Source organism: Lithobates pipiens, unplaced genomic scaffold (genome assembly GCF_037356315.1).
Source record: "Lithobates pipiens isolate NorthernLeopardFrog02 unplaced genomic scaffold, aLitPip1_a1.2 Scaffold_8, whole genome shotgun sequence".
NCBI classification, from domain to species: Eukaryota; Metazoa; Chordata; class Amphibia; order Anura; family Ranidae; genus Lithobates; species Lithobates pipiens.
The window spans coordinates 148,014,465-148,158,643 of NW_027507903.1; the positions used below are offsets into that span (position 1 = coordinate 148,014,465).

General features: G+C 41.5%; 2 protein-coding genes across 2 annotated transcripts; both read right to left on the reverse strand.

Moving 5' to 3' along the window:
- Nucleotides 1-26,629: 26,629 nt before the first annotated feature.
- Nucleotides 26,630-53,793, reverse strand: LOC143961995 (carboxypeptidase A1-like). The gene is made up of 11 exons (XM_077471337.1): nucleotides 53,729-53,793; nucleotides 53,280-53,361; nucleotides 51,509-51,643; nucleotides 44,326-44,424; nucleotides 40,865-40,966; nucleotides 37,226-37,324; nucleotides 36,988-37,098; nucleotides 36,255-36,345; nucleotides 32,366-32,565; nucleotides 30,463-30,547; nucleotides 26,630-26,880 (listed from the first exon to the last, which is right to left on the reverse strand). The coding sequence occupies exons 1-11, from the start codon at nucleotides 53,791-53,793 to the stop codon at nucleotides 26,693-26,695; spliced, it is 1,257 nt and encodes a 418-aa protein (XP_077327463.1). The 3' UTR covers nucleotides 26,630-26,692.
- Nucleotides 53,794-75,543: 21,750 nt separating this feature from the next.
- Nucleotides 75,544-97,409, reverse strand: LOC143962974 (carboxypeptidase A2-like). Its single transcript, XM_077472499.1, has 11 exons — nucleotides 97,273-97,409; nucleotides 89,163-89,244; nucleotides 87,966-88,100; nucleotides 87,764-87,862; nucleotides 86,806-86,907; nucleotides 86,170-86,268; nucleotides 84,906-85,016; nucleotides 83,903-83,993; nucleotides 83,165-83,364; nucleotides 79,814-79,898; nucleotides 75,544-75,794 (listed from the first exon to the last, which is right to left on the reverse strand). The coding sequence occupies exons 1-11, from the start codon at nucleotides 97,335-97,337 to the stop codon at nucleotides 75,607-75,609; spliced, it is 1,257 nt and encodes a 418-aa protein (XP_077328625.1). The 5' UTR covers nucleotides 97,338-97,409; the 3' UTR covers nucleotides 75,544-75,606.
- Nucleotides 97,410-144,179: the final 46,770 nt, after the last annotated feature.

Here is a 144,179-nt window from a genome sequence, read left to right on the forward strand (position 1 = left end):
AAATGAAGCCACTGTTCCCATCAATTACAGCCACTGTGCCCATCAAACACCGCCACTGTGCTCATCAATTGCAGCCACTGTGCCCATCAATTGCAGCCACTGTGCCCATCAAATGCAGCCACTGTGCCCATCAATTACAGCCACTGTGCCCATCAAACACCGCCACTGTGCTCATCAATTGCAGCCACTGTGCCCATCAATTGCAGCCACTGTGCCCATCAAATGCAGCCACTGTGCCCATCAAACGCAGCCACTGTGCCCATCAAATGCCGTCATTGTGCTCATCAATGCTGCGACTGTGCCATCGAATGCTGCCCATGTGACCCCCCGCATGTTCACCGTCTGCCCGGCACTTACCCTGTCTCAGTGGGGCAGCGGGTGATGGCGACAAGCATTATCCTCCATGCATCTCCTCCCATCCTCTCCTCCCGTCTTCTCCTCCTCATAGGCGTCTAATCGTTTCAGCCAATCAGGTGACGGATAACAGATCCAAGCACCTGATTGGCTGAGAGGCAGTTCAGTGTTAGGAAAGTGAATATTCATTCGCTGTTCTAACACACCTGGGTGAACTGCTAGCGCCATTGGTCATAGAGGGGGTGGCTGGAGAGAGGGGGCAGACCAGATGGTAGGCAGACCATCTGCCGCCTCTGCCCCACATTAGGCTGCAATTGGAGGGAGGAGAGTGGAGAATTCTTCATCCAGAAGCAATAGCGGTTCCTGCTCTGCCTGACAGAAGTAATCCAAGGAAAAAAACAAGCTTAACTTACCGACCAGCCCACAGACAACCAAGTAAACCTGTCTAACAGTATGCATTAAGAGCAGGGGTTTCGTCTGCACACATTTGCAAATGCATGTGTAAGCCACAGAGCCTCGTCGAGGCACCCTGGTATCTGTGGTACCTAACACTAAGTTATAAGTGTCCCCACAGTGGAGGCACATGCATTTCGGTGAATAACTGAGAGCAGGTGGACTGATGGGGAGTCACCCGTCCTTAAAGGTACAGGGGCACACTGAACACCCAGCATATAGCACAACGGCTGTAAAGGTGTCAGTGCGTTGCCTGATCATAAAACACAACAGTGATACAAAAAGGAGACGCCACTTGCCCTCATCTATAGCTGGCTATAGCAGTAAGAAGCATTGGAAGGCTAACAACAGGTATAAACAAGGCCAAGGATAAATCCAAGGAAAAAGACAAGATTAACTTACTGACCAGCCCACAGACAACCAAGTAAACCTGTCTAATGGTATGCGTTACGAGCAAGGGTTTAGTCTGCACACATTTGCAAATGCATGCATAAGCCACAGAGCCTCGTCAAGGCACCCTGGTATCTGTGGTACCCAACACTAACTTATAAGTGTCCACACAGTGAAGGCACATGCATTCTGATGGATAGGTGAGAGCAGGTGAAATAATTGCATAAAGTGTAGCGCTAAAAATTTGTGGCCTAACTAAATCAGTGCCAAAAAACACATATGTGTAAGAAAATATACAAGTGAATATATAATAATTACCGTATATACTCGAGTATAGGCCGACCCGAATATAAGCCGAGGCCCCCAATTTACCCCCAAAAAAACTGGCAAACTTATTGACTCGTGTATAAGCCGAGGGTGAGACATGCCTGTCCATCCCTGTGTGTGTGTCCGTCCATCCCTGTGTGTCCGTCCATCCCTGTGTGTCCGTCCATCCCTGTGTGTCCGTCCATCCATCCCTGTGTGTGTGTGTGTCCATCCATCCATCCATCCCTGTGTGTGTGTGTCTCCATCCATCCATCCATCCATCCCTGTGTGTGTGTGTCTCCATCCATCCATCCCTGTGTGTGTGTGTGTATCCATCCATCCATCCATCCCTGTGTGTGTGTGTGTGTGTGTGTGTGTGTGTGTGTGTGTGTGTGTGTCCAGCCTACCTGTGTCCCGAGCCTTTGTCCCGAGCCTCCGTCCCGTGCCTTGCCTCCTTGCCTCCGTCCCGTGCCGTGCCTTGCCTCCGTCCCGTGTCGTGCCTTGCCTCCGTCCCGTCCCGTGCCGTGCGTTGCCTTGCCTCCGTCCCGTGCCCTCTTCGTCGGCGCCTCGGCGGCCATTGTAAAATTCAAAAGCCGCGCCTCCGCCTTCGCCTGTGATAGGCGGAACACTGAATTTCCCAGCAGCCTGTGTTCCGCCTATCACGGACATCGTATCATCCTCGTCCGTAGTACGAGGATGATACGATGTCCGTGATAGGCGGAACACAGGCTGCTGGGAAATTCAGTGTTCCGCCTATCACAGGCGAAGGCGGAGCCGGAGGCGCGGCTTTTGAACTATAGAATGGCCGCTGTCTGTCTGCTCGACACGCTGATCGAGCGGGCAGACAGCGATGACTCGAGTATAAGCCGAGGGGGGCACTTTCAGCCTCAAAAAAGAGGCTGAAAATCTCGGCTTATACTCGAGTATATACGGTAATATAATATCAAAGATATATTGTGCTTAATTAGTGATAGTGTGGCCAATATAATAAAATATTAAACCCATATACATTGCATTTGTATGTGCCCAAACAAATTGACATCACACAAAAAAAACAAAAACAAAATAAAATAAAAATAAAAAAATAAAAATAAAATAATAATAAAAATTAAACTGTGTGAAAAGTCCTTTCAGTGCAAAGAAAAAAAGTTCCAAGTGTTGAATCAGATGCTGGTTGATGAATAGACCACCAAATCTAAGGATGCAACGTGCAACCACCCATGTGACGATACCACCACCTCTACAGATGTGGGCTTATCAGATGATTCAGACCCAAAGGAACCGTTCTATGGGTCACACACGCTTTATAATATCAGCAGACAAGTGAAGTTTCTGGCATTGCGTCCCCAAACTTATGGAAGGTCTCTCTCCAGATAAATGTAGATAATGCCAAGCTCTCCAGATAAATGTAAATAATGCCAAGCTCCAACCGATAGATAAATAGGATAAAGAGATAGGACCATATAGCGTAATTCCGTATAACCAGTACAATTTATTAAAAAGTAGTATCAAACTTACATTTTAAAAGTAGTTTCAAGAGCTTTGTAAATCTAAAACGGCAGCAGTGGAGTCCTTCTGACATGTTTCGTCTCAGTAGACTTCGTCTGGGGTGGACTGAAGGGGAGCCATCCCTTCTTAAAGGTACAGGGGCACACTGGACACCCAGCTTATAGCACAATGGCTGCAAAGGTGTCAGTGTGTTGCCTGACCATAATGCCTCGTACAGGTGATCGGAAACTTCCGACAACCAAACTGTGGATTTATTTCCGACGGAAGTTGGCTGAAACTTGTCTTGCATACACACGGTTGCACAAATGTTTTCGGAAATTCCAATCGGCAAAAACACACTGACATATAACACGTATGACAGGACTAGAAAAAGGAAGTTCAATAGCCAGTGTGCCACCCTTTGGGCTCCTTCTGCTAATCTCGTGTTAGTAGAAGTTTGGTGAGAGACAATTCGTGCTTTTCAGCCTCATGCTTTTCAGATCATTACTGCTCTTCAGTTTGTGTTTGTGGGTTCGTATCTGGTTTTCAGTGCATGTAGTCCGTTCGTATCTGTTTTTCAGTGCATGAAGTCAGTTCTTTTCTGTTTTTCAGTGCGTTCTTTTATAGTTTGTATCTGTTTTTCAGTTCGTTCTTGTCCACTCATTTCTGATTTTCAGGTCACTCTTCTCAGGCCTTTCTGATTTTCAGTGCGTTGATGATTTCAGGAATTATCTCTGGATGACGTACCCCGTTTTTCACCATTTGTTGGCTTTGCTCTCCCCTTATATTGCGAAGCAGGACATCAAGCCATCACTCCGGAACAAAGGCTAATCGCCCCTTTGCAGTACTTGGAGATGGGGAGAAGTCTGCAGGACATCAAGTTCTCGACAGGCATCTCCTGCCACAACTCCAACACCAGAGCCACAGCCTGGAAGCAAGCGTGGAGGCAAGCGTGGAAGGAATACAAGAGAGTGATGACCTGGGTTCAGTCTGGTCTGGCAAAAAATGCAGGCTGTTGTAAGACCACAGCCTCGGGACATATATGTCATCTGCTGCTGCTCTTGATCTGTCAGAGTCCTGGACCGGATTGTTCTCCCTATTAAATGGACTCCCCAGGCTACCAATTTTGCCTGTCAAATAGTTGATGTGTGCCCTGGAGTACAAAGGCTTCGCCAATTTCACCAGTTTATCCAGCGTTACCTTCCTCTTTATTTTGTTATGACCCCCCAATAAATGTACATTTTTTTATCACAAATACTTGGCTATGTGTTTTAGTTCAAAAAGGACAGTTTTTTGTGAGTAGTCAGGTACATTTAAAAAATACAATGTCAAATTAACAAGGGACACCCTCTCCTTGAGGTTAAAAAATACAAGCTAAAAAGGCTGTTGTGGTAACTTAACACACAAAACAACAATAAATATTATGGAGATCACTAGAAAAAAAAAATCAGGAGATCTTGACCAAAAAAAAGTAGATCACTATAAAAAATATATAAACATTATTCTGGAGATCTTTTGACAAAAAAAATTTATGAGATCACAAGAAATAATAAATTATCAGCAGCAAAACAACTTCATTATTCTAGCATTATAAAGAAAAAGAGAATGCGCTGCATTAAATGATGAAAAACTTTGCAGCGTGACGCATGTGCTATCTCCATTATGAATGCTAGTTTTACCAGACCGAGTGCTTCCGTCTCGTAATTGATTCAGAGCATGCGTGGAATTTTGTGCATTGGAATTGTCTACACACATTCGGAATTTAGGACAACGGACTTTGTTGTTGGAAAATTTGAGATCAAGCCCTCAAATTTTTGTTGTCGGAAATTCCGACAGAAAATGTCCGATGGAGCCTACACACGGTCAGAATTTCCGACAACAAGCTCACATCGAACATGTGTAGTCGAAAATTCCGATCGTGTGTACGTGGTGTAAAACACAACAGTGATACAAAAAAGAAATGCCACTTTCCCCCATCTATAGCTGGCTATAGCAGTAAGAAGCATTGGACAACGCACTGACACCTTTGCAGCCATTGTGCTATATGCTGGGTGTTCAGTGTGCCCCTGTACCTTATTATTATTATTTAAATAAACCCCATAATATATCCTTCAGTTCTGCAAAATTTAACACTTATCTGTAGGAGGCTTGTTTTCTTGAGCTCCTGCATAACAAGTCCTTGAAAGAACAGGTCAAGAGTAAAAATATAATCTACTAATCTGGAGTTGAAAACTCGCAATGTGCTGTTTTCTCACACTTAAGAGCATTGGATTTTTTTTTTTTTACATGTTATTAGATTTGTTATTTAACAGATTTAATTCTACTTACATCAGTATTCATTTATGTGTTGTTTAAAAAAGTAATGAAAAGAAAATAGTAAGTCATTTGTAAAACATTAGCGTGTAAACAGATTTTGTTATTTTGTTTGCACTGCTGTGTAAAGCCTGATTCACACCTATGCATTTTTTGTGCATTTTGCAGATTTGCACTACCGTCCATTTAACATGGATTCCTATGGAACATGTTCTGTGATGCAAATCTGCAAAATGCAAAAAGCACTAAAAATGCATAGATGTGAATCAGGCCTAAGAGAACACTATTGAGACATCTTTAAAGAGATCTTATCACCAACCTAAAAAATGTCAGAAAAAGCAAAATCAAGTATTTTAAATGCTTATGTTTTTTTCCCTTCTATAAATAATCTTTTTATTACTTGCAGTATCTTTGAACATGCTAAAAAATCTGACCACCTTTGGAAAGTCAATTAGCCTGCACAGTTCCCTTTCTCCTTGCACATGATAGCCCGCTTCTCTTCTGAAGTGTCTACTCTCTTTGGTATCTCAGCATCTTCACCATTCCCCTCTAGTCCCTTTCCCTGTGTCAGGATTCAAACAAAAATCATGATTAGTACCCTCAATGGTTGTAATATATGTATAATATCAGTTTCTATTTGTTGCCTTTGACTTGGCAAAGTTAACATCCCCTAACATTTGATTTTAAGAGAAAATTGCCCATAAGAATATTCAACTAGAAGAGTTGAAGAACATTTGACCAGTGGAGAAAATAGCCCAACACTATAAGCTAAGAATATTCAACCAGAAGACGAAATAATACAAAGGAAACCTCTGTCTGCCCTGTATACAAAGTGTATCGAGATTTCTGTGTTCTCTATGGATGATCTGTAGATTTGTCCATTGTTCAGTGGTTTGGTAAATTGAATAACTAATGGGTGTTCGGCCAATGGAACCTACAGCTGTAGTGGGAAGTGAAACACCGAGCAGCACTGGGAACCCACAGACAACAGGAAAGAAATTTCATACCGGACCTTTATTGATGCCTGGCTAGCCAGGAAGGGGGTAAATGAGCATACAACCCCTCGCCTGAACCATACTAGACCACATGCCCCAAACATGGGGCTATTATCCTGCCAGGGGGCACCCCCCTGGCAAAGCAACTTTTCTGAATGTTGATGAGGACAATGGGCTTGCAACCAGATACTGGGCCCCTCATGTAAATAAGTAAGGGGTACTCCTACTCTTTTACAAAAAAAATGTTAATCCACCATCAATCCTGTCATCCTATGGGGCACATCCATGCCAATCACAATGCCTGCCAACCCACAAACAATACCCGCCAACCCACCAAAAGAAAAAACCTACCAACCATTGACGCAATGTGCTTTTTTTGGCTGCTCCTGGTCCCTGCCATGCATTGGAAACAAAAGGTTTGATCTCTCAGGTGACATCATTGACCAAGTGTGGACATGTGATGTCATTGAGCAAAAATTATCATGTTCATATTTGGTCAATGACGTCATTCAGAAGCTCTGCCTCTTTGTTTCCTTTTGTAGAGCGGACTGGAGATTTCAGTTGGTGCAAGTGAAGTTATAGGATCAGATATGGTGGTTGGTGGGTGTATGGTATGCACAGGGGCGAACTGACAACTCATGGGGCCCCCGGGCAATAGGAGATTATGGGGCCCCCAGGTAATAAGAGATTATGGGGCCACACAGTAGATACAAACACACACACACACAGTATACAATCACACAGTATACACAGACATGTTTCTATTGGCTGAGAAGGTACTGGAGAGGTGGGGCAGCCATAATCTCAGGATTTTTAGACCAAAAGGATGTCGGTAAGGGACATTTCAGAGACAGATGTAAAAAAACAAAACAACACAACTTTTTACATACTGTCCCTAGTTTTACTGAGGGCGGCAACCCTGATAGCAGTGCCCGAGTGGCCCAATGGTCAGTCCACCCCTGGGTATGCATATTAAGGTGTGGAATAGAATTTAAGGGGAACCCCATACAAAAAACAAGAAACAAAAGCATGAGGTTCCCATGAAATATTTACTATATGATTTTGGTCTCTCTCTCTCTCTCTCTCTCTCTCGCTCTCTCTCTCTCTCTCTCCCCCTGTCCTTTCCTCCTGTTTAGTGCTAATTAGTTTAGTACCTCCTAGACCACCTGTTTCATCCATGTTTCCTCAGTCAGTGTTAGTTATTCACACAGATGGGGCTTAGGAAAGTCATTCTCATTCTTACATTTCAAAAGACATGAAAAAACATTCTCTGTACTGCAATTAGCTGAAATAAAATTATGTTGGATTCAACTTCTGTGTCTTATTGAAGAGTTAAGCAGCCTGTGCATGGTGCCGAGTCAGCAGGTTACAATACTGTCCAGACTGATTGGGTCTAAGTATGTATGCCACTGCAAAAAGTGGCATTTGAAACAGAAAAGAAATAAGCCAATTTCTAAAGTCTTTATACTCTTTTCTGCATCTGTTGTGAAGTTTTTCCTGTGCCTCATGGTCTTGTCTGCACTCTGTGTAAGCACATGCTGCATTACAGACTCTGAGATCTGCTTAGAAGCAGCTGAGGATGACATTACAGTCTGCCAGTGTTAATTTTGGCAGCAAATTTTGATTAATTTTAGTCTTAGGACTAAAATGGCATTTTAGTTTTAGTCCCATTTTAGTCTTCTGTAATTTTTTTAATTTTAGTTGTATTTAGTCGACTAAATCTCCAGTACATTTTAGTCTACTAAAATGTCCTACGTTTTAGTCGACTAAAATATCCAGTACATTTTCGTCAAATAAAAATAATTTTAGTCATCTAAAATCGAATGGGCTTAATAAATTGTGATGCATTAGTTAACATTTCTCTACAATTTCCAAACTCATTATATAATTTGCTATTATTTATGGTATTGAGGTATGAACATGCACTACAGACCAGTTTTTTAATTTTGACGTCAATTTTAAATTTAGTTTTAGTCTTTTGACTAAAATGGCATTTTATTTTTAGTCGTATTTTAGTTGTCTCAATTGTTTTGGTCGTATTTTAGTAGACTAAAATAGTATTCATTTAGTTGGCTAAAAGGTTTTAGTCGTTTTAGTTGACAAAGTTAACCCTGCAGCCTGCTTCAGCATTTCCACATGTTTGCTCTCACTAATTAGAAGCAAACCTTTCTACAGTTTAGAACACTGTGCATCAGTGGCGGTGTGTCCATTCAGGGCGCCGCCCCCTCTCTCCAGACACCCCCTGTATGTACAATGGATAGATTCATGCATTGCATGAATCTATACATGGCCACTGTAGCCACTCCCTATTCAGGTGTCTGGCCCCTTTTCGAATGCCGAGCGCCAGAATTACAGCTGCGGGGTTGTTTTTTTGAAGCACCTGATTAGAGCCATAGGATGATGCACACAGTTGGCTGCATATGATTGGCACAGTTGGCTGCATTTTATGGGCACATAGTTTGCATATGATGGGCACAGTTGGCTGCATATGAAGGGCACAGTGGCTGCATATGATGGGCACAGGCTGCATATGATGGGCACAGTTTACTGCATATTATGGGCACAGTTGGCTGCATATGATGGGCACAGTTGGCTTCTTTTGCTGGGCACAGTTGGCTTCTTTTGCTGGGCACAGTTGGCTGCATTTGCTCGGCACAGTTGGCTGCATATGATGGGCACAGTGGCTTCATTTAATGGCACAGTGGCTCCAATTGATGTGTTTGTTTCAGTATTTTTCAGAATTTTTCTATATTTTTCTGTATATTGGTGTAGCGCCAGCTCCTGAAGAGCACATGCTATGTTTTTGAAATTTAAGGTTGCACCTGAACTGCAGTTTGGTTTGGGTACAATTGTTCTAAATTTGGACCTCAGCATCAGTCTGACTGGACTATAGGATGTTCAGCCTGGCCATAGGGGGCACTGTCTCTGCTGGCAGGCATGGAACTACAGTCTGGTCGGGTGCTTTAAGGTTACTTTCTCTCGGAGCCCGCCCAGTGGGAGTGTCACTGTTGCTGTGCTGGGAGAGGGTACTTAAGATGCGGATGCCACATGGTTAGGGGTTCCGGTCCAGAAGTATGTTCTGACTTCATGGTCCTGGTCCTCCTGACCAGCCCCCAGTAAGGCTATGGCCTGGGGTGCGGATCCACCCGACTTATTGTCTCGGGGCTGGCTAGCCTGAGGCAAGGAAACTAAAGAAGTATTCCGAGGTGGTCCGGTGCCATCTCCGGTAGTTGGAGAGGCCCAGTAACTTCGTAGCTATTCAGGGGAGGACTCTTCAGAAAAAGGCCAGGTATGGGTTGGCTTCTTAGCAAGAGCCTGAAGGGGCTGAAGTACCTAAGTGAATCCAGTCTCGTGGGTATCGCCAAGCTGGATGAAAGAACCAGGTATCACACAAGTTCTACAAGCTTAGTTTCCTGAATGTTCTACAACAATGTCTGTGGCAGAGACTTGTTCCTGAGTAAAGCACCTTGTTGGCTGCTAGGCCTTGTGAGAGAAGGACTGTCCAAGTCCTTCATTATTGACTTTGACACTAAGAGTATCTGAACTTTCCTCCTAACCCTCTGATCCTATTTTAAGAGACTGTTTGTTGATTACGTTTTTACAAATAAAAATCCCTTTATGCGGCTCTGTTGTCAGTCTCTGAGTTTACTGGGCTATCTACTACAGGAACCCCTAAACGCAACTGAGGGGAAGAAGTTAATGGTAAGCCCAATCAAACCAGCAGCTCCTTCTGGGGTCAGTGCTACATTGGGTTTACTTAAGGAATTACAAGCATTATTTTTTTTTTTCAAATTATAATCTACTGCAGGAATTGTTGTACTGTGATAGACTGTGATTGATTTCTACTTTGCAAAAACACCTGTTTTCTGTATAAACTGTGACTGCACACAGATATAGCTACACTGACCTTGAGCCTGTGAAAGCTATACAACACTGTTTTAAGTTAAATAGCTTTACTGCCCTTAAAGCGGTTGTATGCCCTGGAAGAAAAAAAAAACAACCTGTAAGGCAAAGGCCTAATGAGCATTTCTTGTTCTTGGCTCTGGCACTGTGAGTGGCCAGTGCCACAATGATGTCACTCCCGCACATGCGTGGAGTCCCCATTCCGGCAAGGAGCTCTGAGTTTCTGACAGCATCTGCCGAACCTTCAGAGCACATGCACAACTGATATCAGAGGCTGCATGCAGTGTGAATATCTCCTAAACCTGTAAGGCAGTGGTAATTTCGTTTTCAAAAAAGATTTCATCAGCGGCAATTTTACAGTGATAAAAACAAAATGAAAAGTACAGCACATTTTCGCCCACTATTGAAAACTATGCCGAAAATCCGATTTGTTTTAGTTATTGAACGACAATGTGACAAAAATGGCAAGGAGGGACATTTACCAACTTCCATTTTTTTGTGGAGCTCCGCCTACTTCTGCAATCCTTGCCCAGCAAGCACCGTGCCACCGTGATAACTCCGAGAGTGCCAGTGCCAGAGTGTATGAGAGCGGCACTGTGTGCATTACAGGCCTCACAGCTCCCGAGTCCGACTCCTCCTGGCGCCACGCCAAGCGCCCAGAGGCAGAGCAGACTGTGTGAGTGCAGTGCACAGTGTATTGTGGTACAGCATGCCTGAGCCCCCCCCCCCCCCCCTCAGAGCACCCCTGTCCAGAGCACACTGTGCAACAGTGCAACTGTGCAGGCCTCCTCTGAGGCTCTGACCTCCCAACATTTTGAGATGGGAATGAAGGACACCTACTAGCAAATGTATGTAGGCATAGGACACGCCCCCTTAAAGGAGCATTAACCAGAAAAAGGTTAATTAAATCCACAAGGGAGTTATTTTACCACTACCATTCCTTTATATTGGCTTTTAAAATTTACAAATGCAGCAATTTATAATTTGGATGAAAGTTTTAGCACTGGAAAACACATTTTGAAAGATAAAAAGTTCATTTTATATACAACTATATAGATCAGACCAACATAAGGGACAAATCAGGGGGAAAGAGGGACAGAGGGACATTGCTCCAAATCAGGGACAGTCCCTCGAATTCAGGGACAGTTGGGAGCTATATCTGACCACTGGCAGTGGCATCCAGGCCCCAGGGCACTGTCGATTACAGGCCATCCCTCAGACCACCATCCAGCACTGTGTGTGCTGAATTTATTTATAAAGTTTACAGGCCTACTCTACTCAGACCACCGTTGTCCATAGAGCGCTGTGCAGCATACAGGCTCCTCCCCACTGTCCATCCAACGTCCATCCACGACTCCAAACTATAACAGAAATGTTGGCTTCTGTGGCTGTCACTGACAGAAAGAGAAGAGAAGATCTATAGATGTATTTTACATTTGATGTTAAGGACAACAAGACTCTGCAAACCATGTGAAGTGGCACTAGCTGGTACAAAAACAACAAACTTGAAGTGTCATTTGCGGACAACTCATCCTGAAATTCATACAAAGGTAAGCACAGCAACACTTAATTCCACTTTTGTTGGGAACCGTCTTATGTACATTGGTATTGCAGGGATTTATTTTACGAACTTTCTTGCAGATTTCGTACCTTTTGCTATTCTGAAGTAATAGCTGTTTGTTTGTCTGTCTATATTGTGCACTTTAGTCACTGAATTTAATGGGAGTGAGTGATTTGATGTCATAATATCTATCAGCTGCTGCTTTCCCCGAATTTAAGTATCTCACCAAAATATATGTAAAAGGATGTGATCAATGATCACTGAGAAGGGCTGGGGCACTGTCAGTTTTGGTACAGCATAGCACAGGCACCTAAAAGCCTAAGGCCGACCCTGGGAAGGGCTATTCATGTAGTATATTATAGACAACTTTGAGCTGACTGCGTGGGGTGAGAGAGAATGTAAAATCAGAATAACTTTAATTTTCCCCTCTAATTCAACCCCACAGATACAGAAAACCTCAAATGATGGCCCAAGTCAAGCCAGTGGCCGTGCACAACCACAGCAACTATTTGCTCTGCTCTTTTAGGTGCTTCAAAGTACAAAATTTACTCTAAGGCCCCTTTCATACTAAAGTGCTGAAAATAGCGCCTGCAAAGCGCCCTGAAAGAGCGGCTCAATGCAGAGGGCTTTCACACTGGAGCGGTGTGCTTGCAGGACAGTCAAAAAGTCCTGCAAGCCGCATCTTTGGATCGCTGTAGGAGCGGTGTATTTACCGCTCTTAAAGCGCCCTTCCCATTGAAAACAATGGGGCAGCGATGCAAACCACCCCGTTAGTGGCCGAACAGTGCCCCTAAAACGTTGGTAAAGCGCTGCTAAATATAGTGCCGCTTTACCGCCAGAGCCTGCAATGCCCCAGTGTGAAAGTAGCCTTAGGAACAACATGCCAGGGAGGAGGCCTAGTCAGAACGACTGAAGATGAGGATGATGGAAACAGTAGATAGGAAGCTGACTGTTCCAAAGAAAACTAAAATAAGCAATCTGATTGACAAACAGTATGAAGATGAAAAACAAAAATTCAAAAAGAGACTGGTTGCTGCTCGGAGAGTATCTATTTGCACTGATTTGTGGACCAAAAAAGGACTCTCAGCTTCATTCCTTGCCATTCCTTGTGTTGAACAACTGAGGCACTTTGCAGGCACTAAAGTGCTGAAAATAGCACCTGCAAAGCACCCTGAAAGAGCCGCTCAATGCACTCCAATGTGAAAGCCCGATGGCTTTCACACTGGAGCGGTGTGCTTGCAGGACGGTCAAAAAATCCTGCAAGCCGCATCTTTGGATCGCTGTAGGAGCGGTGTATTTACCGCTCCTAAAGCGCCCTTTTCATTGAAAACAGCAGGCAGCGATGCAAACCCGTCACTTTGCGGGCATTTTTAACCCTTTTTCGGCCACTAGCGGGGGTTAAAACCACCCCGCTAGTGGCCGAATAGTCCTGCTAAAACGTTGGTAAAGCGCTGCTAAATATAGCGCCGCTTTTCCGCCAGAGCCTGCAACGCTCCAGTGTGAAAGTACAAAAAGCAAACAATGGTCAATATTGTCTTAAGATGAAAAAAGGTTGAATTGTCCTCTAGCCTCTTATCACAGTATCCAAAAGAAAAATGTGGGTTCCCATAGACAGGTAACCCCTTAGAGAAAGCGAGGGTCACTGAGGGACACCAACCACCAATATATGACTAATATAAAAATCCTTTTATTTAATACCAGAATGTTTGGCTATCATACATTGCTAAATAAAGATTGAATAAATATATCACAAAAGACATACGAAAATATTACATGAAGGGGCAACCCTGAAAAGAAATCATGTACATCCAGGATATGGAGACTTGCTCCAATCCTGGCAAGCTCAAACCTAGGGGGGGGGACACATATACACAAACACCTTGTGTTAACATAAAACATACAACAGACAACGTCCGGACGCCGGTAAGATCCGACTATGGCCCCTCAAATCGCTAATAACCTGTATAATCAACAAAATTAATCCCCAGCAAAAGGGGCTGAAAATCCAGCATCATAACTAACTATCTAGCAATGTGGGGCCAGAATCGGATCCCTCCCAGTAGCTCGAACTGACACAGAAAGTAAAGAAATAGTATACAGTGAAGACCTGGCCAGGGGAAAGGACTATGGCATAGCCTCAAATTCCTATGTATATTGCTGATAATATCCACTAGATGTATGGATCACTCAATAACCGTTGGAGCTTGTATGCATGTAAAAGTTTTATAGCAATACTGCTGTATACAAAGCTTTCCCGTAAAGAAAACTCATGCTTGTAAATCAGAGGGGTACCATCCCTTGGTGTATTACCAGTCAGATACTGCATATCTGTCCATAGCTTCTGCTTGTCCCAGCGATAACATAAGTAGATCAGCAGTAAACATGTAACTTGGCATGTAACAGCACCCACTCCGTTTCATCTTTAACCACTTGCTTACTGGGCACTTAAACACGCTTCCTGCCCAGACCAATTTTCAGCTTTCGGTGCTCTCACACTTTGAATGACAATTACTCAGTCATGCAACACTGTACCCAAATGAATTTTTTGTCCTTTTTTTCCCACAAATAGAGCTTTCTTTTGATGGTATTTGATCACCTCTGGGGTTTTTATTTTTTGCGCTATAAATGAAAAAAGACCGAAAATTTTGAAAAAAAACGCATATTTCTTTGTTTCTGTGACAGAATTATGCTAATTATTAATTTTTCTTCATAAATTTTGGCCACAATTTATACTGCTACATATCTTTGGTAAAAATAACCCAAATTAGTGGATATTATTTGGTCTTTGTGAAAGTTAGAGAGTCTACAAGCTGTGGTGCGAATCGCACAAAATTGATCACATCTGATGTACTGGTGGACTATCTCGCTTCTTGTGACCCGAACAAGTCAGGAAAGTACAAATACCCCCCAAATGACCCCTTTTTGTAAAGTAGACATTCCAAGGTATTTAGTAAGAGGCATAGTGAGCTTTTTGATGTTGTCATTTTTTTTCCCACAATTCTTTGCAAAATTAAGATTTTTCATTTATTTTTCTCCACAAAATTGTCATTGTAATAGGTTATTTCTCTCACATGGCATGTGTATACCACAAATGACACCCCCCAAAAAATTCTGCTACTCCTCCTGAGTATTACAATACCACATGTGTGGGACTTTTTCACAGCCTGGCCACATAGAGAGGCCCAACATGCAGGTAGCGCCATCATGTGTTCTAGGAACATAAATTACAAATCTAACTTGTTGACTATTTATTACACTTTTGAAGCACCAGGACAATGACACGTGACACATGACACTGATGACAGATGGCACTGATACGTGGCAATGATGACACTTATACGTGGCACTGATGACACGTGGCACTGATGACAGATGGCACTAATATGTGGCACTGATGACAGATGGCACTAATATGTGGCACTGATGACACGTGGCACTTATACGTGGCACTGATGACACGTGGCACTGAAGACACGTGGCACTAATACGTGGCACTGATGACAGATGGCACTAATACGTGCCACCCATGACAGACGGCACTAATACATGGCACCGATGACGCGTGACACTGATGACAGATGGCACTGATACGTGGCATTGATGACACGTGACACTGACAACAGATGGCACGTGACACTGACAGGTGGCACTGATGACAAATGGCACTGATACGTGGCACTGATGACAGATGGCACTAGTACGTGGCACTGATGACAGATGGCACTATGTGGCACTGATGACACGTGGCACTGATGATAGATGGCACTTATACATGGCACTGATGACAGATGGCACTGGGGACAAATGGCACTGACAACAGGTGGCACTGGGGGCAGGTGGCACTGGGGGCAGGTAGCACTGGGGGCAGGTAGCACTGGGGTGGATGGCACTGAGGCGGATGGCACTGGGGCAGGATGGCACTGCTGGTGGAGGATGGATGGCACTGCTGGGGGAGGATGGTACTTTTTTTTTTTTTATCAAAAGAAAGCAAAGCAGAACGGCTGCCGCTGCAGCCATTCATCTCTCCCCTCTCACACTCTGTCTATGTGAGGAGGGAGAGCGGCGCTGAGAGATGATCTCATATGTTTACATATGAGATCATCTCCCATTGGACACGCCGATCGCGCTGTAAACGGCCGCTGTGATTGGCCGTTTACAGCGATCTGTGTTTGCCTGTCCCCGGGGGACACGGCAAACACAGAACTTCCGCGATGCGCGCCCGCGGCGGCGCGCATTGCGGAAGTAAACATTAGGACGTCCAGGGACGGCCTCCCGGACGAACGCGCCTGCTCTACGGCCATCATTCGGCTATAGGGCGGGCACGAGGTGGTTAATGGAGCCTCCAGATCACTGGTTATCACTAGATTGCCTTACTTGGCGCAGCGATCCTGCGTGTACTTATGCCTCAGTGCCAGTGCCGATATCGAAAAGCCCCAGGACCGGTCCATGTCTCCCATAATCCATTGTCATCAGCTCACCGCTTCACGGGAGATCTCCTCAGCTGCGATTGCAGCGTGACGTCCGGGCGGACGTGACGTCAACGCGTTTCACAATATTAGTGTATTGCTTCAACTGGACGTCCATTAAAGTTTGCCCAATTTTTTTTCCATAATGTGAAAGATGAAGATATGTCAAGTAAATAGATACCTAACATGTCACACTTCAAAATTGCACACGCTCGTGGAATGGCACCAAAGTTCGATACTTAAAAATCCCCATAGGCGACGCTTAATTTTTTTTACTGGTTGCATGTTACAGAGAAGGTCTAGTGCTAGAATTATTGCTCTTGCTCTAACATTCTCGGCGATACCTCACATGTGTGGTTTGAACACCGTTTTCATGTGTGGGTAGGACTTACGTATGCCTTCGCTTCTGTGTCCGAGCACACGGGGACAGGGGCGCTTTTACTATGTGATGGATTTTATTCCCTCACTCCATCAGAATGGAGCTCTGCCTTGTTTACATAGGCAGAGCTCCGCCCTATGTGTCTTCCCGAAGATAGGTGGGTGCTGACAGACATCTATGGGCACCCGCTGTGACCAATTACAACAGAAGAGTTGCGCCTCCTACATGGAAGTGCAGAATCACTTATCTATACATGATTCTGCACAGAATGGCTACCCTGTAGCAGTAAATCTGCTATAGGGCAGTCATTAAGTGGTTATGCAGGGAAATAGCTTTAGCACAGGATGTAGCATAATTACAAGACTACCTGAATAAAATAGGGGGTTGGGCATCTACCTTTAGGGGGAGACTGTGAGCTTGTCACATGAACGTGTACTGAACGACGGCAGTATACACAGCTTGTTTGGCGGGCAGTTTGTACGAACGGCCCTCCGAAATATCAGTGACAGTAAGAACGGATGGAAGGACTGGTATGCAAGGAGTGGTAAGCATTAATGAGATGCTGTAATGCAAAAATATTGCTTATATAAAGACTAGAGATTCTGCTTGATGCATTATGCCTTGCTCTGTTCTATCTTGATCTGATTCCTACCTGCATAATGGCTAAAGCTAAAGAAGAGACTGTTTCAAAAGTGCTTTGGAGCTAACATAGAAATATACTTGCTGCTCTGCCTGTGCTTTTGCTGTGTATAAGCCTGGTTTGTTTGCTTCTCTCCACTCTGTTGAGTGCAAGTGAGGATATATACATCCATCCATCCAGTTTTACCTGCTCTGCATCCAGGCTCACTAGTTTGGTTAACCTAATCTGCCTACAAACCGTTAATTTCAACAAAGCCAATCTGGAATGGCCATGGAAGGGAACTTGCAATGATGATGAATAAGCTTGCTATATTAAAGAGGAAGTGAACCCTGATGAGTTTACTTCCTCTTTCATTCCCTGCAAAGGTAAAGGAGAATGGACTACTATGCATCGCATAGTAGTCCATTATGTGTCACTTACCTGACACAGGAGCCAGCGAAGTCACCGCTGTCCAATGTAGTCCGGCGCATCCATCTTCTCAGTGGGTCTCGCCGCTCCGCAGCTGTCATTCGGCGAAGCCGCGATGACATCACTCCCGCGCATGCGCACAGGAGCCGCCACTCGTGGCATATAGCCGTTGACCGCGGCGTGCTCAGTGCGCCTGCGCGCCACTGTCTACGGCACATGCGCCGTAGACAGCGGTGACTGTCTTTTGGCAAATATCTTCTAAACCGTGTAGGTTTAGGAGATATTTCTTGGACCTACAGGTAAGCCTTAATCTAGGCTTACCTGTAGGTCAAAGTTTGTTGTAAGGGTTTACAACCACTTTAATTAATACGTTCCATGGTGTCCATTTTTGAGCTTCGGTTAACTATACTTATATATCACCAAAAACTTTTTACAGCTGAATGTCCCTTTGTATAATAGCCTTTGTTAGGCTCTTTTTTTCAGAGGTGTACATGTGTATTTAGCATGGTATGGGGAATGCAAGTAAGTGTGCAGCTGCACATCCTCCCCCTTTTTAATCAGACAATGTTGTCTTATTTTAATTGGCTGTGGTCTACGATTTTGTTCTCTGTTTGCTGTGTAATATTTTTATAGTGGTTTTTAAAATATAATAAAATTTACTTATTTGAATTAAGCAACGGTTCTCTCACTGCTCTTCTTGGGTGAAATTGTTCCCCCTTTCTTTGTATGTTATTTTTAAGGATCAGGGGAGATACCTTTACTGGCCCTGTTAGGTCCACAATTAAGTTGCTGATCAATTAAACAATGATGGATGTTTAATAAATGTAAAAAAATTTTGGTTGATCCGGGCACAAATCTATTTGTTTTGAGCATCTACGTGGCAGATGGGGTTCAATATTGAGAAATGTAAAGTTTTGGGTTCCAAAAATACATGCAAATTAGACATCAGGAGGAGCTCTCCTGGGAGAATCATTTATGGAAAATGATCTGGGGGTGCTTGAAGATCACAGACTTATTAGTAGCCTGAAATGATATACTGAATATAACAAAGCTGGCAAAATACTAGCATGCATTAACCCTTTCGCTGTCAGAGCCGTTTTCGCATTTTTGCACATATGTTTATAAAATCCTTTTAGGCTTGAAGATTACATAAAGTCTCCAAAACATTATATATTTCTTGACCCTGGAGAAAAAAATTGTGGTAATTCCAATTGTGTATGTCACACAATATAGCACATTTGCAGTAAAAAATACACTAAAGTTAATTTTAGGGCACACAAATACAATAAATTACCCTATTTTTGGTAAAATATAAAAGGTAAAGTTGCAATGAGTAAATGAATACCCAACATGTCGAGTTCTGGTGCTAGAAATATTACTCTCACTCTGGAGTGTGCAGTGATATGTAGCATGCATATTGCAATCAACTTCTGCACTGAGGGCACCTACGCATGCGTTTATGTTTTTATGTGCGTGTATGTGGGGGATGGGGAGCCTCAAAATAAATTTTGGGGGGTAGAGATTCTTTATGTGCTTGGGTGTAACTTTCAGTTTTGGAATAACATTTTTTTTTCTACTTAGCTTTTTTTTCTAATCATATAGGGGACAAAAGGTGTCCTATGTGATGGATATTTGGTGACAGGTTCTCTTTATTGAGACATCTTTGGTCTAATTGAACAAGCTGAAGTTAGAAGCTGATTGGTTGCCATGCAAAGCTCCACCAGATTTTGCACTTTCCAGTTTTCATAAATCAACCCTGTTATCTTAAAAGAAAAAAATTCTTTACTTGTAAGGTTTATTTAGGGGCTTGTTTACACATGTTCTGTATGTGTTATGTTCCATATAAGGTGGGTACACTGATATGCATTGTAAAGGGTTTTGTTATGAGTTGTTGCAATGCATCTCACGGTTTACTTTTCTATTTATTTTATTGTCATAAGATTACATTTCATTCAACTCTATATTGCAAGCTGTGCTGCGGTGGCATTTATATGCAGCATTATGGTGTGAATAGGACACATAGAAGTTTGATTATGTATTGCTACTTGAATGCTACATGAGTGTGACTTGCATATTCTATGGGGCTAAAATCATACTGGAATAGCACCAAAGTAGTGCAGGAACCTTTTTTTTTAAATTGAGTTGTATTGACGTGAATGGACACCATTATGATTTCCACTGCCATGTGATTCTTTGCGACCCAAGTCACATCTGAAATCGCACTAGTGTGAACTAGGCTATCTGGTCACATTCTGAGCTACATACTGTTTGAATAAAATAGTAAATACAATGTAAAAATGCACTATTACAAAATGACACTTGCAGGTTACACTTGCAAACTCTATACAGATAGTGGCCTGACCGGGATTTGATCTGTGGACCCCAGTGCTGCAAGTTTAAAGTGCTGATATATGCTAAGTTTTGTACCTAAAAACTCAATAATATCCCGCGACATACCCATATAGGCATTATCATAATTTGTAGGTTATTGTTAATATAGATATTGGGGGTTATTTACTAAAGGAAACTCCACTTTGCACTGCAAGTGCACTTGAAAGTAAAGTCGCTGTAAATCTGAGGGGGACATGCAAGGAAAATAAAAAAAAAACAGCATTTTAGCTTGCACATGATTGGATGATAAAATCAGCAGAGCTTCCACTCATTTCAGATCAGATCTACCCCTTAGATTTAGAGCGACTGCACTTCCAGATGCACTTTCAAGTGCACTTGCAGGGCAAAGTGGATTTGCCTTTCATAAATAACCCCCATTGTGTGCTTAAAACTTCTTCCAGCAATTAGCATAGCACAATAGTTAAATTATAGTTTTCTTAAAATATGGAATATAGTGAATACAAATACAAATACGATTTATTTGTTGATTAAAGCAAACCATAAATGCTGTGAGGTTACCAGCAAATGTTAAGATATGTGGTTGGCTGGTTCCCTCTACTGTTCTGCCCTTGTATTGCATAGTGTACAAATCTAAAAGACCAAATTCATGTAATTACCTGGTATTTATTACAAGTACTTACAGTATATAACTAAAGATATGTTGGTATTGCGCTGTCCCTATATCACCTCCGAGGGTGATAAGTATAATGCCTAATTACATAAATCAATAGTGTAATATAAAAATATATATCTATAAATGTCTACTGAATAGTATCACAAAGTGCAAAGTGCTACATTAAATAAAATAAAATAAACACACCACAAAGGTGATAGAATCCAAATAAATGAAAATCAAGTGAACAAAGGTAAGTAACTAAAAACAGTCTCTTAGAAAATTACTATTTTGATAAAGTGCAGAAAAAATGCAAAAAAAAAAAAAATTATTAAAAATTTACATACACAGGGTACTCACACATTAATAGATAGAAAAAAGCCTTTTTCTAGCAATCAGCAGCAAGTGCATCCACAGTCAGCTTCCTTCCCGTCCCTACGCGTGACATCACATCACGTGACTTCATCCCCTGATGAAGTCACGTGATGTGATGTCACGCGTAGGGACGGGAAGGAAGCTGACTGTGGATGCACTTGCTGCTGATTGCTAGAAAAAGGCTTTTTTCTATCTATTAATGTGTGAGTACCCTGTGTATGTAAATTTTTAATAAATGCTATTTGTGAGATACTACACTATGGTATTCCCTCTCTATTAATCTATTGGGTCCTATGGAGCAATAAGAAAAAAATTCAAAGGAGAAGGTGACCGAATTTACCAGGAGAGAAGACATATAAAGAAATCTATATACCTCTATGCGAATCCCTCCTTGCTATAGGTAAGGGGCCACTGCCCACTAAAGTGTGATCACAGCGGGATTAAGCACTGGGAGATCCGCACCTCAGTTGAATTTGCACAAGTTTGCACAAAGCACTTGCACTTAAAGGAGACTGTTGTTTATTTATGGACTTGAATATTTATATCTTTTTATTTTTGATGGATTTCAATATGTATATTTAATCTATAGAGGCCGGATTCATTCTGATATAACATATGTTGCAGCCGGCTCTGTAGTGCGTTTACTATTATATATATATATATATATATATATATATATATTTTTTTTTTTTGTTTATTCTAAAGTTTATTCCCATGTGATCAGGAGAGGGTACCCTCTTTTTGGTCTAGGTATACTCTTTCTTATTTTCTTGTATATTATTTGTTTATTATTAGGGTGGTTCACTTATATCACCTCTGGAGAGTGTTTACTTATTTGCACATTTATAAGACGCACTTGGCACTTTATGATCAATTCACTGTTTTTTGGCTTTGCACTCAATTGAAGCAGTTGTGTTTCTGTGGAGGTTTTCAATTGACTCTGTAGTGCGTTTACTTTTTTTTTTTTTCTGCACTTTATCAAAATAGTAATTTTCTAAGAGACTGTTTTTAGTTACTTACCTTTGTTCACTTGATTTTCATTTATTTGGATTCTATCACCTTTGTGGTGTGTTTATTTTATTTTATTTAATGTAGCACTTTGCACTTTTTGATACTATTCAGTAGACATTTATAGATATATATTTTTATATTACACTATTGATTTATGTAATTAGGCATTATACTTATCACCCTCGGAGGGTTATTTAATATAGGGACAGCGCAATACCAACATATCTTTAGTTTCATATTAAGTGGATACGGTGTGATCCATTCCGGTAGTAGCAGCAGCCCCTGACATTTGATGGATCACCAGTGGTAGCGCAGGAATAAAACACTATCATTTATACTTACAGTATATAACTCCAACAATTATGCAGCTCTTTACATACTGTACATTCACATCAGTCCCTGCCCTCAGTCCCTTAGTTTACAATCTAAGGTCACTATCTCACATATACATACAACAGCCATTTTATACAGGTGTCAACCTTCCAGCAAATCTAGAGTTGGAAAGAAACCCAGAAGCATATAGTTTCCTTGTATTTGCTTCTTGACTGATCCATTCAGCTGATTGGACCAGACTTGTTACATTAAATTAGTTACATACTCTGAATGAAGGAAGGGGCATTGAAGGAAAATTGAGTATACGCTGGGGAGAGGCATGGGGGATTGACACAAACCTCATCCTTTCATCTGCATCAGCAAAGGTTTTCTGTAAATTGTGTCATTCAGGTACTGCTGCTTTTATCACAGTTTTTAAAATTCAACCTCATCCTTTTTTTAGGATTATCTCTATGCGTTCATTTATAATTTAGAAGCAGTGTAAAGATAGACACTTCATTAAAGAATTGATGAGACCTCTTGGCACCGCAGGAAGAACTAAAATACAGATGGCAAGATCTTACAGCTTGAATCTGTGAGATATGTAAGAAGCTGGTGGGCAGGTCACCAGTTGTTCACCCCTAAAAATGTATTCACTTGGAGTGTAATTACCTTTTAAACTGCATGTGATTAAAAAAAAAAAACAGTAGTACTGGCTCAGTAACGAAACTACCAAGGTCACACTTGCAACCAGGCCCTGGCATTCCACCACTGTCTGGGGTCCCCAGTGGGGTTGCAAGCCACAGGGCTCTGAGCTAAGAACGTTTCTCTCATACAGCCCACAGCCTGCACTGACAGTTCCCCCCTCCCTCCCATGGATGGGAGAAGAGATAGATGATCTGCTCCTTCTCCTCCTGCCACTCTCCTCCTGTGTGTGCACCGCGGGAAGTGTAAAGCTAAGCAGCTGAATTTGATCATTCCACTGCTGGGCTTCACACTTCCCACGGTGCACACAAGAGGAGAGGGGTGGGAGAAGATGGAGCAGATCAGCTCTCTCCTCTCCCATCTGTGCAAATGGAGAAGTGAGGGGGAACTGTCCGTGCAGGCCATGGGTTGTATGAGAGAGACTCTCTCAGCTGAAAGTCCTGCTAAGGAGGCACTGATGAGGAAGCACTGGTGGGTGGCACTGATAGGCGACACTGATGGGCACTGCGGCACTAATGGGCACAGGCAGGCCGCACTGATGGGCATTTGAGAGCACTAATAGGCAGTATTAATAGGCGACACTGATAGGCAGCACCAATAGGCTTTACAGAAAAGCAGCATTGATGAGCACTTATAAGTAGAACCGATAGGCGGCACTGATGGGCATTGATAGGTGGCATTGATGAGTACTGATAGGTGGCACTGATAGGCAGAACTGATAGGTGGCACTGATTATCAGTATAAACAATGTACTGACAAAGGACTGCCGATAACCAGCAAGTCTGATTACACATGATCAGCTGATTGTAAATTAATTAATTAATTATTGTAAAGGGCTGCTGTGATTGGCCCTTCACCGTGATTTGTAATTAGTTGTTACTGAAGGACACAGCAGTCACAGAGCATGCTGGATGTGAGCCCCAGAGGTAACGTGGGAGGCAGAGTTCTGGGAGGGCTTCCATAGAAGCGCTCAAGTGGAAGGGGGGAGGGATCAGGGTGGCCCTTCATGGTTTCTTGCACTGGGGCCCTGAAGGTTCTAGTTATGTCTATGCACTGGATGTTTGCCTCTTTAAGCCGCACAGCAGAACATCTCTCCCTGGTTGCACAGTGGTACTGCTCTCTGTCAGTTGCAGAGTGCAGGGGGAAAGGAGGACACTGGAGGACTTCAGTTGGCTGCAATGGGGCAGGGAGGACTCCAATTGGCTGCCATCATGACCAAAGGATAACTCTGCCTGAAGCCCTGAACAGAGGACACAAAGAGCCTGGGGATAGAGTCAGGGAATAGTATTTTACCAGAACTTAGGGGCTGCTTTGTGCCCAGAGAACATAGCAAGCCTGGGCAGGGTGTTGCGTGCTCCTGAAGCAAGTGGTAGGTCAAGGACAGGTACCTGCTCATTAGGGAAAGAGAGCAGTGCAGTGAAAGGTTCCTAGCCAGTAGACACAGCATAGGGAGAACTCCTGCAGTACTACCTGATGCCTGGAACAGGAGCGTGAAGTCACTTCATACAGTACACTCTAGTACATCTTATACCACCACCCCTCTAACGGAAGCTGTCGCCCGGTAACACAAGTTAAAGACAGATATTGCAATTTCTGGATAGCCTTATACCGGTGCCCACAAAAGTGTTTATGCTGATACTAGCAACCTGTACAGATGAATACAAGAAAATTCAGTGCACCAAAAGACTGTGTATGTGTTAACTTCCTGTTTGGGCCCATCTACAAGGGGGCTCATGGGACATGAGCGTCCATGAGCCTGTGTACAGGGGTAAGGGCCTGCTGCTATTTGCTGGGACACCACCCAGGAGAAATAACTTTGTGCTGCAAGAGTATGGAGAGCCCAAGGACATGTGGCTGGTGTATTATTCAGTGTGTAAGGAACTGAGTTTCCAGACCTAAGGCTGTGGATGCTGCAAAAGTTAAGGGAAATTCTGCTACAGGGATGCAGATGTAAATAAAAAAATTGACAGGGGTTCCTTTTCTCACCAAAAAGTACATTTTTATTTCTGAGCGTGTTGCTGTTGGAGAGATCTCCTCGTTTCCTGTTTGTCAGCAGTACAGGATGTTAGGACAAATCTCCTAAACATAACCCCTCCCCATTTTATCTAAGTAAAAAAGTTTTATCTGAAGACCCCACGTATAAACAGTAAAAAAGAAAGTAGCATTTTGCAGTATATCATTGTGTGCTGATAACCTTACAAGCACCTGTTAGAAAAAAAAAAATACTGTATTTATTGGCGTATAACATGCACTTTTTCACCCTGAAAATTGGGTGCAAATAGCATATGCGTGTTATACGCCAATACTGCAATTTTAGCTGCCTCGGAGGGGACAGGGAGGGGGTGGAATGAGCGCTGTCAGATTACATACAGTAAGAATCTCCTGTTTACTTGGCAGCCAGGTCCTAATAGCATCATGGGGCCCTGCGCAAAGTAATGCTCTGGGGACCCTACAATGGAGACAGTGCAGGTAAACAGACATCAAGTAGGTAGGAGGCAGACAAGCGGAGCTTCCCCCTTTGGGAGGAGCTCCACATTAACTACATTAACAATCATTCTGTATAGCAAAGAATCAGTGGGAAAATACTACATACCTAAAGTAACAAAGTTGTAATGTGCATATAATATACTGCTAGATTGATGCCTCCCCAGCACTCTGACCCCTCCACATTCCAGATATCCCCCCAGCACTCTGACCCCTTTACACCCTAGATATTCCCCCCAGCACTGTAACCATATACCATAAGATACCCCTTGTATTGTGACCCCACTACATCCCCTATACCCCCTACACTGTGGCCTCTCTACATCTCTGATACCTCTAGCACCATAGCCACCCAAGCTACCCAAAGCATTGCTACCCCTTATACACCCCAGATCCCCCCTTGGCATTGTTTTTCCCCATACACCCTTAATATCCCCCAGCACCATTATTCCATCCATGTAGTAGCCCCTTTTCCAGTGAAGATACAGTGCATGTAAACTTTTGGCTCTGTGCCCACCTCCAACACTGCACTCACCTATACCAATCAAGCAGGCAGAAGGAGGGGTGGAGGAGGGAGCATCCCTCCGGGCATTCCAAGCCTTTCGGCGCAAACAGTGCTGGACAGCTGGGCTCACCATGACACCATCCACAATGCTACATCTGCAGGTGGTCTCTCAGTGCTGCCAACTCAGCAGCTCCCACTCTAGCTCCTACCCCGCAGCCGTCGAGTCCCAAGCATTCAAGCGGCATGGTGTTGGGGTCAGAACATCATTGGCGCTCCGGCCCGGCCCCCTGCTGGCTGTGAAATAATAGGTATAGTTCTGCACAGCACAGAACACCACTGCCCGCCTGCCTCCCCTGTGTATCCATCGCTCTCAGTGCCTGCAGATGGGCATTGGTCAGGCTGCATTGATGGCAATGGTGAGGCTGCAGATGGGCACTGACCCTTATTTTGCTTTAAAGTTTCCTATTTAAAGTTTAATTTTTTTTCCTGAAACTTCCCTCTTAAAATTTATGTGCATGTTATTTGCCGATAAAATAGTCACTCACACTACAGTGATAATAGCAGTTAATGTGTTTATTTAAAGATGCTTAAAACATAGACTAAGGATATTACTTTATGTAGAAATGCCATGATTGGAGTGTCAGTAGGGATGATCCCTGACATGCTCCATGATTGTCATTAGTGCCAGCCATGTCTCCCCAGCGGTAGGTAGGATTTGCTCAGCAGGAAGGAGGAAGCCATATTTTCCAGTATCTCTTAACTCAAAGGTGTAGGAATATTTAATGCCATTATCGTATGCCCAGTCAGTTGTTGTGCCATCCGCCTGATCTATATAGGACACAGAAATTAGGAAGGTTACAAGCCTGCTTTCATCACTGTCAAAAACGTATGTGTTTTAAACATTTATACCCAGTTGTTTATGTGATGCAAACACACAAGGCGGGATTATAAAGCTAGGCACCATAGGTATGCATTGCCTATTGCATCAGGGTGTGCACCCCAAAGTATGAATTTATTCACTAAATAGAAAGCTATGAACACAAATCAGGGATCTGCTTTAGGCTAAGGTGACCAGATTTTTTAAATGAATGTGGGACATATTTTTTTTTTACTAGTAATGGCGACAATCAGGGACTTATAGCGGGACTACGATATTACGGCGTACAAATCAGACACTAAGTGACACTTTTGACACTTTGTGGAAACCAGTGATACTAATAGAGTGAACTTCTTAAAATGTGCATCAGAAGCTGCAGCAAGTCAGACAAAGCCCGCCTCATTTCCTGGCTGGAGGACATTCAGTACCATCTACATGGGCTGCACAGTGGTGTAGTGGGTAGCACTCTCACCTAGCAGTAAAAAGGGACACTGGTTCAAATCCCAACCACGACACTACTTGCCTGGAGTTTGCATGTTCTCCCTGTGTGAGCGTGGGTTTCCTCCAGGCACTCTGGTTTCCTCCCACGCTCCAAAGACATGCAGGTAGGTTAATTGGCTGCTGTCCAAAATTGACCCTAGTATATGAAGGGGGACCTTAGATTGTGGGCTCCTTGAGGGTAGGGACCAATTTAAGTGTGCAATTTACAGGGATAGGGGTAAACACTCACTCAGGATGGACTGGTGTCTTTATTCAACCTTACTAACTATGAAACTATCTAGCCTAATTCTCCTCAGTCTTATTGTCTGTGCCTCCCCAGACCTTTTATTCAGTGGATTTCTGTTCTTTGAAACATAGAGGCTCAACATTACATTTGGGAGTTACCTAGGGTGGTCTGCACGCAAATGCAGCCTGCAAAGGAATGCTCACTCCTCCGGACTTGTAAGGGTAGGTAAAATGAGCACTCGATATCCAATTAGAAGCAAAATAAGGGTGAATATGTAGTCATTTTATTGAAAGTAGCAAACTATGATAAAGCCAATGCATTTTCGGGGGAACAAAGACTCCCCCTTCTTCAGGGCTATCAGAGAAGAAAAAAAAGCACTCAGAAACATATATGTATATAGCATGATGTACATATATGAAAATAAAGGTTAAACAATAAAAAATGTTTATGTGACTTATGTATTAGACCATCATATAAAGGGGTGAAGCTGTGTTTAAAAAGCATAAGCACTCGCCATTAGCATATAGCAGCAGGTCAGTTACTGACATTTTTTTCTGCTAAAGTAATTGTGGATGAATTTTAGACCATATCACTTTTTAAGAAGCTCCTCTTATCCATTTCAATATTTTGCTTCTCCTTCCCTTTGGCTCTTTTTATTAGTCTTTAAATACAATGCACAAAAAAATGATATATATATATATATATATATATATATATATATATATATATATATATATATATATATGAATTACATATTATTATTATATATATGTATGTTCTTTTTATAGCTCTGAAGAAGGTGGAGTCTTTGTTCCCCCGAAACGTGTTGGATTTATCATGTTTTGCTTATTTCAATAAAACGATTACATATTCACCTTCAATTTACTTCTAATTGGATATCAGGTGCTCCTTTTACCTACCCTTACAAATATATGCGGAGATTACCTTCAGGCTGTACCCAGAGTTAACAGCCCAAGCCCCCCATAAGGGCTCACTGCCACCCTTTTGTTAGGTTGGGCCGGATTCATTGGGCGCAAACTCTTCCAACCCGCCCCACCATTACACACTCACAGACCCTCAACTGAGTGAGCCAGTCCACTGCCATCTCCAACCTTTAACCACTACAATACAGGGCACTTTCGCCCCCTTCCTTCCCAGCCCAATTTTCAGCTTTCATCGCTCTAGCGCTTTCAGTGACAATTGCGCGGTCATGCTACACTGTACCCAAATGAAATTGTTATCATTTTGTTCGCACAAATAGAGCTTTATTTTGGTGCTATTTATTCACGACTCCGTTTTTTATTTTTTGCGATATAAGCGCAAAAAAAGCGGAAATTTGGAAAAAAAACAATATTTTCTTTTTTCTATTTTAAAAGAAATCCAATAAAATCAAATTTTGTCATAAATTTAAGCCAAAATGTATTCTGCTACATGTTTTTGGTAAAAAAAATTCCGTTAAGTGTATAATAATTGGTTTGTGTGATCACGGACATATGTACGCAAATGATCATGTACATATGTGTGCAGGTGATCACGTACATATGTGTGCACATAATCATTGGGACAAGTGATTTTAGTGGGACATATGTGGGGGACATGTTTTTATTATTAGGGACATGTGTTTTTATTTTTTGGGGACATGTGTGGTGTGTTGTGTGTTTACACTAGACTGAAGATCAGTGAGTAAAAAGCTGTAAAAAACAGCTCATACTCACTGATCATCAGCCGGCTGCAGCAATCTGCTCTCCTCTCCTCAGCGATGACTTCTGTGTGAGGAGAGGAGGAGCCGATTGCCTAGCAACCGGCTGTTTGTTTACATCACATGACGGCCGTGATTGGACACGGCCGTCATGTGATCAGGAGGGCCAATCACAGAGCCCTCCTGCCGATCTGAGATGCGCCGTGTCCCGATGACACGGGCGGATCGGGATCGCGCCGCGGGATCCCGCTCCTCCTGATGGACGTTCCTGAACGTCCTATCAGGAGTAGACGGCTCCCACCCGGCCGTATATGTGCATTGGCCGGGTGGGAAGTGGTTAAACACTCATCTAGACTGACATCCATCCATCAAGGCATTTTGATATTTACATAATTCATCCTGAAAGCCATTCCACTATTTGCATCAGGGCCGAGAACTCTCGGGAGAAGTACTGAGGCAGAATGCTGTGATCTTTTCAGGCAGCTATGTACAGCCCCTCCCACCAGCCATAATTAGCCATTATTACATAGAAAAGCACAGAGACCAAGTAATTGTATCAATGTGTATAAAATAATATATGTAATGAAACAGAAAAGTGTTACTTAAAAATGTCATTAGCATGTTGATATTAGGTAGGTAGGTACAAGGGAAGGCAGAATGTAAGCAGATTAAACTTCAGTTTTAAATAGAAGTAAAGCTACTTCTAGAGAGAGTGAATTTACAGCAGAAGTTGCAAGAAAATAGTACATTTGTTTCAGCTTTTGTAACAAATCCGCTTAATTATAGTGTAGGGTATGGAGTACAGCTAGCCACATCAACAAATTAGATTTCACGTTAACGAATCCAGACAGTACAACTTGGGTTTTCATAGGTTCCTAGAGGTTTTACGCCTACACTTTGCTCTTTGCATTGCTGAATAACACTGAAAAACGGACTAGTTCCAAATAGCCTACCACATTGTAAGTACTGGAATATATTAGCTAACTGTCACCCTTTCCATCCACAATTACCACAATTACGTGACACAATTTATCTTTATGTTAAAAACAGTCATTTATAAGTTCTTAATTGAATCAAACATGCACAATTTCCAGTGTGACTACTTACAAATGGTAGCAATGGTGGTGCCAAATCTATACTGAGTTCCATGTAAAGATGATAAAGCAGCAGCTGCTTTTTTGGCCAGTTCATTCTGAAAACATATTTTGAATTGTTTATAGAATATCACTCTAAGTAACAGGTACCCTACAGTGTGTCTGTAATGGTCATAATAGTAGGTAATGACAAAAATTCTGTTCAACATTACAAACAAGTCCAGTTGAAAATGACTAATGCCTTTTATCGTTATAATGTACCTTTTTTTTATTCTGTAGATAAGAATGATGTGAATCATTGTAATTATTTCTCTGCTTTCTACTGCTTAGACAGGTGGAGTTTTTCCTAGTTCACGATAAGGGTTCCGTCTACTTTTTGTGGAGGGCTTCTGGGAGTCTCTTTATAAGGTGGGTGGAGCTTTGACTCTTGCTGACCAGGAAATCTTAGAACAAGGAAGGCCTGCTGGAGGTTCACTTGTTCTCTTATCTTCTGCTTTGGGAGAGGGGCTGAGGAGTGGACCCCACACTGAACAGCTATTGAGGAGAAGGTGATTATACCTGGAAATGGAGTAGATCTCTAAAATGCATATTGGGCCAAGCAAGAGCTGATGTTTTGCATGGTTTTTCCCTTCAGGGTCAGGTGAATGGTAAAGATAATGATCTGGCTGTGAAGAGTAGGAAGAATCACCTTAAACTCTTACCAGGGTTACAAGAACCTCCAGATTGAAGTGATCCTTCATTCACCTCATCCAGTATTGCAAATACAAATACAATACAAATACAATACAAAATAAATAGTTGCAAGATCTTGCCTCCATGTAAATATCTAAGAGAGAAGGGCCTTTACAGCCAACAGGGAAGATGAGATGGGATGAGAGTAGTACAAACCTGGCTGGTGAGTCTTAGAAGCTGGGCTTTTGTACCCGGGCCAGGAGGATGGGAAGTGTAGGCCTCTGGCCACCATCCATGCAGCGGACAGTATGTGGTGGGCTGTACAGTTGGTGGAATCCGGTAAAGTGCAATTACAGGCTCGGCTGTATGTGATGGCCACTTGTAAGTGAGCCACCCTCACCCATATACTTTTGATTGGGCCTCAGCAACACATACACATACAAAATACTTAATGCTTTTATCTTACAGATGAACTCTGTGGATCAAAAAACACTGTAGATGTTTACCAAAGCAAGTAATTTAGTTGAGTATTTCTAATTTCTAGTGTAGAATATGTCGTTGAAACACACCTATAATTGTTGTATTTCCTTCACTCCCATGCTTCTAATTATGTTGGGTCGTGATGGTCTTGAATACAGTTAATAATTACTTTAAAAAATGTTGTGCAAATCAAAACATTGAAACATAAAAGGGTGATGGCAGAATATATATATATACGTTTTTGTCTGATTATAGATATATGTTAATCTCAGGCTTGTTTGAATCCACTTACTGTTGACTGACTAAATACCATTGCTGAATGTCTATCAACTACTCTACTGAAAGTGTCATGTCTAGCCTATTTCTTTAAGACAATGATGAGGGACATTGGACCTCAACAGAGATGAAAGAAAATTCCTCCAAAGTGAGGGAAATCTTTCATAGTCACCAGGGTCACCAGAACTAATGCCCCCATTGGAAGATTTCCCCTCTATTCCTATTCTGTTGACCACTTAAAGTTTTGGATTATGTTTCACTTTCAATGATAATGGTCACCAGGACAAATAGCAAGAGTAAGCTTCCCTAATGGGGCCACCACCACTATTCACCAAAAACCACCTAAAGAAAAGAAATTAATAATTTGAATCTATGTATAGCATCTAGCAAAAAAAGCATTGGATATAGCATTATATATTATATTATATATAGCATTGGATTGCATCTATACAGTCTGCAGAGAAGTCCTGTCTGTTGCACATTCTTACCAGCTCCTGGTGATCAGGTGCAAAATTATTTGTGTAGCCATAAGGAAACAGCAGCATCTGAGAGTAGCTGTGTATAGTGAGCATAGCCTTCACATTCCCATGTGCTAGGATAAAGTCCACAATAGCACCGACTTCAGGCTCAGAATGAGGGTTTGGTCCATGGTACGTCTCATCACAAGGATTGCTGCTAGCTCCGGGACCTGCAATAAAACATGTTTATTATTCTAAACACTTTTCCCTTTCTTTATTTATAGAGTTGCAGCACAAGGTAATTCATTAGCCTTTGCGATTAAGTGCTAGATACGCAGGTGTTTGGGTTTAAACTCCCCCACTTTCTTCTATTTTCAGAGATGGAAAAAGTAAAAGGAATAGGGATGCTTACATTTCTCTTATTCTTTATGGACATTGGCCTTTTGCTAGTAATCATATTCTGCGCTGATCAATAGAGATCAATGATTTTTGTTTGAACCTCCATCTAACCTCTACTTTACCTCAACCTGAAAGGAGAAATAGATCAAAAAGGACACTGGAGGGACAGAGACTAAGTGGTTGTGTGCACATTTCCCTACTCTGCTCTTGACTTTTAACACTACAAATGTGTCTGCTTCTCTATCTGTTAGTAATTCATGCATTTATTATTTAGCATTTGCTAAGTTACACCTTTTTGAGAGGATTGCACATAACATTTTTATATAATTCAGTAACATAATAAAATATACTGTAGAGTATATGCAATTATTCATAGCAACTAATTACAGGTAAGCATTTTTAGTCAAATCACTATAAGTTATTGTACTTTAGTGCCCTTTACACTATAACCTATAGTGCCTTGAAAAAGTATTCACAACCCTTGAAATTTTCTACATTTTGTAATGTTACAACCACAAATGTAAATGTATTTTATTTTGAATTTATTTGATTGAACAACATAAAGTGGCACATAATTGTGAAGTGGAAGGATTTTTTTACAAATAAATATATGCATAGTGTGGCGTCTCGCTCCCCTTCAATACTTTGAAGAACCACCTTTTACTGCAATTACAGCTGCAAGTCTTTTTGGGGATGTCTCTACCAGCTTTGTAAATCTGGAGAGTGATATTTTTGCCCATTCTTCTTTGCAAAATAGCTCAAGCTCTGTCAGAATGGATGGAGAGCGTCTGTGAACAGCGCAGTTTTCAAGTCTTGCTATGGATTCTCAATTGAGATTTAGGTCTAGACTTTGACTGGATCATTCGAACACATGAATAAACTTTGATCTAAACCATTCCATTGTAGCTCTGTCTGTATGTTTAGGGTCCTTGTCCTGCTGGAAGACGAATCTCTGCCCCAGTCTCAAGTCTTTTGCAGACTCTAACAATCTAAGATTGTTCTGTATTTAGCTCCATCCATCTTCCCATCAACTCTGACCAGCTTCCCTGTCCCTGCTGATGAAAAATATCCCCACAACTTGATGCTGCCACCACCATGTTTAGCGTGATGTGTGGTGTTAGTTTTCTGCCACACATAGGGTTTTGCTTTTAGGTCAAAAAGTAAAATTTTGGTGGCATCTGACTAGAGCACCTTCTTCCACATGTTTGCTGTGTCCCCCACATGGCTTCTCGCAAACTGCAGACAGGAATTTTTATGGCTTTCTTTCAACAATGGATTTATTTTTGTCACTCTTCCATAAAGGCCAAATTTGTGGAGTGCATGATTAATAGTTGTCCTGTGGACAGATTCTCCCACCTAAGCTGTGGATCTCTGTAGCTCTTCCAGAGTTACCATGGGCCTCTTGGCTGCTTCTATGATTAATACTCTCTGTGCCCAGCCTGTCAGTTTAGGTGGACGGCCATGTCTTGGTAGGTTTGCAGTTATGTCATATTCTTTCCATTTTCAGATGATGTATTGAACAGTGTTCCGTGAGATGTTCAAAGCTTGGGATATTTTTTTATAACCTAAGCCTGCTTTAAACTTCTTCAAAACGTTATCCCTGACCTGTCTGGTGTGTTCCTTGGCCTTCATGATGCTGTTTGGGCTTCACAGAACAGCTGTATTTTATACTCAGATTAAATTACACATAGGTGGGTTCTGCTTACTAATTAGGTGACTTCTGAAAGCAATTGGTTCCACTAGATCTTAGTTAGGGGTATCAGAGTAAAGGGGGCTGAATACAAATGCATGCCAAACTTTTCATATATTTATTTGTAGAACATCTTAAAATACATTTATCATTTTCCTTCCTCTTCACAATTATATGTTGCTTGATGTTGGTCTATCACATAAAATCCAAATAAAATACATTTATGTTTTTGGTTGTAACATGACAAAATGTGGAAAATTTCAAGGGGTGTAAATACTTTTTCAAGGCACTGTATTTTGATATGGCCTTACATTTCAGGGTGCTGTTTATGAGATTCCATTTTGGGGCACCATAAATATGTTTACAAAATTCCCTTTTAAATGAATATAATTTCCAAAATCAGAAGGATAAGGATCACACATAACATCCATTTTGAAGGATATCATCTGATGACCCAATTAAAGGTTACACACCTAGGCTTTATAATACCAATTGTAGCGCTAACCCCATGTAGGAGCCTCTGGTTCTTCCCCAAACAGTGCAGAGATGACCAATCACCCAAGTAACAGTCCTTTCACTCTGGCTCCACTTGTCTTTTTGTAATTTATTATTTATAAGAACTTATAACAGGAGAGGGATTGAGGTGGTATGAGTTACTCCAGAAAGCCTGAAATGTAGACTAGACTAGGTTTCTCTAAACAGTCTCTATGCCAAGTACAAGGGGGTGGCCATAACTGAGACGCTATAAGAGCTGTCTCAGAGAGAGCTACCCCAAAAGTAAAACAGCATACAATAACCAGGATCTTGAGCTCAGATCAATAATCCCAAGGTCACAAGACAGCTAAACATTCCCCAGTCTCCACTGGACATCTGTCACAGGACAACTGCTCAGTTTCTAGCTTCCACCAGACACTCTTCAATTAGGTGTAAAGAGATATCCATGCTTAGTACATAATATAGCCAGCAGCTGAACACTATAACCCAGATATCAGGATCAAAGAAAAATGTTTAAATAAAAGTGCAGCGCACTTTTATTTAAACACTCTTCAATTAGGGAGAGGTTAATACAATGCCCAGGACAACTATGCACTTTCCAGCTTCCACAGGCACTCTTCAGTGAGCTCTCTAGACCAGATGCTTAGGTGAAGCCACTGCCTTAGGCTGTGGAAGTTCTCCAGAAGGACAAGAACCTGGTTGCTCTAGACCCCAAACTATTTATGTTCTCCTCAGCCACCTACTGGGCATACCTCCCTAGAGATTAGCTGATACACAATAAATATGCAAGTTGCCCATTTGACTTTCCCAACCCCTGTGTTCTTGACGCTTCTAGGAGGCGGGGGAAATAGTCAAACCTGCAACTTGCGAGATTCAGAACAGCCCAAAGGAATCAATAGCTGCTGACTACAGAAGAGTCAATAATAACTAAATATACCTATCATCCTAGCAGCCTAGTCAAATAGCAACCCCAGGCAATAGGTATAGTCTATACGTGAACTAACCAGGTAACACTAAAACTTTCTCAGAAAAACCAATGAATATTTAAAAATAATCTAAAGCCATCAGATTGAATAATTCACCCCTGCAAGGCACAGTGTCCCTAAGTTGAGGGGACAAGGGCCTCATCCTCACATCCTGTCCCCCAAAAATGTGGGCTTATTACAGGGGGGGCTTATTAGATACTTATTAGCTATTAGACATTTTATTAGAAAAAGATGGCCCCCAGATATCCACTCCCACCCAGGTCAATTAGTACAGGGTACATAGTATTCTTTGTTACTAATGCACAAAAAGATAGTAAAAAAAAAACTAGGAAAATAATTGACTGTGTACCTCCAAAGCCAGCATCCCAATTCCGGTTTGGGTCCACCCCAACACAAGAAGAGCCGGCATTGATAGATCTGGTTTTTCTCCACATGCGATTCTAGTTAATCAATAAAAAACGAGGTGTAGCAAAAGTATATATTAGTTTCTATCTCTATCATATAGTAATGTATAATGTTCATAACAGATGCAAGCCCTGGGGAAACACCTTGAATGAGAGTTATATTTCTTTATATATGGAAGACTCTGCAGTGTATCTATGCTGTTCTTTTATATTTTTAGCATGTCCTTGGCAGAATATAAAAGAATATATACTGCCGTATATTGTTGACCATTGGCACAGTAATATTGTGTGGCAGGTATTGAGGTGTGTCGGGAGCTGATCTTACAAACAGTTGCAATTAGCAGTTTGGGAATATATTACATTTTGTGAAGTGATAGATCCTGTGAGGACACACCAAAATTTCTTTGAAAACTGCAGGCCATTTTTGTGTGTTAATGATCTTGATAACAATAGAAGTCAGAAACAAACTGCAGATATAAATTGATTTATAACATTGCCTGGCAACTGTCTTCCCACCTGAAACAGAAAGCTATGTGCGTGTGTGTGTTTGTGTGTACAGCAAGGTGAACAAAGTACCACAACTGGATGCTAGGATGATGAATTTACCTATATTTAAACTGTTAAAACTGTTTAACAAGTTTAAAGCCAATACTATCTGAGAGCTCAATTCAACCTTACCTTGTTATGGGTATATGCATATCCATCTGGGTTTGTCACAATTTCTAGAAAAATATCCATATTGTCTAATATAGAAGTAAGTGATGGATCAACCCCATAAGTGCTTGCTATCTGTAAACACACACAACAAATTGGATTGTAAATCATTTTTTTTTTGGTATTTAAACCCTTCTTAATTGAAGAAGAAAAAGAATCTCAGATACATGTCATTTTGAATTGATTAGCGCTTGCTTATAACCTTTTTAGCTGTCCATATTCCAGTGGCCTGAGTAATCCACTCACGAGAATGAATTCCAGTGTCAATCCAAATGGCTGGCTTATTCGCTCCAGTACTGAACTAGGAAATAAAACATATAAATTAATCATATCTTTTATACAGCTTAAACAAGTATCAAGAATATCAAATGCAAACATATAACCATGTAGAATAGGTATATTCTAGTTAAAACTGAAAAAAGATTTGAGGCATGCAGGGAGCATAGCCTTCTTGCTCAGTCATTAATGTAGGCATTGCAGTCCACCCAATTAGCTTTTGTTCATAATCTGGTGATCTCAGAATAGCTTTTCTCTTTTAACACAGAAAAACCCATGAAATTTTTTTTCGGTCTCATGGAACCTCTGCTAATAATTAAAGTGATTGTAGACCTTATTTTTAAAAAAATAGAATAAAATAAATATATATACATACAGTATATATACATGTCATACTTACCTGCTCTGAGCAGCCCTAATCCTCCTCTTCTAGGGTCCCAAGCTAGTGCTCTGGGCTCTTCCTCATCTCTGTGTGCCATCATAGGAAGCCATTTCTTATGATAGCACACCTGAGGGCTCGATCTCAAGCCCTGCTACCTGCGTCCATTCACACAGATAACATGGCTTGGCCCCACTCCCTCATCACAGGATTTGATTTGCCAATGGCTTCTGCTGTTGCCTCTCTGTATTGTGAGGAGGGAAAAAGCAGAGAGAGACACTGCTCTCAGGCGCAGCACTGGGTTAAGGTCAGGCTCAGATAAGTATGGTGGGGCTGGGGTGATCTGTGCACAGAGATTTTTTTTTACCCTAATGCAGAAAAAAAAAGACCTTCTGCCTTTGGAAACACTTTAATATTTACAACTACAAGAACGTTGGCAAGGATAAATGTGACATTCTAAAACTTAAAACTTCACACCCAGGGCAGAGAAAAAAAATGCTGTAATATCATATTTAAAGCGGCATTCTCTTATCGTTATCCCAAAGTTATTCTGGAATGTCTATGAAATTGTACCTGTCGCAACCACTAGCATTGCTAGAGTGCTAGTGATAGGATTTTTGTTTGTGTTAGTGTAGGTACATGTTCAGGTAGGTTGGATGACTCATCAGCAACTTCTCTGATGTCTCCCCTTGCTATCCGGAAACTGGGAGAAGATTCCAGAAGCAGTTGGGAGGGGTCTAGGAGGAGCTAGCTGGAGTGTCCTGAGGGCCCTAACCAATCCCCAACAGAATGGTTGGGAGGGTGAACGCCCCCTCAAATACTATGGGTCAGCCCAGCTTGACCAGTGTGGAGCTCGGATGGACAATGGAGATGGAGTGTTAGGCTGTCAGGGCCTTTGGGGGTGAACTCAGACCTGGGCTCATGCGTGTAAGGGACCCTTCTCATGACACATGGGGGATCCTGACCGGGAGGCATGGGAGCAAGGAGAAGACAGTGGGAGAACACTGCCAGGCAAATCTCCAGGGAGGAAGACAGCCACATGGGCTGGTGAGTGATACAGTCAGAGGACTGAGAGGCATGCCTGAAGGGACAGGGTGAAAGCAGTCTGGGATGGATGCAGAGTCAGTCTGGGAGGACTATGGTGAAGTAGCCAGGAGGGCTAGTGAAAGGGGCAGCTGCAAAGAGGCCAACTGGCAGTACCTGAAAAGGTGGTAGTGGCAGCAGTAGCCACAGGAGAAGGACAGCTAGCACCACTAGACTTCTAATTTTGCTACACCAAAGGGGCCTGTGGTCCCTGCCTGCAAAGGACATTCACAAGGATCTAACTGAGTCTGTGTTAGATCAGACCAACTGTGCTAGCCAGTCCTGGGAGTTATAGTTCTACAAGCAAGTCTGTGCTGGAGGTAGAAGAGGAGTGTGTATATACCGGATGTATATAGTGGTGTCCCTAAAGAGCTTCTACTGATCAAGTGGGTATCCCGTAATAACCCTTCCCCATCCAAGTTCAATTTCTCTAAATAAATAAAACAAACAAAGCTGCAAGGACTGATTCTTGATTGAGAAATGAATGTGCCTGGCTGTGCAGGGTGGGAGATAACCAACATTCACCAGTGACTCTTGCGGGGGGTAGCGTTACATATCTATTTGTAATTATCTGGTAATCCGTACAGCTTTTTAGGGCAAACTCTTTATTTTTCTGGTTCTAAATAATAGTAAAAATTTAACAGGATCCCATAACTGATTTTTCTTTCCAGGGTCCATGTATGCATTAAACAGTGACCTAAGCATGTAAACATACTGTTACCTTCATTATCAACTCTATCAATTCTTTCGAATGTACTAATTCTTGGTCCAAAATGTGCCTTCTAAGCAGACTTACTAACACTGTAACTGACATGCAAAGTTTGTTTAGTTGTTAAAATTAGCAGCTAAGCCTTTAGTTCCATCTGTGACTAATCTTCCTGGACACTGACTTATGCAGAGGGCAGTGACATTTGACTTTGACAGCAAGAAGTGTCTCTGATATGCTGGACATGGTTGAAAGTCTAATTTCACCTTCTCTATGCTGTATATAAGGCATGATGGCCAATGCCCAGTGAGTTCCATCTTCCAGACTGGAATTGTAGTTACTTAGAAATGGCAGTCATTTTGGAACCTAGTGTTTGGATATTTTACTTACACATGGAGTTAACACTGACGTGCTGTATACAAAACAGTCTGTAAGTGCATTACTTTTTAAAGAGGAAGTAAACCCCTTCAAACCACTTTGACCTACAGGTAAGCCTAGATTACGGCTTACCTGTAGGTCCAAGCAATATCTCCTAAACCTATATGGTTTAGGAGATATTTGCCCGAAAATGGGCACCGCTGTCTACGGCGCATGCGCCGTAGACAGCGGCGCGCAGGCGCACTAAATGCGGCAAATCCAAGAATGGATTTGCCTAATTTGTCGACTCCCGTGCGCATGCGCGGGAGTGACGTCATCGCGGCCTCGCCGAATGGCAGAGGCGGAGCTGCGAGACGCGACTCCCGTGCGCATGCGCGGGAGTGACGTCATCGCGGCATCGCCGCTGTCATTGGTCGGAGCTGCGAGACGCCACCAGCAAGATGGATGCGGCGGACTACAGGGATCAGCGGCGACTTCGCTGGCTCCTGTGTCAGGTATGTGACACATAATGAGCTACTATGCGATGCATAGTAGTCCATTATGCTTTACCTTTGCAGGGAAAAAAAGAGGAAGTAAACTCATCAGGGTTTACTTCCTCTTTAAATATATATTGGTTTTACTTGCAGGATTTTACTATGGTTGGCCTTCCTTTTTTCTTCTTCGTTTTATCCCCATACCTATGAATTGGTGGGCTATTTGGATTTATCTTGCTGAGTGGTTACCTTGTATCTTCTGGGAGACCAGAATTGGAGCTGTATAGTGTAATGTTCTGTGGAGCATACACACAGTCCGACTTTCCAACAATAAGCTCACATCCAACATTTGTTGTCGGAAAATCCTGTACGGCCCATAACTCTTCCTACTTCCATGTCTGTTTAGGTCTGTTTTATTAAACTCAACAAATCAGTGTCCTTTCATCCTTACATCCATTCCATTTATGTTTAGTTTTAGGCAAGAAACATTTTTTGTTTGGCTACCAAAAGGTAAAGCTGTAGAAATTAAAATAATAGATAATTCACCTTCAATACATATATTGGACGACCTTCAGAGCTTGAACCAATATCAATCTTGCTGACCAAATTTGGGTATTCCGTTATGAAATTGTCTATCCAGCTGTAAATCTGGAAAAAAGAATACAACATGATAAACTGGGAATGTCCAGTGCTAATAAAAATATGAAGACTTTGTGCTTGTTTTTACTTCGAAATTAGTTTTTTAGCATGGTGTCAAAAACTATGAAGACGCTACTATGCAGATGCACTGGTTGTCAGGAGCTTATGCGCTCTTGCTCCATCATAGCTTCTCATTCCAGCATCCTGGTTTAGGCTGTGACATTCTCCTTGTCTGTCTGTTCACTTGCAAGGTGGTTAATATGGCCAGTCTCTGGATAAAGACCAAATCTGACTTAAGCTAGCCACACCTTCAGTCTCATGCTTATAATAGAGTGTTATAGGGTATGATAACGTGTGTAATACCTGATAAAGCTCTCTGTCTGTCTGCCCTGGTCTGGTAGATTGGATTTCCCTGTGTATAACCTCAGATCGGATAACGACTATTCTCTGAACTCTGCCTGCCTTTTACCTGGACTGTCATTGAACCACTCTGCCTGTCTGCCAACCGCAAGTACCTGTTTGCTTTGCTCAGTGGTAGCCAGGCCCTATAGCATTGTGTAGAAGTCCTGGGGGCAACCAAGTATGGGTAGGCCTGCTTGCCTTATGACAAAAGGGTGCTTCTATATATGAAGAACACAGTAGCCAGCAATAGTGACAGACCACCCACGTTAGGGGTAAGCGTGGCACTGGTGCACAGAAGATCAATACCAGGGTGTAAACAAACCTCTAAAGCCAAAAGATGCAATTGCAAGGTAAGGGTGCATCTAGGAGGGCTATGGTAGCATGGGAAAGGCAAAGAAGAATAGGTGTTTTTTGTTTTAAAGTTAATGGTATACACATCAATGACAACTGAAAAAATGAAAAAACAGCTCTGTCTATAAATATTGGATAAATATCCTTGAAGATAAAATATAAGTATGTTAAGAATTCCTGCTGCAACCTAATGTGAGATACACACAATGAAAAACTATTTAAAAAAGAAAGCTGCGCTTTCTTTTTTAAAGAAGTAGTCAGCTTTGACGAAACGATGTAGGGTTGAGCGGCATGCTGACGTCACCGCCATTCCCCGTTGGTCTAGGAAGGACGGGCAGTGTGAACGAGAGAGACGGCTGGCTCCTTATTTTACATACACACTTGTATATGGCTGAATTGTGAGTTTGCAATCTTGATTTTATATGGTTTCATAAAAGTTTTATATGGAGTTACGCTATGGGACCTTTTCTGTCTGTTTTATCTCACTAAATCAATGTGGTTGGAACGAGAGACGTTTTGAGGAGGAGATATATTGATTGGAGGTATCAGTGGTGTTTCTTAAAGGTCCGGTTCGGAGGTTAAAATTACAGGCACGTGTGATCTCCTTAAAAGGAGATCTGGCTAGCTGGTAAGCCTCACTGGATCTAGTGGTGGAGGATTCTTTCCTGGGTGCACTTACTTCATACTCTGAGGGTGCTGTGTGCGGAGACACCTTAGTGGACTGAAGTTTCATCTCCTTATCCTCCTGTTTCTATATTTAATATTGGTTTCCCATTTACTTTTGGACTACTTATATTTGCCTTTTTATTATTGTTTTTCACTTTTGTATTTGTGTTTATATAAATCATTTTTGTGCACATGGTGGAAAATACGTTTTGTTATGGTGGTAATGAAATCATTTAGAACTATTTTCAGCGCAGCTTTCTTTTTTAAATTACATCAATGACAACACCACAGTCATCTATGTCTACCAGGTACACTACAGTATATTTAAAGGTGTCAATTTTTTTTCTTTCTGTGTGAGTTTCAGTAGGGAGATCTCCCTTGACTTCCTGTGAGGGGAATTTCCATCTTAAACAGTTGTCATTGGAACATTTTCAGCCATTGGAAGATTTCTCCTTACCATCTCTTCTGGTGTCAGCTTATTCAATTTTGGATTTCCTCTCACTTTCTCTCTCAGTCACAACAGTTAGCAGAACAAGTAGAGAGTGAATATTCCCAACATGGATGCGAGATGCAATAAAAACCCAAGAGGACCCAAGAGGACTTCTATCCCTTCCCTAATATATCCAACATTGACTGCTGTATAATGGGGACAGACTAGGTAGAGTTAGAATAAGGATGACAGTCTGGAAACCAGCACTTTAAAAAAAAGTTAAAAAAAAAAGTCAACACTAGCAGCTCGGATATTTTTATTACTGTGACAACTAATGTCATGTCAGCTCATACTACAACCATAGGTGCCTCCCCAGCTTAGTGTGCTAGTTACACTGTCTGTTGATGTACTTATAATTGATGAATGTACAGATAGTACATGCAGAGGTGGGTAGATATGAAAAATGTATATTATTATGGACCCTGTGCTTTGCTTGTTTTGTCTATTGTATGTCAGCAGGACCGTTTTTAAGGCAGGGCAAAAGGGGCAGCTGCCCCGGGCCCCATCATTGTAGTGGGGCCCAAAGCAGCTGCCTCATACTTGCCAACTATCCCAGTTTAAATTCCCTTATCCCTTGAACATTTAGTCCTGTGCTGTGTCCCAATATCTCAGTGTAAACTCCTGCTTCTGCTGCCCAGCTTTGTCCTATTGCCATGTACAGATGAATTACCTGCAGACCCTGTGTTTACATGTAAATAACCTGCATTGATATGTAAAAAGTAGCTGCAATAATATGCAAATAGTCGTGTACCGTGGCACTGATATGTAAATAAAGGCGGCATTCATATGTATATCATGTCCCCCTGATGTCACATCCACCATTACTGCTGCTGAATGCTGCCCACTGGTGAGGATAAGGGGCATGCTTGAAAGTCCTGCCTACAACTGTGGTCATTAAGCCTAACATCAGCCTGTTTTGCAATAGCAGGCTGTGAGGAGATGATGTGCTGTAACCTTTAGCAGCCAATCAGTGAGCAGTAATGCTGTACAGTAACCTCTAACAACCAATTAGTGAGTGGTATAGATGTTCAGTAACCTCTAGCAATCAATCAGTGAGCAGTATTGATTGGTACAGTAATATCTAGCAACCAATCAACAAGCGGCAGTCATGTGCTGTAACCTCTAGAAAATAACAGTGAGCCTTAATGTGTGCTGTAATCTCTAGCAGCCAGTCAGTGAGTGGTAATAATACACTGTAACCTCTGGTAATCAATCCCAAATGCTGCCTGATCTGATTCAGTAAACTGAATTTGAGTCTAGCTGCTATTTATTGTATGTCTCAAAGCATGTGGAGAGCAAAATTGCGTGGAAGAGGGGGCCCCAAGAAAAATTTTGCCCAGGGTCCAGTCAATATTAAAGATGGCCCTGTATGTCAGTATTGCTATATTGGATCCAGAATTTATTTTATTTGTCGTGTTCATATGCTTATTCAAATCTTGTAATCTGGAATTAGACCAACCTCATCCAGTGTATGGTATGTAGAATAAATAAAACTGTTAGAACTTCTTTCCCGGGATTTTGACTCCTTCATTTCCTTTTGTTCCTGATCCAGTAATTCCTGAAGAAAGATTAAAATGTTAGAGAAGTTAGTCCTTAGTGGATACATCCTGATAAATATGCCCGGTTGTGTTGTTTTGGGGATATCAGCTCAGGAGTGGCATTGCTAAAGCAGGATACCTACTCTAGCTGCTAGGGGAACAGCTACTCCAGTGAGCATGGAAGCAGGACAACAAGCAAAGATACCCCTTTAGTTAGAGGATAGTCCTTCACAGTGATTTCAGGGACATATTAAAGAAAAGCATCTCCAAAATAGTATTTTCAGAAATACTTCCTATACCACAAGCCACACCAAAGAGGCAGCGGGACCCTAAAGAGCTAAACAAGTGGCTAAGGAGCTGGTGTAAGAAGTAGGGTTTTATAGTGCCGGTTCACACTAGTGCGATGCCAGAAATTGCATGTAATTCTCAGCGCCACTGCTGTTCACATTACATGCAATGTCTGTGTGGTGTGATGTCAGCCATACAGATAGTATGGCTGATATCGGACTGCATTCGGTCCAAACACGCACAGGACCCTTTTTTCTATTCAGACCAGAATCGGATCGCATTTGTGTTTACACATATGCGATCCGATTCATGTCCGAACTGTCAGTTCGCAGTGTGATACTCAAGCTGAAATGGGGGTGTCGTTAACATATAATGACACTCCCCAGCAGTTCGCAAATGGCAGTGTGAACTCCCCTGCGTGTCGCGTGCGATGCAGGAACCCTGATTCGCAGGGTTCTCGCATTGCACTAGTGTGAACCGACACTTAGGATCATGAGGACTAGGCTGACATGCTGTCAGTCACCTGCTCTACAATTCTACAGACTGCAGTACAGTAAATGGGGAGGGTGCAGCTCTGTTGGAAAGAAGGTGTGTGTGTGTGTGGGGGGGGGGGGGGGGGGGAGGGGAGGGGATCGAGAGGTATACAGTGCAGTGAACAAGTGAATCAGTGTACTGAATCTTAGTATACTGTAGGAGCCATCGAGAATAAAATAATATGCACTTGTACAAAATTTAAAGGGAAAAGGCGTTATACAAATGCTAGAAGCCTGGTTAATAAAATGGAAGAGCTAGAACTTCTGATACATGAGGAGGATTTTGACTTTCTGAGAACATCAGAAACCTGTTTTGACATCTAACATGACTGGCTAGTGTCTACCCAAGGGTACTCCCTGAATCTGAGGGACAGGGTAGGTAGAAGAGGGCGAGGGGTGTACCTGTATGTCAAGAGTAATTTGTCAGTGAAAATGAAGGGGTTGACATTGTTAACAGGGCTAGCGATGAGGTGGGGTTTTTATGGCTAAAGCTTCAAAGGGACGAAACATATGGTAAATTAATTGTGGGTGTATACTATAGGCCCCTAACATTAAGGATGAGGAGGACACTCATTTCTTTGCACAGTTAGAGAAGTGGGGAGGCTGGGAAATAGTATAATCATACTGAATGGTATCACATTCTTGCGACAAAGAACAAGTGGAATGTTTTAAAGACATATTAAACAATGGCATTCCTCAGTGCATTACAATGGGCAAAACATATAAAAGACATAGAAGTATATTAATGGTAACAAAATTTAGGTCAGAACGTATTAGCCCCATAAAAGATGACCACAAGAGGAGATGAACAAAGATCAATACCAACTGATCACAAGTGACAGGGAGAAAGCTATTTTATTATAGACATTATTCTAGTTTCTATGAACTACAAAGGGGAGTATAATAAACAAGACAGTAATGCTAATAACATTACATTGAATGTACCATTGTGGCTGACAGAAACCAGTATTTAAAAAAAGACAAAAAAAATCACCAGGACCAGATGGCTTAAACCTGAGCATTTTCAAAGAACTTAGCCATGTTAGAGCCAGACTATTAATCCTATTTTTTAAGGACAGTTCACTGATTAGAATGGTACCAGCATATTGGCGAAAAGCAAACGGGGTACCATTATTCAAAAAAAAAAAAAGATACATGTATATATATATATATATATATATATATATATATATATATATATATATATACATATATATATATACATATATATATATATATATATAGATATATAGATAGATACTACAGGCCAGTCAGCCTAACATCAATGGTATGAAAACTATTGGAAGGAATGATAAGGGACCATATCCAAGAATTGTTTGATGAAAGCGGTATCATTAGTAGTAACCAATGTAGAATTAGATGAAAGACCGTTCTTACAAGACAAACCTTTTAACATTCTATGTGGAGGACAAATATAGATTTGGATAGAGGAAGGACTATGGATGTAGTGTATCTAGATTCCATCTAGATAATTCATTTGATACAACACCTCGCTTAATTTACAAATTAAGGTTTTTCCACATTGATGATTTTGTATGTACCTGGATAGAAAGCTGGTCACAGGAGTGCATCCGGAGGGTTGTGATTAATATAATATTTTCTGAATGGTCTAGAGTTGTGAGTGAGGTTCCCCAGGGCACTGACCTGGGACCAATTATGTTTATGATATAGAGGTTGGAATATCATTATATGCTGATGATACAAAGCCAAGCAGGGCAATAACTTCACAGCAGGACATAGCAACTTTACAAGAAGACCTAGTTAAAATAGAGGTGTGGGCAGCTATTTAGCAGATGAGGTTTAATTTAAAAAAATAAAAAAGGTAAAGTAATGCACTTGGGAGCTAAAAGAATGAATGCAAGGGGGAGAAGTTCTGGATGAAAAGGGATCTGAGGGTCCTAGTAGATGACAAACTCGGCAATAGCAGGCAATGCTAAGCTGCAGCAAGCAAGGCTAGCATACTATCAGCAAGAATTTTAAAAGGGTATTTATTAAAAAAATTCCACCACTTCACAAAACTCTGGTTTGGCCATATCTTGAGCATGCCATTGAGTTTTGGTCACTGGTCCTCAGGAAGGATGTTCTTGAACTGGAGAGAGTCCAGAGATGGGCAACAAAGCTAATAAAGGGACTTGCCGACCTCAGTTATAAAGAACGACTACAAACATTTAAGTCCCCCCCCCCGGAGAAAAGTCACTTAGAAGAGGATATGATTGCAATATACATATATTTAAATGGTGACTCTAGCATTGAGAGAAAACTGTTTAACCAAAGGTCTCTAAGGAAGACAAACAATGAAGTTGGACAAAAGATGGTTTAAACTGCCTTAGCCCCTGTACACACGGTCGGAGATTTGGACAACCAAATCCGTTGGATTTTGTCCGTTGGATCTTGTCCGAAACTGTTGCATACACACGGTCGGACTAAGTTGTCGAAAAATCCGATCATTCAGAATGTGATGACGTAATTTCTTTACGACAGGACTACGTTCAGGCTAGTAGCCAATAGCTTTGATGTAGGAATTTGATCTGAGCATGCGTGCCACTTGGTCTGATCAAAATTCTCTACACATGATCGGAGTATGTCCGATCGAACCAGTTGGTCGGGAAATATTTCGAACATGTTGGAAAATTGGGTCTGACGGATATTCCGACGGAATCAGTCCGATGCATACCACACACAGTCGGATTATCCGACAACACGGTCCGATAGGACACATTCCGACGGATTCTCCGACCGTGTGTACAAGGGCTAAGGGGTTCTTTACTGTTAGAGCAGCAAGAATATGGAGCTCCTTTCCACAGTTGGTAGTGTCAGCGTGGAGTGTAGATACATTCGCAAACCTTTTACATGTGTTTCATAGCGAATTCAATGTACAGGGATATAAAAAATGGTAGTGGCACACACACATGTACACACACTCAGGTTGAACTGGATGAACTGGTGTCTTTATTCAACCTTACCCACTATTTAACATACACTCATTACGGCCCCTTGAAAAGTTATTCATACCCCTTGAAATTTTCCACATTTTGCATTGTTACGACCAAAAGCATAAATGTATTTTATATAATATTAGCATAATGTATAAGCATAAATGTAATGTAATTTTATTGGGATTTTATGTGATAGAGAAACATAAAGTGGCACGTAATTGTGAAGTGGAAAGAAAATGATAAATGGTTTTCAACATTTTCAATTGCCTTCAGAAGTCACTTAACTAGTAAATAGAGTCCACCTGTGTGTATTTTAATCTCAGTATAAATGCAGCTGTTCTGTGAAGCCCTCAGAGGTTTGTCAGAGAACCTTAGTGGACAAACAGCATCATGAAGGCCAAGGAAATACACCAGACAGGTCAGGGATAAAGTTGTGGAGAAGTTTAAGGTATGGTTAGGTTATAAAATAATATCCCAAGCTTTGAACATCTCACGAAACACTGTTAAATTCATCATCCGAAAATGGAAAGAGCATGGCACAACTGCAAACCTACCAAGACATGGCCTTCCACCTAAATTGATAGGCTGGACATAGAGCGCATTAATCATAGAAGCAGCCAAGAGGCCCATGGTAACTCTGGAAGAGCTACAGAGATCCACAGCTCAGATGGGAAAATTATGTCCACAGGAAAACTATTAGTCATGCACTCCACAAATCTGGCCTTTATGGAAGGGTGGCAAGAAGAAATCCTTTTGTGGAAAGAAAGCCATAAGAAGCCCTGTCTGCAGTTTGTGAGAAGCCATGTGGGGGACACGACAAACATGTGGAAGAAGGTGCTCTAGCAGATGAGACCAAAATTTAACTTTTTGGCCTAAAAGCAAAATTCTATGTGTGGCAGAAAACTAACACTCCACATCACCCTGAATGCACCATCCCCACCATGAAACATGGTGGTGGCAGCATCATGATGTGGGGATGCTTTTCTTCAGCAGGGACAGGGAAGCTGGTCAGAGTTGATGGGAAGATGGATGAAGCCAAATACAGGGCAATCTTAGAAGAAAACCTGTAAGCCCTTGTACACACGGTCGGAGAATCCGTCAGAATGTGTCCTATTGGACTGTGTCATCCTATAATCCGACTGTGTGTGGTATGCATCGGACTGATTCCGTCGGAATATCCGTCGGACCCAATTTTCCAACATGTTGGAAATATTTTCCGACCAACTGGTTCGATCGGACATACTCCGATCATGTGTAGAGAATTTTGATCAGACCAAGTGCCACGCATGCTCAGATCAAATTCCTACATCAAAGCTATTGGCTACTAGCCTGAACGTAGTCCCATCGTAACGTTCTGAATGATCGGATTTTTTGACAACTTAGTCCGACCGTGTGTATGCAACAGTTTCGGACAAGATCCGACGGACAAAATCCGACGGACAAAATCCGACGGACAAAATCCGACGGACTTGGTTGTCGAAATCTCCGACCATGTGTACAGGGGCTTAGAGTCTGCAAAAGACTTGAGACTGGGTTGGAGGTTTACCTTTCAGCAGGACAACAACCCTAAACATACAGTCAGAGCTACAATATAATGATTTTGATCAAAGCAAACTTGTGTTAGAATGGGCCAGCCAAAGTCCATACCTAAATCCAATTGAGAATCTGTGTCAAGACTTTAAAATTGCTGTTCACAGATGCTCTCCATCCAATCTGACAGAGCTTTAGCTATTTTGCAAAGAAGAATGGGCAACAATTTCACTCTCTAGATATGCAAAGCTGGCAGAGACATCCTCAAAAACACTTGCAGCTGTAATTGCAGCGAAAGATGGTTCTACAAAGTATTGACTCAGGGTGGTTGAATACAAATGCAAGCCACACTTTTCACATATTTAATTGTAATAATAATTTTTAAAACCATTTATTATTTTCCTTCCATTTCACAATTATGTGCCACTTTGTGTTGATCTATTACATAAAATCCCAATAAAATACATTTATGTTTTTGATTGTAACATGACAAAATGTGGAAGATTTCACAGTCTATGAATGCTTTTTCAAGGCACTGTATGTAACATAAACATAAAAATAGAACCAATTGTTTGGGAATAGGGCTAGTTTGTACTCTGATATAATCCATATCTTGGATGTTAAGGTCTTCAAATGCAACATTTAAGCAGAGAGGGGGATCAATGTGCAGATTTCAGATGTCAAATATCCCACATACTGGGTGGCCAATTGGAGTACCACAGAAAATTTGTGCAATTTCCCACTCCGGTGCTAAATATAATATTGCTACAAGATACTGCTTTAAATCCAAACTATTCGCATCAAGTGATTGGTGAATCTGAACAATTATTTTCACAGACTGGACTATTGTTTTTTGAACTTTAAATAAATAGTTGCAGTGGGGCATGAGTAGCACAGAAAAAGAGGTTAGCATAATTTCTCACTTCGGTACTAAATATAATATTGCTAAAGCACGGGATATAACTTTGCCTTGTAAGAGGACCAAACTGCACATATAAAGTGGTTGGTGAAACTGAACAATAATTTCCACAAACTCAACTATTGTTTTTTGCTTTGAAGAAATAGTTGTAGAGGTGCAGAAAATGTTAACATGACTAATTAAATGAATGCAATATCTATATAGTTTATGAACAAGCGTAAAATAATATCCGCGCTTAGTAAAAATTAAACAAGAACAGCAGCTGAACACTATAACCCAGAAATGTGAAAACATAAAGTGCAATTCAAAATAATGCAAATGTGAATATAGCATATAACAACTATAAAGTGCAGATGTGCAAAAGTAGCTATGACTACTATACAATAATGATTTCAAATGTGACCAACACAATACATAGATACACGCATATTATAAAGTGCAGTAACATATAAAGTGGCAAATAATAAATCATTCAATGGTGCAAATGTGAAAACGTTCATTAATGAAAAAGATCCCATGTAAGATATGAAGCCTGGATCAAATGCTTGACCACGTGATAACCGTCACCACAGTGAGGTAAAAGGCTTACCAGAAAGCCAGCAATCACCCTTATTCAGGGGGGTCACAAAGCACTTGTTGGATCAAGGATCCCATGAAAGGATGTCCAGATGTCCTGAGCGTCTTTTTCACATTCACAATGATTTATTATGTATATGTTACTGCACTTTATAATATAATGTGTGTCATAGCTACTTTTGCACATCTGCACTTTATAGTTATTATATGCTATATTCACATTTGCATTATTTTGAATTGTATTTTTAGTGCTGCACTTTATATTTTCACACTATCTATTTATAAACCACATAGTTGTTACCTGAACATCTTCTATCATTATGGAATACTCAATATTGTTGGATTCTAAAAAAACTTTAACGTTCTGTAAAACAGGGAAAGGAACTCTCATGTCTACAGGAAGTTTAGGTCTTGTAGGGCTGCGCCAAAAATCAATCTGAAATACAAATAATTTATATGATTAGTCAACAATAAAGGAAGAATTTGCATAGTAACTTAATTTTTAAAAAGGTTTATTCTATAACAGCATAAAAGCTACTTAGTTAGGATAATATTGATGTATAGACTGCAATTATATGATATTACATACACAAGAAGCAAATACCGGCTAACTATGCCCAATGTTGTAGGGAGTTGAAGAACAGACTGATAAAAACACCATGGGGGTTATTTACTAAAGGAAAATCCACTTTGCACTGAAACTGCACTTGGAAGTAAAGTCACTGTAGATCTGAGGGAGACTTACAGCATTTTAGCTTGTACATGATTGGATGATAAAATCAGCAGAGCTTCCACTCATTTCAGATCTACCACTTAGATTTAGAGCAACTGCGCTTCCAAGTGCACTTTCAGTACACTTTCAAGTGCACTTGCAGTGCAAAGTGGATTTGCCTTTTGGAAATAACCCTCCATATTTTGATGTAAAAGAATACGTGCACCTTTTCAGCAAATGTACTCTTTAGTTGTACCTACGGGGCCTGGCCAATGACAAGGAAGCAGAGGCACATCCGATGCTACAGTAGGAAATGTGGTCCTGTTTGTGGACCCATTTCTTATGCAGATTACAGAGGGAACCTTTCTCCTAGAATAACCTGCAGTGCCCAGCTGTCAGTATGACAACCTATCCTGTTCTGTATATTAGGAGTGTTGACAGCAGCTAATGTATGAATGAAATCTTCAAACAGTTATTACAGGCTTTATTCGTGAATGCAATGGGGATTATTTACTAAAGGCAAATCCACTTTGCACTGCAAGTGCAAACTACAAGTGCAAAGTGCACTTGAAATTGCACTAAAAGTGGTCACTGTAGATCCGAGGGGGACATGCTAGGAAAATAAAAAGCAGCATTTTAGCTTGCACATGATTGGATAATAAAATCAGCAGAGCTTCCACTCATTTCAGATCTACCTCTTAGATTTAGAGCGACTGCACTTCCAAGTGCACTTTCAGTGCAATTTCAAGTGCACTTTGCACTTGTAGTGCAAAGTGGATTTGCCTTTGTGATATAATATCAGTTTCAGCAAACTTGTATTAGCATAAATATTTTTTTATACTTCTTCCTCCCCTTTTATTCTCTTTTTTACATTGTTTTATGTAAAGGTTTTTTGTTTTTTTTTGCGTTTTTTTAGAGTATAGGGTGAAATGTGATTGGTCAACATTGGGAATTACAATGAAGTCACATTTTTTTCCCTCACTCTAAAAAAAAATAGATATTGTCAAATAATTTGCATCTACATTAAATTAAATTGTATTTGAAAACATAAAAAACAAAGCAACAATTGCCTATCACAAGAGACTGTGTCAACATTGAAATGTGCAACAGTAATGTCAGCTAGAAAGTGAATGGTGAAAATATCACACTGGCCCTTAGAGATGGAAGTACAGAAGCAGAAATACATATCCTTGTTTTCAAGATGGAAAATCTTGCTTCACCCAACACTTCACTCTGTTGAGTGTTAGCTTAGGTCAATAAGAAATCGTTTGTCAATAAATTGACTTCAACAAAAAGAAATCTGATTGATTGCTATGCATTACTATTAGTGTTAAAAAGGTGTAGGAATTGGTACTGGTACCTGTAAATGATTCAAAGCTTCCAGCTGTCTCAATATGTAAAGCTGAGTATCATCTTTGACTTCAACGCGTAGAACTTGGTCTCTATAATATATTGTTTTTATTTTGTTATGCTTAAAATAAAGTATGATATACGGTACTACATTAGGCATATACACACGTGCAATAAGAAACATTTAAACCTGCTTATCAATTATTTGCAATTAGCAAAAAAAAACATTATGAACTTACAAAAAGTATATCTTGATTTTTTTCTTTTAAAAATGAAGATTGCTATGCAATATTAGCAACTGCATGGGTGTACAAGTCTTAAAGGGCTACATATGTGCCAAATGCATCTACAGTAAGTTTTTTCCTATTGTTATTAATGCGTTTTGATAAGTATGCGCTCTTCTCAGTGACATGGTAGTTAAATTTGCCTCTAGGCCAATGACATGAGTAAATTACTTACCCAACAAAAAGCTCTTGGCTGTACACAGCCACTAGAAGAATGGAGATGGCTAGCAAAGTATTCATATCTGCTACTGTTTGTTGAAAAATGCACCAGCAGAAATGCCGTTTATTTATAAGGCTTTATTTGAATTATCAAGGTCTTTTTATATCAGCAGTCATTACTCATTTCAACACTTATGACTTACTGAGTAGATAATGCTCAAATGAGTTTTAAGGAGTTAAGCTGCCAAATAATTTGAGGACACTGTTTCTCAGTGAAGCAAATTTTGGACATGTTTCATTTTTTAAGTAGCAGCAAACCCCTTTACTTAATAACTCACATGATGAAAGTCAATGTGCTAGGTTATTGTTTTCCCCAAGAAAGCTGGTGCTTGGTTTGTTTCTTCACCCAATGTTAGTGCCAGGCACCTGGGGTATGTGCCTGTCGTCTGCTGGTGAATGCCCTGTTTGCTGACACCTGTTAGACCTGCACAGAGCTGAGGATGAATTTCAGAGCTTTTTCCTTGCTCTGTTCTACAAGTCTGATAGGCAGTTGGCAAGGACAGTAGCTGGCAGCGGCATAGATAAAAACAAAAATATAAAATAAAATAAAATAAAATAAAAACAAAAAGATAAAAACAAAAAAATAAAACACAGGTGGTCGCAGCATATGGACTTGGGGCACTCTCCAGCAATGCAAAGGACTGATGAGTACATTTCAGGGAATGAGAATTTGTGCTGAAGGTAATTTTGTCACGGGGGGGGGGGGGGGTCGGTGGCGGTTTAGGGTGTACAAAAAGAGAAGGGGAAATTTTGCTTGGGTGGAATTGCTGACTATAAATCTCTGCACTCTGTGCATTACTTACTTGTCACCATTGCACTGTGTGGTATGCACTTCTGACCCCTGCATTTTGTACATTATGCACACCTATCCTCTACAGTCTGTGTGGTATGCACTCCTGACCCTGAACTTTGTGCGTGAAGCATTCATGCTTGGCCAAGAACAAAGTTGGCTCAGGTTTGATTTAACTTTAGTCTTTTAAGCCCATCCCACTCTTAATGAGGCTTGATCACACAGACCATTCACCCCCAAAGCGCACCATACCATTACTCCCCTCCAGGTGTCAAGGACTGCTGCAGACCTTTTACAATCCTAGCAATGCCTCTGATTAGATATGTGCAGATTCCTCTAGCTGGACCAGGAAAGATTTGTAAAGACCAGATCCCCTGCTGGGTTCAATTTGCTTCCTGAAATGAACTGGAAAAAGAGTCTTTTGAAAGTAAAATCTTTATTAGATAAACAATGACATAAAGCTCCCATAATACTGTGCATCCTATCAATCATTTAAGAAAGGACTCCCTACTGCTTTCCTGACACATTGACCAGAAGAATGCAGAAGTGAATGTCCACTTTGCATTGTTAGCTTTGACTCTGAATTCTCAATTATATGCACAGAAAATAAAAAGGTAGGATTTTGCAAATGATTGCAAGATTGAAGTGAACCCATTTTTGCTAAGTGGGCAGTCTGTACTCCATTAGTGAATCAACCATATACTGTCATACTTAGCAAGTTAGATCTTATTTGCCATACCTGTGTAAAGACATGAGTGAAAACTCACAGCTGCTGTGATCATTTTAGGACATAGAGATAAAGCTGTACTCAGTGTATTTCTTTCTCTGAACTTGTGTTATTAGCTTGTTTGCTGTCCTATAAGGATACTGCCAGGGAACAAACATTACAACAGGAAAGAAAAAATAACTATTAAGGGTAATTGGCTGTAAAAGAGTTGATGCTATGGCACAAACTCATGCATTTGCAGTTATTATTTTTTAGCAAACTGTAACCAGTCCTTGGGATTTTATAATATACATATAAACAGTACATTCAAGCTTCAAGTCTTCAAGTCTCCAAATAAGAATTGATTAGCACTGTATTTAACCATCTCAATACAGTGCATTTTCACCCCCTTCCTGCCCAAGCCATTTTTCAGCTTTCAGCGCTGTCACATTTTGAATGACAATTGCGTGGTCATACATGAAATTGTTATCATTTTGTCCGCACAAATAGAGCTTTCTTTTGGTGGTATTTTATCGCCTCTGCGGTTTTTATTTTTTGCGCTATAAATAAAAGAAGAGTGATAAGTTTGAAAAAAATAAATATTTTTTTACTTTTTGCTATAATAAATATCCAATTTTCTTTTTTTTTAAAACAAATATTTTCCTCAGTTTAGGCCGATTTGTATTCTTCTACATATTTTTGGTAAAAAAAAATCACAATAAGCATATATTGATTGGTTTTGCGTAAAATTTATAGCGCCTTCAAAATAGAGGATAGATTTATAGCATTATTATTTTTTTTTTTTACTAGTAATGGTTTTTTATCGTGACTGAGATATTGCGACGGACATATCGGACACTTATGACACATTTTTGGGACCATTCACATTTATACAGTGATCCATGCTATAAAAATGCATTGATTACTGTATAAATGTAACTAGAAGGGAAGGGGTTAACACTAGGGGGTAATCAAGGGGTTAATATGTTCCCTGGGAGGGATTCTAACTGTTGGGGGAGGGGATTCACAAGGAGAGGAGACCAATCAGTGTTTCTCTGTACTGAGAACACATGATCGGTCTCTTCTCCTCTGACAGGACTGTGGATCTGTGTGTTTACACACACAGATCCATGGTCCTGCTGTGTTACCGGGCAATTGCGGGTACCCGGAGGACATCGCGGCTGGCGGGCATGTGCATCGAGTCCGCAGTGACACGGCGAGTGCACATGTCCCCTGGTGGGCAGGGAAGGCGAGGGCGTCATGTGATGCCCTCCCACAACGAGAGCTGCGTCGCCTGGCCGTCAATTGACAGCCGGCGGGTGGCAAGCAGTTAATTATGTACAGTCAATAAAATGCACACTACTGCTAATCCACATTTATATTCCTCACTAATGGGTCTAACTTTTAGCCAAAGTTCAAACATTTAACAATTGTTTTAACTAATTTGTAAATCCTGAGTGAATGTTGTGTGAATCTTGTGTAAAGCAATTATAAATAGCCCCTTAAGCATCTTTCATATTCTAAACCTATTACATATAGATCCAATAACCATCTATTATAGTGTACATGATATCTAAATCTTTGGGCATCTGCCCACCCTTATTCTTCATAACTTTAGTTAAAATCATGTCTCACTGTAGTGTTTGGTTAGCAAAGCATTATATTGGCAGCAGTGTACCATTGTTAGAACTATATAAGCTCAGTGCTGGGAAGGGCTAAGTTGACATGCCCTCACTCGGGCCTGGTTATTGTTTGCTCAAACATCCAGTGCTGCATAGGTGGAGGAAGGTGAGAAGCATGGAGATGGCATGTTCTCTAAAACAAAGAGTAAAGCCTAGCACACACCACTAGCTGACAGCTCAGGTCCGATGTTAGTACAACAATCTCCCCTGCTGAGCTATTGTGTGCTGACAGGGGAAGACCCCCCGCCAGATTACTCTGGTCAGTGCTCTCAGCCATTGGCTGTGAGAGCTGATCAGGAGATGGTCAGCAGACCATTTTGGTCATGATCCTTCAACAGAAGCCAGCCGAATGGGTGCCTTACACATGGGCTGAATTCTATTGAACTGACCTATGCCGGCCGACATTCAGTGTACTAGGCTTAAGCAGGTTAAACACTTCACGACCAGCACACGACGATGTACGTCCCTTTTTTGAAGAGGGATATCTCGGTAATGGCAGCAGCTGCTGCCACAACCGAGGTATCCATCTCTTCAGGTGCCGGTCGTGTTTATGATATTGGTGGTCTCTGCAGTGGATTCGCCGCAAGATCACTGTTATCGGCTGTGGGAGAGGTGCCACCCACCCTCCCGCCGCTCTTCTGCACCCTCCGCCGCTTACCGGAGCCATCGATAGTGGCGGAGGCGATCAGGTCCTGTCTCCTGCTTGGTATGGATACGAGTGAGGGCAAGATGGCCCCCACCTGTCTCCAAACCATAGCAGGGCCGAAGCAACGTCAAAACGTCACTTCTGCCCATACCTCTTAAAGGCACATTTTTTCAATGTCAATGCATTTAACTCCAAATATGAGATCTGAGGAATTTTTGACCCCCAAGCTCATATTTAAGAGGATCTGTCATGCTTTTTTCTATTACAAGGGGTGTTGACATTCATATTACATTGTAATAGGAATAAAAGTGACCCAATTTTTTTGTTTTAAAAACAGTGTAAAAGTAAATAAAATCAAGTAAAATAAATAAGAATTTTTTTTTTTAAAGTGCCCCGTCCCGACGAGCTCACGCGCAGAGGCGAACGCATACGTGAGTAGCGCCCGCATATGAAAACGGTGGTCAAACCACACATGTAAGGTATCGCCGCGATCAGTAGAGCAAGAGCAATAATTCTACCCCCAGACCTCCTCTGTAATGCAAAACATGCAATCTGTAGAATTTTTAAACGTTGTCTATGGAGATTTTTGAGGATAAAAGTTTGACGCCATTCCACAAGCAGGTGCAATTTTGAAGCATGACATGTTGGGTATCAATTTACTTGGCGTAACATTATCTTTCACAATATAAAAAAAATTGGCTAATTTTACTGTTTTCTTATTTTTTTATTCAAAAAAGTGAAAATTTTAAGACCGCTACGCAAATACGATGTGAAACAAAGTATTGCAATGACTGCCATTTTATTCTCTAGGGCAGTGATGGCGAACCTTGGCATTCCAGATGTTTTGGAACTACATTTCCCATGATGCTTATGCACTCTGCAGTGTAGTTGAGCATCATGGGAAATGTAGTTCCAAAACATCTGGGGTGCCAAGGTTCGCCATCACTGCTCTAGGGTATTAGAAAAAAATATATATAATGTTTGGGGGTTCTAGGTAATTTTCTATATAAAAAAAAAATGTTTTAAACATGTAAACAACAAAATCTCAAAACGAGGCTGGTCTTTAAGTGGTTAATCAATAAATCTGAAACTTTGACCTGACTGGCTAACAGGTCAATTCCTCATTCTATTGGAATAATCCTAGCTGATCTTCTGTGTTATTAAAAATTTAATCATTCAAAGCATTAGCTTTTGACAGTGGACATTTTTCAAAGATTGATAGGTCCCATATTGCATAAGCAAAAACAAAAGAAACATGTAAAATTTACACAAAACATCCAGTGCTCCTCTGTACAAAGTAATGACAATTAGTCCATGGATAAACACATTGAGAGTCTGTGGTATAACATCAATTGTAGGCAATAGTAGATGAATGGTAGAAGAGTGGATGAAAAATAGATGTATGGATGGTTGGTGGATAGATGATGGATGAATGAAGATTGGATGAGTGAATGGAATGTGGTTCACCTCTGCAGCTCCCGTAAGATCTGGGCGAACAGTGGTGGCCGGTTGTAATTTTTTTTAGGGGCGGCAAACAGTACCACCCACCCGGCCGGTTGGTCGGGTGGGTCTGATGCACTTACTCCATCTATGGTGGGCAGCAGCCATGGCTTTCCTTTCCCTTGCTCTCCACGGGCATCGTGGCAGCTTCCGTTTCCTCCCTTCTTCTCGGAGGCCAATTGGGACTCTTCTCTTTTCAGCCCGTTGGAAAATGGGTCTCAGACCTGCTTCTGATTGGCCAGATTGAGGATCAGTGTTTCAGTAGTGAATATTAATTCGCTGTTGTAACACCTGAGTGGGCTCCTGCGCACACTGCATCAAATTGGTCTGCATGGCTGTCATACCAGAAGGATCCAGTTGAAGCTACATGACATGATGTTGCAAAATGCATCGACGTAACCACAGACTGAAGGCACCGCTAGAGTCATCCCCAACACAGGAAGTGGAGACTTGGGCAACTGGAGTATCCAGCTCATAGGTATAGAGCTGCTACCGATACATCGTTCTGTGTATACTGTTGCAGGGCGACCAGAAGTCAGAAGCACCCTGGATGTTATGACACATTGAGTAACGTCCTGCCGCTGACCCCACCCCCCCCAAGGGGATGAGAATGCGGCGGAGATCCAGCAAGTACTGGCCAGCGCTCCTGGACAATATAAGGAAGTGGTAACGTAGAAAAATATTAAACCAGTAAATTGTCATCTGGGGATAGACACAGAGTGAGTTTTACGAGCTGCGTGGCACGGCCCGGGGGGGGGGGCAGATGTGAGACTACCATGTATGACTGCTTGCTTTGGGCCAATGACAATAATATATATATGGAGATAGAGGGTATCTAGTACTTTTGATATCTGTATATTTTGTTTTATGTTTTAAGATACCCCACCAATCAGCCGTTTTCAAGCACCTTATTACTAAACGCTTGGAGGAGTGGCATGGGGTGGTTTTTCATTGCTAATTAGCTAATGTGTGGTGGAAATTTGGTTGTTGTTTTAAGTTTTACATACCAGAAGGAAGCCTCTTCTAAAGATGATGCACAAGAAAGCCTGCAAACAGTTTGCTGAAGTCAAGCAGACTAAGGATTTACTGGAACTATGAGACCAGGATGAGACCAAGATAAACGTATTTGGTTCAGATGGTGTCAAGCGTGTGTGGCGGCAACCAGGTTAAGGAGTACAAAGACAAGTGTGTCTTATCTACAGTCAAGCATGGTGGTCTGGGGCTGCATGAGTGCTGCTACAGTTCATTGAGGGAACCATCAATGCCAACATGTACTGTGACAAACTGAAGCAGAGCAAGATCCCCCTCCATTCAGACACTGGACTGCAGGGCAATATTCCAACATGATAACGACCCCAAACACACCTCCAAGACGACCACTGCCTTGCTAAAGAAGTTGAGGGTAAAGGTGATGGACTGGCCAAGCATGTCTCCAGACCTAAACCCTATTGAGCATCTGTGGGGCATCCTCAAATGGAAGGTGCAGGAGCGCAAGGTCTATAACATCCACCAGCTCTATGAGGTCGTCATGGAGGATTGGAAGAGTGGCAACCTGTGAAGCTCTGGTGAACTCTATGCCCAAGAGGATTAAGGCAGTGGTGGAAAATAATGGTGGCCACACAAAATATTTACACTTTAGGCCCAATTTGGACATTTTCACTTAGGAGTGTACTCATTTTTATTTAGAGGTTTAGACATTAATGCTGTGGTTTGCATTATTTTGAGGGGACAGAAAATTTGCACTTTACATTACATTTTAGCAAAGTGCCATTTCTTCAGTGTTGTCATATGAAAAGGTATAATAAAATATTTACAAAAATGTAAGGAGTGTACTCACTTTTGTGAGATAATGTATTTGCAAGATTGCTGAACTGCTGCAACACTGATATAGTGAACTCCAATCACTAAAACAATATATAAAATGAAAAAATAGTGCGTTGTTCAACAGACCTTAAATCAACACAAACCTAAAAGATTTCCAGAAACACCAGTAAAAGTATCAAATATATACAGTTTCAGTGAAGTAACCTTGCTACCATACACATAAGATCCTAAACTGTTCCAAAGAAAACACGTATAGTAGTGAAACAAAAAATCTGAAATGTATTAAACTCTTTAGGTGTACGTTTATCAAACAGAGATCATTTATCTCATTTCAGTTCTCATTAGTTCTCAGAGAAAAATCTTTCCTCTGGCACACTATTTATGAAGCAGAAAATATTTGTTCTCAGAAGAAGAGAGCAGAATTTTTTCCTCTGAGAACACCTGAGATCTGTGTAGAAGGAGGAGGACTGCCTGTGATCTCCTGATACACCTGTGTGATTACAGAACAGCTGAGTTTTAAAAATGAATCCAAAGTTAAAAAGACCATGTAATTACAAGAAAATAATAAGCACTGGCGCTTTTTTAAATACACATTTTGGCCCTTTAGTGCACATTTTGGCATAGACTATTTAACATGCATTTTGGTATGGTTTGTAACGCACGTTTTCACGCTTCATTTAGCATGTAGTTTGACACTTTGTTAATGTGCATTTTGATTTGCTTTTTATGTATATTTTGGCAAACAGCATATTTTCTAGCCACTTTTGGGGTGCCATTAACAATTATGGCACCGCAAGCATATCATGCATTTTGCATGTGTTTCCGGGATGCACACAAAAACACAGGTAAAAAAATGAGCCAAAATACATGTTAAAAAATCACCAAAAAGCATATAAAAATGTGCTAAAATGAGTTTTAAAAAACACGGCAAAATGTGCGTTGATAAAAAGCAGCAAAAAGAGCATCAAAAACTGTACCAAAAGGCGCACAAAAAAGGCCCAAAAAGCCAAATTTAATTTTTTTTGGGCATGGAGCATTGTGCATTTTGACAAGTTGGTAGTGTATTTGTCAAATGTGCAGAAAAATTCATGTCCGCTAACTGCATTTGGGGTGCCATTAACAATGAATGGCACCCAAACACACATTACAGATTATGACATAATTTTACAGCAATTTGGAATCATGGCAAGAATTGCGTAATTCTGCCAGAAATTCTACATTGCTCAGATGTGAATGGGTCCTAACAAAGTCACCTGAACAATAGTTCTCTTTTCACGAAAACAAAAGATAATTACCTGTTTTGTTCTCCTCTTGAAACCATAGTTACATAGTTACATAGTTAGTAAGGTTGAATAAAGACACCAGTCCATCCAGTTCAACCTGAGTGAGTGTCTACAGTTGTTCCAATCCCTGTACATTGTACATCGCAAACTCACATCGGTCCCTACCCTCAAGGAGCCCACAATCCAAGGTCCCCATTCATATACTAGGGCCAATTTTGGACAAAAGCCAATTAACCTACCTGCATGTCTTTGGACAAGAATAGAGAGAAACTGGTTCTTCAGACAATCAACACTTTGTGAAGCAGAAATCAAAGATGTTTACCTGTCCTTATTGGGTATATAAAAGGATAGAGCCAACACTGCCATAAAAAGTTACACAGACACGTAACTGGATTGTTCTCACAGAGAAATCATCTAAATATTCAGTCTAAAGTCTGAAATAGTCTGGAATAGTCTGTCCAAAGTTCACTTCAAAAGACTTTTAGGAAGACATTTGAAAGTTGTGCATTCAGCAATTATTTTAAAATACTTATATTTGATTATAATTCACTCAAATTATATATTATATTCCAGGTCATAAATACAATTATGATTTTAGTGTCTACTAACCCAATGATAATTCGGCCGTAGGGTAAAAACATAAGACTGATGCCGCGTACACATGACCGGACGTTCCGGCAAACTATGTCCAATGAACTTCCCGACTGACTTTTCAGCGGAGTTCCGACGGACTTCTGAACGAACGGACCTGGCCACACACAAACTGACTTGAAAGTGCACTGAAAGTGCACTTGTAAGAGTAGTCACTCTAAATCTAAGGGGTAGATCTGAAATGAGTGGAAGCTCTGCTGATTTTATGATCCAATCATGTGCAAGCTAAAATGCTGTTTTTTATTTTCCTTGCATGTCCCCCTCGGATCTAAAGCAACTTTACTTCTAAGTGCACTTTCAAGTGCACTTGCAGTGCAAAGTGGATTTTCCTTTAGTAAATACCCCTCCTAGTATTTTCTTTTAATACCATAATTTATGTATTTTTTTATGTAAATGGGGGAAAATTTTGAAAATTATGAAAAAACATATTTTGGGGGATTTCCATCACATCACAAAAAAATTAAAAGATGAGCACAGTTTTTTTTCAGAAATAATATTTTTAATTTCTTTGGAATCAAACGATACCAAATGTGTTTGTATTTTTCTATAATATAGGGAAAAGATATAACATAGCAACAATGGTGTATATTTTATATTTTATTCACAAAGCTTTTTTATTACACTATGATGTGACAAGAAAGGCCATATCTTTGAAAATATATTGAAGGACCCTAAAAATTGCTCTTGGACAGCAAACAACCTGAACAATTAGACTGTGAACATTTAAACATTTATAATTAATATTTTTATATTAGGGTTACATTAAAAAAAAAAATTAAGATAGTTGTTTTTAGATGTTTTTTCTGTTTCTTATGTCTATAAGTAGGTAATGATACTTTTAAATACTTTATACTACTACTCTTTTACATGAAAACATCACATAAAGTAAGTAGGCTTTAGTCACATGGTGTGAACTAGGCCGAGAAACAAGGGAGGTCATTTTGCTGTCAATGGCTGAAAACTGGCATGTCCAATTTTTGGCATCAAACTGCATTTATAGTGGCTCAGGAATATCAGGCTCCCAGAAACTACCCCAAAGTTACTCTGTTTATTTAAGGTACTAATATAGCAGAGACAACTGTGTCAGGAAGATTGGTGTGTCAATTTGAAAGACCCTCTGGAGTTATAAAGACCCTGGCTGGGTATGGAGCCACAAGTGTTTGGTGGTGGTGTGGTGTAGACACACAGGATCACACTTCAAGGTGGTGGATGGTGGTAATATTCACCAGGAATATTAGAATACATGACTTGTGGACTTATGCTCATTTATTTAGCACAACTTTATAAAGCTATCTTGTATTGGAACTGTTCTGATATCCCACAGAAAAGTTGCTGTTTGCACCATTTGTTTATTTATTTGCTATATATAGCAAATTTTTTTCTTCTTTTTACTTATATAGCCCCATCAATTTTACACAACACTTTAAATGTTTACATTGTACATTCACATCAGTCTCTGCCCTCAAGGAGCTTACAATTTAAGGTTCTAACTCACATTCATACATACACATACACATACACCCACGCAGGCACAGGGAGAATATGCAAAGTTTGTGCAGCTAATGCCATGGTTGAGATTCAAACTGACAACCCTAGTGCTGCTAGGTTAAACTGTTAACCACTTAGCCACTGTGCTGCCCTATTTAGAAAAGGGGTACAACTTGGAATTTGAACCACAATTTTTCAGAATGCAACTGGCAGCAAAATTAGAATAAAAATGTAACTAACAAAATTTTCAACAAAATTGTAAATTCAGGGACGAATTTCGCAAACACAGCGACTGCCTAGTAAAAACTACATCCAAAAGTTTGTTCAACAACTTCCCCTGTACACAAGGTTACCATATACAGTAAGTATGCCTTATGCCGCATACACACGACCGGACTTTCTGGCAGACTAGGTCCAAAGGGATTAGTCCATCGCACAATGCGATCGTGTGGGGGCTAGTCCGATCATTTTTCAAAAATAAATCCGACGGACCTAGAAATAGAACGTGTTGCAAATCTATCTGATGGACTCAATTCCGCCGGACTAAAATCGGTAAAACCGTGTGTCTGTGTGCTGGTATGACGGACCAAATATGATGCAAGGGAAGCTATTGGCTACTGGCTATTGAACTTCCTTGTTTAATCCCGTTTACGTCATAACGTTCAAAATGAACGGACTTTAAAACAAACTTGACTAAGTCCGTGTGTGGCCAAGTCTGTTCGTTCGAAAAGTCCATCGGAAATCCGCCGAAACTAGTCTGCCAGAAAGTCCAGTTGTGTGTATGCGGCATGGGACCTCTTTTGCACTTGAAAAATGCCTCATCTGCAGTCCCAGTGTGAAAGCCCGAGTCCTGCAAACAGCGTCTTTGGGGAGGTGGAAGAATGGTGTATACACTGCTCCTCCACCGCTCCTGCCCATTGAAATTAATGGGCACTGCTGCTGAAGTTGATCATGGATCAGTGAATGTTGTAATTTGTATAAGGGGATAGTAAGTGTTTGGGAGTTTCTGAGAGGGAGCACAGCTGTTCGTAGCTCATCAAGGGTCTGTGTATTTGGTTAGAAGAGAATAGGTTCGAACAAAATGAGGACATGCGGAGAGCTGTAAGCCAGTTGCTTCGTTCATCTGGTATTATGGGTGTACCTAAAGTTGGGTGTATAAAAGTGCTCGCTGTAGGCCAGGTAGCGCGGAGATAGGGGCCTACCAGGTTGGATCTTATGTCCTGGGGGAGGTCAGAGTGGTCAAAAAGTGAAGTGAGAGGTGAGGGGTCAGAAGACAATAGTGAAGACAGTCCTTTTTTGTACCAAAGATGTAGTGCTGCAATTGTTAATGGGGAGGAGTTAGATAGGAGGGGCAATTTTTGTCCATATCCCCATAGCAAGGCCCGGAGATCGAGAATGGAAAGATCTTATTCAATCATGGTGGACGCCTTGGGGAATGGTCGGGGGAACCACTCTAGTATTCTGGAGAGTACGGCAGCTTTATGGTACATTTCAAAGTCTGGCAGGCCTACTCCGCCTTGTATTTTGGGGTATGTCAACAACGTGTGACGCATGCTGGACATCCCTTACTGCCAAATAAAGAGCAAGGATCTTAAAGAGTTGAAAAACTGTTTGGGGATGTTTATAGGCACTATTTGGAATAAGTAGAGCAATTTGGGAATTTTAAGTGTGTTAATACGGCCGAACCAGGGTAGAGTGGATGTGCTCCATGTATCCAGTTCCTTACAGATGCGGGATAACAGGGGTAGATAGTTAAGGTTGTAAAGCTCTAAGTTGGATGGGATGGTGATCCCAAGGTATGAAATGACCTTTGATCCCCATTGGAAGTAAAAATGAGTTTGTACTTGTGTAAGAGTGGAGGGGGACATATTTAGGGCCTCTGTCTTGAACATGTTGAGTTTGAAATTACTAAGTTCCCTAAATCTGTGGAATTCCTGCATTAAAGAGGAGAGGGATGTGTGGGGTTGTTGGACGTATACAAGGAGGTCATCTGCGTAGAGCCAGAGTTTGTGTTCAGACGATGGTGTCCATATCCCCGATAAGTTACTGTTTTGTCTGATAGCTGTGGCCAGGTTATCTATCACCAGTACCAAAAGTAGAGGAGATAGAGGGCAACCGTGGTGAGTTCCGTTTGAGATTGGAAATGCGGTGGACGGGGAGCCATTGACCAGGACAGCTGTGGGATGAGAATATAACATCATTACCCTGGATACAAACGAGGGACCAAGGCCTATCTGTTCCAGGGAAAGGAGTAAGAATTGCCAGTTAACCCAGTCAATTGCCTTCTCTGCATCAAAGGACAGAATGCATGCTTTTAAATTTTGTCGATGGATGTAAGAGATTAGGTGGATTGTTTTAGTGGTGTTGTCCCTGGCCTCCCTGCCAGGGACAAATCCCACTTGGTCTTTGTGTACAATGGAAGGTAAGAGGGGTGAGAGGAGGATAGCTAAAATCTTTGCAAAAAGTTTGATGTCTAGGTTAAGGAGGGAAATAGGCCTATAGCTACTGCATTGGGAGGGGTCCTTGCCCGGTTTGGGTATGACTGAGATAGTGGCAGACAAGAGATTCTTAGATGGGGTGGGTGGTTGTCGTGAATATGGTTAAATGTTGCTGTGAGGGGTGTAGCTAGTAAGTGAGCAAATGATTTGTAAAATCTAGGGGAGAAGCCATCAGGTCCATGGCAAGTAGGAAGTCTGATGTAGTTAATGGGTTATCTAGGTCTGTGGAATCAGAGGGGTCAATTTGCGGTAGGTCAGTTTCTGAGACATAGTTCTGCAGATCAGGGTGCGGTGTGTCATCTATGTGGAGCTGGCTTGTTCTTGTGGGAAGATTGTATAATTTGGTGTAGTATTGCTGGAAGGCATCAGCAATGCCACGGGGGTTTCAGATTTTTTGCTGGTTGTTGGTGCAGATGTATGGTATTGAACGTCGTGAGGGACGAGGGTGGAGAACTCTAAGTGTTGTCCGCATTTGTTAGCCAAAATATAGTGCCGGTGTCTTCCTTTGTCTCTGGCAATAAGAGAATTTGTGTCTAGAATGCAAAGCAATTCCCTATGAGAGTTAGAGAGGTCCACAAATGTAGTGGGGTAAAAAAGGTCTCTCTTATGGGCTGTTTCTAAGGTATGGATGGAGGATAACAGTCTGGTAATATCAGCTGATCTGGCCTTTTTTAGCAGGGAGCCATGCTGAATAAAGGTTCCCGGAGTACACATTTCAGGGCTTCCCATTTAGTAAGTGGGTTAGTGTCATCTGAGCGGAGGTCCTTGCTCAATAGCTGCTACGCAGGGGGTGTCTTTTAGTAGATTGTCGTTTAATCGTCAGGAGAATGTTCTATGGGATTTAGGTGGATGGGCCAAACTTAAGTGTGCTGAGGCATGATCCGACCAGAGAATATTACCAAGAGACGCTTGCAAAGAGACGTCTAGCAGGGATTGGGACACAAGGAAATAGTCAGTGCGACTGTATGAGTTGTGAGCAACTGAGTAACGTCTGTAGTCCCTCTCGAATGGGTGTTGAACCCGCCAAATATCCACCAGTTGGGCAGAAGGTAAGAGTGATTTTATGTGCGTGAGGGTGGAGTGTGGAATGGAGGACTTACCGGAGGAGGTGTCCACAGACGGAGAGAGGGTCACATTGAGATCTCCACCCAGAATGAAACAGGGACCACTGAAGGATAGTAATTTGTCTAGGACCATGGAGAGAAAAATCCACTGGTCTTGGTTCAGTGCATATACATTAGCCACTGTAAAAATAGAAGATTCAAATTTTAGTTTAACCACTTTCAGACCGGACCATTTTGCAGGCCAATGACCAGACCACTTTTTGCGATTCGGCACTGCGTCGCTTTAACTGACAATTGCGCGGTTGTGCGACATGGCTCCCAAACAAAATTTACACACTTTTTTTCCCACAAATAGAGCTTTCTTTTGGTGGTATTTGATCACCCCTGCAGTTTTTATTTTTTGCGCTATAAACAAAAATAGCGACAATTTTGGAAAAAAGGCATTATTTTTTACTTTTTGCTCTAATAAATATCCCCCAAAAATATATAAAAAAACATTTTTTCCCTCAGTTTAGGCCGATACATATTCTTCTACATATTTTTGGGGAAAAAAATCAATTATTGATTGGTTTGCGCAAAATTTATAGCGTTTACAAAATAGTTTTATGGCATTTTTATTAATCATTTTTTTTACTAGTAATGGCGGCGATCAGCGATTTTTATTGTGACTGCGACATTATGGCGGACACATCGGACATTTTTTACACATTTTTGGCACCATTGTCATTTATACAGCAATCAGTGCTATACAAATGCACTGATCCCTGTGTAAATGACACTGGCAGTGAGGGGGTTAACCAGGGGTGGCAGTGTAGGGGTTAAGTGTGTCCTAGGGGCATGTTACTAACTGTGGGGGGCTGGGCTGTGTGCTAGTGAACACTGATCTCTGCTCCAATCACAGGAAGCAGAGATCAGTGTCACTTGTTGCTAGGCAGAACAGGGAGATGCTGTTTACAACGGCATCTCCCTGTTCTCCTTCCCCATGAGATGATCGCGGGTTTCCCAACAGCGACCGAGTCCGCGGGACCCACGACCGGACTCACGGGGGTCCTAACCGGCAGGCGCGCACGTGCGATGGCAGGGCGGCAAATTCAACTGGACGTACCTGTACACCAGTTTGCCTGCCCGTGCCATTCTGCTGAAGTGCATCGTTGTGCGCCGGTCGGGAAATGGTTAAGGAAGATAAAACGACCTGAGGGATCAATCAATGAGTCTATGACTTCCGGGTGAAATGATTTGTGGAAGGCTATCGACAGCCCTTAGACTTAGCGTACGGGTTGGTGCTGTGATACCATTGATGATAGTAGGGACTGTTTAGAGATGGGTTGGCCGAGCTCTTGAAGTGGGTCTCCTGACGGAGTAGGATTTGAGATTTACCTTTATGAAAATGGTATAACACTTGGCTCCTTTTCTATGGAGTGTTAAGACCTCTGCAATTAAAGGAGGCAATTAAAGGAGGCTAGAGTTATGTGGTCAAGGAGAGCCATGGTGGGAGTGAAATGGGGAGAGGTCCAGGATGAGGTCCAGGTTCCTCATCCTGTCTGACCCATGCACAGAGGCCTGCCAAGCAAGTGGGGGAGGGACAGAGGGGTTGCAGAGAGGGTAGGGTAAAGAGGGTAAAGAAGAGCACAGGTGTGGAGACAAAATTTGTCAAAGGGTCGGACAATGGTAGCCACCGTTGAAAACAAATAGGAAAGAGAGGGTTATAGCCACGGAGTGGCAACATAAGAACATTCAAATGGTAAAATATGAAGGTAAATAAAGAGAGCATGCTAAGCAACATAACAGTGCAGTAATAAGCACTATTGGTCCTAATTGGGGTTTAAACGTGGTAAGCGCACAGAGCACTTCTCGAACCGGGGTCTACGAGGTAAAAATCATAATATCAAACTAGTAACAGCAATCACAAATAACTTTAATCAAGTGTCTGCGACACAACTTTGTGTGATAAACTTACTTTTCTTCCACACTATGAAGGGGGTATTTAGAGAGACACAGAGGTATCTCACCCAAGTGGAGTGTATTTGAGGGACTACAGGGGGAGAGGGTGGAGGCACGGGGACAACCAACCCCTGTCCCAGACAGACTTAATTTAAACACAGTATGGAAGGAAAGCATTCTTTACAGTAAACGTCCATCTGAAAAGGAGAAAATGATTATATTGAAACGTATATAAGTACTATCCCTTCCAGAATGGGGATAATCCATACATGCTGGTGGTGAGTATGGAGAGTGTAACAAACCGAGAGAGGGACACATCTGGGTGAGGTAGCACAGTAGAAACAACAAAGTCAGTGTGCACCTCAAGTGGGCGGTTCTAGGCTGCCATGCCAGGTAACAAGGAGTTTAGTGTCAGTGCCCTAAGCTTAAAGTGGTGGTTCAAACACAGCTCCATAGAATGGAGATGGAAAGGGAAGCCAGAGCATAAGATCCGTGTGTGTTGGATACATATATTTTTAGTTCCTTAGCATTTATTAAGAATAATCAGTAAAAATATTTTTTTTTGCCAAAGGCATCATAATTTACACACCCTCATACATTTGCCCTAAAATATAATCAACAAAAACCACTAATTAAAATGACATCACATAAATTTGACTTTTATGTAACATAGCATAATACTCAAACTCAACATAAATGTGTGCTTCTTACTTTAGATGAGCTTTGTTCCCTTTTTATGCCACATTACAATGTGCAGAGAGGGAAAAACAGTTTACGTAAATGGGTAGTGTAATGCCGCGTACACACGAGCGGATTGTATGGCGTACTTAGTCCGTCATACAATCCGACGGACAGTCCGTCGTACTTTCCACTGAACGGACTTGACCACACACGGATACACAAACAGTCCATCGAAAGCTTGCGCGATGACGTGTACAGCACGTACGACGGGACTAGAAATAGAAAGTCCAAGACACAGCAAAGCACCCTTCCGCCGTGTAAATCCTTTCTGGGCATGCACCATTCTTAGTCCGTCGAACTAGCATACTGACGACCGTATTGTCCGCTGAAACCAAAGTACGACGGACAGAATTTCGGAAAAACCGAAATACTTAGTACTCCGGACTGCACGCTGAAAAAGTCCGCTGAAGCCCACACACGAGCGGATTGTCCGCTGAAATGTGTTTCGACGGACTAAGTACGCCATACAATTCGCCCGTGTGTACGCGGCATAACACTGAGATAAGTTTGCTTGATGAAGACACAATTTAATATGACTGCTACTTTTTTTTTACAGGCAAGCGATCAATAAATATTTAAATGACCTGACGTTTGAGATCATTTGATGCTTGTACAGCACAAACCAAATTTCATCTTAATCACCCAACATCATCTTTGCAACTTAGGCATCAATCCGATGGGCCGGAGATCCATACTGTGAGCAGGCTTCCTTCTTTTTTGCACCTGCACCTGCCCCAGGCTGCATGTAGGTAGTTTACAGAAGTGGATGCAGGCAAAGCGGTGCCACGGGTATAGCTGCATGTAGCCACATGTCAAAATTTGACATGTGGGCAGGAGCAGGAGCATGGATCCAAGCATAGACAGTGGGTGTTTGGATCTGTGCACCTACTCCTGCCTACATGTTAAATTTTACATGCAGCTGTATCTATGCAGCTGCTGTGCCTATAGCCAAATCTGCGGGCTGCTTGCACACAGACCATGCATGTGTCATGCATGCATGTAGGAGCAAAAACGAAGATAGCCTGCACGCATGATGGACTTCTGCGCCTGAACAAAACCTTACAAATTATTCTGGCGAGGGAATATATAAAGTACTGTATATACTGCAATATTGCAACCAACCCGCAGTAGATTACTATAGCAGTGATCAACTGCTGTATGGAAGGCTGGGAAGAGCTATGTATGATAGCTCTGCCCAACCCTCCATAGTGAATGGCTTTGTAGTTACTCATAACATCATCACACTCCCAATAAGAAGGTGGGCACAAGCATATGGGCATGGCAACATGGACATGCAGTTGCTCTTCCTTTTCATAATTTATTTGTTGTCACATAATTTATAGGGTAATACCAATTTAAATATGCTGGAATGGATATAGGCGGGAAAAACAGGATTCAGACAACTAGGATATGCATCACGTGACCTCTGGGAAATTCCCAGAAGGTCACGTGATGCGTTGGGGAAGTTCTGGAAGTGGGGCATTTTATAAATAGGACCCTGCTCTGAGGTAACAGCCAGTGGGTCTGTCACAGCTGAACGAGCCCCACTACACCGCTGTCATGTCCACTAAGTTCCTGGTGAGGCAAGTGCTTGAGCGGGCAGGTAGCAGTGGTAGAGAAGAGTGGCTACACTGGTGCCTTCAAATGGCTGAAGAGGAAGAGACACAGTGGGGACAAAGAACAGAAGAAATAGCAGAGAGAAATGAAGGCTCACCTGTTCACCACCAGAGGAGAGGGACCCGCCAGTCAGGAGCCCACAACAGTGATGTCAGAAGTGCAGGGGTCTGCTATCCCAGCCACCCCCACCACTGAGTGTTACAGAGCAGCAGAAGACAATGCTGGTAAAGGCGGCCACGGAGGCTAGGCTTAGAAGAGCCAGTTAAAGGATACCCTCGCTGGTCAACAGAGGCAACAGTGAGCAGCATATAGCTGCTCCTATTCACAATAGTTCATCAGCACCATCTAGTGCTCACGGGGAGTTATTCAGCATATTAAATAATATTAAAGAATCTATTGCAAATTTATCTAACAACATGGCTACAAACGTGAATGTGAGACCTAATTATGCAGCAGTATAGCCTAGTAATACAAGTAATATGAATAAAGTTGAAGATGGTAGTAAGACTATTTATGTTTCAAATTCTGTAGTAGGAATTCCTGTTTCCTCTAGCATTACTCTGGCTACTTCATAAGTTCCTGAAACATGTATGAAAGCAGCGCTACTGTCTGAGATCTTGCCACTGGGTAATCATCTTTTCAAGCAAACAAAAGAAAAAATCTAGAAGGGTGAGTCTATAGACATATTGTCACTATTGCCCAAGGATTTTATTGCAAAATCTGAAAGAAAATTTTAAGAAAAATCAGAAGATGATAGGCGTAGACCATTGGCAAGATCTTTCCATAACTGGCTTCAGTCATTTACAATTTACGCAAACGTTCTGGGTGAAAGGCACCCAGAATTCTGCTGCAGACTTTTCCAGCACCTAGAACATGTATTGGAGACATATAAGAATTTTGGAGGATTAGGATGGTATAATTACGATGAATTATGCAGACAAAAACTGTCAATTTAGCCATCATTGAAGTGGGGTATGCTATGCATACTAGCTCATTATGCCTTTGTCTTGCAGCTTTTTTTTTTTTCTGTACTGGGTTTACAACCACTTGAAGGACGTGGGGGCTGTGGCTTAATTTAATATTGCCACATCAATTTTTCATCTCGCAATACAAAAAGGGTTTCTGCAATGCATTTAATGAAACATAATGTAAATGGGGTAATGCCTGTAAATATAAGCATGAATGTTCACACTGTTCAGGTACACCCATTAGTTAAGTGTTTCAAAAGAGGTAAATTTCAAGGACAAAGAGATCATACTGCAAAAAGCACCCACACCAGTGAGATTAGCAAGAATGCTTCATTGGGTGGAAAATTTATCCAGACCAGGAGACAGCCAAAAGGTTAGTTAATGGGTTTTCAAATGGTTTCCCATCGCCTATATTTAGTGGTAGTGGTTGTAATATGGTGGAAAAACTAAAGTCAGTTTATCTATTCCTTCATATCGTAATAGAAAAATTAAAGAAGGCTGCATGGTGGGTGCCTTTAAAAATCTACCATTTATCAACTTTAGAATCTCCCCGTTAGGTATTATCCCCAAAAAAGAACACAACTCGTACAGGCTTATAAACCATCTGTCATACCCAAAAGGTGCATCTTTAAATTATGAAATTGAAGAAAGTTTGTCTTCAGTTTCATACTGTGCATTTGAAGAAACAGTTTTTAAAATGAGAAAATCCGGTAGGGCAGCTTTATTAGCCAAGATGGATATAAAAGCTGCTATTATTACCAATCGCTCCAGAAGCATACAATTCATTAGGTATTATGTTTGAAAATACATTTTATTATGATATGTGCCTACTTATGGGCTGCTCAATATCTTGCACCTATTTCTAAAAATGTGCCACTTTTTTGGAATGGGTGGTAACATTTGAATCCGAATATGAAGGAATCCCACATTATCTGGATGACTTTCTATTCATAGGTTCTGCAGACTCCCCTATCTGTTTATTCATGCTTCAGCTTTTTGATAAGATTGCTGAATACTTTGGTATTCCTTTGGCAGCTGAAAAAACAGTGCTTCCCACATCTTCAATTGAATTATTAGGTATTAATGGTGACACAGTAAATTTAGAATTTAGATTACCTTTAGAAAAAATAAATAAATTTAAATTCATAATATCTGAGTTTCTGAAAAGAAAGAACGTTTTATTAAAAGAACGACATTCGTTACTAGGTTTATTAGCTTTTGTGTCTTGCATAATGCCAGTTGGTAGGGTCTTTTCGTGTCGACTTTATTTGACCATCTCAGGCCTCAAATCCCCGTTCACGCATGTGTCACTAACTTCTGAGCTAAAAGAAGATTTAGTAGTGTGTTTAAATGTTTTTGACAGCTATAATGGTTGCTCTTTTTTTCCAAGATAATTTATTTTTTTCTGCAGATTTAGAGTTTTTTACAGAGGGTCTTGTGGTTTCTCAGCAGTATGGAAGATGCATTGGTGCTGCGCTAAATGGCCTTCTAGATGGGTAAAAATAAATGGAACAAACAACATAGTGCTATTAGAGTTATTTCCCTTAGTAGTGGCGCTAGAAATGTGGTGTAAGCAATTTGCCAACAAAAGAATTCTCATACAAACTAATAATAAAGGTGTAATGTACTTGGTGAATTGCTTATCATCAAAATATTTATTAGTGATTAAATTATTTCTTCTGATGCAATTAATGTATGAACCAGCGCAGCGTCTTAGTAAATCACCCCTTATGTGTGTTATTAGAGTACCATTTGGAAATAATGCTGTTTTTGTTAAACCAAAGGTGATTTAAAGAGTCATTGCAATCATCTGATGAAGATTTTTCTTTTGTTTGTTCACTTTGCTGCATTCGAATCAAAAACAATTTAACATTTTAATTTTGACCGAATTGAAAATGCATTGATTTGATTGATTTGAATAAAAAAAAAAAAATCAGAAAATTTTAAAATTCTGCAAACGAATTCCGAATACGAATTCCAAATACGAATTGAAGGAATCAACCAAATTTAACGAAATGAAATAACTAGATTAATAAATCAAAACTGAACGAAACAAAACTATTTTTTTCGTCATGCACATGTCCTCTATCTAACTTTCCCAAGGGTAGCCACTACACACTATGTTTGAGGTAAATGCCCAGGTGTTCACCCACAAAGAAATCTATGCTAATATAAAAAAGGTATAGAGGCACTCATAGGTCTTGCAGATGAGATCCAGCAGCAGAATAATCCAGCTCAGTCCATCTTTGCTTGAGAACGATGGACTGAGCTTCATTAAAACAAAAAACACAATAAAAATGGAATAAAATTGGATTTGTACTGTCTAACATTTATATATATATAAAGAGATAAACAAAATACAGACAAAAAGGTTTTGTACATGAACTTTATTACTACCTAAATACTATGACAGACAATTATAAACTTTGCCTTTTTTAATAAGGGTTATCACGAATATGCTCCAGAATCTTTTTAAGACCCAGATAGGTCTCCTGTGCAGTTGGTAGGATCTGAGTAGCTGGAAGCAAGAAGCCATAGCGTCCTGTATCTCTCAACTCAAAGGCAAATGAATACTTAATTCCAATATCATAGGTCCAGTCAATACTTCCTCCACTAGCTTGATCTGAAGAAAAAAAAAAAATTCAGAGCAAAATTTGTTTTGTTACACTCAACATACTCAAACAGCAAGGAGGTCCATGAGGATCTTAATATGAAAAATAGTAAAAACAAAATCACAAACAAGCTTTTATTTAGTTGCCCTCCTAAAGCTGGTAAAAGTTGTTTTTGATTTTGCTATATTGGTTATTGTACATAACTATGCTCTACCTATGTTATTCATTATTTTAACTATACATTGACAACATTAACTTAGATAATGCCTGTAAATTCTCAACACGTTGTAATACAAAAGAAAACTAGTTCATCCGATCAAGTTCTATATTTTCTTGGCAAATCTAGAATTGAATTCTGTTGCTTATCAAGAGCATTCATGCCAAGCAGCATTATCAATTTATAGTCTGACTTGCCTTAGATTTTATGTACATTTTTACAACTATGTATTAAAGTGTATCTAAATTCAAAAACAAAAATTTAATCTATTGTGATTTGCTATTTTTAGATTTGGTGACTGCATTCATTTTTTTTTCAGGCCCTTGTTTGTTTATTTTTACCAGGCGATCATGCCAGTAACACAGCTCCCATTCTAGGGCGACAACGTTCATTAAAGCGGAGGTCCACCCTAAAGTGGACCTTCCGCTCATCGGAACCCTCCCCCCCTCCGGTGCCACAAACGGCACCTTTCAGGGGGGAGGGGGGTGCAGTTACCTGGATAATCCAGGTAACTGCACCCACTTCCGGGATAGCTCTCTGCGGAAAGGGGCGTAACTTACGCCCCTTTCCGCAAGTGCCCGCCCCTTCCCGCAAGTGCCCCGCTGCCTGCTGGGAAACACACAGATCCCAGAGGCAGCGGGGAGCGTCCTTATTGCGCAGCGCGATTCGCGCATGCGCAGTAGGGAACCGGGAAATGAAGCGAAAGGCTCCATTTCCTGATTCCCATACCCAAGATGGCGGCGGCAGGACCCGACAGGTGACCTAGAGATCGGCTTCGGGTGCCGACATCGCGGGCGCGCTGGACAGGTAAGTGTCACTATTTTAAAAGTCAGCAGCTGCAGTATTTGTAGCTGCTGGCTTTAAAAAAAAAAAAAACGCGGAGTCCCGGTGGACTCCCGCTTTATTTGTACTGTATCTATGGAGGAGCAGTGTTGTCATCTTAGTCTGTTTTCCTGATTTAGACTGCAAACACCTCCCACTCTTCTCATTTCCATTACACTAAGGGCAAATGCTTTGTTGTTCACAGAAGCTGAGAGAGGCCACAGGAAGTTACAAGGACACTGAATCTCTGAGAGATATTTTTCTTACCCTTAGTCTAAAAAAAAAAAAAAAAAAAAAAAATGCTGCCACTACATCTAGGGACTTGCAAGCTGCGATATAGTTAAATGTTGTTCTTGAAAACAATGCCAATAACCACTGCGCTAAACCAAATAAATATATGTGCCAACATTTTTTTTTTTTTTTGATAAAGATAAAAATATGTACTGTATTTAAATATATATATATTATTATTATTAGTGTAATAAGTTGACTGACATGTGTTCCACACCAAAGCATATGTATAAACAAATAGTACAATGCAAACCCTAAATCATCTCAACATTCCATAAAATAACATAAAGCAATCTTATAAGTATGATCATAAATATATAAAAATCAATCCCACAGTACTGAATTCATATAGTGAGTGAATAATAAATAAGTAATTGCTGTAAAAAAATCATTCCCACGACAATCAATTCAAAGTGAATACAAAAATAAATAAATAATTGGATACAATAATAGATGTAAAATACATAAATCATGTAAATGTTTGCCAATGTTATGTGCAAACCGCAAAAATAAAGTGCATCTAAAACATGCAAGCTTTAGCTTAAATGCATTTGCAGATTGTGTTTTTTTTTTTGTGACAAAATGTGTCAGTGAGGTGTAACCACGTTGCGTCATCACGCCCACAAGTCTGTGAGTGTCCATTTTAAGGTATCTGTCCTGGATGTCCATGCTTAAGGAAGAAACTGCATCTGTATTTTAAACTTGCAATTTTATCCAGTGCACTGGAATATAAAGTGCACTTTTGCGAGTAACAATTTTTCTTAGCTAATAAAAGATCAAAGTATTTGACATACTACACAGTGGTATTTTTTATTTTTTATATTAATTTCTGAGTGGGAAGGCTTTATCACTGGAGTGGAGAGAGACCTGTTCCATTTACACTTGGAATATTGCTGTAGTGATTCACACAAAAATCCATTCAGGCTATGTTTGTCCTTACCGCTATTGGTGTTTTTTTGTGAGGTAAGAGGCAGCGTGAACAGGTGGTGGAGCACATTTTTCTGCACATGCATTTCAACGTAATCACGCATGTTTTAGATGCACTTTATTTTTGTGGTTTGCACATAATATTGGCAGACTTTTTCATGATGTATATCTTTTACATCAATGATTGTATTCACTTATGAATTTATTATTGTACTAACTTATGTATGTATTATTGTATTCATTTTATGAATTGAGTACTGAGAGATTGATTTTTTTTTTACAGCAATTATTGTATTTACTTATTATTTATTATTCATTCACTGTATGAATTGAGTACTGTCGGATTGATTTTTACATATTTATGATCACTTATATGAATTGTGTATACGGTCACCACTCATAAGATTGTTTTATGTTTTTTATGGAATGTTGAGATGATTTAGGGTTGAGCTGCACTTGTTTATACATATACATGTTCTTGGGTTTAGCTATACTTTACTTGTGTGAACCAGAAAGGTTGTAGAATGCAGATAATAAATACATCTGGAGAGAAAATTATAAATCAGACATGTCCAAAGTCCAGCCCACTGGACCAATTGCGGCCTGCATTCCGGTTTAATGCAGCCCCCTTGGTAATTTGGATATATACCGTATTTATTGGCACTGCCTCAGAGGGGACAGGGATGGGGTGGGACAAGTGCCATCAGATTACATACAGAATTTCTAAAGTCTAAAGTGAAGGTGCTTGTTATATGCCTGTGCCTGTTATACGCAAATAAATATGGTAGATCCAAATAACACGCCCCAAGCTCATCTTTAGTCCTGAGAGGTGGTCTGGGATTTATTGGGGCCAAAAAAGATATATTTATATATATTTATATTTATATCCAAATAACACACCCAAGCTCATCTCTTCACCACACACATCCACAAAGGCAAGAGAATTCTTGTTGGGCAGTGTATTAGTGCTCGGACAAACACACTTAGACCGAATTTTAATGGTTCAAAGAATGTCAGGAAAAATGGTCGTCCCTCACGCATGTTCACTTCATCAAATCTGGCCCTCTTTGGAAAAAGTTTAGACACCCATGACATAAACACTATTAAACACTATTATTTCTATCCTGCCTGTAGTTTGCATGTTCTCCTTGTGCCTGCGTGGGTTTCCTCCGGGTACTCTGGTTTCCTCCAAAACTCCAAAGACATGCTGGTAGGTTAATTGGCTTCTGTCTAAATTGGCCCTAATATATGAATGTGAGTTAGGGACCTTAAATTGTAAACTCCTTGAGAGTAGGGACCAATGGGAATGTACAATGTAAATGTATAAATTGACAGCACTATATAAGTTCCTTAAATAATAATAATAATAATAATTTCTAATTTTTAATCACAGGCACCAGCATCAAAATGTATTGCCTGCTGACATGCAGCACAATCAATCTAAGGTTGTGCCAATTTGTTAGAGATAGACTATTGAAAGCATTCTATAGGTTAAATTGCACAAGTATACTTGCACAGTGCTGGAAAGCATAGCTTGGAGTATCAAAAAAACTAATGCGATTTTACGATTTTCAATTTTTTTTGTTTTCTTCTGCCAAAGTAGCATTTTTATGTTGTTTATGTTGGCAATGTAAGGGTAAAAGTAATACACACTAACATCCAGAGAAAGTGGTTACATTCAATTATATTCATCCAGATGAAGGCATCCATGCATAGTCCTGTGCCTAAATTAGATCTAAAGATGGGTAAAGTAATGACAGAAATTTGACTTACAGATAGTGGAGCAGATTGTTCCAACTCTGTACTGGGTGCCATAGAGAGAGCTCAATGCGCTAGCAGCAGCTTTACCAACTGTGTTCTGGAAAGAGTAAAACATATTCAATTAAAGTTCATTCATGTACGCTAAGATCACCTCTGCAACAGCCATTCAGTCTGCTCATTTCATAAGCTAGGACTAACAGATTTTTTGGGGAAAGGTTAAAAATGCAAAACAATTCAGTAGACATATACCTCACATCACTTTCAAATACTGAAGGCATTATTAACCTTAGACGTCTATCCATGAAACCTTGCCTGCTCCACCCAACCACTATAATGATATTTGTATTATTACTGTATAGACATATATATACATACACTTTAACTACTTGCCAGCCTCCCTATAGCAGATTTACTGCTACAGAGCAGCCGTGCTGTGCAGAATCACGTATATATACATGATCCTGCACTTTCGGGTAGGCAGCGCATCGCTTCTGCTGTGATTTGTCACCACAGAAGATGATCAGCGTGTGCCGGTCAGTGGACGTACGCCGCCACCAGCTGATCTCCAAGGAGAAACAAGGCAGAGCTTCGTCCTGACAGGGGGGAAGTGATAAACTTTCTTTCCCTGCAAAGCAGGGAATACATTCCATCACTTCCCTTTGTAAAAGCACCACACATAATGTACACAAACACTGGATAGGAACACATTTTAACGCTTTGATTGCCCTAGCTGTTTAATCCCTTCCCAGTCAATGTCATTAGCACAGCGCATATTTTCAGCACTGATCACTGTATTAGTCACTGTTTCCCACAAACTGTCACAAGTGTCAGAATGTCTGCTGCAATTTCGCAGTCCCACTATAAGTCGCTGATTGCCACCATTACTAGTTAAGAAAAGAATTTAAATTCCAGTTTATATCCCATAGTTTGTAAACGCTATAACTTTTGTATAAACCAATCAATATATGCTTATTGGGATTTTTGTCTTACCATAAATATGTAGCAGAATACAAAATTCCAGTATATATCCCACAGTTTGTCATATCAAAAAATATGTAGCAGAATATATATTGGCCTAACTTAGTGAAAAAAATTGATTTTTTCAAAAAAATTATTGGATATGTTTTTTTAGCAGAAAGTAAAAAAAATTTTTTTTTTTTTCAAAATTGACGATCTTTTTTTGTTTATAGCGCAAAAAATAAAAAAACTCAATGATGATCAAATACCACCAAAAAAAGCACTATTTGTTGGAAAAAATTACATACACTTTATTTGGGTACATCGCTGCATGAGCACGCAATTATAAGTTACCCACTTCAGCCCCAGAAGATTTTACCCCCTTCCTGACCAGAGCACTTTTTGTGATTCAGCACTGCGTCAACTTAACTGACAATTGCGCAGTCGTGCCACGCTGCACCCAAAAAAATTGACATCCTTTTTTACCCATAAATATAACTTTGTTTTGGTGGTATTTGATCACCTCTGCATTTTTTTTTTTTTGCGCTATAAACAAAAAAGAGTGACAATTTTGAAAAAAAAAACGCAATATTTTTTACTTTTTTCTATAATAATATCCTCCAAATATATATATTAAAAAAACGATCTTTTTCCTCAGTTTAGGCCGATATGTATTCTACATATTTTTGGTAAACAAAATAACAATAAGCATATATTGATTGGTTTGCTCAAAAGTTATAGCATCTACAAAATAGGGGATAGTTTTATGACATTTTTATTATTCATTTTTTTTTTTACTAGTAATGGCAGAGATCTGCGATTTTTATCAGGACTGCGACATTATGGCGGACACATCAGACACTTTTGACACATTTTTGGGACCATTGGCATTTATACAGCGATCAGTGTTATAAAAATGCACTGATTACTGCAAAGATGTCACTGGCAGGGGAGGGGCTAACACTAGGGGGCGATCAAGGGTTAATTGTGTTCACTAGTGTGTGTTCTAACTGAAGTGGGGAGGGAACTGTGTAGGGGAGGTGACAGATCACTATTCATACTCTGTATGAACAATCGATCAGTCTCTTCTCCCCTCAGAGAAGCAGAAACTGTGTGTTACCCCTAGTGGCCACAGGGCGAAGTGATGTAACATAACATCGTTTTGCCCAGCCGTCATTCTGCCACAGTAAAACTGCAGCGGCTGGTCGGCAAGTGATTAAAGTAATGCAGTGCCGTATCGGAAAAAATGGCCTGGTAATGAAGGGGGGCGTAAATCTTCTGGAGGCCAAGTGATATCAGTATAGTCATTGTCGATGTCACATAGCCAGATATAAAATATCAGTTTACAAAAACAAGGGAATCTGCTGAGGAGAGATAATATTCACTAGACTGTTGTGAGATGCAGCGTTTTACCACAGAAATGTGAAATTATGATTTAAAGTACTCATTCTAAGCTATTGTTATATATAGTGCAGAGGAACTGGCACTTAAAAAAAGCAGAGGTTAAAAGACCTAAAAGGCTGCTTGGCCATGTGACAAGAACGGGAGAAAGAATCTTGAAGAGGTTGTCTTAAAACAAATCCAGGAGAAAAAAGAAGCAGAGCAAGGCAAAAATAGACATTGATTATTGATCTGCAAGAGGACCTAAGACAGCTGAAAGCCAGAATCTATTGATTGAGAGTGATGGATAGTGTGGAATGGATAGGAGGTCAGGAATCTTCAAGGGTTATAGTGCCAAAGAGAGAGAAAGAGAGGTTTTCCTCATTAATATACTATATAATATATTTTTTATTAACTACTGAATAAAGAACACTATTCTCTTATTATTATATTATATATTATTATATCCTAAAAAGTTGTTTTTATTGATATTGTGCTAATTTTTTAAATCATTTTAATATAAGTGAGCCATGTGAAATTGACCATAATCAAATTACTACTCTACATTTAGCCATGTGACATTCACAATATTCTTACATCTTACAGTGAATATTAGTATTTAGTAAAAATGGAAACCTATTTATTATAAAAACTGTTCCATTGTAGCCTTTAAGTCAGATAATCTGTAAAAAGTGAACCTAAACTTCTTACTGTAACTTTTTGATGGGGAAATACACCTACTTATTGAAAGACCAGGGCTTAAATAGTTAGGTGGAACTCCAGGCAAAGTCCTGCTTGGTGAATTTTACCCCATCCATCTTAGAGTCCTGACAGGAAGTGAGGATAAGTCTCCCCAGTGGAGAATAAGAAATAAAAAACTAAACAGAATTTTCATCACAACCTGCATTCTGTATGTACACTATCTAATTCCATTGCTCAAGCCAATAGGACTGACTACTATGAATGAATATTGTATGCAGTGCAATGTTATTATGTGTTTTGAATCTTAGACTTTGACAGACTTACCAGCTCGGTGTAGTGAGCAGGATTGGTGCACTTGTATCCGTAAGGGAAAAGCAGAAGCTGAGAGTAGCTGTGGATGCTTATAAATCCTTTGATTTTGCCATGACTCCTAATGAAGTTGGCAATAGACTTTACTTCCACCTCTGATTCCGCACTGGGTCCATAATATGCATCAGAACAGGGGTTAGAGTCGGATCCTGGCCCTACATTAAAAAGATAGTTTAATATTTCTGTTACTGCTGCATGCATGAGGTTTGAATTTCCAGACCACACATAATCCATTTAGCTTTGGCTCTCAAACAATTCAGTTTAACTGACTGAAGAAAACATACATTTATGTATTTATCTCTGCTTTAGATCTGACATGCTAATTATTGGTTGTAGATTAAGGACATTACATAACTTATCAAATGCCAAGGTTTTACTTACAGTAGTCATGTGAAACATTTGTAAAAAAAAATTGATGATAATATCTATACTTCCATTATCATTTTTCAGGTTGTATATAATTGGTATTATAGTTCTTTGAACATATTGCGAAGTGTGTTTGAGTATTTGAGAATTGCCCATATTAAGTAATATTGCACACCCTTCTGTTTTGTTTTTATCCTCTCTAAAACATGAAATCACTAGTGTAAACAACAATTTTTGAAAACCATCTTTTAATATTTTGGTGTGTTGGTGGTTGGAAGTAGTGAATGGAATGTAAATATAATCCATGATTTGTAAAGTTGTAGTTACCTCCAAAGCCGGCATTCCAGTTTCTGTTGGGGTCAACACCTGCACATGAGCTGCCTTTATTGACGGAGCGGGTTTTGCGCCACATACGGTTCTAAAAAAAAAAAATAGTAACAGGTTTCATACTAATATCTTGTTGATTTGTGGTCAGCAGATGAAGCTCTAATTTCCCTTTCACATATCTGTCTGAGGCTGCTGATCAGTCTATGGCAAAAAGCCTGTTGTTTACAAAGCTCTGTAACTAAAACGGCAACTACACACAGAACTGAAAAACAAATTAAAGTGACAAATCTCTTACTAGACAGCTCAGTCTGAAGCTTCAATTAGACAATGCTAGCCACAAGACATGCTCTTGCATTGTCTCTTTAGTTATCCCATAGTGCTCTGAAAATGCTTCTCTCATGTATTAAATGTTTATTTCTAAAACAGAGACTGTGTACGCAAAGTAAACATACAGATAACTCAGAAACTAAAAAAAAAAAAATGACCCCAAACCATTACATTTCAACAATAAGAAAAGGTTTATTTTTAATACAGCCATAGCTAATATTTACATGGCTATATGGTATGGTTAGTTAGGTTGAAAGGGATACAAAGTTCAACCAATAGAAGACTAAATAAATATATAAAAAAATAAGGCATGAGAAATAAGAATAAGTTGGGTCTAAGTAATAAACCTAAAAATTCCACATGAAGCTTCCTACCCAATCAGCCTAACCTGCAATATTATTATACTTAGAAATGTCCCCCTTGTCATTTTACAACATATATATTCCTGATATACATCCAGCTTCTTTTGAAAGGAAACTAGTGGAAACAGCCTTAATTTATCTCACTGAAGATTACTACATTTATGTTTGTACTGTTACAGCAAATTAAAAACTATTATTTTATGCTTTCTTTTCATATCAGCTTTAGAATACTTAGAAATAGACTACATTTGGTATTATTATGTTGGATTGAACTTGACACCACACAGGAAATTTCATTAATATTAGATACTTACTGATGAGTGAGAGAAGGCATATCCATCAGGATTGGTGACAACCATAAGGAAGACATCATAATTATTCAACAAAGAGGTAACAGATGCGTCCTTTCCATAGTCAGTAGCAAGCTTTAAAAAATCAAATCAAATATTGCTGTAAATAAATGTACCTTTAAAACAGGAAAGTATTTTCAGGGAGTTACTATCTGTGCCTTTACATTTTTTTAAGTATTTTGATTTACTTAAAGGGGTTGTAAAATCTATTTTTTTAAAACAACAAACATGCTATACTAACCTTCTCTGTGCAAGGGTGCTCCTGGCTCCTCCCTACATCGAGTGCCCCCACGGAAAAGCGCTTTCCCTGGAGGCCCTCAACACTTGAGCAGGCACCTTCCCGTGTTTGTCCATTGACACAGACAGCAGGACTCAGCCCCTCCTCCTAGACTTCTGTATCATTAGATTTGATTGACAGCAGAGGGAGCCAATGGCTCTTGCTGCTATCAATCTATCCAATGAGGAGCAGAGACACCAGTTGGAGCTGGTGTGCTTGTCCCCATTGCTGGAAAGATCAGGCTCACGGTAAGTAAAAGGGGGCTCTGGGGATTGCTGCAGCAAAGGAGGTTTTTCACCTTAATGCATAGAATGCATAAGGGGAAAAACCTCAATGATTTACAACCCCTTTAACATAATTTTACAATTTTTTACCAGTTGATCGAAGTACTAGGAGGTTTACAAAGACAAAAAAATTGAAAGTTTACCAAATGATATAAATATTTGAGTATATAAACCCAACATTTCATATCCCTGATATGTGCCTGCTGTACCATGTACTTGCACGAGAAAGTATCCTGTTCTCTTTGTATTGCTTCCTTTGTGTGAAATCCCTGGTGTCCTTCTGCTTTCCTCAAAAACTGACTGCAGTAGGCACGAGAGCACAGTGTGGTCAGTTCTCTAAGAAGCAAGGATCTTCTGGGAAGGTTAGTGTGCTGCTGTTTCTCCTCCCCAGCTCGTATGCTGCTGAGAACAGAGGGGATGTGATCACTTATAAGAAAGGGGGAAAAAAGGTATTTATAATGTTTTTTTTTATATGTATATACAAAACAAATGTTTTGCCCTTCATTTCTATTTTAAACTGAAATTGTTGTTTTACAATGCAAGGTTTTACAATCACTTTAATTGCTACGGTTCTTCATATACGTGTTATTTTAAGGGTTCTCACTGTTATTGGATTGTGTGAAGCATAGCAATATTTGGTACTTTCCATTATGCAGATTGCAGTTACCTTATGTGCGGTCCACAGGGCAGTAGCTTGCGTAACCCACTCACGTGCATGAATACCAGCATCTATCCAAATGCCAGGACGACCGGCTCCAGTGCTGAACTGTAAGCAGAATATTATATTTTTATCATTTTTGAACCTATCATTAAAGTCATGTGATGAATATTTAACTTTTTTAGATCTCACCATTTACATTTTAAACTTACAATCCCCGATACAAGGCAGGATTTTCAAAAGCAAAAGTAGAACAGAATGGTGGTATTTGAAACTACAGTAAATAATGTGCCAAAAATAAATTTATATTTTTTGTATTTTTTTTGCATAATTTGCAGTAAAAAATGTGATTGTAACACCTGTTTTGTACTGCGGTTGTAAAAATAGTTGCTTTAATTATACACAAAATGTGAATGAAGGTAGGCTTAATATATTTTAACTAAATAAACAAATCTGTTGGCAGTTTGGAGGTCAAAAAATAATTTATTTTCCTCGAAAACGTAACCCTGTTATGTGCTTTGCTATTAAATATGTACTACACAGAGCTTACATCTACTACAGCTATACAAAATGTTTAAGTCATCCTAAAAATATGATATTATTATCTATATCATACTGTATCTCATGCATTATTAGAAGAATCACCTTAAGAACATTGAGGGGGCGCCCTTCGTATGAGTTACCAATCTGTTGTTTACTAACAAGTGATCTGTAATCTGCTATAATGAGGTCAAGGGCACTGTTTATCTAAAATAAAAAAGACAAAATAGATTATGAAAAAAGCATTGCTCCATACATTTAAAGAATATAATACGCCATTCAATTTTCATCACAGCTGCACACATACTGTATACTACGTTCAAAAGAAAATAGACCTAAAGTATATCTCAATCCAAAAAATGTTTTGTTTGCATTTTAGATAGCGTAGGGAAAGAATTTTTTATTTTTTTTTTGCTGCCTGGGTGTCCCATTCAATAGATTTTTCCTCACTTACTGTCTTGGGGCAACACAATAAAATAAACATCCCCTTTTAGACAAATGTCACTATTGGAGGATTCCTACTTTTTTCCTGTTCTAGTGACAAACTCAAAATGTTGGATTTTCCTTAACTTTAAGATCTGGTGACAGTGGCCACCAGCGACAGCAAAGAGCAAAGACAGCAATAAAATCCCAATATGGGGTTGGCATTAGATATAATTTAATTAGAGTTTATCAATAAAACTTGAAAAAAGTTATATTTGATCATAAATGATTTTGTTTGCCATAGACTGTTGTAAAGTGAGAAATATCTGACCTGTGCATAGAAATGGCAAATAATAAGGCAACTTTTCCTGCAGTTTGCATGTTAAATAATTTTTAGATACCAGCAATGAATGGAAAACCAGATCAAATTAGTGATTTGTTGGGCAGCATTATTTTTATTTTGTGTAGAGCATACAGTAAAATTAGGGAAATGTGTGCAAATGATATGTAACCAATTTGTGGATGGACCATTATAGTTATTTACTGCTAGTAGCATAGTATGGATAATATGCTGCTGGACACCATGCACAGAAGGTTATGGATCACTAGATTGTGAAATTTAATAGATTTGATTTCTTACAATATCCAAGTTGTAATAAGCGCCAAAATTAAAAGAGCCAGAGTTGCGTGCTGTTCTTTCATTGCTTTCCATTTCTTCTTTCTCTTTGTTGATCACTTCCTACAAGAAATATGTATCAATCAATAACTAGAAAAAGCAAATCCAGTAATTATGTTCAAATATCTTATAACCGTTATGAACATGTCAAGTTCAAGTAACTTACCTGAAGGTCTTCTATCATGATGGAGTAGTCAATGCTGTTATATTCCAGATAAGCCTTCACAGACTGAAGACTTGTGAAGGGAACTCGGACATCAACTGGAATATCAGGCTTAGCAGGTTCAGTCCAGAAGTCAAGCTTTCAAATGTAAAAAGGGACTTGTTATGCATATTACCAATCAGGGTATCTAATACAAGGTTAAGTTACTACAAAGTGAAAAATACATGAGTAATGGACATGTATCACTAGTGGTACATAAAGTATGCTTTTTCTGCATGGTACATGTAATGGCTTGGCAGTTGCAATTTTGGGGATTAGTGTCTTAATTAGATGCTGGATCCCATGTAAGCAGGGTGTGTCTGTATTAAAATTAAGATGTGTGCAGACTTGCTAGAATGTGCAAGGATGCATATAGCCATAGTATAGTGAAAACAGGCTTTAGTAAGGTGCTCTAACACACTCCAAGAATAGCAGGAATAGTTTAGTTAGTTGGTGGAGACTGGCAGCTAAACAAGCTAAGGAAAAGTACCAGTGATCAGGAGCAGGCTAAGAATAGTATCTGGGCAGAGATGGTACCATAAAACAGAACAGAATACAATAGAATAAATTGGAATAATAGTATGAAGTCTAGTCGGAAGCTATTGCCGACAGCAACCAGAGCCAAATGCTTACATTTTAGCAAAGCCTTAATTTTATTTGCTTTTTCTGTGATTGAAAAACTCTTGAAGCAGTAGCAAAAGATTTCAATAGAACTGTCGGCTCCCAAAGAAATATAAAGCAAAGCAGGTCAAACAGAACCTTAGAAAAGGCCTTAGAATAGCAAACAACTCTACACAGTCAAGGTAAATTTAAAAAACTTACAGGAAAGTACAATTGCGTTTCTACTGCAAGTTTACTGTGAAAATACACAGCCCATCTATATGAGCCCTATGGCAGGAGTGATGTTGATACGTTTCCTAAAAGTCTTTCCTAACAGGCAGGAAAGATGAACAGCATACATTGTTATTGTGGCTGCAGCATCTCCGGTAGACCATATCCGTTTTTGTGCAAGTAAAGAACAAGGGGTTGAAAGACTGGATTCAATTCATACAAAAAAAGCAACTTTTCTCAGTCTAATCCTAATATTTTTTGAGGAAAATGTTTTACTTTTATATATGTGTTAAAATACATTTTTTGCATACAATATGCTAATGTTTGTACCTGCAGATGTGTCAAAGATTGTAAATCTTGCAGCAGACTGATTTGCTCATTGTTATTTGCCTTGATTCGCAGCACCTGCTCTCTGCAGAAGAGAAATTTACAAAGTTTACTATGCATGACCAAAATGCTACTGTATCTTGTTTGCTCAAAAGTGTAATTTAGAAATATGTTCCAATGCATCCATCTGTGCCACTATGTCAAAATCACTTTCAACTCACAGTATAAAGCAATAGGTCACATGTAAAATCAACACAATAAACAGTGGTGGCTAACAGCGCGGCACTAAGAACCCCCCGCACTCGTCTGCCTGTTGGTCCAGCACTTAGCTGGATAGATAGATCCAGATAGATGGGGGTGTCATCCAGCATGGTGGGGTGCAGGCAGCAACTCCAGGTTAGCTGGTGTGAGGTCCGGGAAGCGTCTCCAGGCTGGCGGTGCGGGGTTGGGCAGCGGCTCCCAGCTGGTGGGTGTGGGGTCCCTGCAGCACCTCCAGGCTAGCGGGTGCAGGGTACGGGCAGCGGCTTCAGGCTGGCAGGTGCGGGGTCTGGGCAGAGGCTCTAGGCTAGTGGGGTCTGGGCAGCGGCTCCAGGCTGGTGGGTGCAGGGTCCGGGCAGTGGCTCCAGGCTAGCGGGTGCAGAGTCCGGGCAGCAGCTGCAGACTGGCAGGTGCAGGGTCTGGGCAGCGGCTCCAAGCTAGCAGGCTTCCTTTCTATCTCCAGCGGCTTCCCCCCTGGCTCTACATCAGGTGTCCAATATAAACATCTAGTGTTTTGGCCAATCGGAAAACAGGTCTCACATCTGCTTACTGATTGTCGGGAAGAAGATTTAGTGTGAAAATAGCAAAAATTCATTAAGTATCGTCGCACATCTGGGTGGGATCGGGACGCAGTGCTCTGCACCCTGAGCCCACCCTTTTTTGAAGCCTATTAGAAGCTTTGGCTCTAATCATGTGCTTCAGAAAACACACACCCCTCCCATCCCCGCCATAGGAATTCATGGGCTTGGTGTCCCGAAAGGAATCAGGCACATGGATAGCGAGAGCAGAGGCGGTGTTAGAGGGGGCGGCACACGTCGCCCACAATGCATGGGCCGCCACTGCAACACAATTTACAATTAGTAGTATGTGTCCCTTGTACTAATGCCTCTTCTTTTTTGAGAAATCCTCTTCCATCCATATCCCCCTACCACTCCACCACCATAATCTTCTGGTCTGGTGGTGGTGGTGGTTAATAGAACTAATTGGTTGTCAGAGGCTCTCATCAAGAGAGCCCGACTATGCCTACCTTTATCACCCAGCACTGCTATTCATAATAGCTGTACAGCTTCTGTGAATGAAACGTGATCTATGAATGGAGTATGGGTAGATTACTCCTATACTTTAGCATACATTAAAATATGTTGTCATAGAAATGCTTTGTTTCCAGGGCTCTACAAAAGATAGTGAGTGAGTGTATGTGCTTGTAATTTGCCTGCCTAACAGACTACCCTCCCCTGTTCTCTCCCTTTTCAACAAAAGTGCCTGCATATCAGATTTTTATATGGGGAGAGTTCCCTCCTGCTGATTGACTGCTGAAGGCAGGAAGGCTACTTCCACAGTCAGAATGGACAATAGGATGATAAGGAGGTTTATTGCTTCAAAAATTACACTCTATATCATCTATTATCCATAAATATGAGTGAGATCTGCTCATCCATTGAGAGTGATGTGCCGTGATCCTAACTCCAGCACATATGCACAGGAGTGACGTCATATCGGCTCGGCCATTGAAATGGCTAGAGACCGCAAACCCAGAAGGAAAACCAGGTGAAACTGGAATCCTGTCAGCAGGGACACTAGCTGTTGGAGATATCTGTTTTATAAGTAAGTGAGTCACAATGTGCTGGTTTGCGTTTTTTTACAGTTTACTACTGCTATAACTACTTGCCATCTGCCCACAGTACTTTCACTGCAAGTGGGCAGCAACTACAAGCTCAGCGATGTACTGGTATGTCACTGAGCACATGAGCAATGGCACGACCCCTGGGGGACGCAGTGGTGTGATCCCATGACTGCTGTTTCCACTGGATCACAGTGCTTAGTACCTGACCATTTGTGACAGCTAAAGCTATTGCTTATAACAGTAATCATCACTGGTATAAGCAATAATAAAAAAAAAAAAATTGAATACATTTTTTTTACCTACTATCACCTGATTAGTGCCACACAAGTCATATAACAAATAGGCTATTCTAGAGGTGGAACGTGTTGGAAATTGATCTACCAACATCCTTTAAGAAAACAAACTCTATGTGCACATAAAAACAACAAAAACCCCTAATGAAATTTGGAGGCAGACTAATATATGAAACTGTATTAAAAATATATAGTTTTATTAGACAAATTCATAAAAAAGAGGACGTTAGTCCTAGTCTTGGCTTTGACCCTGTTCTTTTGTCATTAGGGATCATGACTATGAGAGTCCTATATTATTGTTTTTGTTTTCAGTTATACATCTTTGCTGGCTGGCAATGACAGGGGCTTTTTGTCCCAATAGGGGTCATTGTGTATGAACTTCAGGGCACTTTGTGGATCTGGTGCCTCTTGTGGAAGACCCCCATGTGGTCATCCCATCAAGCAGATATCTTTGTAATTTTACCAATCATATGTGTTTCTATGATTGACTTCTGTAATTATGCATAGCAGCTCATGTTTTGCAAGATACAATTTTATATATGTATAATGAAGCTATATTTCCTATGTAACTAATGTTCATTATGTATCTTTGTTTTAGAAGCTAAAACACTAAGTATGTATCCTCTGAGGAAGGACTACAAGTCTGAAACATGTTGGGTTACATGACAGTCAGGAATTTCAACTGCGCTCACAATTACAAAAATCTAAAAAAATATATCTAAAACTTATAACAAAATAATATGTATACACTATAACTAGTCAAAAATTATAATACAAAAAACCCAACTAAGTGAATAATAAAAATATACTCTATAACGCATACAATAATCAAGTGTACAAAAAATATATATATATAAAGTGCTCAAAAATTATATATAAGCAACAGTTCCTCATAAAGACATAGTAATGAGCATACAGTGGTAAAGTGCACAGAATTTTTGTGAACAATCAGAAATATTATGAATAGAGTGCTCAAAAATTATATATAAGAAAACAGTTCTTCATCAAGATGTAATCGTGGCCATACCAGTCCAATAATCATAAGTGTTTCTTCTCAAGAAATCCTATGCGGGTGCAAGAGAGAGAATTCCCTTCACCAACACCGTGCTGTACGTTTCGCCATATGTGGCATCGTCTGGGGCCCATGAATGATCCAACCACGTGAAAACGAGGTGATGTCCCTGTGTGATGACCCCTAAAATTTCTGATATCAAATGCCTTTCTGATTCTGGGATTTGGTAAGCACGCATTTTTACCATTTATGAGCATGGTGTTGGTGAAGGAAATTCTCTCTCTTGCACCCGCATAGGATTTCTTGTGAAGAAACACTTATGATTATTGGACTGTTATGCCTACGATTACATCTTAATCTTTTCTTATATATAATTTTTGAGCACTCTATTCATAATATTTCTGATTGTTCACAAAAATTCTGTGCACTTTACCACTGTATGCTCATTACTACGTCTTTATGAGGAACTGTTGCTTATATATAATTTTTGAGCACTTTATATATATATATTTTTTGTACACTTGATTATTGTATGAGTTATAGAGTATATTTTTATTATTCAGTTAGTTGGGTTTTTGTATTATAATTTTTGACTAGTTATAGTGTATACATATTATTTTGTTATAAGTTTTAGATATATTTCTTTAGATTTTTGTAATTGTGAGCGCGGTTGAAATTCCTGACTTATATGCTTTATAGGTGTGTATCACATCGTATCAATCGCAGCCTTTAGATATTTAGATTGATTGTTGAGAGATTTCTTTAGCGCAGTATTTTTTCCCAAATTTGGGTTACATCACAACTGTTCATTGGAGCGAGTTGGAATTGAACATGGGTAGCCCTATGGTTGTGTCTGATATGTGCAGGTATAAATGTCATATGATGATATGTCAATACATGTATGCACATTTGATGTAATGTCTTTTTACTAGGACTAATGTTCCCTTTTTTACGAATTTGCTTAATAAAAATGGAAAATTTACTATCAAATGCTTACCATAATTTTCATTTCCTGATTCACTCCATGGCAGCATACATTTGGGTAGCCCCCCCCTCGCCCCTAGCCCACTCCCATACATTTTTAGGCTGAGCCAGAGGCCGTGGTCTGTAAGTAGCCTACTCATGACTCTGGGCGGGAAAATTACAGTAAGTATTTGATAGTAAATTTTCAGTTTTCCTGACAGACTTCCAAGGCAGCATACATTTGAGAACTAACTAGCCCAAAAAAACAATGGTGGGATGTCAGAAAAGTAAGGTTTCAATCATAGCCAACAGAAACCCTATGGATAGATATTAACAGCATAAGGAAGTTAGCTACACCCCACAAAGAGCCAGAACAGCTTTAATGGAAGACATGTCATCCTCCTACCAATATTCCTGGCACCTTTTCACTTGGAGCCCAAGAAGTCTACACACTCCTGGAATGGTGACTGACGGCTTCCGTAGTCCGTAGCCCCGCTGATTCTGTGTGAAAAATATGTCCTAAAACTATGAGCAAAGCTGCAGCTTGAGAACATGCTCAAAGTATCTGAATATCCATGGCATTGAACCAGTTATTCTTGGTGGTCCTGCATATAGGAGGAACAAATTATTTGTTCTCATAGAATGCCGAAGCAACCTCAGATTGTCACCCAGTATGGATATAAACACTACCCATACTGGGCAGAAAGCCGCAAGGATCCCTCTCAGCACAAGGTCCTGATCCCGGCAAACATCCTGACTGAGGAAAAAGAACCCATAAAAAGGCTTCCTTTGTGACAGACTTTACTCAAAACTGGACTGAAAGAGATTCCATCCTTTTTTAACATAAGTGGAGTTACTCCCTAGCAACCCGCATTGGCGTCTGGTCCCTTCTAGTGACCTCAAGCCAAACATACTCATGTATCCTGGCATCTGCAGGGCGACCTGGATCCCAGAGGTAGGCACACCATCATGCTGGGCACACTTTAGAGGTCACCCGCTGTTAGCAAGGCATCTGACCTGGCACTGCTTGCCATTGGCAGAGCTTCCCTTATTGCAGGTGTCAATCTTCTGTGCATGTGTGCCATTCACCACCCTGCTGTTAGCCAGGCATTTGGTGAGTCCTGGAGCCATCCTGGAACTTCTGGATACCACAGGATGCTCCCAATATCTGCTGTCCCGCCTGAGACCTGGTCACCACATCTTCCAAAAAGGTAGGAAACTTCATAGGAAATAGTTATATGAGGGAGAAGGACAGAAAAGGAATGGTGCCTCTGGCTAACCAAAGGCATGCTGCCATAGAATCTGTCAGGAAACTATATATTTTGAATACAGTTTCATATATTAGTTTGGCTCCAAAGTCCATGAGGGGTTTTTCTTAGACATGTGCGGTTCGTTTCTTACAGATCGAAAATTCGTACATTTAGAAACATCCGAAATACGAAATTTCTATGCTTCCGAATTGTATACGAAATACAAAATTTCATTGATGAATTTCCCATCCAAATTCCATTACAACAGAAATGTCACTGGTGTTTTGTTGACCAATCAGAGGTTTTCTTCTGCCGCTGAGTGAGGGTTGGGAAAATTACCTTTTTTAATATGGGAGTGGGAGACTGGTGCTGGTAGTTGATGGGAGATTCAGAATCGGACAAAATAAGAATGTTCATTTATATTGTTTTATTATTGTCATAATAATTATGATTATTTGTTAGGATGAAGTTAAAAACCCAGGAAGTCAGCACAGCACAGGGACGGTGGGAGCCCCTCATAATGAACACAGCAGGGGTACAGCTGTCGGAGGAAGTCAGAACAGGGATGGTGGGAGCCCCTCATAATGAGCACAGCAGGGGTACAGCCCCAGGAGGAAGTCAGCACAGGGATGGTGGGAGCCCCTCATAATGTGCACAGTAAGGGTACAGCCCCAGGAGGAAGTCAGCACAGCACAGCACAGGGATGGTGTGAGCCCCTCATAATGAGCATAATGATTCAACGACTGCCATATTGAGAAAGGTATTTTTGCTTTTTAAATTCATCATAATGAACGTTTGTAATTGTTACAAAAAGTTAACGAACCTAATGAAAATTCGCATTTCGTACAAATCCTAATTGAATTTTGGACACAAATTATGAAATACAAATTAACGGATAATACGAAACGGAACCGAACGAAACTAATTTATTGATGGTGCACATCTCTAGTTTTTGTTGCACTATGCGCACATACAGTTTGTATGCAAGTCAGATGATGCTGTACTGCACTGGTGACAATATGTAAAAAAAGATTTAAACAAAAACAAATTTGAATCCATTTTTTAATTTTCAAAAATATTGTGATAAAAAAAATAACAACTTCAAAAAACTTGCCATGCCTTTAACCAAATCACCAAAAAAGGGGTCATTTGGAGGATATTGCACTGTCCTGCCATTGTAAGGCCTCAAGAAATTGGGCCATCAGTACATCAGGATTGATCAATTTTCAAATATATATACACCATAGTTTGTAGACTCTATAACTTTCATACAGACTAAATAATATACACTGATTTGGGTTATTTTCATCAAAGAAATGCATCAGACTACATATCGGCCTAAATTTATGAAGAAAGATTTTTAGTTTTTGTTATAACAAAAACTACAAAAAATATGTTTTTTCAGAATTTTCAGTATTTTTTGGTTTATATAGCAAAAGTTAAAAAAAAAACGCAGTGGTGACTAAATACCACCAAAAGAAATCTCTATTTGTGTGAATAAATAATAAAAATTTAATTTGCGTACAGTGTTACATGGCCGAGCAATTGGCAGTTAAAGTAGCACAGTGCTTTTATAGAAACAAAATGCCCTGGTCATAAGGGGGTAAATCCCTGCAGTGGATAAGTAGTTGAAAGATAAAATAAAAAGTAGCCTTTTTGCAATGTTCACTTTCACTCCAGAGCTCTCTCCATCGCCAACACTATTCAACCCATTTCCTCTGTGCCCAGACTGTCCTAGATTCACCTCCCTGTCACTCTGCATTCTTTAGTTATCAGCTTGCTCCTTCTCAACACAACAACTGATTGGTTCTTTCTGTTGCTTCTTCCTCTCACATTTTAACCCGTCTCTACAGGGAATGAAAGAGGCTAATACCTGGTCAGTTTCAGGTACTTATATGACTATGCTAAAAAAAAACATTTTGGGCTTATTTACAGATCTGTGCATCGGCCAAGTTTTCCTGCTTCTTAAAAGGAACCTTTACTATGAAGAAAATAGGCAGAGTAATGCTCTATAGTAGATACAGTAACATACCCTTTCCTACCTTTACAGAATTCCCCTGCTATATGGGGATTAGTGTCTGTCCCAACCTATGTGACAGTGTGAGGGCCTGCTCATTTGTCTTTCAGTTTGTCTGGTGTGGGCAGAAACATACACAGCGGCAGTTAAAGTTTGAGTGTTTTTTTCACATCAATGCGTATTAATGCAGTTGGATTATCTTCAGCTGTGGTTTCTGGCAGGAATATTTTCCATTGTGTCATCTGTGAGATCTGTTTTATTGGCTTGACCTCATAAAGAGGGTAGATATCTCAGAATATTATATTGAAATGTATGTCTAGTCTACTTTAAAATGTATCACTCTTTACTATAATACTCAGTACTTCAATAATCTATGCAATACTTTAGCTTTACTTGGCTAATAAAGGTTTTTCTACTATAATCTGCCTGGGAACCCTTAGTAAAAACTGTTTAAAAGAATAAAACCAATTGCTAAAAGTTTTTCAAATGTTGTCTTTGACATTCTGACATCTACAAGCATTACGGCTAAAATCTGGTTGATTGTTGTGTGTAACAGACTTTGTGAGATTTGTTATCGGAAACTTCTTCAAGACTAATCTCGTACCTACCTATGTCTATTAAATTCTACAAAATACAAACATTTTTAAATATCAGCTTGGCAGGAGAAATATCCACTCTGCTATCTAGCATACTTACCCTATAAATGTCTCCTTAGATAGAACGCCTGCCACCAGGGCAGTGAGGAGCAGAAGAAGTTTCATGGTGGAAGCTGAGAACAGTGTGGAGTAAGGGACGAGTATTTATGTGAAGTAGAATGGAAAGCAATACGTGCCTCAGAGTGAGAAGCTACAGATGGTTTACTTATCTCAAGGCCACTGATATAAGGCTTATTACTTTATCAGACTTGTATAGTTAAAACTAAAAATATTATTTTTTGACACCAGTAAAACTTGTTAACAAACTGAAGTCTACAATCTAGTTATGTAAAACAATCAACATTATACCAATTTACAAAGCTTATCTTCCATTCAGGAAACATGTGAAGGTTAAACAAAGGTTTCAGCTAAATTGGTAAACTATATGTTTGAATCCAAAGAGCCATATGGAGAAATTCCTCTATGAAATGCTATTACTCAGGGCGCACTTTATGCTGTACTTTTCGTACTCGCATTGACCACCAAGCCTGAGGCATTGTTTACTCCCACTGACAGTGGGGAAATTTCAAACCCTACTGGCCACAGTCCGGCCTAACATCTAAAGAATAGTAAACCAGCTCTTTGTTTAGAAAGTTTGCAGACCCCTGTACTAGTACATAGCATGTTGCTTAGTTAGCTCATCTGATAGGGAGGTATTTGTTCCATCTGAATAGCAATCAATCACTACGCTAAGGAGTGTTTTTATTTGAAAAAATTGCATAGTTATTCATCCACTGCAACTCCATGTAAATTCCTTCTGTGTGAATGGGGCAAAATCAAATGTTCTCTGGCTATATTATTTTGCAATTTTTATGTATGAATTTCAAAAATCCTGTAATAAAGCTACCAGATTGCAATGATGAGCATACTCATTACCTATGATAATCATTGCCATTTAAATGTCGTAATGCAATATTTTCTGTATTTACACATTCAAATTGCAGAGAATATAGCCAGAAAACAGAAAGAAAAAATGTACATACAGTTTCAATGAAAGAACAGCCATGCAAATTTTCTTTTCAGGATGGTGGGAAAAACTAAACTGTGAAATTATCAGACTGCCCAAACTTTGCACAGTTTTTAGTTGTGGTTTGACTAAACCCTGTAAGTTAGAAAAAACAACTTTTTTGTTGCTGATCGTCAGTAATAGTGTGGTTAATGTAATAGCATATTTTGAAAAAGCAACCTTATTATGGAAAAACATCTGTGAGTGATATTTTCCTCTTGTTACCTATAAAACAAGCTCAAGAAGGCTGTTGGGAAAATTACATTTCCATTGTGTGCATTTCTGCTATAGAATGATATAGTGATGTCTGATACTCTCTTTGATTCATCAACAATAAACCATATGACACAAACCATGCAGGGAGTAATCAGTATGGCTACTTGGTATAAACTTTTGAGATGTAGATAGAAATTATTGATGTTGTCACCACAGAGTGACGCAGTGGACAGCACAACAAGATACACTATATCACATCCTTTAATTTTTTTCTTTAATCAGAAAATTGGGATTTTGAAAAAGAATGGATTTTCTAGGCATGCTTCAAAGGGGTTTTTCAGAAATGTTATTTATAACAAATATAATGGACACAGACAATTATAAAAAAAAATACATCTGTGAAAGTGACTAAAAGGAATTCTCAAGGGCCCACCAGCTGTCCAGAGTCCTTACAGGCTCAATAGACTAGGCTAGTCGGCCAGAGAAGCCCTGAGTGTGGCAACTGCCCCAATACAATAACATACAAGGTAGCCTGGATAGGTACAATCCTAAAATAGTTGATAATGAATAACAGGACCCAACTCAGGAAGTATCAGTTCTTCTTTTCATAGGTACAGAGGTTTGCTAAACTAGTTTCACACTTATTCACATGCTTCTTTTGAAGCTAGGTCCAAAAATATGTCAAAATAAAATTTGCTGTCAATGAGGCAGAATGGCTAATTGGACAGAAACTCTGGTGGGACCACCAGGTCATACAAGGACGGTATGGGGGCACAATACAAAAGCAGGGTACCTCTGAGGTCTATAGTATGTTTAAAGATATATGTGAGGTGGGTATTCTTCAGATGGTTCAGGTATGTATCCACTACCTTAAGGTCTTTAATACTATTCGATCTATTTTCAATTCTATTTCTAGTATTCAATACCATTTATTTAGGGTATGCAAGTCTGCAAGGTCTGTGGATCGTTGTTTTAAAGTATAACCATACAAAGGTATAGAGGTTCAAAAAAGTATCAAGAATCAGTCAAGAAGGCCCATAAGAATGTTTTCTCCCTGGGGTCCCAGGAGGCCATGCCTCACATATACCTTACATATAATCTTTAACCATTTAACGCCCATCCGCCACAGTTGTACTGCGGCAGATTGGCTCTCCTGCGCGAATCGGCATCATTGTACGTCGGCTCGCGCAAGCACAGTCGCTCTTGTGCCCGCTGCAAGCTGCAGCAACATGCCCTCAGGTTGGGTGAACTCGATGTTCACCCGTGACCTGCAATCACCTAGTACAGATGCAGAATAGGGATCTGCCTTTGTAAACAAGGCGGATCGCCATTCTGACAGGAGACATGACAGATCTACTGTTCCCAGTGATCGGGAACAGTGATCTCTGTCATGTCCCTGGCAGCACATTCCCCCGGCAGTTAGAACACACCTAGGGAACAAACGTAACCCCTTGATTGCCCCCTAGTTATAACCCCTTCCCTGCCAGTGTAAATTTTACATAGATCAGTGCATTTTTTTTTAGCACTGATCAATGTAATAATGTCACTGGTCCCCAAAAAAGTGTAATTTAGGGTCAGATTTGTCTGCCACAATGTTGCAGTCCTGCTAAAAATCGCAGATCACCGCCATAACCTGTAGAAACAATAAAAATTAAAAAAGTCCCGTAATCTATCCCACAGTTTGTAGACACAATAACTTGTGCTCAAACCAATCAATATACCTCTATTGCGATTTTTTTTTACCAAAAATATGTAGAAGCATATGTATCGGCCTAAACTGACGAATACTTTTTTTAATATATTTTTTAGGATATGTATTATAGCGAAACGTAAAAAAAAAAAATATATATATATATATATATATTTTTTTTTTTTTCAAAATTGTTGCCCTTTGTTTATAGCGCAGAAAAAAAACCTGCAGAGGTGATCAAATACCACCAAAAGAAAGATCTATTTGTGGGAAAATAAGGACTTCAATTTTGTTTGGGAACAGCATCACATGACCGTGCAATTGTCAGGTAAAGCAATGCAGTGCTGTCCAATTAGCCGCTCTGCCTCATTGACAGCAAATTTAGTTTTGACATATTTATTGACCTAGCTCCAGAAAAAGCATGTGAATAAGTGCAAAACTAGTTGCGCATGCCTTTGTACTTATGAAAAGTTGAACTGATACTTCCTGAGTTGGCTCCTGTTACCTATTATCAACCATTTTAGGATTGTACCCATCCAGGTTACCTTGTATGTTATTGTATTGGGGCAATTGCCACATTCAGGACTTCTCTGGCCGACTAGCCTAGTCTATTAAACCCATAAGGACTCTGGACAGCTGATGGGCCCTTGAGAATTCCTTTCACAGTCACTTTCACATATGTATATGTTATTTTATTATTGTCTATGTACATTATATTTGTTATACGGTAAATAACATTTCTGATAAACCATTTTAACCATTTCCTGACTGGTGCACAACGATGTATGTCAGCAGAATGGCACGGACAAGCATATGGGCATACAGGTATGTCTCTTTAACCACTTAAGGACCGCCGCATGGCAATGTACGTCGGCGCAATGGCACCGACAGGCACAAGCACGTACATGTACGTGCTTGCCTTCCAGTGGGTGGGGGGTCCGATCGGACCCCCTCCCGCTGGATGCAGCGGTCTGTTTCGCTTCAGGAGCGATCCGGGATGAGGGGATGGCGGTTGGTTTCTGGCCATCCCCTCTCGATCGCTCCTGGCGAATGAGATGCTTCCCCCACTGGGTATTGTAAACACAGGCAGGGAGGAAGTGATGTCATTCTCCTCGGGGCGGACTTTTTGACCGGACTGCGAGGAGAACAGAGAAAGTAAGTGTGCACCAACACTACACTGACATGTAGGTACACATAGGCACACAAATCCCCCGCACCCCCCCTTCCCAGTCACAGTGTCACTGATTGCAGTGATCATTTATTTACTGATCACTGCATTTAGTGTCAGTTGTGACAGTAAAAACTGTCAGGGCAGTTAGTGTTAGGTCCAGGGTAGCCCCCTACCCCCCAATAAAGGTTTAACCCCCTGATTGCCCCTAGAGTTAACCCTTTCACCCCCTTTTGCCAGTGTCACTAAGCAATCGTTTTTCTGATCGCTGCATTAGTGTCACTGGTGCCGCTAGGTAGCTAGTTATTTTTTTTAGGTTCACCGACAGGTTTTTATAACGCTAGGTACCCCGATATACTACCCAATAATGGTTTTAACCCCCTGATTGCCCCTAGTTAACCCTTTCACCCCCTTTTGCCAGTGTCACTAAGCAATCGTTTTTCTGATCGCTGCATTAGTGTCACTGGTGCCGCTAGGTAGCTAGTTATTTTTTTAGGTTCACCGCCAGGTTTTTATAGCGCTAGGTACCCCCATATACTACCCAATAACGGTCTAACCCCCTGATTGCCCCTAGTTAACCCTTTCACCCCCTTTTGTCAGTATCACTAAGCAATCGTTTTTCTGATCGCTGCATTAGTGTCACTGGTGCCGCTAGGTAGCTAGTTATTTTTTTAGGTTCATCGCCAGGTTTTTATAGCGCTAGGTACCCCCATATACTACCCAATAATTGTTTTAACCCCCTGATTGCCCCTAGTTAACCCTTTCACCCCCTTTTGCCAGTGTCACTAAGCGATCGTTTTTCTGATCGCTGCATTAGTGTCACTGGTGCCGCTAGGTAGCTAGTTATTTTTTTAGGTTCACCGCCAGGTTTTTATAGCGCTAGGTACCCCCATATACTACCCAATAACGGTTTTAACCCCCTGATTGCCCCTAGTTAACCCTTTCACCCCCTTTTGCCAGTGTCACTAAGCGATCGTTTTTCTGATCGCTGCATTGGTGTCACTGGTGCCGCTAAGTAGCTAGTTATTTTTTTAGGTTCACCGCCAGGTTTTTATAGCACTAGGTACCCCCATATACTACCCAATAATGGTTTTAACCCCCTGATTGCCCCAGTTAACCATTTCACCAGCGATCACCGTATAAGTTCCACTGGTGACGCTGGTTAGCCAGTTAGTTATTTAGGTTCCCCGTCAGGTTTTTATATAGCACCAGGGACCCCCATATACTACCTAATAAAAAATGTTAACCCCCTGATTGCCCCTAGTTAACCCTTTCACCAGTGATCACCGTATAAGTGTTACGGGTGACTCTGGTTAGTTAGTTTGCATTTTATAGCATCAGGGCACCCACCATTTATTACCCAATAAAGGTTTAACCCCCTGATCACCCGGCGGGTGATATCAATTAGGTTTTAGGGTCAGGGTCTGCGTCGCCCCAGGCAGCGCTAGGTTAGTGCCAGTACCGCTAACACCCACGCGCAAAGCATAAATCTCCCATAGTGGTATAGAATCTGAACAGATCAATATCTGATCTGGTCAGATCTATACTAGCGTCCCCAGCAGTTTAGGGTTCCAAAAAAACGCATTGTTAGCGGGATCAGCCCAGATACGTGCTGGCACCTGCGTTTTGCCCCTCCACCCAGGCCACCCAAGTGCAGTATCGATCGATCACTGTCACTTACAAAACACTAAACACATAACTGCAGCATTTGCAGAGTCAGGCCCGATCCCTGCGATCGCTAACAGTTTTTTTTTGGTAGCGTTTTATATTTAAATCCTGAAGGCAGTGCTTGGTTTTCGGGGTCCCGTACGTGGCTAGGCTCCCAAAAAGTCCCCCACATGTGGTATCCCCGTACTCGGGAGAAGCAGCAGAATTTATTTTGAGGTGTAATTTCACTTATGCCCATAGCATGTGTGAGCAATATATCATTTAGTGACAACTTTGTGCAAAAAAAAAATATAAAAATGTAATATTCCTGCAACTTGTGGCAAAATATTAAATATTTCATGGACTCAACATACCTTTCAGTAAATAGCTTGGGGTGTCTACTTTCCAAAATGGGGTCATTTGGGGGGGGGGGGGGTTTGTGCTATTTTGGCATTTTATGGCCTTCGAAACTGTGATAGGTAGTGAGGAGTGAAATCAAAAATTTGTATATGTGGTATCCCCGTACTCAGGAGAAGCAGCAGAATATATTTTGGAGTGCAATTCCACATATAACTATGGCATGTGTGAGCAATATATCATTTAGTGACAACTTTTTGTAAACTTTTTTTTTTGTGTCATTATTCAATCACTTGGGATAAATATTCAATGGACTCAACATGCCCCTCAGCAATTTCTTTGGGGTGTCTACTTTCCAAAATGGGGTCATTTGGGGGGGGGGGGGGGGTTGTGTTATTTTGGCATTTTATGGCATTCGAAACTGTGATAGGTAGTGAGGAGTGAAATCCAAAATTTGCACCCTTAGAAATCCTGAAGGCAGTGATTGGTTTTCGGGGTGCCGTACGCAGCTAAACTCCCAAAAAGTCCCACATATGTGGTATCCCCGTACTCAGGAGAAGCAGCAGAATATATTTTGGGGTGCAATCCCACATATAACTATGGCATGTGTGAGCAATATATAATTTAGTGACAACTTTTTGTAAACTTTTTTTTGTGTCATTAATATTCAATAGGCTCAACATGCCCCTCAGCAATTTCCTTGGGGTGTCTACTTTCCAAAATGGGGTCATTTGGGGGGGGTTTGTACTGCCCTGCCATTTTAGCACCTCAAGAAATGAGATAGGCAGTCATAAATTAAAAGCTGTGTAAATTCCAGAAAAGTTTGTAGACGCTATAACTTTTGCGCAAAGCAATAAATATACGCTTATTGACATTTTTTTTACTAAAGACATGTGGCTGAATAAATTTTGCCCTAAATGTATGACTAAAATTGAGTTTATACGATTTTTCTTAACAATTTTTCTTATAACAAAAAGTAGAAAATATATTTTTTTCTCGAAATTTTCGGTCTTTTTCCATTTATATCGCAAAAAATAAAAATCGCAGAGGCAATCAAATACCATAAAAAGAAAGCTATTTGTGGGAAGAAAAGGACGCAAATTTCGTTTGGGTACAACATTGCATGACCGCGCAATTACCAGTTAAAGTAGTGCAGTGCAAAATTGTAAAAAGACCTCTGGTCCTTAGGCTGACAGTTGGTCCGGGGCTGAAGTGGTTAAGAATGCCACCGTGCTATTGCGTGTGCGCCGGCGGTGGCGTGTGCCGGTCGGGACCCCCCTGAGTCTGGTTGTGGGTCCCACGGACTCGATCGCCAAGGGGATACCCGCAATCGTCTCACGGGGAGGCTGAACGGGGGGATGCGGAAGTAAACAGCATCTCCCCATTCTGCCTAGCAACAAGTGACACTGATCTCTGCTCCCTGCGATTGGAGCAGAGATCAGTGTTCGCTAACAAACAGCCACGACCCCCACAGTTAGTAACACGTTCCTAGGACACACTTAACCCCTACACTGCCACCCCCTAGTTAACCCCGTCACTGCCAGTGTCATTTACACAGGAATCAGTGCATTTGTATAGCATTGATTGCTGTATAAATGACAATGGTCCCAAAAATGTCCATTGTGCCCGCCATAATGTCGCAGTCACAATAAAAATCGCTGATCACCTCCATTACTAGCAAAAAAAAATTATTAATAAAAATTCCATAAAACTATCCCCTATTTTGTAAACGCTATACATTTTGCGCAAACCAATCAATAATTGCTTATTGCGATTTTTTTTTACCAAAAATATGTCTAAGAATACATAGCAGCCTAAACTGAGGAAACATTTTTTTTTATATATTTTGGGGGGATATTTATTATGGCAAAAAGTAAAAAATAATGTGTTTTTTTTCAAAATTGTCGCTCTTTTTATGTTTATATTGCAAAAAATAAAAACCGCATGGGTGATCAAATACCACCAAAAGAAAGCTCTATTTGTGGGAAAAAAAGGACGTCATGACCACGCAATTGTCAGCGACTCAGTGCCGAATCGCAAAATATAAGCTGGTCTTAAACCATCAAAATGGTCGGATCTGAAAGTGGTTAAAGAATGCCTAGAAAGTCCATTCTTTTTCAAAATTCCAATTTTCTGATAAACATTTGAGATGCTTAAAGCGTAACTCCACTTTTGTCGAGAAAAAACAAAACAATCCCCTCTGGGTGATTTATGTACATTGCAAGGATTATAAAAAGACTTTGTTGCACATTCCTACCTTTTGTTATTCTGAAGAAACCCCTCTGTGCCTGGGCAATGAAGGAGGCCCTAGCAACAGGCATTTAGAGGTGAGTAAAAATTATTTATAAAAATTTTGGAGTAAAAATCTAAAGATAGTTTTCTGTTTAAGATACAGTAATAATTTTGTTTATTAAACATGACATGGAGCTTAGTTATGTAGCATGAGGCTGTATACTCCGTAATATTTACATTTGTGGTGAACCCATTCAATGAATCCAAGTTCTGCAAGCTGAGATATCATGCACTGTATTAATGCATTCATACAATTTCATGGTAACCATGAGCTAAAATAAAGTTCAGCAATATTAATTTATCCCATGTATGTACACTACAAACTGTATGATTGTTTGAAGAGAAGTGCATCTGTAGCAGGCTCTAAGTGTGAGTAAGACGGGCAAGCAGTAAAAATGAAAGTGAAACCTTCTAAGCAGCTTTATTCCTCCCTTGAGGAGCAAAATGGCAGAAGACCGTAAAAGAGACCTAGTTTGGGAATATTTTAATAAAGTTTCTCTACCTATGGGTAAAGCAGGTATGTGTGCAAAATGTAAGGAATGCAACAAAGAGATGCAAGGCCTGGTGGCCCGAATGAAACAACATCACGAGAAGACGTGCTGTGATAAAAGGACCGTGTTTGAAGTTTTTTTTTTTTTTATGTGGACCCAGCTGATATACAGTAAAATCTTGGATTGTGAGCATAATTCGTTCCCGAAACATGTTTGTAATCCAAAGCACGCGTGAATTTCTCCAAAAGAAATAATGGAGACTAAGATGTTTCGTTCCACAACCATTTATCTCTAAGTCCTTCAGTTTATAGTCCATATAAAAAAGATTATAGCGATGTGGTAAAGCTGTCCACATAGAGCATCCTCCACACCGCCAACTCTGTCAGTTTGAAATCGTAAGACAAACAAAAAAATTGTGCAAATTAGGATTCAAGCAGAAAACTAAATTAATATGTGTTTTAGTGCTATGACACACTAGTAAGTAAATTCTATAGTGTTTACATTTATGCAGAGTGAATAATGAAAACCACACAAATCTAAATTGCAAGAATAAATAAACTGAGAAAAATGGAAAAACAAAAATATAGTGACTGTTACCCATTTATTATATTTAAGATTTAATATCTCAAAGATATGATGTGGGTAAAAGCGGCCATTTTTTTATATTTTTAAGAGTCAGCTACTACAAACACTGTAGCTGCTGACTTTTAATAAGGGCACTTACCTGTCCAGCGAGCCTGCGATGTTGCCCCACGAGGCCGTTCCGTCCATTGGATCGGGTGTCGGCGCCGCCATCCTAACTAAGGGAAACAGACAGTGGAGCCGCGTGGCTTCATTGCCCATTTCCCACTGCGCATGCGTGAGTTGCACGCTCTTTATGAATGGCCCTGTTGTTTTCTGGGACACACACATTTCCCAGAAGGCAACGGGGCAGTGTTGTCACTTGGATTATATCTCCTAGTTAAATTGCTGCAGTTCATTTGTTTATTATATATATATATACAGTGCCTTACGAAAGTTTTCGGCCCCCTTGAACTTTTCAACCTTTTTGCCACATTTCAGGCTTCAAACATAAAGATATAACATTTTAATTTTTTGTGAAGAATCACCAACAAGTGGGACACAATTGTGAAGTGGAACGGATCTATTGGATTTTTGAAACTTTTTTAACTAATAAAAAAATGAAAAGTGGGGCGTGCAAAATTATTCGGCCCCCTTGCGTTAATACATTGTAGAGCCACCTTTTGCTGCGATTACAGCTGCAAGTCGCTTGGGGTATGTCTCTATCAGTTTTGCACATCGAGAGACTGAAATTCTTGCCCATTCTTCCTTACAAAACAGCTCGAGCTCAGTGAGGTTGGATGGAGAGCGTTTGTGAACAGTAGTTTTCAGCTCTTTCCACAGATTCTCGATTGGATTCAGGTCTGGACTTTGACTTGGCCATTCTAAAGGCCCATACACACGATCAGACTTTTTGACAACAAACATGCAAATTAGCTGTTTTGGAGCAACATCCGACTGTGTGTACGCTCCATCGGACAAACTTTTTTGGTTTTCATCGGACTTTTGTTGGCTGTGCGAACGGACAAACTTTCTGGCAACAAAAGTCCGATGGAGCAAAGTCTGATCGTGTGTACAGAAAACCATAGGACTTTTGTACAAAGTGCAAACAGACATGCTCAGAACCAATGCAAAAGATCAGACAACAATACAGAAGTTGACCAAAGGTGGCGGTAAAGAGCAGAAAAACCACGTGGTTTGGTGAAAGTTGGCTGAAAAAGTCCTGCTGTGTGTATGCAATACAAGTTCAGGGCCGACGCCCTTTGTACAAAAATCCAAGGGAAAGTTTGTACAAAGTCCTATCGTGTGTATGAGGCTTAACACCTGGATACGTTTATTTGTGAACCATTCCTTTTTAGATTTTGCTGTATGTTTGGGAACATTGTCATTTAGGACAACATTGGATCATTCAGAGATCCTCGCTGAACTTCTGGAGTGAGTTTGCTGCACTGAAAGTAAAGGGGCCGAATAATTTTGCACGCACCACTTTTCAGTTTTTTATTTGCTAAAAAAGTTTAAATTATCCAATAGATTTCGTTCCACTTCACAATTGTGTCCCACTTGTTGGTGATTCTTCACAAAAAATTTTAATTTTATATCTTTATGTTTGAAGCCTGAAATGTGGCAAAAGTTTGAAAAGTTCAAGGGGGCCGAATACTTTCGCAAGGCACTGTATATATATATATATATATATATATATATATATATATATATATATATATATATATATATATATACCCTTGCACAGTCTGCAAACATGATTGGAAAGACTACCCTGCAGTAGAGTGATCTGAAAGCAAGGCTTGAAGCACTCATGGAGCGCAGCATGGAAGGGATGACGTCAATGGTGGTGAGGAGGATGGTCTATGTGGACAACTTTACCCCAGATGCCTGCATACTTAGATGTGCCTGTTTTAATCATCAACCATAACCGTGTGAGTTGCTAAATGTTGTTACTTCATTAAATGTAACCATATTGCTACACGTAGAGGCACCTCTCTTCTCCTTTATACTCAGTTGCGATGTGACGCTACTTGTATATCAAGACATCGCTCATTTATCAAGTCAATATTTATAAAGAAAATTTGCTTGTCTTGCAAAATACTCTCAAAATACTCTCAAACCAAGTTACTCTTAATTCAAGGTTTTAAGTTATTTTGTTTGTTTGTTTTTTCAAAGTTATTTTGTTTATGCACTTCAGTTACTAAAAATTGATGTTTAAGCAACTACAAGAATACGTAATTTAATGTTATTGTTTTAATTAAATAAAATAATTTGAGTAGTTCTCCAAACACGTGTGATTAAACTATTAACCTAAAATCGGATCTGATATTGCTGTTTTACTAACCAGGCAGCTTATTATTCTAAATAGGAAACCTTAATCTTGTTTGCAAATATTAAAGATGCTAACTACCAGCAAGAATGAGACCTTACATTTAAAGAGCACCTGTCATTTCGGATCCATCATGGTAGCGTCTGTTAGTGGGCATCCACTCACCTGCTGCCGCCACGTCCCTCACCTTGTTGTGTCACTGCTGCAACACCAGCCATTCCATTAAAGTGAATTGGACTGTAGAAGAGTCAACAGTGGGTCAAAGGAGGAGGCGCTGCGGGATAGAGATGACAGTTATGCTTTAAAAAAATCGTGATTTGAATCTACACGACTTAAATCAAATCCACCCTGCAGTACACCAAACTACCTATGAGGTCCCAGACAAATTACAGCTTCACCAGAATCTCCGGGCACATATGGCATTCCCAGGCACCTGGGAGATCTGAAACAGCAGCACATATCCTCCTGCAGAGCCTGGGAGGTAAGACAGCTTTGTGAAGGTCACCCAAAATATTTATCACTTCTCCCAGAATATTCTTTGTTCATTCAACAGGAGTTTACGGTGTTTTAGAATATGGTGCTGTTTTTTTTTTTTTCTGACTAACAAATCGACTTTTTGATTAATCCTTTAACATTCTGCTCCACTGTTTGGTAGCGCACATTTTGAGTCACGCTAACTCATTGAAAAATGTGGACGCATTGTACGTCGCTGCATTCTTAACGGTCGGAATTTGGTGTGATCGTGTGTACGCAAGGCAGCTTAAGAGGAATTCTGTCAGAAAAACCTTCAGAGTTTATTCCGAAAACCGGTCATGTGTACAGGGCATAAAATGCTGCACAGTTTGCAATTTGGAGCCAACAATTCTATGTTCAGAAAGGCTAAATTGTTCCAATAAAACTCAATTGTGAAAGGCATGTAAAGAGTATAAAATGTCACTCATATGCCCTGTACACACGGTCTGACTTTCTGACGGAAAATGTGCGATCACATCGTGTTGTCGGAAAATTCGATTGTGTGTGGTCTCCATCTTACTTTTTCCGTCGGAATTTCCGACACACAAAGTTTAAGAGCTGGATCTAAAATTTTCTGACAACAAAATTTCGATTGTTTAAATTTCGATCGTGTGTAGACAATTCCGACTGACAAAGTGCCACGCATGCTCAGAATAAATTACAAGATGAAAGCTATTGGCTACTGGCCCGTTTATAGTCCCCTCATACATGTTGTACATCACCGCATTCGGATTTTCCGACAATTTAGTGCGACCGTGTGTATACAAGACAAGTTTGGGCCAAAATCTGTCGGAAAAAATCAGACGGATTTTGTCATCGGAATGTTCGACCGCGTGTATGGGGCAATACAGTATTGTACATTTGTGGGGCGTCCTCCAGCCAGGAAATGAGGTGAACTCTCTCTGACTTGTTGCAGCATTTAATGCCCCTAAATTAAAATCAAACCCTATTACTCTTTATTCTATAGCCCTTTAACTAAAGTTGTCAATTTATACACAATAAGGGATTTTAAAGGTGCACATGAAACAGACAAATTCACAAAATTGTTTTAGAAAAATTGAATCATTACAGTTTCATTATTATACATAATACATAATTTAAAATGATGAGAATAAAAACACTTTTTTATAAAATAGCCTCTCTTGCCATCATTTAATAGCAGTCACGACAATGTTGTTCTCAACAAGTAGGCTTCTTCAGGGGAAAATTAAGCTAATGGATTTAAACTGTGTGAAAATATATACAAATTAGTAAGTAATAACAAAACAACAACAACAAAAAAAAAAAAAAAGTATTTGTACCTGTAAAGATCACTGAATAAATCTTATCTGATCATTCATGGGATTCATTTCAAGCAAAAGCTTCCTACATCCTGGATCAATCAGGTTGTTGATACTAAGGAACCACAGGTAGTGATCAAGCAGCAGGTTATTTAGTGGCTGCAGGACAAATAAAAAGTAAAAAAAAAAAAACAAGATCCTTAATTACTAATTAACTTGGAAATACTTAATGCGTTTATCCGTATAAATATTACAACAAACAGTACAAAAAAAAAAAACAACCTTCAGAGGGCGCCCAATTGCTTCCATTCAATCTGCTCCACTGTTGTGGGACTATCCAAAAGCAAAGAGCCTCATTAGAAATTCCCGAAACAACAAATTAGCTTTATGTCTACCACAGTTTTTCATAATGTATATATGCAATGCCTAGTTGATATTAAGTAACATAAAGGGAAGCCTAATTTTAGTACCGATTACAATTAAGTAAACGCTTTTACTTATATGAGAGGGTTAGAAGGTTAACATTAGAGATGCCACAGCAAAAAGTCAGCCAGAAAACATCCAAAGACACAAAGTTTTAAACACTGCTCAAAATAAACTAAGGCTTCATGCACACGAGACGCAGATGCAAACGCTGCTGGACACATGTTGAAACCGGCGTTTAGAAACGCGCGTTTTGCCGCGATTTTTACCGCGATTTAGTGGCGTTTTACCGCGTTTTACCGCGTTTGCGTCTAGAAGCGTTTAGTTAAGCTAACATCATAGACCCTCCCCAGCTCAAAAATTAACTATTTCAGCAATTTTGTGAGACCAGAGTGAGTAGCAGCAACTGTGAAAGCTGCAGTGTACTTGTATTTAGCGTGTCACTTGCCACGGCACCTGCCACAAGTTGTGGATTGTCCACTTGCCACGTGACTTGCCACATCACCTGCCATGTCACTTGCCATGTCATCTGCCACAAGTTGTGGATTGTCCAACTGCCACGTCACCTGCCACAAGTTGTGGATTGTCCACTTGCCACGTGACTTGCCACTTTACCTGCCACGTCACCTGCCACAAGTTTTGGATTGTCCACTTGCCACGTCACTTGCCACGTCACTTGCCACAAGTTGGGGATTGTCCACTTGCCACATCACCTGCCACGTCACCTGTCACAAGTTGTGGATTGTCCACTTGCCACATCACTTGCCACCTGCCATGTCACTTGCCACAAGCTGTGGATTGTCCACGTGCCACGTCACTTGCCACGTCACCTGCCACGTCACTTGCCACGTCACCTGCCACAAGTTTTGGATTGTCCACTTGCCACGTCACTTGCCATGTCAGCTGCCACGTCACTTGCCACAAGATGTGGATTGTCCACTTGTCACATCACCTGCCACATCACTTGCCACATCACCTGCCACGTCACCTGCCACAAGTTGTGGATTGTCCACTTGCCACGTCACTTGCCACGTCACCTGCCACGTCACTTGCCACGTCACCTGCCACAAGTTTTGGATTGTCCACTTGCCACATCACTTGCCACGTCAGCTGCCACGTCACTTGCCACAAGATGTGGATTGTCCACTTGTCACATCACCTGCCACATCACTTGCCACATCACCTGCCACGTCACCTGCCACAAGTTGTGGATTGTCCACTTGCCACGTCACTTGCCACATCACCTGCCACGTCACTTGCCACGAGATGTGGATTGTCCACTTGCCACGTCACTTGCCACGTCACCTGCCACGTCACTTGCCACGTCACCTGCCACAAGTTTTGGATTGTCCACTTGCCACGTCACTTGCCACGTCAGCTGCCACGTCACTTGCCTCAAGATGTGGATTGTCCACTTGTCACATCACCTGCCACATCACTTGCCACATCACCTGCCACGTCACCTGCCACAAGTTGTGGATTGTCCACTTGCCACGTCACTTGCCACATCACCTGCCACGTCACTTGCCACGAGATGTGGATTGTCCACTTGCCACGTCACTTGCCACGTCACCTGCCACGTCACTTGCCACGTCACCTACCACAAGTTTTGGATTGTCCACTTGCCACGTCACTTGCCACGTCAGCTGCCACGTCACTTGCCACAAGATGTGGATTGTCCACTTGTCACATCACCTGCCACATCACTTGCCACATCACCTGCCACGTCACCTGCCACAAGTTGTGGATTGTCCACTTGCCACGTCACTTGCCACATCACCTGCCACGTCACTTGCCACGAGATGTGGATTGTCCACTTGCCACGTCACTTGCCACGTCACCTGCCACAAGTTTTGGATTGTCCACTTGCCACGTCACTTGCCACGTCAGCTGCCACGTCACTTGCCACAAGATGTGGATTGTCAACTTGTCACATCACCTGCCACATCACCTGCCACGTCACCTGCCACAAGTTGTGGATTGTCCACTTGCCACGTCACTTGCCACATCACCTGCCACGTCACTTGCCACAAGATGTGGATTGTCCACTTTCCACGTCACCTGCCATGCCACCTGCCACAAGTTGTGGATTGTCCACTTGCCACGTCACCAGCCACATCACCTGCCACAAGTTGTAGATTGTCCACTTGCCACACCACTTTCCACGTCACCTGCCACGGCACCTGCCACAAGATGTGGATTGTCCACTTGTCACATCACCAGCCACATCACCTGCCACAAGTTGTGGATTGTCCACTTGCCACATCACTTTCCACGTCACCTGCCACGTCACCTGCCACAAGTTGTGGATTGTCCACTTGCCACGTCCCTTGCCACGTCCCCTGCCACGTCACCTGCCACAAGTGGATTGTCCACTTGCCACATCACTTGCCATATCACCTGCCACAAGTTGTGGATTGTCCACTTGCCACGTCACTTGCCACGTCACCTGCCACAAGTTTTGGATTGTCCACTTGCCACGTCAGCTGCCACGTCACTTGCCACAAGATGTGGATTGTCCACTTGTCACATCACCTGCCACATCACCTGCCACGTCACCTGCCACAAGTTGTGGATTGTCCACTTGCCACGTCACTTGCCACATCACCTGCCACGTCACTTGTGGCAAGTGACCTGCCAGTTGACGTGGCAAGTGGAAAATCAACAACTTGTGGCAGGTGACTGGCATGTGACGTGGCAAGTGGACAATCCATAACTTGTGGCAGGTGACGTGGCAAGTGACGTGGCAAGTGGACAATCCACTTGTGGCAGGGGACGTGGCAAGTGACGTGGCAAGTGGACAATCCACTTGTGGCAGGGGATGTGGCAAGTGACGTGGCGAGTGGACAATCCACAACTTGTGTCAGGTGGCGTGGCAAGTGGACAATCCACAACTTGTGGCAGGTGATATGGCAAGTGATGTGGCAAGTGGACAATCCACTTGTGGCAGGTGACGTGGCAGGGGACGTGGCAAGGGACGTGGCAAGTGGACAATCCACAACTTGTGGCAGGTGACGTGGCAGGTGACGTGGAAAGTGATGTGGCAAGTGGACAATCCACAACTTGTGGCAGGTGATGTGGCTGGTGACGTGGCAAGTGGACAATCCACATCTTGTGGCAGGTGACGGGGCAGGTGACGTGGAAAGTGGTGTGGCAAGTGGACAATCTACAACTTGTGGCAGGTGATGTGGCTGGTGACGTGGCAAGTGGACAATCCACAACTTGTGGCAGGTGATGTGGCAAGTGATGTGGCAAGTGGACAATCCACTTGTGGCAGGTGACGTGGCAGGGGACGTGGCAAGGGACGTGGCAAGTGGACAATCCACAACTTGTGGCAGGTGATGTGGCAAGTGATGTGGCAAGTGGACAATCCACTTGTGGCAGGTGACGTGGCAGGGGACGTGGCAAGGGACGTGGCAAGTGGACAATCCACAACTTGTGGCAGGTGACGTGGCAGGTGACGTGGCAAGTGGACAATCCACTTGTGGCAGGTGACGTGGCAGGGGACGTGGCAAGGGACGTGGCAAGTGGACAATCCACAACTTGTGCCAGGTGATGTGGCAAGTGATGTGGCAAGTGGACAATCCACTTGTGGCAGGTGACGTGGCAGGGGACGTGGCAAGGGACGTGGCAAGTGGACAATCCACAACTTGTGGCAGGTGACGTGGCAGGTGATGTGGCAAGTGATGTGGCAGGTGATGTGACAAGTGGACAATCCACATCTTGTGGCAAGTGACGTGGCAGCTGACGTGGCAAGTGATGTGGCAAGTGGAAAATCCAAAACTTGTGGCAGGTGACGTGGCAAGTGACGTGGCAGGTGACGTGGCAAGTGACGTGGCAAGTGGACAATCCACATCTCGTGGCAAGTGACGTGGCAGGTGATGTGGCAAGTGACGTGGCAAGTGGACAATTCACAACTTGTGGCAGGTGACGTGGCAGGTGATGTGGCAAGTGATGTGGCAGGTGATGTGACAAGTGGACAATCCACATCTTGTGGCAAGTTACGTGGCAGCTGACGTGGCAAGTGACGTGGCAAGTGGACAATCCAAAACTTGTGGCAGGTGACGTGGCAAGTGACGTGACAGGTGACGTGGCAAGTGACGTGGCAAGTGGACAATCCACAACTTGTGGCAGGTGACATGGCAGGTGGTAAGTGATGTGGAAAGTGGACAATTCACAACTTGTGACAGGTGACGTGGCAAGTGATGTGGCAGGTGATGTGGCAAGTCACGTGGCAAGTGGAAATCCACAACTTGTTGCAGGTGATGTGGCAAGTGACATGACAGGTGACGTGGCAAGTGACGTGGCAAGTGGACAATCCACAACTTGTGGCAGGTGATGTGGCAAGTGACGTGGCAGGTGATGTGGACAATCCCCAACTTGTGGCAGGTGACGTGGCAAGTGACGTGGCAAGTGGACAATCCACAACTTGTGGCAGGTGACGTGGCAAGTGGACAATCCACAACTTGTGGCAGGTGACGTGGCAAGTGACGTGGCAGGTGATGTGGCAAGTGACGTGGCAAGTAGACAATCCACAACTTGTGGCAGGTGATGTGGCAAGTGATGTGGCAGGTGATGTGGCAAGTCACGTGGCAAGTGGACAATCCACAACTTGTGGCAGGTGATGTGGCTGGTGACGTGGCAAGTGGACAATCCACAGCTTGTGGCAGGTGGCATGGCAGATGACGTGGAAAGTGGACAATCCACATCTCGTGGCAAGTGACGTGGCAGGTGATGTGGCAAGTGACGTGGCAAGTGGACAATCCACAACTTGTGGCAGGTGATGTGGCAAGTGGACAATCCCCAACTTGTGGCAAGTGACGTGGCAAGTGACGTGGCAAGTGGACAATCCAAAACTTGTGGCAGGTGACGTGGCAAGTGACGTGGCAGGTGATGTGGCAAGTGACATGGCAAGTAGACAATCCACAACTTGTGGCAAGTGACCTGGCAGGTGATGTGGCAAGTCACGTGGCAAGTGGACAATCCACAACTTGTGGCAGGTGATGTGGCTGGTGACGTGGCAAGTGGACAATCCACAACTTGTGGCAGGTGGCATGGCAGGTGACATGGAAAATGGACAATCCACATCTTGTGGCAAGTGACGTGGCAGGTGATGTGGCAAGTGACGTGGCAAGTGGACAATCCACAACTTGTGGCAGGTGATGTGGCAAGTGACGTGGCAGGTGATGTGGACAATCCCCAACTTGTGGCAGGTGACGTGGCAAGTGACGTGGCAAGTGGACAATCCACAACTTGTGGCAGGTGACGTGGCAGGTGACGTGGCAAGTGGACAATCCACAACTTGTGGCAGGTGACGTGGCAAGTGACGTGGCAGGTGATGTGGCAAGTGACGTGGCAAGTAGACAATCCACAACTTGTGGCAGGTGATGTGGCAAGTGACGTGGCAGGTGATGTGGCAAGTGACGTGGCAGGTGATGTGGCAAGTCAAGTGGCAAGTGGACAATCCACAACTTGTGGCAGGTGATGTGGCTGGTGACGTGGCAAGTGGACAATCCACAGCTTGTGGCAGGTGGCATGGCAGATGACGTGGAAAGTGGACAATCCACATCTCGTGGCAAGTGACGTGGCAGGTGATGTGGCAAGTGACGTGGCAAGTGGACAATCCACAACTTGTGGCAGGTGATGCGGCAAGTGGACAATCCCCAACTTGTGGCAAGTGACGTGGCAAGTGACGTGGCAAGTGGACAATCCAAAACTTGTGGCAGGTGACGTGGCAAGTGACGTGGCAGGTGATGTGGCAAGTCACGTGGCAAGTGGACAATCCACAACTTGTGGCAGGTGACGTGGCAAGTGACGTGGCAGGTGATGTGGCAAGTGACGTGGCAAGTAGACAATCCACAACTTGTGGCAGGTGATGTGGCAAGTCACGTGGCAGGTGATGTGGCAAGTCACGTGGCAAGTGGACAATCCACAACTTGTGGCAGGTGACGTGGCAGTTGGACAATCCACAACTTGTGGCAGATGACATGGCAAGTGACGTGGCAGGTGATGTGGCCAGTCACGTGGCAAGTGGACAATCCACAACTTGTGGCAGGTGCCGTGGCAAGTGACACGCTAAATACAAGTACACTGCAGCTCTCACAGCTGCTGCTACTCACTCTGGTCTCACAAATTTGCTGAAATAGTTAATTTTTGAGCTGGGGAGGGTCTATGATGTTAGCTTAACTAAACGCTTCTAGACGCAAACGCGGTAAAACGCGGTAAAACGCCGCTAAATCGCGGTAAAAATCGCGGCAAAACGCGCGTTTCTAAACGCCGGTTTCAACATGTGTCCAGCAGCGTTTGCATCTGCGTCTCGTGTGCATGAAGCCTTACTGCGTCTCGTGTGCAAATGCTGCATAGCTTACTAACTGATTAGGTGACTATGTGCGACTATTTCTGTAATAAATACTTTACTGTATTTACATTTGTCAATTTTATCAGCCAATTGTGCACACCTCATTCAAAGTCCCAAGGGCGACATCCATGTTTCTATAACAAGAAAACAAGGGCAGCCACATGACTCTGACAAGATGGCCGCTGTTGATGCCAGCATTTTACATCACCCCCAGGACTCGGATGCTGTTAGTCTACTGTGCACATGCCCAAGCAGGTATCCTCATCCGCCCTGTATGCCAGAACTGTCAGCTCCCACATACAGAGCCATAGATATACCATGGGCTCAGATGGAGAACAGCAGGGTTACAGCAGGGTTACAGCTCCACCAATAGTGGGAGGTACAAATTGCAAACAACCCATTCAAAGAGTCCACATCTCATACTTGTAGGGACAAATACATGCAGCTGAGCGCCTCCACTGGTCAGAGATGTTATTGCAACAAAGCAAAACCAACTGGTCCAAATCTAAATTTGCCACGGAGGAGCCCATACAGCAGAGGAGCAATTTAAAGGACGGGGCATATATCCGGCTGAGCAAGAGCAAACCAGACAGAAACTGGCGCCGCAGAGGGCCAGGATTTCTCCCGTTCCCCATGCTAATGCCCTGGGTGTCTGTATGGTCACACAAACACAACCTGGAGGTCAACAACATCCAGGGTATCACCATAAAAAAATAAAATCTAAAATTTTAAGTGGCACTAATTCAGCTAGGCATCCCATGAATTTTTACAGGGCAGCATTTCCAGTTTAGTCACAGGTTTATACTTCCAACTTTACAAATATCAAAATTTCAGTGTGGTGATTTACACAACAAGAATTCATTTATTAGGTTCAAATAAAAAATGGTTATATATCTCTAGCATTTGAATATATACACAAACCCTCTAACCAAAATAAACAATTAATACAAAGGGAGGATTTTTAAGGATGAATAGAAAATTGTTGATTCTGGGAAGTGATAGGAAATCATAGAGGAGGATTATAACAATGGTCTAAAACTCACAAATTCATTAACCACTTAAGGACCAAGCCTCTTTTTGAGATGTGTTGTTTACAAGTTAAAAACATTTTTTTTTGCTAGAAAATTACTTAGAACCCCTAAATATTATACATTTTTTTTCTAACACCCTAGAAAATAAAATGGCAGTTGTTGCAATACTTTCTCTCACACTGTATTTGCACAGCGGTCTTACAAGTGCACTTTTTTTGGAAAAAATACACTCTTCTGAATTTGTATTGTGAAAGATAATGTTACGCCGAGTAAATTGACACCCAACATGTCACGCTTCAAAATTGAGCCCGCTCGTGGATTGGAAACAAACTTTTACCCTTTAAAATCTCCATAGGCGACATTTAAAAAATTATGCAGGTTGCATGTTTTAAGTTACAGAGGAGGTCTAGGGCTAGAATTATTGCTTTTACTCTACCGATTGTGGCAATACCTCACATGTGTGGTTTGAACACCATTTACATATGCAGGCGCTACTCATGTGTGCATTCACTTCTGCAAGCGAGCTCGGCGGGGCGGGCCACGTTTAAAAAAAAAATCTTATTTATTTTACCTTTTAATTTTTACGCTGTTTTAAAAAAATGTGTCCCTTTTATTCCTATTACAAGGAATGTAAACATCCCTTGAAATAGAAAAAAAAAAGCTTCACAGGACCTCTCCATGCCCAGCCAGGGTGAAGATCCGATTGAGTCCACCGGAGTACGGCGGGAGGGTGGCCCTCTCCCGCCACTGATAAAAGTGATCTTGCAGTGAATCCACCGCAGAGACCACTCTTATCAGAAACCGGACTGCTGGCCGAACAAGAGGTTATGGCAGTTAGCTCAAACTAGGGAATTATATTGCCGTGTGGCAGTCTGGATGTGGTTAAGGCACAAGTATTTGGTAACTTTTAGATCATAGATTCACCTAGTTTCACATGGAAGCACATTTTTATCAACACCCCCACCCTGCCCCCACTGCACCCCACCACAAAATGACCATGTTGATGGGGAAAAGAGGCTCTTCCCCACAACCCTGGGAGGTGGTTGTGGGGGTCTGCGAGTGGGGGGCTTATTGGAATCTGGAACAACAAGGGGGCCCCCAAATCCCGGCACCCCTATGTGAATGAGTTGTACCCCTACTCATTCACAAAAGAAGTGTTAAAAAAATAAAAACACGCACACCGGTTTTGACAATTCCTTTAATAGTAAATAAACATCCCTCGATGTAGATCTATCATCAATCAAGATGCACTCCACACCACTGGACCTGAAAAAGAAAAAAAGCTCTGCCCTTGACAAAAGTTCCCCACCCTCTGCCTGCTCTGCCGTGTGACAGTTCTTACATATCTAAGAGGCAGAGCCACCTAGTGACATCACCTGATGGCACCACCCCATGTGATATCAGCGACCAGTGCATACTGGGTTGGTGACATCACAAGGAGGTGGTGCCACCAGATGATGTCCCCAGGTTTCCCCGCCCCTTACCTATTTAAGAACTGTCACATGGCCGAGCAGGCAGACAGTGGTAGCCTTTCTCACGGGCAGAGCTTTTTTCCTTCATTGATGATGGATCAAAACAAATTGTCAAAACCTGTGTGTGTGTTTTTATTTATATACTTTTCAACACTTTTTTTGGTGAATGAGTATGGGTGCAGTCCACCCCATACTCACTCACATGGGGGCAGAGGTATCTGGGTGCCCCCTTGTCAAAGGGGGCTTCCAAATTATTAAAATTATTTAAAATGATTTTTCATTTTTATTGTTTCATATATCTTTTTTTTTTTACTTTTTTTGCAATAATACCCTAATAATAATGTTCCCTATTGCAGTACCTGGGCCCCTATACCTTTTTTATGGCCAATAACATTGCATATAAGCCTTCAAAATTGGCACTTTTGATTGAGTTCAGGTCCTATTGACTTTAATAGGGTTTGGGTTTCAGGTCTGAACTTTTGCGATGTTCAAGAATTCTGACACAAACTGAACCAGGGGGTATTTGGCCTAACTCTTTTTCTGTCTATGGATGTTTTCTGTCTGACTTTTTAACTTTGGATAGTAAAACATTTTTTTCTGCCAGTAAATACCATATTTACAGGCGTATAACATGCACATTCATTTTAATAGGGACATTTTCAGGAAAAAAACGTACATTTTTAAATAAGGAACTTTGAAGCAAAATAATGGTCAGTGCCCATCTGCAGCCTCAACATTGCCATCAATGCAGCCTGATCAATGCCCATCTGCAGCCTCACAAGTGCCATCAATACAACCTCACCATTGCCATCAATGCAGCAGCCTCACCATTGCCATCAATGCAGCAGCCTCACCATTGCCATCAATGCAGCAGCCTCATCATTGCCATCAGTGCAGCCTAATCGATGCCCATCTGCAGCCTAGAGGGGACAGGGAGGGGGGAGGGACGAGCGCCGACAGATTACATACAGTGAAAATCCCCTATAATAGACAGAACAGTGGTCCAAATGCAGCCCAGGAGACGGGACTTCCTATTACAGAGGCCGCCAAGTAAACAGGAGATTCTTAATGTATGTAATCTGATGGCACTCATCCCGCCCCCCTCCTTGTCCCCTCCGAGGCAGCTAAAATTTAAGTATTGGCGTATAACACGCACATGCTATTTGCACCAGATCTTCATGGTGAAAAAGTGAGTGTTATACGCCAGTAAATACAGTACCTTTTACAGCCCAATTCCTCTTTTCTGTCTGGTAATTAGCCTAGGCTTATGACATCATGCACAGCTCTTTCTCTAACTCTTGTGAGAGTTTTCCAGGAAGGGAGGGGTGAGTCATAAGTAGGGATGAGCTTCGTGTTCGAGTCGAACGTACGTTCGACTCGAACATTGGCTGTTCGTGCGTTCGGCGAATTCCGAACGTTTTGGCCGTTCGCGTCAAAATTCGAGTGACGCGCGCGCGGACCACAATGCACTGCGTTGGCGCAGTGCATTGCTGCCCGATGATTGGCCAAGCATGCACTGTGACCCCGCATGCTTGGCCAATCGCAGCGCCGGCAGCGAGGAGAGCCATGATTGGCCACAGGCATCCTGCCTGTGGCCAATCATAGCTCAGGCTGTGTAGTGCACGCCCCACACTATATAAGGCCGCCTTTAAGGCGGCCTCCTGTAGTGTGTTACTTTGCATCTGAAGCAGTGGGTGTTCTGTGTACCTTCAACACAGTACACACCAAACGTTTTTGGCTGATTTCCTATCTTGCTGCTGTGTAGTGGTTGTTGTCTGTTCCCTGACTGCAGTATACACCACTATATTCACCTCACCTATATAGCTAGTGATCTAGCTTTAACCACTTAACAACTGCCCATTGCCGATTAACGGCTTCAGGGCGGTTGTTTAACTCAGAGAGGCCGTTAATTAACGGCCTCCCAGAATTCTGCTCTCGCGTGCCCCGAGGTGTGCGCACTCGAGAGCATCCGTGACCGCCGGGTCCATAGGACCCGGCGCATCACGGTAAACGGCCGCTCATAGCGGCCGTTTACCACGTGATTGCTCCGTCAAATGACGGAGTGATCACTTGGAAACAAACCAGCGTCATGTTATGACGCCGGTTCCTCCCTCCCCTTTCTGTACTGATCGGTACAGCGGAGGAGAAAGAGATCGGTGTCAGCAGCGATGTGGGCTGCATCTGCAGTGCCCACATCGCTGCTCACCGAATTTAACCCCTCAATTCCCTGCCAATACTCTGCAATACCAGTGCATACTCTGCAGTACCCTGCTATTACTCTGCAGTACCCCGCCATTACTCTGCAGTACCCCGCCATTACTCTGCAGTACCCCGCCATTACTCTGCAGTGCAGTACCCCGCCATTACTCTGCAGTGCAGTACCCTGCCATTACTCTGCAGTACCCCGCCATTACTCTGCAGTACCCTGCCATTACTCTGCAGTGCAGTACCCCGCCATTACTCTGCAGTACCCCGCCATTACTCTGCAGTACCCCGCCATTACTCTGCAGTGCAGTACCCTGCCATTACTCTGCAGTACCCCCCATTACTCTGCAGTAACCCCCATTACTCTGCAGTACCCCCCAATACTCTGCAGTACCCCCAATACTCTGCAGTACCCTGCTATTACTCTGTAGTACCCCGCCAATACCCCGCCAATACTCTGTAATACCCTGCCATAAATTGCCATACCCAGCCATACTCAGAGATACCCAGCCATACTCGGTGATACCCTGAAATACCCAGCCATAGACGCCCCCCACCCCTCACCGCCCTCCGGTGCTTCTACCAACTCGCCAGTACGATCAAAGCCAGAATCTTTTTTTTATTTTTTATTTCAGGCTTCCCAGCCTAGAGGTGAGATGTGGGGTCATATTGACCCCCCAGATTTCACTGTAAAGAGGACCTGTCACCCCATATTCCTATTACAAGGGATGTTTACATTTCTTGTAATAGGAATAAAAGTGATCAAAAATATATTTTTGGGAAAAAAAATGTCAAACTAAAATAAATAAAGTAAAATGAACAATAAAAAAATAAAATAAAAATTAAAACGCCCATGTCCCCATGTGCTCGCATGTGCCACACATGTGAGGTATCGCCGAGAATGTTAGAGCGAGAGCAATAATTCTAGTCCTAGACCTCCTCTGCAACTCAAAACATGTAACCAGTAAAAAAATATTTAAAGCGTCGCCTATGGGGATTTTTTAAGTAGCGACGTTTGGCGCCATTCCACGGGCATGTGCAATTTTGAAGAGTGACATGTTTGATATCTATTTACTCAGCATAACTTCATCTTTCACTTTATGCAAACATTGGGCTAACAAGTGGTTAATAATAGAGCTTGCAGTCAGTAGTGTTAGGAGATAGTGCGTGCTATCTGCGTGCTCTGTACCCAGTACATACCGCTATAATATAGGGCAGGCCCCTACTTTCAAACATCCAACTTACAAACATCTCCTACTTGCAAACGCAAGGAGACAGCAGCAAGTGAGATGAAAAAAGATGGACGACAAAACAAATTATACAGGGGTGATAACCCTTCCCTATGTTTTCCAAAAAGCTTAAAGATAGTTTTTTTTGACTGGAGCTACACTTTAAAAATGTACCGGTTGAAAATGACAAACAGATTAAACTTAACACAACAAACCTACACAGTCCCTGTCTTGTTTGCACCGCCTGTATACTGCTGTTCTGAGTATATAGGGCCTGGGGGCCACACGCATTTCCTTTTTTTAATATGGGTACGGGGTTCCCCTTAATATGCGTACAAGACCCAAATAGGCTGGTAATGGGCAGGGAGGGCTACCCATGCCATTTTTCTCAATGATTTTCAACCATATTGCAGGAACCAGATATAACATTAAAACCGCAAGCAGTTTTAAATGGTGTTATTTCCGTTTAATGTCATTTTGTGCAGGGACTGTTCTAAACACGGGAAACACGTGGCACTTCACAGGCATACTACAGACACCCCCCAGGCACCATATTTAAAGGAATATTTCACTTTTTTTTTCACTTTAATCGTCATTAAAATCAGTGCTCCCGCCAAAACGGTAGTTTTTAAAAAAAATTTTTGCAGTGACCCATGTCCCCTGAGGCAGGAGGCAGGTCCCCAAACCCTTTTTAGGACACTATCTTGCATATTAGCCGTTAAAATTAGCACTTTCCAATTCGAACGTTCGAGTCCCATAGACTTCAATGGGGTTCTAACGTTCGTACCGAACGCGGGGGTCGTTCGCAAGTTCTGGTGCGAACCGAACCGGGGGGTGTTCGGCTCATCCCTAGTCATAAGAGTCATGAGAGCTGCAGGGCTGCAGAGCTGGAGGTGTGCCTCTGGGTGTCTGTGTAAATCCAGGAAGTGAACTGACAGCAGCTTCGGCTGCCCACAGTAAAAATGGATTCAGCCAGACTTAGTGGAGGAAGATTTCTGCAGCATATTTGGCAAGTACAGAATCACGGTATATATAAAATAATATGCAAAGTGGTTGGAGGGAAGCTTCAGAATGGCAAACATATTTTTATTACAAATTATGTGAGCAGACTGCAGTTTAACCTTCTAACCCTCTCATATAAGTATAAGCATTTAGTTAATTGTAACAAATAATAACATTTGACCCCCCTTTCAGTTACTTGATAGCAACTAGGCATTGCATATATAAATTATAGAAAACTGTGGTAGACATGATGGTAATTTGATGTGTCAGGAGTTTATAATTCTTTTGGATAGTTCCACAACATTGGAGCAGATTAAACAGAAGAAGTTGGGTGCCCTCTGGAGGTTGTTTTTTTGTACTGTTTGTTGTAAGTGTAATATTTATATGGATAAACTCACTGAAGAGTTCCAAGTTATTTAGTTCCTTTATTCCTCCTGTGGCCACTAAATAACCTGCTGCTTGGTCACTATCTGAGGTTCCTTACTATCAACAAAATGATTGATACAGAATATCTGGTTGTATGGTCATTTTGCTTGAAATAAATCCCATGAATGCTAAGGTAATCTTTATCCAGTATACATATAGTTTGGTATGTTTGTTGTTTTGTTAATACTTACTGATTTGTATATACTGTATTTTCACACAGTTTAAATCCATTAGTGGCAATCCCCCCCTCGAAGAAGCCTACTTTGGCAAAACATGCTGAGAACAACATTGTCATGACCGCTAAGAAATGATGACAAAAGAGAATATTTGATACAAAACAGCGTTTTTATTCATGTCATTTTAAATTATGTATTTTTAAAAGCTGTAATGATTTATTTTTTTCTAAAATACTTTTGTGAATTTGTTTTTTTCATGTGTACCTTTAACTGTTTTATACCTGGAAGGATTTTCCCCTTCTTGACCAGGCCATTTTTTGCGATATGGCACTGTGTCACTTTAACTGACAATTGCGCAGTTGTGCGAAGTTGTACCCAAAGAAAATGTATTTATCTTTGGTGGTATTTGATCATCTCTGTGGTTTTTATTTTTTGGGCTATAAACAAAAAAAGAGCGACAATTATGAAAAAAAAAAGAGAGGGGTTTATTTACTAAAGACAAATCCACTTTGCACTACAAGTGCACTGCAAGTGCGCTTGGAAGTGCAGTCGCTGTAGATCCAAGGGGGACATGCAAGGAAAATAAAAAACAGCATTTTTGGAGGATAAAATTCAGCAGAGATTCCCCTCATTTCAGATCTTCCCCTCAGATCTACAGCGACTACACTTCCAAGTGCACTTGGAGTGCAGAGTGGATTTGCCTTTAGTAAATCAACCCCAATATTTTGTACTTTTTGCTATAATAAATATCTCAGGCCGATATGTATTCTTCTACATATCTGTGGTAAGAAAAATTGTAAAAAGAGTATATTGATTGGTTTGCACAAAAGTTATAGCATCTACAAAATAGGGGATAGATTTATGGCATTTTTTTTTATTTTTTTATTTTTTTTACTAGTAATGGCAGTGATCAGCGATTTTTATTGTGACTGCAGCATTGCGGAGAACACATGGGACACTTCTGACACTTTTTTGGGACCAGTGACATTTATACAGTGAGTGGACCTAAAAATAGCCACAGATTACTGCATAAATATCATTAGCAGGGAAGGGGTTAACACTAGGGGCGATCAAGGGGTTAATTGTGTTCCCTATCTGTGTTCTAACTGTTGGGGGGTGGGACTGACTAAGGGAGGAGACTGCGCGATGTTCCTACTAACTGTGGTAGGAACACACACTCTGTCTCCTCTACCCTGAGAGAACCGTAATCTGTGTGTTTACACACACAGATCCCGGTTCTCGCTCTATCACGAGCGATCGTGGGTGCCTGGCGGTCATCGCACGTGCATCAGCTCCGGACCCACGCTGCGGGCACACCTGCTAAAATGTCTTAAAGAGCTGATGTACAGCTACGACAGGTCGCGCAGGGGAGCCAACTTGCCACAGTATAATTGTGGCGGCTGGTCGGGAAGGGGTTAAAATTCCTTATCATTTATAGCTTGACAAATTCTGTAAACTGGGGGTGCTTATTCTTGTTCTCCATCTACTACCCATATATATAAAATGTGCTTTAACTAAAGTTACCAAGTCCCCCAAACTAAAGTCTCCTAAACTAAAGCTCTAGACCCCAAAATGAAACCCTAAAGCCACTAACCTAATGTCCCCAAACTTTAAAGCAGACCATCACCCTCATCTATGACTTTCAATGATTTTTCTTCCTCCCCTTAACTCTTAAACAAATGAGTATTAATTCTTTTTTGTGGGATAGAGGTCCCAGCCCTGCAATTTCAGCTTTTGTTGCACAGGTGAGAATGACAGCCTCCAGTATAATGGCATACTGATGTCATGCATCTCTCGAGGCTTCAGGTGAATCTTCACTGCAGTAAAGGTGAAGGTCAGTAAAGGTCAGGGAGAGAGGTTCCACATTGAACACTACACTGCATAATGGCACATGTGAAATACTTTGGTTACCGGGCCATGATGACTACCGAGAGCACTACTGCTCGAAGGTACCCAGATTATCTGGCAGGGCTACAGACTGAGTTATTCACAGACACTGGTGTGTACACAGCACACAAATCATGCTTAGCCCTCAGCACAGTCAATGGGTTGGAGCATCTGGGCACAGTGGATATGGAGAAAGTGGAACATTTTTACCAAGAATAGTGTAACAAAAGTTTCTGGAAATACTTGTACTGTATATCCCTAAGCCCTGCAGGAATCCATGATTACCCATGTTTGGGAAGAGATGCCTGGACATTAAAAATGAATAGAGCTTGGGACATTCCATTTACAATGATAGAGTTGTGATTAAAAAGGCCCAGCTTCATATATTACCCCATATAGATTACATAAAATGAGAACCTCCCTGTCCTCGGAATGTTGGAGATGTACTGGGGATCCGGGTGATTTCATACACATCTTCTGGTCCTGCCCGGCAATACAAGGCTACTGGTCACAGGTGCTATCTGTAATACAAGAAGTGGTGGGAATAGATGTAGCCCAAACCCCGCGGATATGCCTTCTGGGATTGGTAGAGGGGTTGGCCCCCAGGGTAGCGGACAGAACTTTGATAGGACTCCTACTTTTTTATGCCAGGAAAATGATCACTTTATGCTGGAAAAAGCAGGCCCCGCCGTCAATGCTGTTGTGGAAAACTCATGTCAATAAAGTACTACCACATTATAAGGAAACATACCAGAATAGGGGATGTCCCAAAAAATACATGAGAGTGTGGGCCAGATGGCTGGCTGAGGCCTCCACAGCGACCACAGATTGAACATGTAAGTGTTGCCATTCTATGGGTGGATGGGATTCTTGTTGTAGGGGGTGCCTAGTATTGCTCTACTTCTTTGTATACTTTTATATGGTATAGCCACTACTGTGGGTCTAGATCACTTTTTCTACTGTCCCTTGCGGCCCGACTGAGAAATTTGGTCCTTAAGTATCTTCATCGAGTGGGAGCCAACCAAGCACTAAGTTAGTTGTTGTTTGTTTGTGGACGTGCTACAGTGGTAGATTTATTATGTTGGAAGCAACTAGCTGGCCCCTGCGTGGGTCTAGTCCTAATAATGTGGCATGTCACTGTTACCTGTTGAATGTCTGTTTGTCTGTCTTAAAATCAATAAAAATATTTTCAAAAAAAAAAAAAAAGGCCCAGCTTGGGATCGGGTCTGATCTGCAAATATCTGGGATCTGGATGGCAAAATGATTCAGACCCCAGACCTCCATTTCTACTGGTGAACTGGATACAGTTCTTCATCTGCTACTGCATTTTTTCTATGAGAAGGATTGTTACTGTTTGGCATGAAACTGCCCTTGGAACTGAACTGCTACCTAAAGTAGGGGGCACTTCCTGTTTGAAGATTCACTACTACTGCTGTTGAAACCTACAGAGGAGATGCTCTATTCATGTTCTGTTGTTGCTGCATTGTTTGTTTAAAGTTATACTGAACTGTTACCCAATGTAAAGATCAAACTCCAGTTGAAGAAATTGCTCTGCCCTTGTTTTATCCTGCAGAGAGGGTCCTCTGTCATTTATCCAGTTGCTGGAGTTATCAGAAGCAACACCAAAAATAAGTAAAAAAACCCAAACCAACCAGACAGGTGCAGTTGATTTTTCAGTTATTTCCCCAGTGTTATGTTTTTTTCCCTTTGAGGCGTGATCACTGGGGGCACTTTAATATTTTGGCAACACAAAGAATAAGGTTCATGGACTTTAAGCACTATGTTTTAGGTTTATAGATTTTGTTATGCTATATTCTGCTGGAGGATTGTCTTTGAAGAGATAATGCTCCAACTCTAGAATGCAAATATCTGAAACCAGTGATTTTACAGATGACCAACAATAAAGACCTGCATTTTGACTGCATTTCTAATGCACTTACCATTTGTGTTTATTTAGTGGTAGGGCACTACTCAGTATATACCTGTGTAAATAAATTCTGTAAGAGTTCGTACACATGATGTAGCATCATTACAGGGCACCCTTGATATTAAAGGGTGTTGGGCTGCTACATGACATATGAGGTTCAATATTGAGAAATGTAAAGTTATGCACTTTGGTACCAAAAATATAATATTCAAATTGCACATTGGGGTGCTTGCAGATCCCTGACTTGGTGATAGCATGCAGTGCCAAGCTGCAGCTACCAAAGCTAGCAAAAGACTCTCATTAAAAAGGGCATATATATATTCCAGAGATAGATCACTAAATGTACTACTTTAGCCTCATCCTTAATATACATTTCAGCTTTGGCCTTTAGAAAAGAGGCTGTTGAATTGGAAAGAGTTTAGCAAAGGGCAACAGAATTATTAAAGAGATGGAGGACCTCAGTTATGAGGTCTGAGGTCTGATTACATAGATTATAGTTATTCACTTTGGGAAAGAAGCAAGTTGGGAAAATGATTACAATGTATAAATGTATCAAAGGTGACTTCAGTAACTGTAATAAACAGTTTATTCTATGGTCCCTGATGAGAACATGTGGGATTTGAGATTAGAATAACGAGGCTAACCCTTAGATTGCAGAAACGTTCTTTACTGTTAGAGCAATAACATGCAGAATTCCCACCCCCAGGAAGTGGTACTGGCTGAGAGTGTCAACAAGTTCAGAAAAATGTAGATGTCTTACTCAGGAGACAGAATACACAGGGCTATGAGTAATAAAAAGCATACACATGAACACACACATTAGTTGAAATGAATAGACCTGTGTCTTTTTTTAACCTTATAAACTATAGAAATATGTAAATTGTGGCCTGTTCAAACAGGCATACTAGCTGTGGTGCAATACTGTAAGGTATGTCCACTATCAGTATCCAAAAAATACACCATTTTTTCAGATGCTAAATGCCTGCCCGATCTCTCAGAAATGAAAGCCAGCCAATATAAACCCTCCATGAGGGATTTTTTCAGGTTTTGGATATGGGATTGATTGTCTTACAATTTCTGCTTTGCTTTGCAGCCAACCTAGCCAGTCTTGACATGTTTTTGGTGACATATATTATTTTCTTTTGATACCATACTTTGAATTACATATGTAGCACTAACCCCTGAAGGAGCTGCTGGTTTTATTGGGCTTACCGTTACCTTCCTGACTGCCTCTCCGTCTAGGGATTCCCGTGGTAGATGGCCCAAAGAAATGTGGAAACTGACACTGAATCTTCTTTTGGGTTATTTATTTGAAACAGAAACAGAGTCTTTCAATGAAGGGTAGAGGGTTAGGAGTAAGTTCAGGTACTTTAGACGGCAAAAAATTAAGGGAAGTCCTTATAGTAAATCCAGAGAATAGCAACCATTTCACAACTTGATTTTAAAACCCTCGGATAGACCTCCTCTCACTAGGCCTAGCAGCCGGTAGGGTGTTAAGTAAAGTCTCTGCCACATACTTGCAATGAACAGTTGAGCATAGAATGTTTGACAAAGTCTCTGCCACAGACTTGAGTGTTACTGAGGGACGTAGACAAATTTAAAGAGCTTTCATATGGTACCAGAATATCTCAGCTGATCCGCCAATACCGTATGAGTGTAGATCCAGGTAGTGTCCTTCAACTAAGCCTCCAAGCTCCTTCAGAGAAGCCAGCCTTGCGCACGGCCTTCTCCTGAAGAGTCTTCCCCTGGGGTTTTTCCAGTTGCTTGGCCTCTCCCTTCAGATGAGAGGGCACCGGACCACCTTTTGATCAATAGACCCCGAAGTCCATTCAGGCCTGTCCCTGCAGTTGCGTTGCCTCGGGCCAGCCAGCCCTGAGACTTGAAATGCATGGTTCCGCACCCCAGGCCAGGAGGGCCATGGGGCTCGGTCAGGAGGACCACTTGAACCGAACAGGTAGGAAATAATCTCCGGAACCCCAAAGCACGTGATGTCGGTACCTTAAATACCACCTCCCAGAATGCACAGTAGGAGAACACTCCCACTGGGCTGGTTCTGAGAGAAACAGTGGCATTCAATACACCCAGATAAACTGCATTCTTACTCTTGCTGGCGGTGACAGCGACACCCACGGCCAAGGAGAACCCAGTGCAACCCAGCTGGACTGGTATTGAAACCAGAAAGTTAGAAAATTAGCCCCAAAACCCTGCTTGTCAGGAACCAGTGCTACATACTCCCCCCTCCCATTTAGATGATGCTCTCATCGTCTGGGAAGAAAAAACAAAAACAAAGACTTTCAATCCTGAAAGTCGAGTACCTGAACTTAAAATTTGGAATGGGGAATGGAAAGGAAAAAAGGGAAAAGCATGGAACATACATTATGTTTTTTTTATATATTCTTTATTTATCTTTTTAGTACATTATTCAGATATGTTTTTACAATTCTTGCGGATGAGAATATTTTTTAATTTATTTCACAAACCGTAGGCTACTTCCGCCTCTCCTTTTAAGAAATACATTTAAAACCCCTCAACCCCCCTCCTCCCCCCTTGGGCACAGAAAAAAGAAAAAAGAGAAAAAAAAAAAAAAAAGAAGGAGGAGAGGTGCCCCCCCCTCTCCTCCTATACCCTTCGTCCTTCGTCCCCCTCCTTGTCACCTTCTCCTATTTAATCAGACATGGTAATTCCCACTCTCTAAGAATGTCAGCCATTTTTGCCACTTTCCTTGAATTTCATTTTCTATCTCCTGGGTTTTATTGATCCCATCTTCGATCCGCCTAATCTGCTCCACCCTCTTCACCCACTCCAGAATCGTCGGCTCCTGCGGGTCTCCCCAATGATTCGGTATTAAGGCTTTGGCTGCATTCAAGAGATAAGGGACAAGTGTAGCTTTGTACTGCCTTACTCCCATGTCTGTATCGTGGAACAGGCAAGCCCATGGACATGTCCTAATCCTCCTTCCGGTTATCAGAAAAATATTTTGAATTATTTTATCCCAGAAAGATCTTATTTTCGGGCACTCCCACCATATATGTTTAAACGATCCTTGTTCCTTACATTCCCTCCAGCACATCGCTTCCTCACCAGTTCCTAGCTTCTGCATTCTAGTGGGTGTCATATACCATCTTGCTATTAATTTATATGCCATTTCATGGGTTCGTGCGTCTTTCGCTAGTGCGTATGTCATTTTCAATATTTTCCTTCTGTGTTCGTCATTTCTAAGTGTCCCTAATTCCCCTTCCCATTTCCTTACATATTCCGGTAACTCCCCCTCACCCTCACCTCGTAATATTTTATATAATTTGGAAACCCTTTTCACTATACAGTGTGCATCTTTAAATAATTTTTCTAGTGGCCTTAACTCCTTCAATCCTCGTAGAGGCTGTGGGAGCCCTTGTGTAAAATGTACTATTTGGGTATATCTCCATCTATCTAATGTTCTATGTCCCCATTCTTGTGTGATTTCCCTAAACGTTACAATCCTATTCCCTTTAATCACCTCTCCTAATGTGATTTCTGCTTTCTGTGCCCATCTACTATAATACAACCGCTCTTCCATTCCTGGTAAAAAATATTTTGTGTCAAGTAGTGACATAAGTGGGGAATTGTATGTCCAGTTATGTGACTTATTTATTTTATCCCATATTCTAAGTGTGTGTCTTGTGATTATACTAGTACCTATTCCTAAATTACGCATCTGAGCTGGGATCCAAATCATTTTAGCTAAATCCGTCCCACTTAATCTTGTTTCAAGCTCCGCCCAGCTCTTCTCCTTTAAGTTATGGATCCAGTCAGCTATCCTAGATAGCATTGTGGCCTCATAATATTTGTTGAAGTCTGGGAGACCCACTCCTCCTTCTTCCTTTTCCCTCGCAAGGACCTTGTATGCGATACGTGCTTTTTTTGGGTGCCATATATATGTGAGGACTAAGGATTTTAATTTTCTAAGAAAACTTCCCGGGAGGGGGATGGGGATCATTTGAAAAGTATATAGTACTGTAGGTAATATGAACATTTTTATTACATTCACCCTTCCTATCCAGGATATTCCTTTGTGTTTCATGTTTTTCAATTGGGCTTTAATTTTATTGAGCAGGGGAATATAATTAGCTTCAAATAAATTCGCTCTCTTTGCTGTCAATTTTATCCCCAAATAGCTCAACTCCCCTCCACTCCATCTAAAAGGTAAACTAGCTGCCAACTCTCTTTGCTCCGCTTCCCTTATGTTTAGATTTAATATTTCTGTTTTGGACAAATTAACTTTGAAATTTGATAGTCGCCCATACTGTTCCATTTCCTTCACTGCCGCCGGGATCGATATTCTGGGGTATGTAATATATAGTAGCAGATCATCTGCAAATGCAGAGACCTTATGCTCTCTTCCTCCCACCTCAATTCCCCGTAAATCCCGATTTCCCCGGATCGCTGCCAGTAACGGCTCCAGGGCAATCACGAAGAGAATCGGGGATAGTGGGCATCCCTGTCTCGTCCCGTTGAACAATTCAAGGGGGCGGGACAGGGAGCCGTTCACCTTAATCTTTGCTGTCGGTTTATTATAAAGGGCTTTAACCCACTTCATCATTCTATCGCCCAAACCCATGTGTTCTAAGGTCTCATTTATGAACTCCCAATCTGTTCTGTCAAAGGCTTTCTCAGCGTCTACCGACAATAACAGAGTGGGAGTTTCTCTTCTAGATGTTTCTTGTATCAACATAATTGATTTCAAAGAGTTGTCTCTCCCTTCTCGTCCCCGAACGAATCCCACCTGATCGGTGTGTATCCTCTCGGGGAGGAGGGTTTTCAATCGCTCGGCCAAAATTTTCGCATAGATTTTCACGTCCGTATTCAACAAAGATATCGGCCTATAGCTTTCCAATGCTGCGGGGTCTTTCCCTTCCTTTAAAATCAATGTGATATGGGCGAGCAGGGCCTCTTTACGAAAGGCCCCCCCTTCCCCCACCTCATTGAAATATTCACATAGCTTGGGTGCCAAAAACTTTTGAAATTTCTTATAGTATAAAATAGAGTAACCGTCGGGGCCCGGGCTTCCCCCTAGAGCTGTGTCTTTAATTGCCTTTTCCACTTCCATACCTGAGATCGGGGCCTCTAATTCCTGCCTCTCGTCCCATGTAATTTTTGGCAGGTCGAGCTTTTCTAGATATTCCCTGATTGCTTCTTTCCTCCCCCCTTCCTTCCTTCTTATACCTATATTGTATAGGGCGCTGAAATCTCCGGTGTAGCGAATTTCATCTCACCCTTTTTGTCTCTGATCTTCGGTATATAGGTCCTATTTTTCTGTTCTTTTATTCTTCTTGCTAGCCACTTGCTTGACCTATTCCCCCATAGGTATCTCTCTCTATTTATTTTATGGAAAGCCGTTCTCCTCTCCTGCTCTAATACTTCTTCTAGCTCTCTTTTTTTCTTCAATAATTCCTGGGTGTCTTGCAGCCCTCTAGGTCTAGTCATTTGTTCAAGGTCCTCTATTTCTTTATACAGCTGGGCTTTCTCCTTTTCCCTAGCTCTCTTCTTCCCTGCGCCAATTCCTATTAACATCCCTCTGATGACTGCCTTATGTGACTCCCAGATAGTAGCCTTTGAATATTCTCCTGTGTCGTTTACTTCGAAAAAATCCTTTAATTCCTGCTGAATTTTTGTACTTACTTCCTGGTCTTAAATGAGAGAGTCGTTCAATTTCCAGGCACTTCCTGTCCCCATATGGCCCTGTATTTCTAGTTGGATTTTCACCGGGGCATGGTCGGAAAGCGTGATTGATTTAATTTCTGATTTTTTTATATTGGCCATTAGTTGTTGTCCTACGAATATATAATCCAATCTTGTGAAGGTTTTATGGACCGAGGAGAAGTGAGTGTAATCCCGTTCTTTCTGATGGTTAACTCTCCAAACATCTTGGAGCTGGGCGTTACTCAGTGCTTTGTTTATTATTCTATACCGCTGTTCAGCCCCCCGTGTACCCCCTCCCGAGGAGTCCAACTTCGGGTCTAAACACCAGTTTAAATCGCCTGCTAGGATTACCATACCCTTTCTAAATTCCTCCAGTTTGTTTAATACTCTCAATAGAAATTTCTCTTGGTTTCTATTTGGTGCATATACATTAACAATGGTACATTGCATATTTCCCAGGTTACCCTTTAAAAATAAATATCTCCCCTCTGGGTCCGTCAGTCGTTCCTCTATTTCAAATCTTACTGATTTGTCAAAACCAATGGCTACCCCTCTGGAGTGCGCAGAGGGAGAGTCTCCATAGAACCACATTGGGAATTGGGATGATGTCATTTTTATCCCTGAGTTACTAGTAATATATGTTTCTTGGAGGCAGATGATATTTCCCCCCATAAATTGGAGTTCTTTATTAATCTTGTATCTTTTTTCGTTAGTGTTTAGTCCCCTCACATTATATGTTACCACATTAATCAGGACCATTAAGAATTATTCTATTATTTGACACATGTCGACCCAGTGGAGGCTTTCCTATTCGGGTGACCAAGGAGGGCGTGAAGGACGTAAAAGAAAAAAAAAAAAAAAAAAAAAAAAAAGAAAAAAAAAGAAAACCCCAAGAAAAACAACCCCCCCCCTCCCTCCCCCCCAACTCTGCAACTGCAGACGTTGGTCGGGGATTCCCCCGTTTTATGGGTATATGAAGCCGACCTTTATCTCTCTGATACTGTCTATATTTCATATTTACCCAGGGGTTCACACCTGGTGGCGCCTACCCAGCAACGACGACTCCCTGTTCCCGTTTCCCTCTCCCCCCCTCCCTCCCCCTCCCGCCTGCCTTCAGCTTTGCTGCCCCCTGTATCTGTTGTCTCCATCCCCTCCATTCATCTCTCTATTTCTTCTTCTCTGCCATCTTAGCTTACTTTGAGGGGCAAGAGTGTCTATTTCTTCCTGCCAACCTGGTAGGGAAGGGGGGGTGATCCCTAAGCTCTCACAGAACCTTCTTAGGTCCTCCGGGAAGCGCAGAACCGCTGAGCGTCCATCTCTTCGCCCCCTCAAGCATGCTGGGAAGCCCCATTGATAGGGGATTCTCGCAGCATTCATAGCTTCCGTTAGAGGTTTCAAAAGCCTCCTTCTCCTCAGTGTTTCCGGGGCTAGGTCTGAAAACACCCGCAGTTCTGCACCCTCAAAGGAGATCTCCGGCTCTGCCCTTAGTTTCTCCATTATTTGCCCTTTCTCCTCTGCGTAGTGGAACCTGGCTATTACATCCCGTGTGGCATCTTTACTTACTACCCCCCTAATTGCAGTCCTATGGACCCTATCAAACTTTATACTTTCAGTGGACTCCTTTTGTAACAACGGGTTAAAGACCTGCTGTACTATTTTTCCCAATTCCGTGGCACCGTATTTTTCGGGGATACCTTTAATACGTACATTCTTCCTCCTACTCCTATTTTCTTGGTCTTCTAATTTGTATAGGAGGGACCTATTTGTTCTCTGGAGATTCTGTACCTGATCCGCTATCTCGTCTATCCTAAGCTCCTGGTTGTCCATTCTATCTTCAATCTCTTCTACCCTCTCCAGTACACGACCTATATCTGCACGCACTCCCGCTATCTCTATCTTTAGGGCCCCCTCCATTTTTGCGAACATTTCCCCCAGCATCTCTTTTATCAGAGTAGTTTCAACTTGGGGACGTGATCGCAAGGTCCCTTCCTCGTGCGCAGGCTCTCCTATTGCTCTCTCCTCCTCTTCCTCCCTTTGGCCTCTGGCAGAGCTTTGTATTGTGGGGCTTATCCCTTTCATCTCCCCACTTTTAGCCCCATCCACTTTAGCTCCTTTACCTTCCCCTCCCAACTTCTGCCTACTCAGGCCTGACCTCCTACCCACTTCTTGCTTTGGACTTTCCTGCCCCTCCTCTAGCGTACTGGAGTTAGTGCTGTTACTTGCCATGTATCTCTGAATCCCTCCGGGGCTAGGTACAGGAGGGGCACTTTTACCTTCTTTTGCCTTCCCCCTCATTCTTTCCCCCTTATTTTTCTTTCCAGAACTATTTCTATTACTGTCCCACCTTTCTATAACCTAGGCGTCCCTTCAGAGTGACACGTATAGACCCCTAAGATCCACCCGTGTCCCTTTTACACATACATGTACAGCAATGCAAATATAACCTTCGATGTACTCATTCAATAAATTAAAGATAAGGGGGGTAAAACCCTCCTAGGCAGTCAATCAGTGTGTAGACAAATATCTCCTGAAGAGGTCGGGGGGCCAAAGCAAATCGTCTATTCCAGGGAGTGTTGGGACATCAGGATCTTCAAAATTTCTTCAGCTACCAGCCATGTACGTTTCCCTCCTCCTAGGCTGGCAATTGTTTGTTGTCCCTACCCTCAGTGCCTCTGCCTTTGGCTCAATAGGTAAAATAAAGTCCTTCCATAATGTGGGCCCAGCTCCCTCTCCGGTCCCCACTTTAATCGTGCTACTTCTTTGGATTGACACAGGTGATTAAATACTCTTCTCAGACAGAGTTATGGGTGGACAAAAAAAACTAACAAAAAGAAAGAGAGAAAATCCTCTAAGTCCAGGCCTAGAAATGCGATGTTAGGGAGGCCCTCTAATCCACGAAGGGCCGGGGAGAATGCAAATGCTCTGGCTCCCTGCTTTAGTGTACCCGGGGGCCGCTTCCTTGTAATTGCCACAGTCCTTCTTTCTTTCCCCTATTAAACATATGGAGTACCCTTACTCTTAGGGTTAAGTCCAGTCGGGATGTAATTTGGACCCTTCAAGGTGCGTAAACAGAGGCTAGTATACGCCGGTAATCGCCCGGGACGGCTTATTTATTATCAGGGCTGGCTACAGTCTTTGGCTTTATTGCTTATTGCTTATTGCTTGATATATCCGGACCACATAGGTATGTGTGGCGCATATAGAGATAGCAGTATACTGAGAATAACAATACCTTCAAGCAGCCTGTGGGGGATATGACACCTTCTCCCTTCTGACTAGCTTACTTAGATCAGTCAGATTGACTATATTCCATCAGCGTTCCCACACGCTATCTCTGTGGTATTCGTCCGTTTATTATAGCCCTTTTCAGACAGTCTATTCACTTCATACGCCTAGCCATTCCCCCCTTCCCCATCCGGTACCTTTCCTCTGCAATGTTGTCCTCTGCAGCTTAGCTCCACTGGCTCCTGGCTCCGCTCCGCCGCTCTTCTACTCACTCAGCGGGGCTCCCAATCACGTCTGAGTCCAGCGGGATACAACCTTGCCGTTCAACTGTCCCGTTCTCCGGGCGACTGGTTCCTGTGTCGCTCACTCCTTCGCCCGCCCGCCGGGTTGTTCCGCACTCTCCGCCCTCCTCCACCAACCGGTGGATCCAGGAATGCTAATGCTGGCTCCCGCCGAGTGTGCTACTGCTGGGACCTTCCGAGCGTCTCAGCCTCGGTCTCGCTCTCAGCGTCGGCTACGCTCATCGCGTTCTCCGCCGCTCATCCTGGGGCTGCGTGGATCCTGGAGGCTAGAGGGGAGGGAGTCGTCCTCAGCACCCGCCTACCTCATGGTGCTCCACCCCCGAAGAACATACATTATGTTAAACAGATGACATAAAACAAGTCACATTATACACAAACCCCGAAACCTGACCACCCACTCTCCGGCAGCTTGATCATGGTGATCCCTGAAAAGAAAATGCACAAAAAGAACAACAAAAAAAAACACCTACTATGTGTACAATCCTAGGAGGCAAAATCCCATTCTCAGCAGAAAATGAGACTCTCTCCAGTGCTGTTGACCTACATGTCTACATGCAATAGTCCAAATGTTTGTGCAGACTCCCACCACCTAGTGGCAAAAGTAACAAAATGCAAGTCGTTTCATACAAGTGCTATGGCCGGTAGTTGACCTTGACACGGATCTCTCTTCTCAGCAAACCTAATATTTGCTAACTAACCCCACAGTCCTTGTACTTAAATATTTTTTTTTTCAAGCAGAAGGAAAAAAACAGTCTCTATAATTGCTTTACCAATAAAAACGAGGATCAGGCAAAGTTAGTGTTTTGCCTTTAGCATCCACCGTGGAGATGAAATATACAACATTGTCCTTTCCCGGCTGGCAAATGACAACTTTATCAGAGTATATGTGTTTCCCAAAGCTCCAGTGCTGAAGACACCCGATGAAGCATTCGTACATAGTAGGGGAACATCCTTGTTTCCTATAGGGGTTAGGTACTTTCAGGTAGTCCCACACATCACTGGCATACCAATGCTCTCGGTTTTTCTCAATTTCTTGCATAATTTCCTTGGGAACATAAGGGAACTCCAAACCGTATTCTGTAGCCACCCGCTTGTTCAGCAGCCGCTGGGACCATGCGAGCCTAGGCAGGGCTCGGGCACTTCCATCACCGGGAGGCACACAAGAGTTTGGTTATTTATGTACCATGGCAAAAGACATTTTCTTAGATTTGGGCAAACTAACATTTTTAGGCAAAGTCAAGTCAATAGTTGTAAAAAATGGGAAATGCTCCCTCAACGGTGGGATTTTTAGGCAGCACAGCTAATGGGTCGAATCAACAGTGTATAAGTATTTCAAAATGATTTTATTATTAAAAAGATTTAACAAGGTAGTTAAAAAATGAGCTCCAGCAGGACAGTAATAATGTAAAAAAATATGGATATACAGTACAGACTGAGATTTCATACAATTACATAGAAGTTGTCTAAAGTATGAAACATAACACTGACGCGTTTCAACCCACACTCATGGGGTCTTCTTCGGAGGGGCAGTCTGCTAAGGAAAACACATCGTAAATATATGTATCAGTTAATATTTGCACATAATGCATGCAATTGGCAATATCTTATAGCGCAAATGTTTAGTATAATTACCCAATAATGTATATCCAAAGCAAAAAAACAAAGAAGATTTTAGTCCTGTATGGAGATCCCTTTAAAAGAAGCCTTCTTCCTCCCCTTGACGGGGTCCCAAAGCACCCCTCGGCCATCACAGTCAAGAAGGGGGGCATCAGTCCAACGGCGTGACTCACACTAAGTATAAGCCCCCACGGCACGGCGTAAACCGCCAATGGTCAGGGTACAGACAGATTGCACCTGCGGCGGAAGCCAATAAAAGGAGAATCTGATATGAGGTTATGTTTACAAGTAATGCTGTCCACCACCAATATGTGTGTCGTGGCATCGCGTGTACAGAGAATTGTATAAATTCCCACAAATGGAAGTACATGAGGAGGGAATAGGAATACGCCAGGTCTATTTAGAGTGCATAGTATGTTATGGACCCCATATATCAAGGTAGTAAAAAATGTGTAGAAAGATAGGGGATTAGATGAGATCTATGGTAGACTGGACACAACACAACGCACCGTGAAAAGGAAAAGAGAAGTGAAGTGCAAAAAGACTGATAAAAACCAAAACAAGTAAACAGGTTGCTGAATGATGCAAAAAAGACAGAATGAGAATGTGAAACAATCGAAAGGCAACAATATGAGTGGTGCAGAGACAGGTGAATGGGCAAGGGACAACATAACTTAAATAGGATAGAGTATGCAAAGGGAAAGGAGATACCCTGTTTCCCCTAAAATAAGACCTAGTGTGATTGTCGGTGATAGCTGCAATAAAAGCCCTACCCCCCAAATAAGTAAGCCCTACCCCCCAAAGTGTATAATAAATGAAAACCAAATAAGGGTGAAAGGAGGAACAGTGTATAAGGGGAGGGTGAAAAGGAAATGTGATGAAAGGATTGGAGTGAAGTGAAATAAAAATGATGATAGTGTGAAGGTAAGTGAATGAATAATAATAGATCAGCGTTTGCACATAAGGGCCAAGAGAGAGTGCTAAACAGTGCAAACCAAAGCTGATGGTGAGGGACTAGCCGAGGATTAGAAACTAATAGTGACCCTGTATCATATGGAAAAACAAATAAATATAGCCTGACTGAAAAAAAAAAAAAAGGAAAAGGGGAACAGGATAGAGAAAGGAATGAAGGAAACAAAAAACAAACGATATCTAGGGGCCACTAGGCACCTGGTGGTAAAGATATATTATTACCTAGTTTCTTGGAACTTATATTAAGGTGTCACATCGCCAGGGAACCCCAATAGACCCGCCTGGTCTGGGGTAGGGATCCGTCTGTTCCCGAGTCTTGGAACCGGCTGGCCCGAGGCGCAGTAACTGAGGGATGATTCAAGGCATTCGGGTGTGATCTCGGCTTGGTGGGGCACTGCAGCTCGTGAAAGTGACCGGGGGAGGACTCTACGGAGGAGGGCCGACAAGCTGGCATCCTGAGAAGTGCCTGGTTACTGAGTTGTGAAAGACATTGACGAATCCACACTTTTTCCAGTACTGTCAAGGAGACAGAGAACGTTCCAGGTACTGAGGAAAAAGGTTCCTGTTCACTTTCAGTTACAACTTGTTCAAGGTTAGAGATTTCTCAAGTTCTGAATCAACGTGCTGATTGCCATAATCTCTGGCTAGAGATTTGTTCAGCCCTGAAGCGCCCAGCTGCGAGTGGCTACTCTCTGGGTGGTAATAGAGACTTTGTTATACTAGCAGTTCAAGGTGTCTGAGTTCTTCACCCTTGCCCTCTGTTCCTATATGAGACGTTGTTGTTGGATGTTACCCCTGCAAATAAAAACCTTTCAAAAGGACTTTATTGATGTCAGCGTCCAAAGTTGTTGGGTATCAACCCTGGGAACCCCTAGACGTGGAAGGACAAGCCAAGCGGAGGTAACCGGTAAGCCTAAAAGGTTAAGGCCAAGGGTTATGGCTGCTACAAAAAGCTACCTCCCTACAAGACCAACTTACATCCAGTCATTACTGCGAAAAGGTGATTGCATGACACAAAGTGTCATTTACAGCAGTGGTCATCAACCCTGTCCTCAGGGCCCCCTAACAGGCCAGGTTTTATGCATTACCTTGGAGAGATGCAAACTAGAATACTGCAATCACTGAGCAGCAAATTATGTCGCCTGTGATGTATTTCAGTTATCTTGCAAACCTGGCCTGTTAGTGGGCCTGAGGACAGGGTTGATGACCACTCATTTACAGTGTCTTATGCTTTGCCAGTGTAGATATGGAAGTTTGGACATAGAATTGGAGACCATATTTATTATACTTGCACTACACTATGGGGCATCCCTCCTCTTTCTAATTTCCACCTATGTTACACTGGCGAGACCCTCCATCCCGGATACTCTAAGGTCACTCTTAAAGGGGACGCCATCGCTGACTATAGGCAGGATAGTTTCACCAACAAGGACCCGGGCTAGCACGATAGGAATGGTCACCAAAGACCTAAAAGACACATAATCCTATGCTGTTACCTTACAGCAGTAAGGTAAGGGGACACCCATATATTTAACCAGCACAGAGGAACGCACTGGTTATTCACCACTAGTAGCACTTTACTGAATTGTGTTTACCAGCACCAGCACTTTACTTTCTGGATCCATAGGATCACTATATACTGCACTATATATACTTCTTTTCTGAAAGAACATTTTTTGGACATTTCAACTTATGTTGTTTTTTTGAATGCTAACTGTTTTAGTACGATGTGATATTTTCTTTTATTGCATTTTTGTGTTTTCACTTGGGAGATAAGCACATTGGTTCACATACCAAAGTGTGTCAGCTACCAGCACTTGTATTTTTTACACTTTCAGCTTGGGCTTATTATTCTTTTAGCCTATATGCAGTACGCAATGTTTATGGACACTTCTATTTTCTATTTCATTTATATACAGTGGTGTGAAAAAGTGTTTGCCCCCTTCCTCATTTCCTGTTCCTTTGCATGTTTGTCACACTTAAGTGTTTCGGAACATCAAACCAATTTAAACAATAGTCAAGGACAACACAAGTAAACACAAAATGCAATTTGTAAATGAAGGTGTTCATTATTAAAGGTGAAAAAAAATCCAAACCATCATGGCCCTGTGTGAAAAAGTGATTGCCCCCTAAACCTAATAACTGGTTGGGCCACCCTTAGCAGCAACAACTGCAACCAAGCGTTTGCGATAACGTGCAATGAGGCTTTTACAGCATCCTGGAGGAATTTTGGCCCACTCATCTTTGCAGAATTGTCCTAATTCAGTTACATTAGAGGGTTTTCGAGCATGAACAGCCTTTTTAAGGTCATACCACAACATCTCAATAGGATTCAGGTTAGGACTTTGGCTAGGCCACTCCAAAGTCTTCATTTTGTTTTTCTTCAGCCATTCGGTGGTGGACTTGCTGGTGTGTTTAGGATCATTGTCCTGCTGCAGAACCCAAGTTCGTTTCAGCTTGAGTACACGAACAGATGGTCGGACATTCTCCTTCAGGATCTCTTGGTAGACAGCAGAATTCATAGTTCCTTTTATCACGGCAAGTCTTCCAGGTCCTGAAGCAGCAAAACAGCCCCAGACCATCACACTACCACCACCATATTTTACTGTTGGTATAATGTTCTTTTTATGAAATGCAGTGTTCCTTCTACGCCAGATATACTTGGACACACACCTTCCAAAGAGTTCCACTTTTGTCTCATTGGTCCACAGAATGTTGTCCCAAAAGTCTTGGGGATCATCAAGATGTGTTGTGGAGAAATTGAGACGAGCTTTGATGTTTTTTTTGCTCAGCAGTGGTTTTCTCCTTGGAACTCTGCCATGCAGGCCATTTTTGCCCAGTCTTTTTCCTGATGGTGGAGGCATGAACGCTGACCTTAACTGAGGCAAGTGAGGCCTGCAGTTCCTTGGACGTTGTTGTGGGGTCTTTTGTGACCTCTTGGATGAGTCGTCGCTGCGCTCTTGGGGTAATTTTGTGCGGCCGGCCACTCCTGGGAGGGTTCACCACTGTTCCATGTCTTCGCCATTTGTGGATAATGGCTCTCACTGTGGTTCGCTGGATTCCCAAAGCTTTGGAAATGGCTTTATAACCCTTTCCAGACTGATAGATCTCAATTACTTTCTTTCTCAATTGTTCCTGAATTTCTTTGGGTCTCGGCATGATGTGTAGCTTTTAAGGATCTTCTGGTGGACCTTACTGTGTCAAGCAACTCCTATTTAAGTGATGCCTTGATTGTGAACAGGTGTGGCAATAATCAGGCCTGGGTGTGGCTAGAGAAATTGAACTCAGGTGTGGACAACCACAGTTATAGTATGTTTTAACAAGGGGGGCAATCACTTTTTCACACAGGGCCATGATGGTTTGGATTTTTTTTCACCTTTAATAATAAACACCTTCATTTACAAATTGCATTTTGTGTTTACTT

Bases quoted from the DNA above. Each gene is read 5' to 3' on its own strand.
- LOC143961995 (XM_077471337.1), bottom strand. From the start codon at position 53,793: ATGAATACTTTGCTAGCCATCTCCATTCTTCTAGTGGCTGTGTACAGC. The intron at 36,346-36,987 runs GTAAGGTTGAAT...TTGATTAACTAG, and splicing joins ATGCATATACCCATAACAAG to AATCGCATGTGGAGAAAAAC. The intron at 26,881-30,462 runs GTAAGTAGTCAC...TGTCCTATATAG, and splicing joins CACCACCATTGCTACCATTT to ATCAGGCGGATGGCACAACA.
- LOC143962974 (XM_077472499.1), bottom strand. From the start codon at position 97,337: ATGAAACTTCTTCTGCTCCTCACTGCCCTGGTGGCAGGCGTTCTATCT. The intron at 85,017-86,169 runs GTAACTGCAATC...GATTTTTTAAAG, and splicing joins CCCTGTGGACCGCACATAAG to CTTGCTACTGACTATGGAAA. The intron at 83,994-84,905 runs GTAAGTATCTAA...TTTTTTTTTTAG, and splicing joins ATGCCTTCTCTCACTCATCA to AACCGTATGTGGCGCAAAAC.